Source organism: Vipera ursinii (assembly GCF_947247035.1).
Source record: "Vipera ursinii genome assembly, chromosome: 3".
In the NCBI taxonomy this organism is placed as follows: domain Eukaryota; kingdom Metazoa; phylum Chordata; class Lepidosauria; order Squamata; family Viperidae; genus Vipera; species Vipera ursinii.
Window position 1 is genome coordinate 198,752,193 of NC_139516.1, and position 144,179 is coordinate 198,896,371.

A 144,179-nucleotide genomic window follows, 5' to 3' on the forward strand; every position below is an offset into this window, starting at 1 on the left:
GTCCCTCTGTAGACAGTGGTCAGAACAGGGGAAGGAAGATGAGCTTTTCTCATGCGATGCAGAAAGTGCAGGCGCTGCTGTGCCTGCTTCACCAGTTTGTCACTGTTGAGTGACCAAGCCAGCCTACTCGTTATCTGAACACCCAGGAATTTGATGCTGGTAACCATCTCCACCAGTGAATCATTAATGCACAGAGAAGGGTGGCTGTGCCTGCCTTTTCTGAAACCGACAATGATTTCTTTGGTTTTACCAGTATGATCAAGAGAGAGGAGAGAGTGTTCTATGCTTTTACTATATGGCTATGGGTGGGGTTTTGCCAGAGCTGGTTTTGCTTTCATATGTGCCGAAATGATGTACTCAATAAAGTTTTTACATTCAGAGATCAGAATGTCTCGAAAGTGTTTGCTTGGTTGGGTTCGTCAATTAGCACCTTGACAGTGAAACCTATTTGTATTTTCTATCAATGCCTTCCAAGTCTTTGTCAGGTACATGTTTCTTTTCCAATTATCAGTCTTTCAGCACCTCATTTTTCTTTTCCCTTCCTCCCTTTGGTCCGTTTGGTCTCTCCTTTCTGCTAATATCAGGAATTCCAAATACAATTCCAAAAAATTTAAACTTCTTAGAGTGTGGTTAAAAATGATCACTGAATGCCCTAGCGATGTTATCTCCCAAATATTGTTTTATTTTTTGAAGAGGTGGTCTGGATTTTTTTTTAAAAATGGTGACGTAACCATTATTAATATACATATAATCAAGTAAGTTATCAGAACAATTAATTGATATGCTGCAATTAAGATTACCATGCATAAGAGTTCTTAAAATTCCATGCAAGTTTATTCTAAATGAATGTCAACTTCTTGAACATCAAATTATAGAATTGCAATCAAGAAGTTTAAAAATAGGCCTTAACTGATATATGTATGCATAAAAATCATTTGCTTCTCAGATTTGGATAGCTTACTTATGCAAAAGGAAAGTCCTCTGAAATGTAATAGAATGGACATTTTGGATCCTTTTTACAAGCATATATTTTTATGCAGACCTTTCCCAGCCATTAATCCCACCAAACAGGATCATTCTGATATGGTTTATTATTAGCATTGTTTCTGTAATAACAGCAAATTCCTGAAAGCTTGATATAAAATGTAATTATATAAACACTCTTAATAGATAAACCAATAGTATTCATTAGTTTAAGGAAACAAGCCAACTTGAAATGGTGATCTTGACTAATTTTCATCAATAGTTAATAAATCAGTTTGGCCTTATTCAGCTACGGTGACACAATGCCAAACTTCACGTATTCCATTAAACCATGTTTATCAAACACACTAATGCAGACATGTCAAACACAAGGCCCGGGGGCCGGATCCGGCCCGCAAAGTGGTTTCATGTGGCCCGTGAAGCCATCCTGGAAACAGTGAGGGAACGGCCCCCACTGCCTTGGCCCTGGACCAGAGACCCTCCTTCTGCCAGAGACCCTCAGATCTGTCCCACTCCTGCCCATGCCCCCATAGGCACCCTTGATGCGAATGATGTAGAGCTGGCCACGCCCACCCAGTAGGCCACACCCACTCTAGCCACACCCACCCAGTAGGCCACGCCCACCCTGGCCATACCCACCCAGCCCCCTGAGGGCAACCGCAATGCTGATGCGGCCCTCAATGAAATTGAGTTTGACACCCCTGCACTAATGCATGCAATTCACAAACCATGATTCCTTGGTTTAATATATGCTATGGTAGATAATGGGGAATGTAATCCCAGGGCAATGCTGAGCACCTAAAGCACCAATAAAGCTTTCTGTGCTTGTGAGTATGAAAAACCGAATGCATAGCTTCCTGCCCTTTTGAGGGAAGAAATTATAAAAAATGTAGTGAATGCACCCTAAAATAAGCTTAAAAAGAAAAGGAAAATAAATGACCAAACTATCTCCTCAAACCCAGACCTTCTGATATGGGTGAGGATGTTTCACTCTTCTTTTGAGCCTCAACTGTTGACAAATGCTCAGTGGAGCACTGGCCTCCAAAGAAGTGCTTAACTCCTATGCTAAGTCATAAAAACCATCAAGCAAACTATGGTTTATTTTTAGACCAAGGTCTATTTTTAGAAGCATATGTTTCTAAATATCTCATCTTGGGCTGTTCTAAAGGAGAAAAGGGAATGTGGAATTCATGGGTCTTGTCCAAAAAAATTGATCTATAGTTTAGTTGGAGGTGTGCCTAGTGTTATAAGTTCTTCTTTCTATTTCACAGCTCACAAATTTTCTCTGTAGTTCATCTAAACATGAAACAAAAAGTTATAAAGGAACAAGGGAGGCAAAAAAAAAAAAAACTTGTTTTCCTTCTCCTGCTGATTCTATCACTCAAATCATAAACCTGTGTTAAGCATCATTGTGTCTAAAAGTCTCCTTCAATTAACCAGCCAGCATGGTTTTCCTTCCTTCCTTCCTTCCTTCCTTCCTTCCTTCCTTCCTTCCTTCCTTCCTTCCTTCCTTCCCTCCCTCCCTCCACCATGTGAGAACAAATTATGCATTATAAACATCGCTTGGAGGTGGGAGATACTACCAGTGTAATCTATCAAATCCCCTGCATGGATTGCCCCTGTGACTATGTAGAACAGATGGGGAGGAAGCTAATCACGAGTTTGCAAGAACACAACTGAGTGGTCAGATGAGAAGACCTAAACTCATTGGTAGCTTCACACTGTAATAAACAAGGACATACATTCAATTTTGCAGCTACTAAGATTGTTGGACAAGCAGGCACAAAAACAGCCAGGGAAGTGATTGAAGTCTGGGAAACAGACACTTCCTCAGTTAACAGGAGTGCTGATTTACCTCCAGCCTATCAAGTACTTAGAAGGCAAGGGCTGGGCAGCTAATGAGAGTTAATGACTTAAAAGCTAGCCATCAACACACCCCAATCAACATCTAAAAAGCCACTTACAACAGGCACTATAAACACTACACACAGAACAGCACACATTCTGCTAGACAGAAGCTCCCTAAGAATGGGCTCCAGCAAAAGTCTGAAAGCTCAGAAGACAAAAACCTCTGGTCCCGGTGACCAACCCAGATTGGAACCTGCAACATTATCCTGGAACACATATTCACCTTTATTTGTAATAACTATTTATTTAATGTAACTCTAATTATATTTAAAATAATTATATGAACTTTTTCAGGGTTGCAGCACTCTTTTTCATCTGGTTCTTGGTACGTGACCCATAATCAAATAGTTCGAGAAATGTAATGTGGCCCACCCAGCCTTATAACATCTGTAAAATTAATTTTAAACGTCTCTTTTCTAGTCACTACCGAAATAACGAGGGCGAGAAACTTTAAAGCTTTATTGTATTCCTCTGTTCTACACCTTGATTCTGGATTCTATGATTAATGCTAGACTAATAAACAAAAATCAACCAACCAACCAATGCCCCTCTCCCAATTCTTTCATCTGATAGGAAATATAATCTTGGTATTTTTTTTCATAAAGTCTACCAAAGGTGACCTCCCAAAAGATCTGACCGGCACCAGTCATTTATACTTTAAGATGATCTTCAGACACATAGAATGCATACCCAATAAAGGTCACTCATGTCCCACCCGGCATCATTTTTCAGTTCTGTGTACCATCCAGTTCCTTGCCTTCTAAAATCCTAGCTGAGCAGAGTTCAGCCATCTCAAGGAATAAAACTTTATTTTGCAAGAATGCTGAATCCAGAGACTCAGACTAGTAAGAACAGTTGAAAATCCCTGAAGTGTCACTCAAAACTTTACTATTATCCAGCTCAAACTGGAATCCCTGGAAAGCCAACCACATTACATAAGAGATAATAAATACACTATTAAAATAAAAACTTGTTAAAATTCACAGCATTCGGTCCATTTATATCACCAGAGTGTATTCTATTTTATAGGGGAACAATATACACAGATTCATTTCGTATAAATTAAAATTAATCAAACCCTATTTTTTTTTCTTACGAGGTGGTCAGTATTTTATAATGAAAACCCTACAGATGAACAGTTTTACACTATTTCTGGAAGGGTCACAATGTTTACCTTTGGCAATAAACATAATAAAACATCTTAGCATAAAAGTAGGCAACCAATAGTTCTCCATATTCTGCTCCTATCAACTCTAGCTTATCGAATCTCATATCTTTCTAGAGGCAGTAAATTTCTCATCCATATCTTACAGGCTAATAGCTTCTAAACATTTACCAACTAGAATTCATCAGATACAGTACAATTCTTATTTGGTGCATAGACTGTGGCATAGTGACTGAAAATATTAGTTTGTGCTTCTTACATTTTGTGGGATATTCATTTGTACATGGAGATTAGTGAGTAATAGTGGCTAGGTTCACAGGATTGATACAAGGACAAAAAGAACCATTCAAGGTACTGGTTGTCACCTTCAAAACCCTACTTCAGAGGCCCCCAACCTCTGGGAACTGGTTCCATGGAGAGAGGTTTTTTCCGTGGACCAGAGGGGGCGTGGTTTCATGTGCTCCTGTGTCCCACGGATGGGGCTTTGCTTGTTTGTGCGGAGCGGTTGCTGGCATGCCGTGGCCCAGTACTGGTCCACAGACCGCGGGTTGGGGAGCCCTGCCCTACATGACTCAGGACCAGGATATTTGAAGGGACCGTTTTTCCCAGTCACATCTACCTGACCCACCAGGGTGGGGAGGCAGGGAATGCTACAGGTCCCTTCTCCTAAGGAGGCCCATCTAACAGGATCAAGAAGAAAGGCCTTCTCCGTGGTGGGAACATCATCTCTATAGAGATAAGACTGGCCTCTATTTTGACACTCTTTTGCAAGGTCCTGAAGACCTGGTTTTGTGCCAACAGGCCTGGGACCCCATAGTGGGATGGAGGCCATCAAATGGCTCATTTGATGATCGTTGACAGGAGTTGGGTGGTATTCCTTTCTTAATGGTTTTTATATTGGGTTTTTATACTCATTAGCCACCTGGAATCTCCAAGAGTGAATATATTCTGCCTTAGGATGCTGAGCTTGTCGATCAGAAGGTCGGCAGTTTGGCGGGTCAAATCCCGAGTGCCGCATAACAGAGTGAGCGCCTGTTACTCATCCCAGCTTCTGCCAACCTAGCAGTTCGAAAGCACGTAAAAATGCAAGTAGAAAAATAGGGACCACTACGGTGGGAAGGTAACAGCGTTCCGTGTGCCTTTGGCGTCTAGTCATGCCGGCCACATGACCATGGAGACGTCCTCTGACAAGCGCTGGCTCTTCGGCTTTGAAACGGAGGTGAGCACCGGCCCCTAGAGTTGGAAACGACTAGCACGCATGTGCAGGAGAACCTTGACCTTTACCTATGCACCTTGAGGAAAAGTGAAATTCAAGATGGCAATAAATAAATAAGAGCCTATATAAGTGTGTGCCAAAATTAGGGAAGAAGTCTTGAAGAAGTCAAAATGCTCTTTATGATTAACATTAAAAAAAAGCATAGAGCCTCACAAGGTTGCTTAGAATTGAGGCCTTCTTAGAACTTCCAGGAGCCATCTAGTAAATATTGTTATCATGCTCTGAAAACAGCCATGAAAAGCAAGGTCAAGAAGATGGTGACGGCACTGTGGGGAGATCTCCAATGTGAAAGGCTAGAAGAATTCTGCACCAAGGATTTTGCGGGGAGGGATTCAAAAGCAAGAATGGAAAGACTTATAGCTGGTGGTTAGGAAGCTATCATGGCTGTAAAGAAAAAGGTATTTAAAGACACTGACTAAAAAGAGGTCCCAGGTTTTGCATCTGCTGTATTCATTGTTTGCATTTATAGACAATCGTTCATAAACAATAAGTAGGCATTAACGCTGCAGAAAATTGTTGTGATTATAGCATGTAGAAGCTCTAAAAATAGTTACACTTCGATTGAAACATTTGCCTGCAATCAACTCTCTATATGCAGAATAACAGAGGTGGAAGGGGCTTGGAGAGCCTCAAGCACGTCACCTTATACCATTCCAGACAAACAGCTTTCCAGTCTCTTCTTATACGAAGGGGTGTCATGCAATGGGTCTTCCAGCTAATGTAGACATCCCAACTGTTACGCATATACAACTGTCAGGACAAAAATACCCCAATCACCCTGCAAAATATTAACAGCAGAGATGAATGGGGTGAGCTCAGGATCAGAATTGGAGGAAATGCCCATCCTTTGTATATGTTTAGGGCGGGGGTAGGCAACCTTGGCTCTTTTATGATTCGTGGACTTTTATCTCCCAGAATTCCTGAGCCAGCATGGCTGGCTCTTCAATTCTGGGAGTTAAAGTCCACAAGTCATAAAAGAGCCACGGTTGCCTACCCCTGGTTTAGGGGATATATGAATTAATGAATGTACAGTATAGTTATATGCAAACATTTAGGGTACCTATGACCAAATTGTATGTTTCAAATAATCTCTTAATACACCTATCTTTACAGAGTTAAAGCAAATAACTCTGAGTGTAACCAGGTTAAAAGTGCATCATGTTCTATAAAAGAAAGCCATCTGATTACTTTAATGCCACTCCAAATTAAGTTGTAGGAGTGGCACATACACGTTCCAAGAATTAAAGCTAATCAACCGCTTTCATTCTTTAACACCAAACTAAACATTGGACTGAAGTCTCAAGAACTCAAGCACATGCAGGGGGCTGTTGGAGACAAGAGGAAAAAGTTGGCACTACCTTTTCTGCCAGCCAACCCAAATGCCTAATTTCTCGGCCTCCAGCAATTCCTGCTTTGCCCAGTTGATCTTTGACCTCTGAGATGACTTTAGGAATAAGCTCACTGATACAGGAGTGGATAGCATAGAACCAGGCCTGGGCGGTGCTTGCATCTTTACTCCTTAGCACCAAGATGTGCTTGGCGTCTGGTGAATGAACTTCAAGAATCCTGTAGAAGAAAAATAAATAAATACAATAAATAGGAAAAGAAGGGAGAGTTACATATATTCCCAAAGTTCCAGTCCGATTACCAGATTTGTAGATACTATCAAATAGTAACAGTTTGATGCAGCAAACACTGGCAATAAATCTAATCGCGCCTTAAAAATTAACCTCTTATGCCAGCTTTGAATTTAGGGAACTGCCATCTCAGCATAATTGAGACAAAGGAGACAGTACAAGATACAACTCACTACAATTTGTCCACCTTGGGTGTGGGGTGAGACCACAATTAACCATTATGTTCAAACTGGACAATTAGAAAGCGCGATGAGTGTCTAAGAAAACAACTTATTGGAAATCAATGTATTCACTGATAAAACATTATCAACAAACATCTCGTTGGCCAACAAAAATGGTACTCATTAGTACCTTTTCATCTCTAAAAATGGATGGTGTCATTTCTCTAAAGAAACAATTAAAAAGTCAGCAAGACAAAGAACAACAACAACAAAAAGATTGTGGAGATGAGTTGGTTCTGCTTTGTATTATTTTTGAGGATTACTTTCATTGCAGTAACAGGGAATCAGTTAATATGGACATATTCTTCTAGTCTATTCTATCTGGCTTTCCAACATAAATGCCCCCAGGCATGGTTACTGATTCATTGCCTGTAGTGAGAATATGTCAGACGATACCAAAACACTATTTTAAGTTACTTAAAAAATGCAATCTACTCTTCTATAAACCTCACTGGCTTTTCTCTGGGATCTGGCTTGTGAAACATGACATTATCTGCAATTTGGTGATAAAAGTTTTCTGTCTGGAAATATTTCTGGCAATGCCACAGCTCTGTTTCTTCATACCCTCCACTGCAGTTATGTAAACACTGCATACAGAACATTTTTGATAAAGCCCACATTGGCCTAAAGGAACTATGCATTTAAATAGAAGATGTCTGCCATGATATATATATATATATATATATATATATATATATATATATATATATATATATATATATATATATATATATATATATATATATATATATATATATATATATATATATACTGTCTTCTAGCCATGAATACAAATGCTATCGTGCTTTCAAAGAGCCTGCTCAGATAACCATATTAAAAAAAAACACCACTATCTTTTCTCTAAAGTCTCCATGGTCAATAAAAACATCTCAAAGTTCCTTATAAAATGACAATAAAACGGTCAAGTTGGCAACCTCCAAATGTACAACATTTGAAGAGCAACAAAAATGATTACAAGGCTCGAGGCTAAAACATACGAACAATGGTTACAGGAATTGGGCATGTCTATAATGAAAAGAAAGACTAGGGGGTGGCATGATGGCAGTGTCCAATATTTGAAGGACTCGTACAAAGACGAGGGGGTCAAACTATTTTCCAAAGTACCAAAATGCAAGACAAGAAACAATGGATGGAAACTAACCAAGGAGATAAGCAACCTAGAACTAAGGATAAATTTTCTAACGGTGAGAGCAATCAACCAATGCAATAGCTTGCCTTCAAGTTGTGGGTGCTCCATCACTCGAGGCTTTCAAAAAGAGACTGGACAAACATTTGTCTGAAATGGTATAAGGTCTCTTGCCTGAGCAGGGGGTTGGACTAGAAGATCTCCAAGGTCCCTTCCAATTCCATTATTCTATGTTCTACCAGAACTCCAATCTCCAGAATTCCCAGCCAGCATGGTCAAAGCTACCTTATTTTTCTTCTTCTCTTGTCATCCTGTGCACAGTGTCACTTGCCACAAACCTTCAACCCTTCTCTGCATAAACAGAATTAATCTGTCCCATTTCTGGGACGTTGGTAAAAGAAGAGTTTCCACTCAAATGCAACCTCAAAGCATATTGAACCAATATGCAATCCAAAAGCACCATTCAAAATTCAGAGACCTCGGGTTTTCAGAGCAGTTTGCTAGCAATTTAAATCAGTATATTAGGGAAATGACTGCATACGTTCAGAAAAATGATACAGGAAAGTGTGCTGTCTTAGTAGAAAATATGTTGCAAAAATATTAGGCACAAAATTGTGAAAACATAAAAATGTATATGTTCATATATTGAGAAGAAAGTCACGATATTCTTAATAAAAACAGTTTCAGCATTTTCCATTAGCTGAGCTCTTATTTTTTCACTGGCTGGGCCATATTGGTGGTAGTATTCATAACCATGTTTAAATAAGGGCTCATTTTTACACTCTATGCAGCTGCCAGGGGTAGGCGACCTCGGCTCTTTTATAACTCATGGACTTCAACTCCCAGAATTCCTGAGTCAGCTATGCTGACTCAGGAATTCTAGGAGTTGAAGTCCATGAGTCATAAAAGAGCCGAGGTCGCCTACCTCTGGCCTAGACCAAAATTTCTCAAGCTGATGGTCACCTCTAGATATTTTTTCTTGTTAGCTGCAAAGTCGTGTCCGACCCATCGCGACCCTATGGACAACATTCCTCCAGGCCTTCCTGTCCTCTACTATCTTCTGGAGTTCATTTAAGCCAGACGTGTCAAACACAAGGCCCGGGGGCCGGATCCGGCCCGCAAAGTGGTTTCATGTGGCCCGGGAAGCCATCCTGGAAACAGTGAGGGAACGGCCCCCACTGCCTTGGCCCTGGCCCAGAGACCCTCCTTCTGCCAGAGACCCTCAGATCTGTCCCACTCCTGCCCAGGCACCCATAGGCACCCTTGATGCGAACCATGTAGAGCTGGCCACGCCCACCCAGTAGGCCATACGTACTCTAGCCACACCCACCCAGTAGGCCATGCCCACCCTGGCCATACCCACCCGCCCCCTTGAGGGCAACCGCAATGCTGATGCGGCCCTCAAAGAAATTGAGTTTGACACCCCTGATTTAAGCTCACGCCTATTGCTTCAGTGACTCCATCCAGCCACCTCATTCTCTGTTGTCCCCTTCTTCTATTGCCCTCAATCTTTCCCAGCATTAGGCTCTTCTCCAGTGAGTCCTTCCTTCTCATTAGGTGGCCAAAGTATTTGAGTTTTAGCTTTAGGATCTGGCCTTCTAAAGAGCAGTCAGGGTTGATCTCCTCTTGGACTGACCGGTTTGATTGCCTTGCAGTCCAAGGGACTCGCAGGAGTCTTCTCCAGCACCAGAGTTCAAAGGCCTCAATTCTTTGGCGCTCGGCCTTTTTTATGGTCCAACTTTCACTGCCATACATTGGTATACTGACAGACTAATGAGCAATCTCACTTTTATTTTAAAATTAATGAACTGCTCATAGGGTACAATAAGAAGACATTATGTTCTGTTCTCCTTTCCATATCAAAACAAGCATTTAGTTCTGGCAGACAGCTTCACAGGCATATTCACATATATGCAATCATTTATAACACGGCTGTGGCAGCATGATCCAGAAGACTCACCAAAAATTATGCTTATGCATATGTGAATCTAATTAACCTTCAGAACTGTACAGGTAATCCTTGATTTATGACCATAACTGAGCTGGGAATTATGGTCATAAGTTGCAAGATGTGACTGTGCACAATGTTATGATCTGTTTTGAAGTGGTCCTTAAGAACATGACATGGTTGTTAAGCCAAGGCTGTGGTGTTTCAATGAATCCATTATATCCATTAATGAGTGTTTTCTCCAGAAAACAGAAGTAAATCCTGGAAATCAGCAAAAGACTGAAGATCAATCACATGGCTGGGGAACACTGCAAACTGGTTGCAAATGCAAGCTGTTTGCCAAGCACCCAAGATACTCTCACGTGACCATGTATGTATGTTTGTGCAGCTCTCAAAATTCAAATAGGGTCATAATTACCTTTTGGGGATCCAGTGTAACTTTGAACAAACACTAAGCAGAAAGTCATTAAGCAAGGACCATTTATATTGAAGGCAGTTTCCAAAAGTATTACTGTGCCTCCTGGCTTTGCAGGAAAACCAAGCCGGTAATCTGATTTTGCTTTAATGGACCTGACCAAGATGCATTGCTAGAAAGAGACTCTGTTCTAAATAAGCTTCTCTCCTTGGAACAATATGGTAGAATGAGAGGCAATAATGCAAGATAAAATAAGAAGTTTTGTGCCAAGAACATCATGCAGATTAAGGAATGAATTTGCTCTGGTTATATGAAATCCTTTATTTTGATTCCAATATTTGGTATTCCACTGTCTGGATTCCTCATTTAGCCACCCTTCAGTGCATAATCTCTACAGAAGCAACTTGTATTTCTCCCCTCCATTTTCACTTTCCTTTTTTCACTTTAAGGTGCTCTTAAATAAATGAAGATGATCCACAGTCTGTAATAGAAGACAAACTCAGGATTTTGAAAAAACCCTCTTCGGCTACAAATACCAAGTGAGATGCTCAAGTGTGATGCTGTGCAATTCCCAGCAAAATCCAGCCAGTTAAAGGTGGTGACCTGTGGCACAGAACAGTGACCTACGGACAAGTCCAGGAGGAGAAGACAGGTGCTTTCTGATTTGCACAGCTATGTCACTGGAGTTTCCCAGACCAGGAAATTGACATGTGGATTGTGATGAATCTGCCCAGTTCTACCAACAGAGGAACCCACTTTCTAATCTGAGTTTGTGGAACAAATTTCTTAGAAGAATTGGAGTAATGGTATTTTTGCCACTATCTGCAAAACAGATAATTGGGTGGTGATACAGGGCATATGAATACTAATAGAATAGCAGTGTTGGAAGGGACCTTGGAAGTCTTCTAGTCCATACTATACGCTATATATACACAGTATGTGTATGTGTATGTGTGTGTGTAGTATATATCTACAGTATTCCATACCATACTGTGCTATGTTACCTACAAAGCCCTGAAAAACTCCTATAGAAATCCTTTTGCTATACTTTTTCTATAGAAACTGGTTCCATTCCTATTCCCACACACTATCTTTATTTGTCCATGACAATTCCTGATGTCCCTAAAAAAGGGCAGAAAACCATAAGCAAATATACTAGGAAGGATTTCTCCTTGCCGAAGTGGCCAGGCTTGATGACTTCCGATAAAAAATATAACTCCATCCATAAACAGAACTATCGCAATAGTAAATGTGCTTGCTAATATCTTAATTAACTAATAGTAATTAGTAACTTACTTAATTAAATTTGCTGATTCTTATTAAGGAATGAAAGTGTATCTGCAGTAGAGCACTGCTTTAGCTATTCGATTTTCTTCTGGAAGTTACAGATGATTCTGAACTACAGAGGGACAGGACAGGGCCTTGTAGGAGTGGCAGAATCTGGGGACGGAGTTAAAAGAGGGATCAGCCTAGAATCTCTACACAGTCACAAGCACCCTAAGTCTTAGCCTCCTAGAATTCCGTGGACCCTGATCTAACTCTAAGCAGGCTGCCAACTATTAGCTGAGAGGATTCGTGTGCATAGGCTGTATAACAATAAATCAGTTCAATTGCACCTTCATGTGTGGAACTGATCTTTCCCACCTGACCCAACCCCAATAATTCACTGTCATAAGACAACTCCAACCATACTGTGTAGCCCCTGGATATATCACTGAGCCCTCTCTCAAACAACAAACTCTTTGGGGTTCTGTGTCTTATGCAGAAGAACTGCTAGAAGCTAATGAAGTTTCTTCGGATTCCTTTATGCTAAATAGGGGACAAAAAGGCCATTCTCCTTTATTTACCCCATCAACCTTTTCTAATTTCACAGATTCTCTCCTAGCACAAGAGGCTTGCAGGTGTGTGGTGTGATACAACTCTCTCCATACATTATAAATGAGAACCAATAAGCTTATCCTATTTTTAGAGCCTGGAAGCTCTAAAGACCTATCAAAGTCTCATTTCCCATTCATTTCCCTAGGCTGCCTTTTCTCACTTCCCAGGTAAGCAAATGCCCAGAGATTGGTGGCTCAAATTAGGATAAGGAATTCAGTCCCCCAGTGCTGTTTCTTGCTCTTTAGCACTGGCCATGAACCACAGCATCTGCCAAAAGAGAAGAGTGCAATCAAGGCAATCAAGTTCCAGACTGCCCTTCATTATTTTAAGCTTTCAGATATTCTTGAACTATTTAGCCTGCCCAACTGATGTGGCCAAGTTCTAGTTGGTAAAACTTTAATCCAAATCTCATTGGATTTTTACTTGTTGAAACTCTGCCCTTTATTATGTGTGTCACAACGCATATAAAAAAGGATTAAGCTTTGATTGCATGGTTGGGCTACCATCCTTATTTTTCTGACACATCCTTGGTTCAAGTCCTTCTTCTGTATGCCATGGAAAACTTCAGCCAAGAGAACTTCTATGTGAATGGACATAGACCTGTGTGCACAACAATTTATTCTACAACCCTTTTCCTACTTGAACATATTCTCTGCATAAGAAAAATGCCATGTTGAGAGCCATTTTGGTCTAGGGGTTAAGGCAGGAGTCCCCAACCCCTAGTCTGCGGACTGGCGCTGGTCCGCGATCTGCCAGGAACTGGACCTCGCAAGTGAAGCACCATCCGTGCATGTGTGGGATGCAGGCAACACACAAAACCACGCTTCCCTCGGTCCAGGGGAAAAAACATCTCTATGGAACCAGTCTATGTCGCCTAAAAGGTTGGGTTTCTAGCCAGCTGGGTAACTTTGGGCCAGTCACTGTCACCCAGCTCAACCCATCTCAGATGATCAGTGCTATGAGGAAAATAGTAGGAGTATCATGTATGTACAACCACCCTTAATTACTAGTTATAAGGAAAATACTCAACAGTACAAGTATAATGTACATGAGTCTATGACACAGGTCTGCAACCCGCGGCTCCGGAGCCGCATGCGGCTCTTTCAGCCATCTCCTGCAGCTCCCAGTCCTCTGCCATGTGCAGTCCAAAAAAAAAGTGGGACTAAAAAAGTTCAACCAATCAATTCAAATATGCAGGGTAGGTGCATATCTCGCCTTGGCTCCACTCTTCAGTCAAACCCTGTTCTGCGCATGCGTGCATGTACGCACATGCGCACACATGTTTTGCGGCTCCCAGTTTTTCCTTTTGTGAGGGAACCGGTTCCGAGTGGCTCTTTCACTGTTTCAAGTTGCTGACCCCTGGTCTATGACAATTCTCCATAGCCAATTTGCCATGGGACAAGAGTTACATTAATATCAAAGAAGTGGTAGAATAGAATCATTAAAGAAAGGATGCAAAAGGAGGGACAGAATGAAATGTGAATGACAAAAATTAAAATATTTTTCTACTTATTTTAAATAATTAAATTGAATTGTTAAATTCGATTAGAACAGCAAGTTATACTACGGAGAAGTGGCTGTGGTGAGTTGACCGCAGCGAGTTGTCCCATTCCGTAATGTAATTGATGATACGAAGCTAAAATTTAATTAGTCTAGTCAACTATTTCAATGTGATTTCTTTGAATCAGTGTAATTGCATAGATTCCTTACCATATTACAAATACAGAAATTTGAAATACATGAACTCTTTTTAGACCTTAGAGGCAAAAATCTGGTTTGGGGTCCCTTTCAGCCTTTCATGTTGAGCAAGAACTTGGTTGACTCATCGTAAGAAGAGGGTGAAAAAAGAAATGGGCTTAAACCACTGTGGTTATAAGAGGGAATCCAGACCTCTAGTTGTGCAATGAGCAACCAGCACTTTCACTGAACTTCATTTTTGTGTGCAAGAATTTTTTTTTTAATCTAGCCAGGATATATCTGTGAGAATTCTGCCCAATCTAGGTCAAGCCAAGCTATGTAAAGTCAGAAGGTCTCTGATTTACTGCAGGAGTTTTGACTTGGAGAACTTGACGGCTCCCTACCAGTTCTGCGTTTACTTCTGTAAAGCAATTTTCCAACCCTGGAAAGTTTGGAAAACTTCAAAACAAAATGCTGGCTGTGGACATCTCTTATTGTGACAGAATGTCTATGGTGCTTACAGTCTTATAATTAAAGACGATGCAAGGGGCTTTGCAGCGAGCTGTCTACAAACGTAGGGTTTTTCTTTAATTAAAAAAAACAAAGCCTCGTGGGAGGCTGAAGTCTGGCAGACCCCAGAATGCTGAAGGACCTGCCATAATAGGTTTTGTGAAGGAGATTCAAAGAAGAGAGGAGATTGACACCCCCACACACATCCAGTGAATAGAAAATGTTTCTGCCCCCAAAGCTACATATACTTTGGGACTCAACAAATTCAACAGAACAGCAGCAAGCTTTTTAATGCAGGCACAGTACTGCTATACAGAGCCATGGAGATGGCCTTGAGAGAGAGATTCAGATATTGTTACAGAAGCAACATTCCTTAAATCTTAGAATGCCAGAATCTACCTAGAAGAACTCCAGAAGGACTCAATACTTAAGTACCAATGCCACAAAGAAGAAGACTCAACCTATCTTCCAAAAGACCCGAAGGCAAGAAAAGAAGCAACGGATGGAAACTAATCAAGAACAGAATCAACCTAGAACTAAGGAGAAATTTCCTCACAATGAGAACAATTACTCAGTGGAATGGTTTGCCTTTGGACTTTGTGGGTGCTCCATCACTGGAGGTCTTTAAGAAGAGACTGGATGTTATTTGTCTGAAATTGTACAGGGTTTCCTGCCTGAGCAGGGGGTTGGACTAGATGACCTCCAATGTCCCTTCCAACTCTATTATTCTGTTATCCAGCAAACTGTCCTCCTTTCTGGACATCAGCGAAGTAAGATGCACTCTTTTTACTCTTCTCTGCTGAATGTAGGAAATATACAAAAGAGAAAAAAGAAGGGGGAAGAAAGACAGCTGCTCCCTACTTCTGTTATGAATTGAGTCTGCCCTTGATCCACAAAAATAAGGAAGAATGAATATCATGGGAAGGAAGTGTTCTTCTCCCCCACCCAGGTTTGCTTACCTGTTTTCTGGATCTAACATAGCCATGTTCCGTGTCACGTAGCACATTTTGAGGGGGATGGTTTTTTTGTCTCGGTGGATGTTGAGAGACAGTGGCAACAGAGGATCAATGGTTGGGTTGCCCAAACGGGGGGACTCGGGAGGAGGAGTTTCCCATCCGATTTCAGAAATAGGAGATCCTTTCTTCACATAAGGGGTGGCTTCTCGCATGTATTTCACTGAAAGGAAGAGGAAAGCAAATTAAAGCATCAGTATAGAAGGAGAGGAGGCAGAGCTGGCGAGCGGAGTTAAATGTGTCATTAGCTAAGAGTCCTTACGTTTCCACAAATGGTCCAAGTCCAACCCCTCTTGAATTCCGCTGACCTTATTTGGCATCAATTTAGTGTTGAACTTTAGCTGACTAGATTCTTGTGGCTTGGTCTGAATAAATCTGTTATCCTGTAATCCAGGGGACTTCAAACTTGGCCCTTTTATGACTTGTGGACTTCAACTCCCAGAATTCCTCAGACAGCGTGCCTGGCTGAGGAATTCTGGGAGTTGAAGTCCACAAGTCATAAAAGGGCCAAGTTTGAAGATCCCTGCTGTAATCCAAGGAATGGCCCTGATTCTTTGCGCCGAACATTAGGAGAACAAGTCTAGTGCTTATATCGAAGAAAACCTGTCTGTAAATTAAGTCATGGCAACTGAACTTAACAACAACAACAACAAAAAGAAATCTAATTGCCGTGACTTAACTTGCAATTGTGACCACAACTGGTCCTCAAGTTACAACCATAGTGGATTGTGGTCAAGTGTCATAATGGTCATAAAACCAGTTGGTCATGTGACCTACCCAATTTTATGTTGTTGGGTTTTTTTGTGGCAATCATTAAGTGAACCCATTATTCTCTATAGCACGGTTGTCCCCAAAACCAGAAATGCCTTTTTTCTGCAAAAGTGACATAAAACACATTCACATGACTGCAGGATGGTGCAAAGGGCCATAAACGTGATTGTGCTGCTGAGCACCCAAAATGCAGTAACTCCAGGCCACAACTCCATTTAGAAAGAATTGCTGAGAATTCTGGGAGTTGAGGTCCATATATCTGGAGGTCACCTAAGCCTATTCAGAAAAGCCTCCCAGTGTGAAACACTAGAAACAGCTTCTATTTCTCCAACAAGAATGCAACTAATTTAAGACAATCTTTCTTTTTACAAAACACTGTATATTTGCATGGATGTGTTTTGACTCCTGTACCTGAAGTCTAAACTATCACTTTTAGGTCCAAGCCCAAGTGGTTCTGTTAATTTGTTTTTACACCGACCTCTCCTCTAAGGAAGAAGTGTGCCTTTTTACTCTATTTTTATTTATTTACTCCAATTATGTTTTTCCCCCCCTCCGATACACCAAACCATCTTATTCAGGGATAACCTTTAAGTTTATCCATGCAACAACCACCTCATGATCTTCCCTGATATAGTCAGGTCTGCCAGGTTTGTAAAAATAGTGTTTTAACTGTACCCATACAGCATGGGACCTGAAGACCTGGCTCTTTGAGCTCTCTGGCCTGGTCTGAGAATATTAATTGGGATTTTAACTGTATTTTAACTGGGGTTTTATTAAAAGGTCTATATAATCTTTTTAATTGATATTAAGTTTTGTAATTGTTGTATTGTTTTTTAAAAAACCTTGTGAACTGCCCTGAGTCCTACGGGAGAAGGGCGGTATATAAATTTAATAAATAAATAAATTTAATAATAAATTTAATAAATGAGCCTTGGTGGAGCAGTGGGCTAATGCCTCCTTAAGTAACACCAGCTACCTGCAATTAGTGCAGGTTCGCATCCCACCAGGCTCAAGGTTGACTCAGCCTTCCATCCTTCCGAAGTAGGTAAAATGAGAACCCAGATTGTTGGGGGCAATTAAGCTGACTTTGTAATAATGCCGCTTGGGGTTTGTGTGAAAGCCCTAATAAGCAGGCATATACATAGAATGAAGGCTACTGCTAAGATTGTAAGCCGCCCTGAGTCTTCGGAGAAGGGCGGGATATAAATGGAATTAAAATAAAAAAATAAATAAAAATAAAAAAATAAATAAATGAACATGAAAACAATGATTTATCATTGTTCCCAATGCAACATCCATCAAATGAGTAGGATCAAAAGGCCTATCACCCTCAACCAAAAAGAATTGAGCTCCCAAATCTGTGAAGTCGACAAGCTGGAAAAAGCCCAACATAGCCTTTACTCAATGCTAACTAGACTAACGCTACACAGATGAATTGATAAAAGTGCCTGGTAACAATTGTCCACAAGTTGATCCCAACCTCTTTTCCAGGTTGAAGTTCTAATTGTCATCACATACTATTGAATAAATCTGCTCTCTTTGTGTCCAACAAATTTGAAATTGAGGTCAGGTAATTAAGATTCCAACATTTTCTTTCTGGTTCCTCCAAAAATCCACCCTCACCCCTCCGCTCCGAAAACAACGCCAACAAGGAATTGTCTTTTGAGTGAATTAATCTGCTGCCATATGCTAACAGCTTCATTATTTTCCTATTAGCTGGGCCGACAGCCAGCCGCTGCCGTGTTCTAAAGAGCACTTCATAGGCACCCATTTTCACCAAAGCTTCAACATTTCCACAATTAAACCTTTGTTATATATTCACAGATGACATTTCGGAAGGAGGAAAAAAAAAGGAAAAGAATAAAAACACCCGTCTTGCAAGTCAGACGGACAAACACGATCAAATCTATCAAGCTTCCTTTTTTTTTTTCTAATTAGGTTCTCAAACATCTTGTGACTCATTCAGGTTAGCCACAACAACAACAACACCAAAAAAAAAAGAACAAAAAAGGAAAAAAATTACTTGAAACTGCAGGTTTTTACTTTGATTCTGTAAGGGAACAAAAAATGGGAAGTATCAGCTTATGGTACGATGTAGGTAAAAGGAAAGTAATGTTGGAAGAAAGAAGAAATTTGATCAAAGGCAGAGTATTAGAGATTTTCTGGCTTTGCCAGCTTTAGGAAGTGATTGATATTAAAATACGCACACACACACACACACACACACGCACATGCACACAAATATGAGTCTAGTAGTGAAAGTTTGGGTTTGTTTTTTTTTTAAAAAAACTTCATTTATCATAACCTTGGTGGAGCAGTGGGCTAATGCCTCCTTAAGTAACACCAGCTGCCTGCAATTAGTGCAGGTTCGCATCCCACCAGGCTCAAGGTTGACTCAGCCTTCCATCCTTCCGAGGTAGGTAAAATGAGGACCCAGATTGTTGGGGGCAATTAAGCTGACTTTGTAATAATGCCGCTTGGGGGGTGCGTGAAAGCCCTAATAAGCAGGCATATACATAGAATGAAGGCTACTGCTAAGCTTGTAAGCCGCCCTGAGTCTTCGGAGAAGGGCGGGATATACGGTAAATGGAATTTAAAAAAAAAATAACCGCAGAATTTTCACACACAGATAGTCCTCTACCTACAATCGTTCATTGAAGGACTGTGCAAAGTTACAACAGCACCGAAAAAAGTGACAGGATCAATTTTCACATGTACAATCACTGCAGCATTCTCATGGTCACGTGATCAAAATTTGGGTGATTGGCAACTGGCATGTATTTATGACAGTTGCAGTATCCTGGGATCATGTGGGTCACCATTTGTAACCTTCCCAGCTGGCTTCTAACAAGCCAACTCAATGGAGGAAGCCAGATTTGCTTAATGACCACATGATTCATTAAACAACTGGAGTGATTCGCCTAACAACTGTGGCAAAAAGGTCATAAAATGGGGCAAACCCACTTAACAACTGCCTTGTTTAGCAACAGAAATGTTGGGCTCAATTATGGTTATAAGTTGAAGACTACTTGTATTCCTTCTTAATGGGAAACAGCTTCAAACTCTTTCTATATCTACACATACACACTGATACACAAAGGAAGCAAGAGGGACAATAATGGCTTCCAGCTTACACAGTTTAAACTGCATCCAGATGTCTTTGTTTTGTTAAAAGCATGTTATGAGAAAGCAGAGAATTGGAAGATTTCAACACAGATGAAAATCTACTTATTGAGTACAAAATCTCTTATTTTGAATGGGATACCCCAGAGTAAGGGCCAGCTTTCCCAGCCGGGTGCTATCCTAATTGGGACTGGAACTGTTCTGGTTCCCATTTATGGGCAATTCCGTAAGCAACAAAGGAATAATCATGAATAGTAATAGCAGAGCACATGATCTATTTTGGTGTTATTTTCATAACTGAATTCATGCCAGGCCCTTAAGATGGCATATTGTATTTAAGATTCTTCTTCACATTTTATCTAAATAATAATCTTACAGGGCAGGGGTGGGGAACCATGGCCGTTTTATGACTTGTGGACTTCAACTCCCAGAAGTCTTGAGCCAGCCATGCTGGCTCAGGAATTTGGGGAGTTGAAGTCCACATGCTGGCTCAGGAATTCTGGGAGTTGAAGTCCACAAATCATAAGAGGGCCATGGTTCCCCACCCCCTGTTGTAGGGTATCACCGGATTTGAGAGGCAGAGATTCGTCCAAGTTGTTTAAACAACACCAATTGAAAATTTCCCCCCTGACTTTGATGAAAACCAAAGTCAACACTACAACAACAAAAAATCACGCTGGCAAACTGCATTTTGGCAACAACATTTGAGAACTGATTCTAAGCTGGAATTTGGAGAGTGCATATAGGCTACAGGTTGCCCATCCTTTTTCTAAAAAACTAGAGGGTTTTTTCCCCTCCCCACTTATGTACTACCTCTATTCTTTCTCTTGTACAATGCTTGTATTTATGTGTTGTTCAAAAATGGAATGTGCCATATCTAAATATTTGATTAATAGCCACCAGCTCTATATTACTGATTCATCATTTGGCGGTAATTGAGTTCTGAGTTGGCAGGAACATCAATTATTGTTGCCAGATACTACACATCAAGAGGAGGAAAAGGAAAGAAGCAACTGGAAATTTTAGAATTTCTGTTTTTTAATGGCATTCTGGAATAGTAAGAGAACATAAGAGAGAATGTGTGTGTGTGTGTGTGAGAGAGAGAGAGAGAGACAGAGAGAGAGATACTCTCTGACTTTCAGAATTCTGTTCTGTGGAGTCTGTTCCCCGAGTTGGCCTACCTTGAAGGGCTGATAGAACTATAATCTCCAAATCTCAAGAAGTAATAGCTCCATTTCTTACAAAATAAGACCTTTGGATCCTCATACATTTTATAAGAGAGATGGAAGGAACTAAGGATCTTCAGCCTTGCCAAGAGAAGACTGAGGGCAATATAACAGCACTCTTTGAAATCAGAAACAATGTCCTACAGAAGATCAAGACCTTTTTCCTCACTGTTCCAATGTGAAGGCACAAAGCAAGGGACTTAGTTACAGGAAGGCAGGTTTCTGACTCTGTCTTAGGAAAACAACTTCCTAACAATAACAGCAGTGCAACGGTGGAGCCAATTAACCAAAGGTGATGGGATCTCTCGGCTGTGTTGAAATGACAGGGATGCATTAATTAGGGTTCCTGCAAAGAGATGGCCTTGAAGGTCTAAACTGATTTTCATATGTACTGAATCTATAGTCAGAAGGGCCCACTGGCTCCCACTGAAACCCAGCCTCCTGCTTTCACTAAGAGAAAAAAAATTGCCTGATAATTCTCGGCAGATGATAAATTTTTAGGAACAGATGTAAGCATTGCACTAAAGTTCCTCCTTGTTATTGGATTCCAGCCATAGTTGATCTTTCTTTCTAGCTCTTTGATATACAAGTAGTCCTAGATGTCGAGCCCCATGGGGGGGGGAGGAGGAAGGCGAGGGCCTGAACTGCCACTTATGTAGCCTTCCCGCCGCATGCTGGCTTGTGGACCGGGGGTGGGGCTACGGATCTGGACGGCTATGTATAGCGCTGGGAGCAGTTCACTCCCAGCGCTGACTTTTTCCTTGCATGGAATAAATCATTTGTTACTCGTTCCTGTTTGATGGTCGTTGCTTTCAACCCGAGGAGGACGTTGTGAGACTAGACTTAAAATCCTCACTGAGCTCCACATTTCCGCTGCTAAAGAGAGAGTTGTTTAGTGAGTTTCACTGCATTTTACCACCTTTCTGCCAAAGCTGTTAAGCAAACCACTGCAGTTCTTAAGTGAATCAGGTGGTCAGTAAGTGAATCTGGCTTCCCCCATTGACTAATTGTTGGAAGCTGGCTGGGAAGGTTACAAATGGGGAACACGTCACACCAGGACAGAGCAACTGTCAGAAATACATGCCAGTTGCCAAGAGGCCAAATTTTGATCATGTGACCATGGGGATGGTTGTTAAGTATGAAAACCGGTCATAGGTCCCTTTTTTCAATGCTGTTCTCACTTCGAACAGTCACTGAAGGAATGGTTGTTAAGTCAAGAACTACCTGTAAATAAATTTATCTGTAGCTAAAAGGGGGAAAAAGGAGTTTAACTACAGAGGCACCTCCTTTGCAATATCAAGGAAACCATTTGGCATTATTTCATGTTCTGCCAATCAATGCTTATCTCATCAGCCTTGGTGTATGCCAGAAATCCTTAAATATGGTCTAGATAAATCATTAGGTGTGCACAGTAATACTAACACACTTCATTAAGTACTTTTGAAACATTCTCGGTTGTCCTTTTGATTAAGAAAATATTTTAAAATGCTTTTAAGTGCCTGGAGAATATATCTTGCAGATAATTAAAAAACAATTTAGCTGGTTGATAAATGAATTGAATGAGACAAGCTATATTTTCCTTCCAATTCTCCTCTCAATTCTCATAAAACCCAGGACATCGTTATATAATTGCACTTGCCTAGTGAGGTTGATTCATGTCATCATTTTGACCTCATCATGGCTTGTTAGTGATGCTGCTAATTTGAACCCAACACGCTGGCTATCTTAAAGGCCAAAGGAGAAACTGAAGGACACAAATTTACTCCTCCAATTTTATTGCTTCTTTTAGGTAGATGACTTGCTCTGACTAGGGCAGGGGTAGGCAACCTCGGCTCTTTTATGACTCATGGACTCCAACTCTCAGAATTCCTGAGTCAACTATGCTGAGTCAGGAATTCTGGGAGTTGAAATCCATGAGTCATAAAAGAGCCGAGGTTGCCTACCCCTGGACTAGGGGAACGACCAAGTCTGGATTCTGGATAAACTTGGGAGACAATATACAGGTAATCTTTAATTTATGATCGGTCGCTTAGCAACCCTTCTATGTTACAATGATCCATGTGACCACACTTTGCATGCTCAGCCATATTTGCAATGTCCCACAGTCAAGTAACCGTATTTTGTGACAGTTTTGCTGAAAACTGGCACTTCCAGTTTTTGGCAAAACCTCAATGCAAAAGACAAATGGTTCGCTTAATGACTGCAGGGTTCTCTTTACAACAGCGCATTCACTTAATGATTGCCATATTCTCTTAACAACCATCTCAAAAAAGGTAATTACTTTGCAACTTATGACTCTAATGGGCAGCCTTCATTATGGTCGTAACTCGAGCACTACCTGCAATGATTTGAAACTTGGTAAATAACTATGTTACTAGTACTAGCATTATTTGCAAATTGAGCATTAACTTAAGAGGAAAAGACAGAATGGTGGGAATCATATATTGGGCTGTTAAACCACTTTTAAGCCCTGGTTTGTTGAACAAATCACAATTGGCCACATTCACACATTGCATTAAGCTATAAACCAGGGGCCTTCAAACTTGGCCCTTTTATGACTTGTGGACTTCAACTCCCAGAATTCCTCAACCAGCATGCCTGGCTGAGGAATTCTGGGAGTTGAAGTCTACAAGTCATAAAAGGGCCAAGTTTGAAGGCCCCTGCTATACACCTTGATTTGCAAAACACAGTGGTGCTGTCCACACAATGCACTGAACCAAAATCAGACATATATGTTATGGCTGAGCTTATACCGAGTGTGTAAGTGTATCACAGGCATCTCACTGGTTTATATGAAACAGGATAACTATTAGACCAAAACATCCACTGGGTTGTAAAAAGTGTAAGATGAGATTTTCCTGCATTCCAGGTAAATAAAAGGGACATTAAAATAAAAGAATGATATACCCAACTGCTGCCAGTTAGCTGATCTTTACAATGGGCAATACTGAAACCTTAGCTTTCAGCAAATGTCACCAGGAGATAAACAATTTAAAATTTATAATGTCACTTGGCTCTAAGGTTTCAAATTTCATCTGCTTCCACACACACACACACACACACACACACACACAGAACCTTGTGTTCTTTATGTTTTCTTAAAGCATGAGTCATAAAAAAAACAAAGAAGGTGAGCTGTTGTGTCTCTTTTCCTCAGGAAGGGCATTTTTGTGGTTCATCTGTGCTTCCTAACTCAGGCCTTTTCCAGATGTGTAGATTCCCACTTCCAGAACTCCTTGGCCAGCTTGGGGATTTCTCCCACAAATGTTAAGAGACACATGGCTTGCAAATCATCTCCACACAGTACGGCTGTGGTCAAAGCTGTTACCTGAAGGTTGAGAACACTGCTCTTGGCTGCTTGCAAAACAAAACATATTGTGACTAGCTACCTCATGCATATTTATCAGCATCCCATCTTTCTAGCCTATTTAGAGTATGCATCTCATACATGGATTGGCAGTATATATTAATATTTCACCTAGATTAAGAAAAAACACAATAAAATATGAATGTTAAAAAGATCTATATTCAGATACCCGTGTCTAAGCCATCTAACCACTGAAGTGCAGCACCGTTTATGTGAAAAAAAAATCAGATACTGGACCAGACATGATGTAATCTACAGTTCGACGTGGCACCACCACAGTTACACTGAGAGAAGGATATTATGCCCCAGTGAGTCCCGGCAAACACCATGTGAGATGCAAATGCTATTCAGGATTGTCCATTGCTGGCATGGTAGTTCAAAGCCTTTTGCATGGGTACATTCATATGTCTTCCTATGTCTGGGGGTTAAGTGACCCATTTGGCTTTCCATTGGGAATCGATGTTAAACTTATTGAACAGATGTGGTGTGTGAGTGCCAGTGGGGGCTTCATAGGTCTGAGACATCTGACTGATAAATTGAGGAAGGTCAGCATACACTGGTAGGAATTGGCTGTGGTATGCAATGTATAAGCAACTCAAAGATGTTGTTATTTGCAGCATGGCTGTGCAATGCTCTTGAAGAAGCAGAGACAAAACACAGAGATATCTGAAACTCTTTAAAAGAGCTGTGTCATTTCCCAGGATCAACGGGCTCCTTGAACAGCTGCCAGATAATCTGGGGAAAAGATTTAGCAGTTTTAAAGAGTTGCAAGTGCTACCTAGCGCCCCAAAGCATCTATCTGAAGTACACGTAGTCTTTGACCTATGACCACCATTGGGACCGGAACTTCTGTCACTAAGCAAGACAGCTGTTAAACGACTTGTGCCCAATTTTACAACCTTTTTTCTCCTGTGGTTGTTAAGCAAATCACCATGGCAGTTAAGTGAATCACATGGTTGTTAAGTGAATTTAGTCCCCCACCCCACCCCGACTTTACTTGTTGGAAATCAGCTGGAAAGATTGCCATGTTTAGCATGTCATTCCAGGATGCTGCAACCTTGGTAAACACTTTTTTAATAATAATAAAGTTGGAAGGGATCTTTGGAGGTCATCTACCCCAACCCACTGCTCAGGCAGGAAACCCTATACCATTTCAGACAAATGGCTGTCCAATCTCTTCTTAAAAACTCCCAGTGTTGGAGCATTCACTGCTTCTGGAGGCAGGTTGTTCCACTGGTTAATTGTTCTAACTATCAGGAAATTTCTCCTTAGTTCTAGGTTGCTTCTCTCGTTGGTTAGTTTCCATCCATTGCTTCTTATCCTGCCTTCAGGCGCTTTGGAGAATGACTTGACTCCCTCTTCTTTGTGGCAACCCCTGAGATATTGGAACACTGCTATCATGTCATCTGGTTGCCAAGCACCCAAATTTTCATGTGACCACAGGGATGCTGCAATGGTTGTCAATATGAGGATTGGTCGTAAGTCGCTTTGTTCAGCAACATCATAACTTTCAACCGGTCATTAAATAAATACTTATCCAATCATAAGTAATACAATTTTGTTTTGGATAAGTTACTTAAGCATAGCAATTGATTAAGGGTTTCTGAACCCACACCTCTCCAGCCATTTGAGAAGAAGGTGAGAAGCCACACATGGGTATACGTTGGATATATCTACTACATCACCAGTTTAAGGTATGAGCAAACAGGCTCATACAAATCGTGCCTTGGAAATGAATTAATAGCTAACACAAAGTGTAGATAGCTGTACCATTCTAGTAACTTTTCACATACAGCCTATACTTATCTGGGCGTATTTAAACCAAGATATTTTTATATATATTTTTTGCTTCATGCTAAGTATAATTGCACACATATTTCCTCCAGTCATCATTTTACTTCTCCTTTTTCAAAATACGTGGCTGCAGTACTGTAATTGAACGTGATCCTGCTGTGTTCAAAAATATTTATGCTTTGGAGTTATTCACCAGGGGAAAATAGGAGCCAGGCAATGTTCTTACAAGCTCTCTGAACAGGCCTTAAGTGGGATTACAAAACACTTAATTGCATGCCTCTCTGGAGCAGCTCCCTGCCTATTATCATTCTTGCATATTAGTGGTTAAGAGTTATTTACTTATAAAAATGCCATTGCCACCTTTTCAAAATTTGCTCAGGGAACAACACCAAGTATAAAACATTACAATTGATGCTAAAAGTCCTGGCAACTCACAATCACTTCAGGAAGAGCTTCTTTCTTAAATTATGGTTTCCAAGCCAACAGTCAAAGGAGGAACTAGACATTAGCAGACACCGTGTCCTTGTCACAAACACTTTTCAGTGGAACCCCAAACCAGAACTGAATAAATGAAACTTTCATGGCTCATAAAGTTCTTTGAATTGGTTGCATGTATGAATATGCAGAAGAAAAAAGAACTCTTATGGGAGGATTAACAAAAAAAAGGCTTAGCATTTCAAGGAAGGTTCTGAATTTTGATCTACAGTATATATGCAGAAGAATGAATCAGCAAGAGGACTTTGCCATTTCAGAGGGCAGATGGAGGATACTATATTTAAAAGTCAGCCTATGGAACAAGAAAAAAACCATACCAGATTATGATTACTTGATTTATCATAGTTAATCATAATCATAATAGTAAAGTTGGAAGGGACCTCACACATCAAAAATGGCAATAGTCATAAGTGCGAGAACTGGTTGTGAGTCACTTTTTTTCAATGCCTTTGTAACTTCAGTCAGTAAAATGAATGGTTGTAAGTCATGGACTACCTGTAAATGCTCAGTCAGGAAACCCCATTTCAGACAAATGACTGTCCAGTCTCTTCTTAAAAACTTCCAGTGTTGGAGCATTCACCGCTTCTGGAGGCAGGTTGTTCCACTGGTTAATTGTTCTAACTGTTAGGTTGCTTCTCTCCGTGATTAGTTTCCAGCAAAACATTCAAATTCAATACAAATTATTTATTTGATTTGATTTTTATTTTATCCTGCCTTCATTACTTTATCGGTAGCTCAAGCCGGTGAACATACCTACTACTCCTTCCTCCTCCTATTTTCCCCATCAACTCTCTCAGGTGAGCTGGACTGAGAGTGTGTGGCTGGCTCAGTCAAGCTGTCTTTCACGCCTAAGGGCAGAACTAGAACTCACAAGGGTCCTGGTTTCTAGGTCAGCACCTTAACCACTACACCAAACTGGAAATCCATCCACCCATGAATATAATTAACAAACAGTAATGGCTTTTCTAGGGTAGTTTAGTCATTACTCCTTCAATTCACAGCACTTTGTCCTACAGGATATACAACAGATCCAGCCTATGTCCTAATGAAAAGAAGCATATACCTCTTCAAGAGCCACTGAGTTCAAATTCAGGGTTTCACTCATGCTGAAGACATGTCAACTGAACACTTTCCAGATGGAGAAGCACTGATGATGTTACCTAGTTTGGGTAATGAAATGTATGCAAGAAAAACCAAGCTCAGAGGGCACCAAGGACCCCTCATTTTAAACCCTGAGCCAAAAATAGTGGCATATATGGGGATTTTCCCCCGCCCACCCAATTTCATACAAAAAAGTATGATTTTGAATGTTCTAAGGTCTTCCAAATTTCTGAAGTTCATATCCAATAGCTTGAGTACCACACTGATGCTGGTGTAGGATGCTGAGTAAAGGTAAAGGTAAAGGTTCCCCCGCACATGCGTGCTAGTGATTTCTGACTCTAGGGGCCGGTGCTCATCTCCGTTTCAAAGCTGAAGAGCCAGCGCTTGTCCGAGGACGTCTCCGTGGTCACTAGATGCCAAAGGTGCATGGAACGCTGTTACCTTCCCACCGTAGTGGTCCCTATTTTTCTACTTGCATTTTTACGTACTTTCGAACTGCTAGGTTGGCAGAAGCTGGGACGAGTAACAGGCGCTCACTCTGCTACACAGCACTCGGGTTTCGACCCGCCAAACTGCCGACCTAAGCTCAGCGTCCTAACCCACTGAGCCACTGCGTCCCTGGATGCTGAGTGGTAAACCCTTAATAAGCATCTGCATTGTTATTGCCATCTCTTCTTTAATGATTCCCCTACTAAATCTGTGCAGGTGAGAATGGTTTTTTCTGATATATCTGTGCTCATTCATAATACTAAGTCATAAAATGGTTTGCTTGATGTTGGTTAAGGGCATGGCTGACTACAGAATTCTGGGAGTTGAAGTCCACACATCTTCAAATTACCAAGGTTGAGAAACACTGACTTAGGATAATATGTAACTTTATCCATTGTTGTTTGTAAACCATGATTTGTGGCTCACTCGGCTGAGGAAACCCAGCTCACTGTGGTTTAGCTAAGAAGTGATGATTAAGTACGGTAAGTCATAACCTTCTATGAAATCCAAAGTCTGTTTTTGTGACTTTTTCCATTTGTTGTAATAAATCTTTGCATTTTGTGTTGCCACACCCTTCAGAGAGAGACCTTTGTATTCATATTCTCATCAGCACAGGATGAAATAGTTATTTTTAAAAAGCAGTTTTAAAAATCCTGGTGTTATTCAGAATATAAAAATGCACAGTTGTATCCAAAACAGCTGACTCCCAATTGAAGTTTTATTTGTATAATATAGCAGAAATATTTCTGGTACTGTCTTATGCGGGAGGGGAACTTCCCTGTATTTGGAAAGAAAAATCTTAACTCTAAACTTTTCTATGTGTGGGAAAAGAATTTTGAGAATGTGTGCGTAAAAGAACAAATATAGGACATGAAAAGTTTTACTTCTTGGCAATGCTGGTCAAAAATCCATTTGGTCTAATGGAATCTTTCTTAACCTTATTGACCTTGAGATGAGTGGGCTTCAACTCCCAGAATTCCTCAGCCAGCATGCTGACTCAAGAATTCTGGGAGTTGAAGTCCATGCATTGTTGAGGTTGAGAAACACTCTGAAAGTCGAGCATTTCCTACCATCTACATTTAATCCTTAATTCTGCTAAAGATCTTGCTTGATCACATTAATTCCTTTTGTTCAAATGGCACTCTGCCAAAATAGACAATTGATATTTTTAATCTGGTCACAATGTATTTTTGCCCATTACAGCAGTTTTTAATATGCTGAATAATGGGCCCTCATTCTTGGCTTTATTTCTAGAGGAAAATGTTTTTTGCTTCCACAAGAAAATTTAGAGGCATTTCATATACTGTGTTGCACAGATTTTCCAGGCAATTAAAAACAGGCATAAAAATGTCAAATTTAACTTTTACTCCTGTGAATTAAAATACTGTAGGATAGAGGCCTTCTTTATTACAAAATAAACTATTGAAACGCACAAGGTTTCTCCCGGAATTTACGTGTCATATTAAATCCCTTCTCGTTTCCTTGATACCCAACACATAAATGTTTTGGGGAACATTCTGCCTTTCAATTTTACTGTACAGGTAGTCCTTGACTTACGACCACAACTGAGCCTAAAATTTATGTTGCTAAGTGAGACATTTGTTAAATGAGTTTTGTCCCATTTTATGATAGACGTTAAGTGAATCGGGCTTCCCCATTGAGTTTGTCAGAAGATTACAAAAGGTGATCACATGATCCCAGGACATTGCAACCATCATAAATACGAGTCAGTTGCCAGGCATCCAAATTTTGATTATATGACCACGTGAAAAATAGTTATAAGTCACTTTTTTCAGTGCCGTTGTAACGTTGAATGGTTACTAAATGACCTCTTGTTAAGTCGAGGACTACCTGTATTTATGCTTAGGTATTGTGATGATCACTTGCACCCTGTAGCCCTCCGTAAGAAAACCTGGCAGACGCTGGTTTTTTTTGGAAAACTTCCTTTTTTTAACAAAGCTTTCAGCATGTAATGTTTGTGTTTTCTCATTTGCTCTTTCAGGGTTTTCGATATTGGTAATCCTCTCATTATTTTCTCCCCTGCTGTTTTCTGTTTCATATTTCATGTTTCATGTTCTGAGAAGCTGTAAAAACATTTGTGGAAATAAGTAAAAAATGCCACAGTTTTGAGCCTTGGGAGAAGTTTGTTCCCATCCCATTTGCAAGGAGAAAAAAATACTGCAGTACAAGTTTGTCAGGAGTGTTTTTAAGGCCATGACCTCTTGAGGAAGCAAAATACGTGGTTTTTTTTAACCTATCATTCGGGAGAAAGTTAATCTTTATGACCCTATCTAAATCAGAGAAGCAAACAAGAGGCTTTATCAGCAATTCTTCCCATTCACCTTTTCCTACCCAGGAAGTGGACTTTTTGTTCAAAATGAAGTTTGTCTCTTTTGAGTCATTCAGAAGAAGTGAGAGAACGTTCGGGCTTATAGAAACATTTCACTTTTGCTTTTTCTTCTGCCAGCTACAAATTTATTCTGGTTCTGTTGCTGAAATACTTCAAATCCCATTCTGCCCACCTCTTGCTCAAGAGAATTCTATGACAATCATGCTTGGGAAAAAAAATCACTTTTTCTTTTAGGTAGCTTTTCCCTGACTGGGGATCAGGTCCTACCTAGGCCTGCATTTCCAATTTGTAATCCAGACACATCCAGGAAACAGCTAATTAAAGTGAAAAGCAGAGTATTCGCCTTCTTCTACTGTAGCAATTGCATGCTCTGAGGGTTTGGGCTGCCTATGATTCATGACCGGAGATCAATCATATAAATGCTTCCATTTTAATTAAGCTCATATGCAAATTACATCAAACCCAGTACAGTTTCTGTCCTACCTCCTACCTCCCACTGTGTTTTGGACTGGGTCCCGTGGCAATTGTCCAAGTGCAGCCCTGGGCTTTAAAACGTTATACACCCCTGGTGTAGTGTGACATCTGAGTCCAGGCACTGGAATGATGGTTTCGCTTGTGAGATTAAACACTTTCCTTAGGAAACCTGTAATATTTAGTCACAATAGCAGGGGAGGGGAAGAACAGCACAATCATAATTAAGTATTGTTCCTATAATCCAGAAATAAATAAGTGGTAAGTGAAAATCACTTCATTCTTTCTCCAAATCCAGACGCCAAAATTAAGTGAATTCAGCACATTGGCACAATTATATCTTATTTTGTTGACATATTAATGCTGATCTCTGCACCAGCCCTCCCATTATCAATTTTAAGCTGAAGCAATGACTCCAGAAAATATCTCCAAATGTAAAATAACGGCTGTCTTGAACATAGAAAAGGAATGGATAAAGAAGAAAATAAGACCCAGCTGATTCCCTAGAAGTCCAAAATTTGTCTGATTGCACAAAGAAAGAAAAAGAAAGAGAGAAAGGAAAGATATATCGAAAGTTGCATTGTCTGCACATTCTTAAAAGCTGATCTAGAACTTTTAAGTAAACTGTAGTAAACAGTAAAACTGTTCAAGAGGCACTGAACTTTCCGGAACAGAGGTATTGTAATACTGAACTCACCAACCTGAACCAAGGAGAGAGGCAATCTTTGTCTTTGCCAGCAATTGAGTATTTTATAAAGCAGCCTGCCTCAGCTTTTTCTACATAAGATAAAACTAGTCATCTCAGTGAACCGTATAGGGTGCTAAACAGGTTAAAGGAACAGGTATCATCAAGTGAGATTTAGTTTTGAGTTTAAGGTATGAAATCACTCACTGTGGTTTGCAAATCATGGCTTATGAATTAGGGCAGGGATGACACACAGAACTGTACAGTTGCATATGGCTCCTAACTTCCAATGCTCCTATGAGCATAGGGCTCTGTTGATGTATTCGATTTTTATCTTGCCTTCATTTCATTGTTAAGTAAATCAAGGCAGTGAACATACAGAATACTTCTTGCTATTTTCCCCCACAACAATTGGGAGGGTTGGGTCAGAGTGACTGGCCCAAAGTTATCCAGCCAGCTTTCATGGTTAAGACAGGATTAGACCTCACAGTTTCTAAATTAGCACCTTAACCACTACACCTGGGGTGTCAAACTCCATTTCATTGAGGGCTGCATCAGCATTGTGGTTGCCCTCAGGGGGGTGGGGGTGTGTGGCCCGGGTGGGCATGGCCTACTGGCTAGACGTGGCTGGAGTGCGTGTGGCCCACTGGGTGGGCATGGCCAGCTCTACATCATTCGCGTCAAGGGTACCTATGGGGGCCTGGGCAGGAGTGGGACAGATCTGAGGGTCTCTGGCAGAAGGAGATGGGACCAGGGAAAGTGCCAAGGCATGGTCCACTGGAGGAGCCTCACTGTTCCTCTCAAGCCATGCCGGGGGGGGGAGGCTGGACGGTGGCGCGGAGGACAAATGCCCACCCCAGCCCTTAAGCATCCAGTGGGCAGGGTCAACGCAGCAGGGGCTGGTCACTCGCTGTTTCCAGACGGCCTTGTGTAGCTAAGACTGAATGTGTTTCAGCATAGATGGCCACCATGAAATTGTACATTGGCTCCGGCTGGCCTGGGCCAGGGCCAAGGCAGCGGGGGCCGTTCTCTCACTGTTTCCAGGATGGGTTCGCAGGCCACACGAAACCACTTCACGGGCCGGATCCAGCCCCTGGGCCTTGTGTTTGACATGTCTGCACTACACCATACTGGCTCTCTATGCCATTTTGAAGCAGGGGAAAACCCCAAGAAAGTCCAGTTAAGCTTTTGGGAAAAGCACCTTTGTGATAACCATAACCTGGATGATTGAGAATCTCTGTAGACAACAGCAAGAGAGCAACAGTGTTGTGGGTAATCTTTAAACTGTGTTTAAGAGTATATAGGAGAGATTTCAGAAAGGAGGGCTAAGTATGGACAGGAAGCTGATTCAACCTTTAGGCCAGCAAGCCAGAACCCTGGAAAATTAATCCTGGAAAAGTGCCTGGCAAACTGAAACCTTAAACAAGAGTCCTTCAACGGCACAGCAACATTTTGGGGCAGGCCCCACTTCTCAAGAGCGATTAGCTCTTGCAATAAAACACAAATTCATAGGTGGTATCATGACTGGTTGCCAAATCCAGGCACTAAACACAAGATAACCATCAGAAATGGTTGTCTCTGTCAGGCACAAGGATGTCTGTCATTTTCTGAAGGTATCTGCCAGGCATCAAGACCATCTGCCTAAGAATGAAAAGAAATCTGCAATGCAAAGGAAGCCTCTGCCTGCCACACAGCTGGTCACTTAATTTCTTTTTTTTCACATGACAATATGCTGTCACTGCAGCTTCTCTAAAATGCTGCCTGGGACTCATGAAAGAGACAATGGAAATCTTTGTTGCTTCTGTGAAAAATATAGAATGAAAAGCCCCGGGTGAATAACAAAGCCTCTTTTTTTTTAAAAAAATTGTCTTTAACACATGAAAGCTGGTTGCCCAAGTTCTGCCAAAATTTGCAACACAACTGTAATTCTTGGGTGGTCTCCTGACCAGCAGTTCCACCAGTGTGCTTGGAGGTGTGCCACAGTTCTAAGCGGGCGTTGGGCGTGCAGAGTTTGGTCGGCTTGCAGTCAAGTTCAAATTGTAAAATGGAGAAAAAGAGAAAAATGGAGCTGGGAAAAGAAGAAAAATGGAAAAGTTCGGCTTTTTCTGGGGCTCCTGACCAGCTACCATAATTTTCAATACAGGTAGTCCTTGACTTACAACAGCTCATTTAGTGACCATTCAACATTACAACAGTACTGAAAAAAGTGACTTATGATCATTTTTCACAGGACCGTTGCAGCAGCCCCACGGTCACGTGATCAGAATTCAGACGCTTGGCAACTGACTTGTATTTATGACTGTTGCAATGTCCTAGGGTCGTGCAATCCCTTTTTTTCAACCTTATGATCAGCAAAGTCAATGGGGAAGCCAGATTCACTTAATAATCATGATACTAACAACAGCTGCAGTGATTCACTTAACAACTATGCAAGGAAGCTGTAAATTGAGTCAAAATTCACTTAGCAACAGAAATTTTGGGCTCAGTTGTGATGGTAAGCTGAGAACTACCAGTACAGTAAAATAGAATAGAATAGAGCTGGAAGGAACCTTGGAGATCTTCTAGTCCAGCCCCCCCCCCCCCCCCCGCTTAAGCAGGAGAACCTACACCATCTCAGACAGGTGACTGTCTAGACTAGACATGTCAAACTTGCATCGTCACACGACGTATCGGGGTGGGCGTGATTTCGTGGTAACGTATCCGGCCCGCAGTTTAACACCCCTGGTCTAGTCTCTTCTTAAAAATCTCCAGTGATGGAGCAAGCTGTTCCACTGATTTGATTGCCCTCACTGTCAGGAAGTTTCTCCTTAATGCTAGGTTGCTTCTCTCTTTGATCAGTTTCCAACCATTGTTTCTCTTCCTTCCCTCTGGTGCTCTGGTGAACAACCTGACCCCTTCTGCCTTGTGGCAGCCCATCAAATACTGGAATACTGCTATCATGTTGCCCCTGTTTCTTCTTTTCTTTAGACTAGCAAAACCCAAATCCTGCAGCCGTTCTTCATATGTTTTAGCCTCCAGGCCTTTGATCATCTTAGTTGCTCTTTGATTTTTTCCCCCCAAACTCTCAACATCTTTTTTGTGATATGGTGACCAAAATTGGCTGCAGTATTCCAGGTGTGATCTTACTAGGGCTTTGTAAATGTTCTCCAAAACTGCACTAGAACTGATGGAAGTTATCTGCAAGAAAACCACCAAGCTCAGAGAGCACCAAGGACCTCCTCATATCAATCCTGAGCTACCAATATTCCCCCTTTATTAAAATTAGGTTTGGAGTTACTCCATCCAAGAAAGTAACCACTGTAACTTGCTGTTTTTGGTCTGTTGTCACAAATCAGAACCTTGTAACCTTTTAACAAAAGTTAATCCCCACAATCACACTCTCCTTATCACAGCTGCTACTGGCTGAGATTGTTGAGGATTGTAGTCTCAACACCCATAAAACTTGTCCTTTCAACATCAAAGTGTTTTCCCTCTGTCCTTTTCTTAATCTCCAGCCTGATTAAGGTCCGCAATCTTCTGCAAAACTTTAGCCTCTGCTTACTTTGGAGAAATATTTCATTGGCTTATTTAATAGAGGTGCTGCCAGATGATAGGTTTTAGATTAGACCTGGTCCCCTAGAGACCACCACCGGCTTCTCTTGTTTACTTTTACTTTGCTTCTATTAAGAAGGAAATGCTGAGGTTTCAAGCATGCAGTTGATGGAATAAACTCTTCTTTCTTTAGAAAAAGACCAGCCAGGGGTTTGTGTTATTTAGGACATCAACAAACAGCATCATCAACAAGATTATGACAGGTCTTTATTCCCACTGGGTTGTTATCTACTAGCGCTGCATTGCTACACACAGTTTTAAAACAAAAAAAGAAATTTAGCAGTTCTTTAATTATTTCTTATTCACCTTGTTTCTAATCCTTTAAAAAAAGAGTTTGAAAGAACACAGAGATTGCCCAGAGAAGTGAAACTAATTTAAGGGTTACCTATAATCCCACTTAGCAGCTAATTTTACAGTAACTGTCAATTTCTGGATTGGCAAACTGATTGGATGTGCTAAGACCCGGGATATTTTTTCTGAGTTCAGCTTAGACTTTTGTGTGAGCCTAGCTTTTATGAATAATAAGAAATCATTCTGACTTAAACTGCATCAACTCCACAAACAGTGATTTACTTAATGAAACATAAAAGTAACCCATGTCTTACAACCATCTGTTTAGATGCTGTTTGAAGTTATGACCACACTGAAAAAAATCTGTCCTTGTACTTACAACTGTTATACCATTGACATGGTCAAAATTTGGGCACTTGGCAACCATGTGTTTACATATGGCTGCAGCATCCTGGGGTCCACATAATCGCCATCTGCAACATTCCCAGATGTCTTTCGACAAGCAAAGACAATGGGGGAAGCTGGATTTGCTTAGTGACTTGCACGATTCACTTAACAACCGCAGTGATTGGCCTAACAGTTGTGGCAAAAGGTTGTAAAATTGAGCATGATTCAGTTAATAACCACCTTGCTTAGCAACCAAAGTTCTAGTTTCAATTATGGTTGTACATCGAGGACTTGCTGACATTAAGCAAACCATGGCTTAATCCAGGGGTCCTCAAACTTGGCCCTTTTATGTGTCTTGTGGACTTCAACTCCCAGAATTCCTCAGCCAGGCACGCTGGCTGAGGAATTCTGGGAGTTGAAGTCCACAAGTCATAAAAGGGCCAAGTCTGAAGACCCCGGGCTTAATCCAATATGTGAACTGAGCTTAAGAGTGCCATCAATGCAACATTTCTGATTTTAAATACTAACATCTGAAGGTATCCTGTACAAGCCTCTGTAACATCAAATGAATCAGAATGCTGTCTTGCAAATGACACTTATCCAAGTGGACATTGCTATAATCTTGGGGTAATAAATCCCATATGTTAATTATATGCTACAAGGAGGATAATGTTCTTTTGTCAGGTCAACATTAAATGACTCTCTTCCTAGTAACCAAGGAAGAGGAAGTTATAGATCATCGTAGTTGCTCTTCTCTGCACTTTTTCCAAAGATGTTGAGACTTTTGAAAAAGTGCAGAGAAGAGCAACTAAGATGATTAAAGGCCTGGAGACTAAAAGATATGAAGAACGTTTGCAGGAACTGGGTATGCCTGGTCTGGAGAAAAGAAGGACTAGGGATTACACAGTAGCAGTATCCCAATATTTGAGGGGCTCCCACAAAGAGGAGGGGGTCAAATTATTCTCCAAAGCACCAGAGGGCAGGACAAGAAACAATGAATGGAAACTAATCAAGGAGAGAAGCAATCTAGAATTAATAAGAAACTTCCTAGCAGTACTGAGGACAATTAACCAGTGGAACAGCCTGCCTTCAGAAGTTGTGGGTGCTTCATTACTGGAAGCTTTTAAGAAGACACTGAACAGTCACTTGTCTGAAATGGTATACAGTCTCCTGCTTGAACAGGTTGAACTAGGAGACCTCCAAAGTCCCTTCCAGGTCTATTCTGAATTTGCATTTACTTCTTCTTATCCTTAGCATAATTTACTTAAGAGCCTTTTGTGAGAAATTTTGATGAGTAGCCCAAAGTTGCTTAGAAGAAACAGAAAACAAAGCATTTAGCGCAATGGAGAAACTTACAGACTTTTAAAGCTTCTTCATTGCTTTGTGACATTTTGGTTGATATTAATCAAAGCAATAACGCATTCGGGGATTGCAATAATTATTAATGAATCCAAGATGATATAAAGACTGAAAAATGAAGAGCAGAGCTACATATCATGGAGAAAAAAACTCTCAGCAATGAGGAAACTTCCTATCACAAATTAAATTGGGAAAACAGAAAAAATGTGTCCATGGAGTTAGTCTGTTTTTCAAAGTCAACAAGAATCCTCAGTTTATATCAAAAGTCAGTTTCACTTCCATCAAATGGAATAAATAAATAAGGATAAATTATACCCCAATATAGGGACGCAGTGGCTCAGTAGGTTAGGACACTGAGCTTGTCAATCAGAAGGTTGGCAGTTTGGCGGGTCAAATCCCGAGTGCCGCGTAACAGTGAGCGCCTGTTACTCGTCCCAGCTTCTGCCAACCTAGCAGTTCGAAAGCACGTAAAAATGCAAGTAGAAAAATAGGGACCACTATGGTGGGAAGGTAACAGCGCTCTGTGCGCTTTTGGCATCTAGTCATGCCGGCCACATGACCACGGAGACGTCCTCGGACAAGCGCTGGCTCTTCGGCTTTGAAACGGAGATGAGCACCGGCCCCTAGAGTTGGAAACGACTAGCATGCATGTGCGGGGGAACCTTTACCTTTTATACTCCAATATGACTGTCATTTGAATACAGGTAGCCCACTTTTCCACAATTTGGGTCTCATTTGGTTTAACAGACCATAATTCCCATTACCCCAGCTGGCATGGATTCCAAATGGAAGAGACACAAGGATGGATAAAACTCAATTAAATTGACCCTCTTTCGTAGATATTAAAATGTCTTTAACTTACAGTATTGTATCCTTGTGTAACTTTTGGTTGGGCAGAAAATATAGTCAAAACATTTGAATGCAGGTGATATTTATATTTTATAAGTGCATGTAATTCTAATCTGTTTCAAGTTTAGCAAAGCTGAATCACTTCTTGCTCCAGGCTTTTCTTTGCTCTTTAATGTATTATTTACTAAAGTTAGAAGACAGTACCAAAGAGTTGCAGATATTTAAACAGAAAACCAATTAACTCAAAGCAACTACTGTCTCCATTATCATTCAGAGAAAGAAAGGGGAAAAAGAAAGTGGTGCAGGTCAGATGGTTTATTTTTCCTAACCTAGAAATTAAGAGGGAAAAAAATACACAGAGATTTAAATCTGAAATTCTACTCATGGATTATGAAGCCAATAAATTCAAAGTTAGATTCTTGATATTTTTAGTTGAAAGAACATAACTTTGTTTCTTCAAATGAGCTAACTTCATAAGGCTGAATTGTTCAACCATTCTTCATATGTTTTAGCCTCCTGTCTCCTAATCATCTTTGTTGCTCTTCTCTGCACGCTTTCCAGAATCTCAACATCTTTTTTTTATATTGTGGAAACCAAAACTGGATGCATTATTATTCCAAGTGTGGACTTGGCAAGGCATTATCAAGCGGTACTAAGACTTCATGTGATCTTGATACTAAAAGGTAAAAGGTTTCTCTATCCAGTCTGTTAATGCAGCCTAGGACTGCATGAGGCACAGAAAGCCATTTCATCAACTGACAAGTGACATTTGTGGAATGACAATTGCACCATATGATCAAATGGCCCTCTTCATTTGTGTAGGCTGGCGCCCCCCAGGGGGAGGGCGTTCTCTGTGCACACGCCAGACCTTTGGAACCGTTTACCGGTTGAGCCCCGGATGGCTCCTGACCTTCGCTCCTTCCGCCGTGACCTAAAAACTTATTTATTTGAACAAGCCGGCCTGGTCTGATGGGTTTGGGGTATTTAAATATTAATTTTAATTAATTTTTATTGTAATTGGGCTTTAATATTTAATTTTATCTTAACTTTTGTATACTGTATTTTTATTGTATTTATTGCCCTGTACACCGCCCTGAGTCCTTCGGGAGAAGGGCGGTATAGAAATTAAATTAAATTAGATTCTATTAAATTTTATTATTATTTTTTATTATTATTATTATTATTATTATTATTATTATTATTATTATTATTATTATTATTATTATTTCTTTAACAAAAAGCAAAAGAAGCAACTTTTGTCTTTCCTGACTTCCATGAGATGTCTTCTTCACTTCCTCCTTTTAGGCCACCTGCATCTGCATGCCGGTCTTATAAAATCATCTCAAGGGTTGGACCTTCATGTGGAATCCAATTGTTTGCTTGGTGCAACAACTGAGATTTGCGGCTGAATTACTGCCTGATGAAAGAGGCTGAAAATGCCCTGAAGAACTGCATTTCCATGATTTTCTTGCCTTCAGCAAATCTTCTTCCAACACTTCATTAGCAAAAACTATGAAGATGCAAAGAATTCTGGTATGCACTGTTGGGCTGGCGTAAGCAAACTTCCAGCTGGTGGCATGTATGTTGTTTTTATTAGAAGCCTAAAGTCTATCAAGGGAAGCCAAATGGGGGAAATACTATAAACAGAAAGTTTCTGCCTTTCGTTCCTGTAGAAATGATTATCATAATAGTAATATTTAAAAAGATACTGGCTTTTGCCTCTGGGAAAGAAATTGACACTTATCTTTGAAACTTTTCAGTTCTGTGGGGGCAGGATCCTTGAACAGCATTATCAGTTAGCAATGAGCAGAGAAATTCTCTCTCTTTTTTAAAAAAAATCCATTTTAATTTGGATTGATAAAAAGCAGAAAGCCATAAAGATATTCTTTCAGGGGTGGAATGGGAAATTCCTGCTGAGAAGTCACTCTCTCTCAGCTCAACCCACCTCATAGGGTTGTTGTTGTGGGGAAAAATAGGAGGAGGGAAGAGTACTAGGTATGTTTGCCACCTTGAGTCATTTGTAAAAATACAACTTACAACCACAACTGGGATCAGAATTTCCGCTGCTAAGCAAGGCAGTTGATAGGGGAGCCATGTCCGATCTTATGACCTTTATTGCCACGGTTAAGTGAATCACTACAATTGTTAAGTGAATCATGAAGTCGTTAAGCAAATCCACACTGACGTTGCTTGTCAGAAGCTGTGGGAAGGTTGCACATGACGACCACATGACTCAGGGACACTGCTATTATTGTAAATGGATGCTGGTTGCCAAGCAACTGAATTCTGATCACATGACTGGGGGGGGACACAAATGCTACAATGGAAATAATTACAAAAAGAACGCTTATAGGGCACTATTTTCAGTGCCGTTACAACTTCAAACAGTCACTAAAGAAATGGTTGTAAGTTGAAGACTACCTGTAGGGGTGGCTATCAATAAATAAATATTTGCAAATGTTGTGTCCTTCAAGCTACCTGACGCCATCTCAGGATTGGCGGTCGAATTTCCAAAGCTTATGGTACTGGGAGACTTTAATCTACCTTCCCTGGGCAGTGCATCAGAAGTGGCCCGAGAGTTCATGGCCTCCATGACGGCCATGGACCTTACTCAAATTACTCAGGACCCAACTCACGAGGGAGGAAACATGCCGGATCTAATTTTTGTCTCTGGGCAGTGGCTAAATGGGCTGGGTGGGGTTACTCCAACATCACAACCCCTTTCATGGACAGACCACTACCTCCTGCGGTTGGGCCTCCGTCACGTCACCCCCCGATGTCAGGAAGCGGAACCGACCAGGTGGTTCCGCCCCAGGCGCCTGATGGACCCAGATAAATTCCAGATGGCGCTTGGACCGATTCCCACCTCCCTCTCCCACAACCCGGTCGAGTCCTTAGTTAATGCCTGGCAACAGGCTGCTTCGGAGGCACTCGACCGCGTTGTCCCTTTGCGGCCTCTGACCCGGCGCAAGTCCCGACTCGCTCCTTGGTTCTCCAAGGACCTGCGGGAGATGAAGCGCCAGAGAAGGGGCCTAGAGAGCATTTGGAGAGCCAGTCGGTCTGAGTCTGACCAAACACAGTTAAGATCCTTTTCTAGATCCTATCTTGTGGCAATGAGGGTGGCAAAGCGCGCCTACTTCACCACCCTCATTGCGTCCGCAGATAATCGCCCGGCCGCCCTATTTAGAGTGGTCCGCTCCCTTTTAAGTCAAGAGACGGGAGAGGACCCCCTACATGGACGGGCTGAGGAATTTAGTAAATATCTGGTGGACAAAATTGCTCAGATTCGGGCTGGTCTGGACTCTGACTGGGCAGTATCTAACGAGAGGAAAACAATGAAGTTGGCCGAGTACATTTGGGAAGAGTTCGATCCTGTGACTCCGGATGAAGTGGACAAGATCATGGGGAAACTAAGTGCCGCCACATGTTTGTTGGACCCGTGTCCCTCCTGGCTAGTCTATGCTTCTCGGGAGGTTACACGAGGCTGGCTCCTAGCAGTTATCAATGCCTCACTGAGTGAAGGGTACTTCCCTGCTGCCTTGAAAGAGGCGGTGGTAAGGCCCCTCCTCAAGAAACCGGCACTGGACCCAGCTGTTTTAAACAACTTCCGTCCTGTCTCCAACCTTCGCTTCCTTGCGAAGGTCGTTGAGAGCGTGGTGGCACGACAGCTCCCTTTGAACCTGGAGGAAACTGAATATCTAGATCCGTACCAATCGGGTTTCAGACCGGGGCACAGCACGGAGACGGCATTGGTCGCGCTGGTGAATGATCTCTGGCGGGCCCGAGATAGAGGTTATTCTTCTGTCCTGGTCCTATTAGATCTATCAGCGGCTTTTGATACCATCGACCATGGTATCTTATTGCGTCGTCTTGAGGGGCTGGGAGTGGGAGGCGTTCTGCGTTGGTTCACCTCCTACCTCTCGGACCGTTCGCAGACGGTGTTGGCAGGAGGGCAGAGGTCAAGCCCTAGGCCTCTTAATTGTGGAGTGCCTCAGGGTTCGGTGCTCTCGCCCCTCCTGTTCAACATCTATATGAAGCCGCTGGGAGAGATCATCCGTAGCTTCGGGGTGAAATATCATCAATATGCTGATGATACCCAGCTATTCATCTCCACCCCGAACCAACCCAGTGATGCCCTTGATGTGATGTCCTGTTGTCTGGAAGCGGTACAGATTTGGATGGGAGAAAACAGGCTTCGACTCAACCCGGCCAAGACTGAGTGGCTGTACATACCGTCATCTCGTTTGGTCCAAGAGGTTCCATCTCTGACTATAGGAGGAGAGATGTTACCTCCCATTGATAAAGCACGCAATCTGGGCGTCCTCCTAGATTCACGACTCAGTTTCGAAGATCACATTGGAACCGTGGCTAGGGGGGCATTTGCACAGATTCGTCTTATATACCAATTGCGCCCCTTTTTGGACCGAGATGCCCTACGTACAGTCACCCACGCACTCGTTACCTCCCGTATTGATTACTGTAATGCTCTCTACATGGGGCTGCCCTTGAAGACCACCCGGAGGCTTCAGCTGGTGCAGAATGCAGCTGCACGGGTTGTGATGGGAGCTCCCCGATACTCCCATATTACACCCCTCCTGCGTGAGCTGCATTGGCTACCAGTTGCCCTCCGGGTGAGATTTAAGGTGCTGGTACTTACCTTTAAAGCCCTACATGGCTTAGGTCCGGGATACTTGCAGGACCATCTGCTGCCGGGAACAAATTCCCACCGTCCAGTACGCTCACACAGAGAAGGCCTCCTCAGGGTACCGTCAGCTAGGCAATGTCGGCTGGCGACCCCCAGGGGGAGGGCCTTCTCTGTGGGAGCACCAACCCTATGGAATCAGCTCCCCCCTGAGCTTCGGATAGCCCAAAACCTCCAATCCTTTCGCCGCGGCCTCAAAACACACCTGTTCCACCAAGCTGACCTAGACTGACAGGCATTTTAATTAATTTATATTTAGTATTTTTAATTCATTTTTAAATTCTCTAATTTTTTATTGCACTGATGTTCTCAATTTCATTTTATCTTGATTTATGTACTTATTATATGTTTTATTGTTAGCCGCCCTGAGTCCTTCGGGAGATAGGGCGGGATATAAATCCCATCAATAAATAAATAAATAATATAAGCCTCTCTCCAATACCTCCCAGAGCTCCATTCAACAAAAAAGTAAGGTATTACTGGAGAACGCCTCTTGTGGGGGTTTTAAATAAATAAACCACCCTCACTGCTAAAGAGGTACTTTGCCCTTGTGGGGAGAAAAATGGAGAAGTTCTCCTATCAGAGAAATTCAGAGAACGTATCCACCCAGTTCTCCAGCCACAAAATTGTTGAGGAATTTTGATCAGCTATTTGGGCAAAGCTCCAGTAACAGCTTATATGGAAACTGTCCTTTTAGAAAACCGAGACTGGGAAACTTTTGCTAATCTTCTGAATGCTGCTGACAAAAGCCGAAGGAAACTCTTGTATGTTTCTGTTACAAGACCAGAACTTTTTTTTTCAAATGTGGTCTTCTTCATGCCTGATAGGTCTCACCAACTTTTTCGGAGACACAACTGTTGCTCTTGCAGATACGGTTTTGCTGGTAAGGGCCAGCAGCACTACAAGATAAATGTTTATTTATTAAATGTATTGCATTTATCATTTTTACAAATAACTCAAGATGGTGAACATATTCAACACATCTTTCTCCTCCTATTGTCCCCATAACAACAAGCCTGTGAGGTCAGTTGGGCTGAGGGTGAATAGACTGAACGACAAGGTTACCTAGCTGGCTTTCATGGCTAAGGCAGAATTAAAATTCATACAGTAGTCTCCCACTTTCTAATCTGGTGCCTTAACCCGCAGACCAAGATATCCTTCCACAAGATTTCCTACAGATGAGAGCTTGGTCCTGTATTGGTAGGACACTTTTGAAAGAATAAACAATATTCCACAAAGAAGTGGGAGCTACACTTATTTATCACAGTTAATATTCCAGTATTGCTGCTGAAAGACAATTTTTAACATGCAGAAAGGAGACATTCTACATGTTAGAAAATTGAATTTCAACAGCAATTCTGGAGTGCTCTGGATGCTACTCCCAAGCTTCTTCAGTCCCACAGTTTGTGTGGTTCTGTCTTAAGGGAATACACAGTTTTGCAAAACAAACAATATTTTAGAAATGGAGGAGTGGGTGTGAATTTTCCTTCAGGTCCATAAATGGAAGCTGCACAGAAGATGCTTGTGAACTATTTCTCATAGCCACCAAACTAAGATCAGGAATAACAGTTACAGGTAGCCCTTGACTTACAACCGGTCACTTAGAAACCATATGAAGTTATGACAGACCCAAAAGGGGACTTATGATCTGGATTTCAAATTAAAATAGTCAGATTCTGTCCGCAGTCAGGTGATCAAACTTCAGGAGCTTGGTAACACACCAACCTTCCATTGTGATTGTATGTCGAGAAATATTTACCTAGGTTTCATTTTAAAACAGGGAAAAACTTACTGACAATGAAAGCTGTACAATAGCAGAGGTGGTAGCTTCTCTAATCTCACAGCTTTTTAAAAAGAGACAGGATAACCACCACCTGTCAAGGGTGGTTTAATTGAGTTTCCTGCATGTTGCAGAAAACTGGATTAGTTGATCCTTCTGGTACCTTCTAACTCTGCAATCCTGTGATTCTCCTGAAGAGAATCAGAATACATTAACTTCACAAACAGGCAATTCTAAGCTGCTTGGATCCTTCTGTCCTGGATGTACGTATGGCTTCTCCTGCAAGGAGGAAGTGTATAGCTGCTTATTTAAAGATAAATAAAGGAGAGGAAAAAAAGAAGTAACTGTTTGGTTTAGTGACCAGATATGCCAGCTCCTCAACTTAGAAAAATATGATTTTTTTTAAACTATAAAATACCTGCATCTATAGTACAGTTCTTAAACAAACTCTTAGCTAAAGCTATTCCAAGTAGAATAGCTTTAGGCATGGTTACAGAGAGAGCATTTCAGTCTATTTCCTCTTCATTTTACAGCCACGCAGCATGCTGCTAATACCTATCAAAGGTTTACCTGGGCAAGCGTGGCACCTGCACATTTCTTGGCATGGCCATAGAGAAAGAATATTTTCCTGTTCTCCCCAATCTCCCATCATTAAATTTACAAAATAACAGTTGGAAGTGCTTGGAGGTCATCTTCTAGTTCACCCCCCTGCTCAAGCAAGAGAACCTATACCATTTCAGAGAAATAATTGTCCAATCTCTTCTTAAAAACCTCCAGTGTTGGAGCACTCACAGCTTCTGGGGGTAAGCTGTTCCACTGATTAATTGTTATGTCAGGATTTTTTTTCCTTAATTCTAGGTTGCTTCTTTCCTTGATTAGTTTCCATCCATTGCTTCTTGCCTTCAGGTGCTTTGGAGAATAGGTTGACCCCCTCTTCTTTGGGGCAGCCCCTTATTAGATATTAGTTTTCAAACACCTGTGAAGTTCCCATTTATTTTTGCTTAGCAATAGGAATTAATTAAATTAAATTTAGAAATTAATTGGTAACTCTTCAGCGATTATTCGTCTACCTCTGTCTGAAGGACAAAGTGCCGCTCCCTTCACTTGGGGCTTAAAAATCCAACAGAGTAATAATGTGTCACAGACAGGAAATATCGTATTATATCAAGCTGATTTGACAATGCAAACATTCCAAAGTTTATTAGTACTGGCTTTTATGTTTATTCACACTCAGCAACTTCCCACGTGACAACCAAGCTGCTTAAAATCTATGGGAGCAGAAGGCTTCCTAAGAACAAGAGCCAAGCATATCCTGAAGGTGCTTTTTCCAAAAGGCAACTGGACTTTCTTGGGTTTTTTCCTTTGAAGATGCTTTGCTTCTCATCCAAGAAGCTTCTTCAGTTCTGACTGGTGAGGATGCCTATGGAGATTCTCAGTCATCCAGGTCATGGTTGTCCCAAAGTTGCTTATTCAAAAGACAACTGGACAACGTTTTTCCTTGAAAATTTTTCACTTCTCATCTAAAAAGCTTCTTCACTTCAGAACTGAAAAAGCTGCTTGGATGAGAAGTGAAACATCTCTTCAGAGAAAAACAAAGTCCAGTTGTCTTTTGGAAAAGCAACTTTGGGGTGACTGGTGAGGAATGGAAGAATTTATATTCTCTGCAGTCATCTAATTCTTTCCATTCCCTACCGGTCAGTTAGAACTAAAGAAGCTTCTTGGTTGAGAGGCGAAACATTTAAGGCAAGAAATTCCAGTTGCCTTTTGGAAAAAGCACCTTTTGGACAACCATTACTGGATACCTGTGGTGGGATTCAAATACGTGAACAACTGGTTCTCTGCGTGGACACCATTTCCAGAAGTCCGTTCTGAGCCTGGGCCTCCGAGGCCCAGAACCAACTTCCGGAAGCTGCGTCCAGGCACTTCCGGAGGGCTGTTCTGGGCCTTGCTTCAGTGGGGGGATTGAGCCGAACCAGTGCAAACCGGCTAAATCCTACCACTGCTGGATACTGCAAATCTTCAAAGAAATCAAAACAATGGTGTCTGATGTTTCCCACGTACATTTTTAATCTTCCAAAACAAAGCAAAACAAAATGCTAAATAAGGACTAATCCATGCAACGTTTTACCTGGATTTTTTCTATCCTATTTATGGCTTTTAAGTTTCAAAATTGGAATCAGGGGTTGCTTTGCTGCAACCCACACCTCCTGGTTGCCACACCTCCTAGATCAGGTCCAGATTGACTGGAGATCTGAGGAATGCATGTGGTTCACCAAACCACTTTCCCAGACTCCAACCTCAACCGCTCAAATCAGCAGTGTGGTTTGATATGGAAATTATTATTTATTCATCATTACTTATCTGTATCCCACCTTTATTATTTTTTTACAAATCACTCACAGCGGTGAACAGATCCAACACGCTTTCCTCCTCCCACTCCTCCATTGTCCCGTTTCCGTGGCCTGGTTGCAAACTCACGACCCACTAGTGGGCCACGGCCCAGAGATAGCGGACTCCCGGGTTAAGTGATGGACAGCAAATGAGGTGCTCCTACAAGATAGATGGGAAGCATGCAGTTGCTACCCCAAAGTTGGAAATGGAATAACCGTAAGTAAAGGTTCCCCCGCACATGCGTGCTAGTCGTTTCCGACTCTAGGGGCCGGTGCTCATCTCCGTTTCAAAGCCAAAGAGCCAGTGCTTGTCCGAGGACTAGACGCCAAAGGCACACGGAATGCTGTTACCTTCCCACTGTAGTGGTCCCTATTTTTCTACTTGCATTTTTTACGTGCTTTCGAACTGCTAGGTTGGCAGAAGCTGGGACGAGTAACAGGCGCTCACTCTGTTATGCGGCACTCGGGATTCGACCCACCAAACTGCCGACCTTCTGATCGACAAGCTCAGCGTCCTAACCCACTGAGCCACCGCGTCCCTCTTGGAATAACCGTAGGAAGACCTAAAAGCTTTCTAGAAAAGGAGGCTTGAGACCCTTCCATCATATGGACTGAACCACTTTCACTATGTAGGCTTAGCATACTTTAAGGGATTGGGGAGAAATCTCTGTCCTCTCTCAAAAAAAATAATAATCAGGAAAAACTTAAGAACTCAGGCCACATACACTTTCCATCTTTACTTATTGCAGCCTTTGGCTTCCCAAATTATAATTCTGGCCACTTAAAATTTGCCTGCCACTTTGCCAAATTAATAAGAGAAGTCAATATGCAGTAAACTCCCAATTTTGCAATTTAGTCCTCAACTAAAAACAACAACAAAAAACCCCCTAAAAAACTGCATGCAACATTTATATTTTGGGATAAAAGCAACATCTATATTATTTATTATGCTTGGATTCCTTTTTATACATGGCGTGTACAGACATGCTAACAATGCCGTGCAAGGCAACAAAAACCTTAATTGGTTTAACTGGCATTTATATAGGCATCCCTATCCTTATCCCCCAAGATACATGCACCCCAAAGAAAAAGAAAGGAGGGAAGGGAAGGGGAGAGAGGAAAGAAAAAAGAGACAAAACACAATTTTACAAAGTAGGATAATGGCTATGCATAACAGAATGTACCAAAAGCCAAACAACAAAGCTAGGATAATTCAGATTCATAAAAGCTTTTCCAAATCTCTAAACGGAGAACAAAAGGCTTGAGCAATTAAGACAGCCCTGCACAGTGTCATGATACAGCTGAACAACTTTGCATAGCCTAAACTCGGGGGCTATTGCCCATAGTTTTCATTCTGAATTGGTCTTTGGGCACTCCCTTATAACGAAGCAACTCCATCCAATTTCTATTTATCCAGCAATAAGCCCCAAACCACTAAAACCTCTGAGTAACTTCTGAAAAGGTTAAGTCTCTTTGAAGTTGGAAACTGACTCTTGATAAAGGGGACTCTTGATAAAGGGAGGCAGCCATGCACTTTTCTTGGCATCTAATAGATCTAGTTTCTTGTTATTTTCTTTCTTCTTTTTCCCCCCAGCTTCCTACTCTCATGTACTATTCAAGAATTCCCTCATGCTCTTCCATTCAATTGGGTCAAACCCTGTTAGATTCTAGTTCCTCAAGAGATCAGGCAAATACTCTCACATCTTATTAGTTTATTATGAAAATTTACATGGCTGCCCATCTCATTCACAGTGATTCCGGAGAAATAAAACTCAAATAAATCCCAGTGAGAACCCCCTCTTCCCCCCCTCACACACACACTAACCTTGGTGACAAAAATCAAACAATCCACTTGATTAGGATCCAAACCACCTTGGGATTCCCAGTCCCGCTGCCAAAATCATATTTTCAGGCCCTTTCAAAAGAGTATTGGGGAGGGGATCGTATCTCCACTAAGATGATGTTCTACAGCAGGGGTCCCCAACCCTGGCAACTTTAAGACCTGTGGACTTCAATTCCCAGAATTCCCCAGCCAGCAAATCTTAAAGTTGCCAAGGTTGGGTACCCCTGTTCTACAGGCAGGGAACCACCACAGAGAAGGCCCCACTAGATCAGGCATGTTAAACTACCAGCCCACGAGCCGGATGCGTCATGCCGAAACCACACTCACCCCATTGCTGGCAATGGGAAAAAAGTCCTGATACATCATGCGATGTCACGTGACGTCATGAGTTTGACATGCCTGCACTAGATTGATCTTGAGACAGGAAATTCAGGCATTATTATTATATTTGCGATCCACTTTTCTTCTGTTATGAAATTCAAATAATTCCTTGATATGAGTACAGTAGCCCTCGATTTATAACACTTCATTTGGTGACCATGATAAAAGTGACTTATACCATTTTTCGCGCGACCATTGCACCATCCCCATGGTCACACGATCAAAATTCGGACGTTTGGCAACTGACTCGTATTTATGACAGCTCCAGTTCCCCAGGGCCATGTGAACCCCTTTTGCGACCTGACAAGCAAAGTCAATGTGGAAGCCAGTGTCACCTAATAACCGTGTTACTAATTTACCAACTACAGTGAACAATTAATAACAATGGCAAGAAAAAATGGGACAAAACTCACTTAACAAATGTTTCACTTAGCAATAGAATTTTTGGACTCAATACTACCTCTATTCTTTTCTGCAGACCCAAGAATCTACCAAGGAGAAAAGCACCACTCCACCAACACTGATGGGGCAAGCTTCTGTATATAAATAGGGAACAAACCCCACATTTCACTAGTACCAATGATGTTACCAGTTGGGTAATAAAACATCTTCAAGCAAACAACCAGGCTCAGAGAGAACCAAAGACTCCACAGTTCAACCCTGAGCTAGATATATTCCCTTCTATTGGAAATTTTAATGTTTCTTTTCTTGAGTGTTCTTGAATTTTCTTGCCATAAAATTTATTTCATATGATCATACAGAGCTTTATGAGATAAATTAAAATTAATAAATAATATAGACCTTTTAACTGACTTTTTAATAAAAAATAGTTTTTTCCCCTATAATATATATGGAATAAGATTAATCCTTAAGTGATTTTTGAAATCCAGGAAGCATTTGCTTGTGACACTGTGTACACTGATTTTATCAAGCATGGGGAAAATCAGGAAATCCAGGCAGTTCAAACGAATATAGGTTGATTGTATGCTAATGCTCTCTACAAGAATCTGGACTGCAAACAGGTCATAGCAAATTGGCGGTAGATAAAGAATCAATGGAATTCAAGAAGGGCTGGACTTAGGTCTCTTCTGGGTGCAAAGGAAGTCAGAACTGATGACCTTAAGCAGAGTACAGTAGAGCTAGAAGGGACCTTAGAGGTCTTCTAGTCCAACCCCCTATTCAAGCAGGAGACCCTGTAGCATTTCAGGCAAATGGCTGACCAGACTCTTCTTAAAAAACTCCAGTGATGAAGCACCCACAACTTCCGACAGCAAGCTGTTACACTGGTCAATTGTCCTCAGCCCTCCCTCAGGATCAGCCTGGTCATCTCCTCCAGATTTATTTTTAAAAGAGCTTATTATCTTATAAACAAATAAAATATTTCCACTTTTTATATTATGTATTTTATTCACAGAGAAAAATATTTTAGATCGTGATGAAATACATCGTTTCAAAATGTGTTTAGCATGTTCTTGTTTTATTTCTTTATCTATTTATCTGTATTCCCTTCCCTCCCTTTCTTTACTTTGCAAAGTAAAGTAATATTATGAAAATTACTTGTTGCATTTATATTCTTCCTGCTTTCTGAGAATGAACTCACCAGCCAAAAGCCTGGGACAGACTGACCCATTTACAAAGCCCATTTAAATATTTGAAAAAACAACCAAGGTAAACATATGTCTTAGAATAAAACAGTAGAATGTAACACAGAGCCAAAATGGGGCAAAGTAACATTTGTAACACAAAGTTCCTGAATAAATTTAGCTGTATACTCTTTCTTTTTATTCACAGAACTTTCTTTTTAAAAAGCAATTTAATGGCTCTTAAATACCTAACTGGGACGCGGTGGCTCAGTGGGTTAGGATGCTGAGCATGTCGATCAGAAGGTCGGCAGTTTGGCGGGTCGAATCCCGAGTGCCGCGTAACAGAGTGAGCTTCTGCCAACCTAGCAGTTCGAAAGCACGTAAAAAATGCAAGTAGAAAAATAGGGACCACTACGGTGGGAAGGTAACAGCGTTCCGTGTGCCTTTGGCATCTAGTCATGCTGGCCACATGACCACGGAGACGTCCTCGGACAAGCGCTGGCTCTTCGGCTTTGAAACGGAGATGAGCACCGGCCCCAAGAGTTAGAAACGACTAGCACACATGTGCGGGGGAAACTTTACCTTTACCTAAATACTTAACTATTATGAGTTTTTCTAGACAACCAGCTTTTCAATCACCCACATTATCTAACTATATTTAAAACTGTACTTACTTTCAATGGTGCGTAAGTAGGTTGATGCCAGTAGTCCATAACCTTTCCAGAGAATAAACAGCCAATGCTCAGGCAGGAGACCCTATACCACGTCAGACAAATAGCTATCCAGTATCTTCTTGAAAACCTCCAGCACCCACATCTTCCAGAATTAATTAATAGTTCCCAGGAAATTTCTTCTTAGTTCTAGATTGGATTTCTCTTTAATGATCTTCCAGTCATTGCTTCTTGTCCTGCCTTCAGGTGCTTTGGAGAATAGGTTGACCTTCTATTCTGTGTCAGCCCCACAAGTACTGGAAGACTGCTATCATATCAACCTTAATCCTTCTTTTCATTAGACTAGATGTACCCAGTTCCCACAACCGTTCATTGTATAATTTAACTTCTAGACCTCTTATTATCTTTGGTGTTCTTCTTTGCACTTTCTAGGGTCTCAACATCTTTTTTTGTATTGTGGTGACCAGAACCGCATGCAACAGACATGTCAAACACAAGGCCCGGGGGCCAGATCCGGCCCACGAAGTGGATTCATGCGGCCCGCAAAGCCATCCTGGAAACAGTGAGGGAACGGCCCCTACTGCCTTGGCCCTGGACCAGAGACCCTCCTTCTGCCAGAGACCCTCAGATCTGTCCCACTCCTGCCCAGGCCCCCATAGGCACCCTTGATGCGAACGATGTAGAGCTGGCCACGCCCACCCAGTAGGCCATACACACTCTAGCCATGCCCACCCAGTAGGCCACACCCACCCTGGCCATACCTACCCAGCCCCCTGAGGGCAACCGCAATGCTGATGCGGCCCTCAATGAAATTGAGTTTGACATCCCTGGCATACAATATTCCAGATGTGGTCACACCAGTGCAGTATAAAGTGATACTATTATTTCAGATGAACTTGAAACTGTCTCTCTGTTGATGCATCCTAGGACTGCATTGGCTTTTTTGGGCAGTTTCTTTGGTGGCAGTGATTGCTTCACTTTCCCCATCAGCAGAAAACTCAAAAGTGATCACAGTGTCATCTAATCATTACAAAAGTTCAATTCACTTTACTTTCAGATTCCCATGAGTCCTAGGTAAGTTATAAGATCAGTAGTAGAAATTGTCGGCATGCATCTGTGATCTGGTGCCTCCCATAATATTTAGTTTATTTGTATGCCATTCTTTCTCCAGAGGGATAAAAGCCAATTAAATTAACTGAATCTGGATGTTTTGTGATTTTTACTGAATTATCCCTTTTCGTTCTTTTGCTACTACCCCAAAACATTTCATTTGCAGGCTAATTGCTATGGAAATAATCCTTGCAAAGATGTGGAAATCTCAAACCAATATTAAAGTATTTAACATAGGAGCTATTTAACCTGATAAAAATGGACATTTAAGAATCTAGCACATACTATATGAAAATTCTATGCAATGGAAAACAAGTACAGGATGTGGGCAATCGCCTGTGCTGTTGAAACAGGTCAGAAAATAAAAAGATTCTATCATTCTGAAATTTGCTAACTATGATTCACTCAGTGAAAGTTACAATATAATGTTCTGTTAAATGTGAATCCATTTAAATAAGGCAGAAACAAGGCAGAACAGGCTGGGCAAAGATTAAACTGATTAGAAGAGAATATTTATAGCTCAGGGTTGAACTGTGTGGTCCTTGGTGTTCTTTGAGCTTGGTAATTTTCCCAGATATTTCATTACCAAACTAGGTAGTTCACTGATGCTGTTACCTAGTTTGGTAATAAAACGTCTGCAAAAAAACCCATCAAGCTCAGAGAGCACCAAGGACCCCAAAGATTAAGCCATATGGATAAAGTGGGGGGGGAATCCGCTTTAGTCTACATTGGGTCACCATGTTCAGAAGCACTGCATGATAAAGATGATCTTCTAAACCAGGGGTGTCAAACTCAATTTCATTGAGGGCCGCATCAGCATTGCGGTTGCCCTCAGGGGGCCGAGTGGATATGGCCTGGGTGGGCGTGGCCTACTGGGTGGGCGTGGCCAGCTAGAGTGCATATGGCCTACTGGGTGGGCGTGGCCAGCTCTACATCGTTTGCATCAAGGGTGCCTATGGGGGCCTGGGCAGGAGTGGGACAGATCTGAGGGTCTCTGGCAGAAGGAGGGTCTCTGGGCCAGGGCCAAGGCAGTGGGGGCCGTTCCCTCACTGTTTCCAGGATGGCTTCGCGGGCCCCATGAAACCACTTCGCAGGCTGGATCTGGCCCCCGGGCCTTGTGTTTGACATGTCTGTTCTAAACCTTTCTATTTGTAATGCAGAAATCACAAACAGACAAAAATGTGTGTGATGTATCGCTTTGTCTCTCCCAGCCAGAAAAGTTACTTCCTCTTCTGTTTGCTCTTAAGTCTATGTTCTCTCTACCTATACAGGGGCATTATGGAACAGTGTGTGTGTGTGTGTGTGTGTGTGTGTGTGTGTGTGTGTGTGTCTGTTGAAAGCAATGCTTTCATAAATTTTTAAGTTCCAGAAATGTCAGCTTTGGTTCAACACAGAGTCTAGAAATTGTAGAATCAATCTTTTATTGTGGTTAAAACCCAAAATATAAAATTAAAACACTGAAATAAAATAAAACAAAACAGAACAAGACATCATAGTTTATTACAGTTAGAGGGGAGATAATTGATAGGCGGCCAAAGTCTGCCTAATTTTACAGACAGCAGAGCATAAAAGAGACAGAATTACCTGGATATTTTATTTATTTGATTTTTACCCCCCCCCCCATATTATTTTATAAGTGACTCAAGGCAGTGAATATACATAATGCTGCTTCCTCCTACTTTCCCCAAAATCCTTTGAGGTATGTTGGGCTGATAGAAAATGATTGGTCCAAAGTCACCCAGCCAGGTTTCATACCTAAGGTAGCATTAGAACTCAGAGCCTCCTGGTTTCTAGGCCAGCAAGTTGACCACTTCTTTTTACCACATAGTTATAAAGTGAGCAAATGAATCCTTGTAGAGAAAACATGTCAAACTCAAGTGACCTGCGGGCTGGATTCAGCCTGCAATGGGCCCAGATCTGACCCACGGGGCTGCCCTGGAGACAGCGAGGGACTGGCCCATGCCACCCTGGGCACGCGCATAGGAGGCAGCAAGTGCGTGAGGGCCAGCGGTCCCCAGCAGCAGCCCACCAGCCCCTTGGCCACCTATTGGCCAGTGCACCCTAGGATCCTGTGCAGTACAGGTGGGTCTAAGTGCCGTGGCCACCAGGCTGGCCCTCCAAGCAGCAGACAGAGGCACAGGGGGTAAGGTACGCGATCCCACCTGCCGGAAGTGCTGGGCAGCTAGCTGCCTACCCACCCTGCCCAGCTGCAGCAAGCACAAGAAGTAGAGACGGGCAGGGGTCTGAGCGCTGTGGCCACTTGGCCAACCCTCCAAGCGGCAGGTGGAGGCAGAGATGCGGGGGTGGTGGTGGAGTGGGCAAGCAAAGTTGGCCACACCCACCCAGCCACGACCCCAAGGGCAATTACAACGCTGATGCGACTCTCAATGAAATCGAGTTTGACACCCCTGTCGTAGAAGGTACATTATAACAGGACATGATCTGTGTTTTCAGTGCCCCTTGTCCACAAGAAATTGTACATAATTTACAGGTAGTCCTCGACTTACACCAATTCATTGAGTGAACGTTTGAGTTACGTCACTGAAAAAAGTGACTTATGTCCTTTTTTTAGCACTTATGACCATTGTAGCATCCCCATGAACTCGTGATCAAAATTTAGATGCTCAGCAGCTGGGTCATATTTATGGTGGTTGCAGTGTCCTGGAGTCATGTGATCTGCTTTTGCGATGTTCTGTCAAGCAAAGTCAATGGGGATCCAAAGCTGGATTCACTTAATAACCATGTTACTAACTTAATAACTGCAGCAACTGCATTTAACAACTGTGCCAAGAAAGGTTGTAAAATGGTGCAAAATTAACACCTCATTTAGCAATGTCCTAAAAGCTAGAAACTTTTAAATGCACACACGACCACACACGTCACTCTTCTTTTCTTAAAGTATTTTGTTAAGGACACAGCAAGCAATGTCTTTGCTTCCCATCATTAATTATAGAACTGAGACACCTATAAAAGCCTGCATGTAATTTACTTTTCCAACAGAAAGTGCACACTTGGTTTTGCCTTGAGTAACATGTCGGGTCAGAAGTAAGAAATGTCTTCTACGTAATCTCATAAGTGCACATACCATAAGAGTCACTGATCATGAGAATTTGCTTCAAGAGTGCTAAGAGCACAGGGTGGCCTGTGAGAGGGGATAAAATGTCCTTTGTAAAAGGAAAGCTACTTCCAGACACGCACTGCAGACAATTGAGAGTCATTTAAAGAAGAGGGGAAAAGTAACTCAAATACCTCCTTTCACCAGAGAGGGGGAAAAGAATTGAAATCTAAAATGTTCGTGCAGAGAAACTGAATTTCAGGGAAGTTTCTCGTGAAGGTTTCCAAGAACTAGGAAGAAAATCTAGGGGCTTCAGACTTACACAGATCTTGGATCCTCCAGAGAATTGGGAGTTAAATTTAGATTACCATAGTACAGACATGTCAAACACAAGGCCCGGGGGGCGGATCCGGCCCGCAAAGTGGTTTCATGCGGCCCGCGAAGCCATCCTGGAAACAGTGAGGGAACGGCCCCCACTGCCTTGGCCCTGGTCCAGAGACCCTCCTCCTGCCAGAGACCCTCAGATCTGTCCCACTCCTGCCCAGGCCCCCATAAGCACCCTTGATGCAAACGATGTAGAGCTGGCCATGCCCACCCAGTAGGCCATACGCGCACTAGCCACGCCCACCCAGTAGGCCACGCCCACCCTGGCCATACCCACCCGGCCCCTTGAGGGCAACCGCAATGCTGATGCGGCCCTCAGTGAAATTTGAGTTTGACACCCCTGCCATAGTATATTTCAGGAAGGAATAAAAAGACTTGGAGCTGACAGCATTTTCTTTACCCTGCTCTTCAGAAATGATAATTGTCAGTCCATCATTTTTATGATGAAGCACACACTATGGGAGGCCATCATATCAGATTGGGGTACATTTGGTGGGCTAGTGGATATTTATCTAGTGGATGGCAGACATAGCCAATTTTAACACATCAGTGAGAAAGTGGAACAAGTCACCCTGAAAGGTCTCTAATATTCCAGGTGAGACTTTCAAGTGGCCCAAGGGACCTGTAAAAGATTTGATTCTTAAAACTGTTTTTTTTTCTTTGGAGCATGCTAGCTTCTTGCATTTTTTTTTCTTAAAAATAATTTTAAAATAATTTAAAGGGAATCAGTTTAAGAAGTCAGATAAAACGCTTGGTGAACCCCAAAGGAGATATGACTGTGGATGATGAGAATTATATCTTAAGGGCACCAGGTGTGGGAAAACATTTTTTAATCTTCTACATTAGAAGTTTTTAACTGCTTAAAAGTTACTGTAAAGAGGTCAGTAAGAGGGTAAGGAATATTTCAATCATAAATCCAATTTGCATTAATCAAAAAATTTTCTCTCTGCATTTAATGTTATGCCTCATTTCCCAGTAATTGAGAACAGGATTTCCCTCTTGCAAAAGCATATGCATATATATATATATATGTATATGTATATGTATGTATGTATATACGTGTGTGTGTATATTATATGTGTATGTATGTATAGGTATGTAGGTATAGGTATAAAGAAGAATTTTCTCTTATATCCCAGAGTTCATCATTTTTATTTTTACTAACTTCAAATGTCTACACCCGGGATTCCAGTTTTTAAATTTATTAAATATAGGTATATGTATATACCTATATGTATGTATGTGTGTGTGTGTGTATATATATATATATATATATATATATATATATATATATATATGTGTGTGTGTGTGTGTGTGTGTGTGTGTGTGTGTGTGTGTGTGTGTGTGTATGTATGTGTATGTATGTATATATATATATACACACACACACATATATGTGTGTATATATATATGTGTATGTACTGTATGTACATATGTACATAGGTGTGTGTATATATATGTGTGTGTGCGCACACACACACACACACAGTTATTTAAGATACAACAGCCCATCCAACATTTGTTTGATCCTCATGGATAGACAACTACAACTGCTTAATACTTGTATTTAAAAACCTAAAGTGTTTGTGTGTGTGTGTGTGTGTGTGTGTGTGTGTGTGTGTGTGTTACAAACATTCTGCTTTTGCTGATTATGGGATGAAAAGAAAACAAAAAAAACCCCAGAGCTCCTAGCATGAACAACTGCATAAAAATTAAATCAATCATGGAGAAAAACGAATAATAAATTCTCTTTATAAATTAACTTGAAGAGTCTTTTTTTCCTTCCACCATCTCATTAGATAAAGGAAAAAAATAAAGTCATTATTAGAAACCTGTTAGAAGCTCCCTTACAGCAATTTTCTCCCAATTGAGGCTTTTCAACAACACTTCTGAATATCTAACAGCCCCAAAATGTATAATTCCTGACAATTATAGTTGGAGTGAATTTTCAAGGAAACAGAACAGATTTCTGTTCCTCTATAGATTTCTGTACAGATTTGCATATGAAAATTCTGGGCAGCTAACACTGGATTAAAATGGAAGATGGGTGACCAATAAATTAAAAAAATAATAATAATACTGTTCATATGCCATTACAAACATACAGAATCAATCTGTGAGTGTAGTTGATTAACCGTGGGACTGATCAATACTGTTCCATATGGACTTAATTATTTTTGCATGTATGATATGCTTTTTCTTTTTTTTCTTTTTACTGTTTTTGTTTTCTGTTTGTTCTTTTGGAGGATTTTTTTCATTTATGTCAATTAAATCAAATCAAATAAAAAAATAAACAAGGCTTTTGTGAAATTTTTGTTATGCTTCCTTGATCTCTCTTCTGGAAGCATGCATGCATGCTTGAACCTTCTTCTGATTGTTTTAGATTTTGTCTTTAGAACAGCTTGTTAATGCTATGCTCACAAATGTTAAAAAGTAGCTTTGCATTTTAAAAGTACTTGAAAAGGTTTTTTCTGAAGTACTTTTCCTCACAATTTTGCAGAGTGGGCTTAAAAATCTGCATATGCACTTTGCGGAAAAGGTACAACAGTTGTTACAAGTACTGTCTATGGTTTGGTCAATTACGCTCAATTTTCTCAAACTGTACAAAACAGATGTTCAATTACAGGGCTAGACCAACACGGAGCCCACAAGCCAAACACAACCCTTTAGAAAACGTTTATGTGGCCCATCAGAACTTGTCAGAAATTGCAGTGAGAAAACCTCACACTGCTGCAGTGATTCCAAAGTGCATGGTATGGTCCTAGATTGTGCGGAATTCCAAACATACCTCCCAAACAGGAGAATTTAAACAGAATCTGTGAGTAAGCCTATGAAGGCTTATAATTAATCCCCACACTTGTATGAATTTTACTGTTGCTTTAGCATCCTTAAACGGCTGCATATGGATTAAGAGCCAGGACAGTTCAATCATCTCAAAGTATGCTGATGTTAGGATATCTCTCCCATTTAATGTCTAGAATCCTTTCATCAAAAGTACACCGGTTTTAAAACAGAAAGAAAACATGTAATATAAATCACTCAAACCAACTGATCCTCAAAGTTTCCCTGAATTTCTTTTATATTCCGATGACTGTTAAGTAAAGATAACGGCAGTGGGTAAACAGAGAGACGGGCTTATCCCAAGTGAATTATATTCTTCAGGAATTCATATAAAAATTCAGTATTCTGCAAAACATCATAGACAAAGCTGTAATTTCACACTTTCCTATCTATGCATGTATTTATCCATATATCAAAAGCAAGAGTTATTTTGGAGACGCTTGTTTAATATATTAAAACATATACAGATAAAATATATTAAAATATATTGAAGTATAAGATGCACTGCAAAAAAGAAACATCAACATCTGGGTGGTCTACAACAGGGGACCCCAACCTGTAGGCCATGGCCCACTATTGGTCAGTGGCCTTTTTGCAACCGGGCAATGTGAGTGGCTGGCTCGGGGCCTCATATGCGCAAGCGTTGCAGCCCTCACTTCTGTGAGCATCGCGGATGATTGGGGCCTCACTCGCGTAAGCGTCACAAGTGCTCAAGGTCCCACTCATGTGAGCATTGTGGATGATCGGGGCCTAACTCGCACAAGTGTCGCATGCGCTCAAGGCCCCACTCGCACAAGCATTCGGGGCCTCTCGTCCGAGCATCACAGGTACTCTCGGCCCCACTCACATGAGCAACAGATATTTGTGCACCTGCAAGCGTGCACACCTGCCCCTCCCAGAAAACCACCCCCCCCTTTCTCCCTCCGGGCCACCAACCCATAAAGGTTGGGGAACTCTGGTCTACAAGAACAGCCCCATTACTCCAATGCAGTACAGGCAGTCCTCAACTTGCAATGAAAATTGAGCCCAAAATTTCCTTTGCTAAGCAAGACAGCTGGTGAGTTTTGCTCCACCTTGCAACCTTTGTTTCCACAGTTGTGGAGTGAATCACTGCAAATGTTAAAGTTAGTAATAAGGTTGTTAAATGACTCTGGCTTCCCTATTGACGTCATTCGTCAGAAAGTGACAAAAGGTGATCATATGAGCCCAGGACACTGCAACCATCATCAAGACATGCCAGTTGCCAAGCACCCAAATTTTGATCACATGGCCATGAGGATGCTGCAACAGTCTAAGCATGAAAAACAGGCAGACGTCATTTTTTTCAGTGTGTTGTAACTGGTAACTGAATGAATGGCTGTAAGTCAAGGACTAGCTGTAATTAATTCTGTCCCTACCCCATATACCACAGCAAGCCCAGATGTGCTCCTCTGCTTTTTCAGAAAAGGTTGCACACTCTGGTTGAACAAAGCCATTTTACAATGCCTTGGTATACTGCATCCAGTTTTGGTCACCACGATGTAAAAAAAAATGTTGAGACCCTAGAAAGAGTACAGAGAAGCGCAACTAAGATGATTAGGGGACTGGAGGCTAAAACATATAAAGAATGGTTGCTGGAATTGGGAATGTCTAGTTTAATGAAGAGAAGGACTAGGGGTGACATGATAGCAGTGTTCCAATATCTCACGGGCTGCCACAAAGAAGATGGAGTCAAGCTATTCTTCAAAGCACCGGAAGGCAGGACAAGAAGCAACGGATGGAAACTAGCCAAAGAGAGAAGCAACCTAGAACTAAGGAGAAACTTCCTGACAGTTAGAACAATTAATCAGTGGAACAACCTGCCTCCAGAAGCCGTGAATGCTCCAACATTGGAAGTTTTTGAGAAGACACTGGACAGCCATTTCTCTGAAAAATAGTATAGGGTAGGCAACCTTGGCTCTTTTATCACTTGTGGACCTCAACTCCCAGAATTCCTGAGCCTGGCTCAGGAATTCTGGATGTTGAAGTCCATGAGTCATAAAAGAGCTACGGTTGCCTACCCCTAGTATAGGGTTTCCTGCCTGAGCAGGGGGTTGGACGAGATGACCTCCAAGGTCCCTTCCAACGTTGTTGTTGTTGTTGTTGTTATTATTATTATAGCTGTCATTGTAGCCCCAAAGGTGCTTTTTCAAAAGGCAACTGGGCTTTGCTTTTCCATTTCGCTTCTCATCCAAGAAGCTTCAGTCAGAATTCAGCATCCACAGAGGCAGCAGGAGGAGGAACTAATACTTCATCCATTACCTGGGAATATAATTCCAAACTGGCCTTTCTAAACCACCACCAACCATGGTTTTGTATGTTTTATCAAGCAAAGAGAGAACAGGATTAACATAATGATGGTGTTCTTGGGGGGGGGGGAAACCCTTCACAAATCCGGATAATGTCTCCACGTTGATATAAACGCATCATGGAAGTGTAGGACGAGACAAAATGCCTACAGGCTCACCGAATAAATTTGCTCATATCTGCTCTGGGCTGGATGCCAGAAGGGCAGAGTCCATGCTGGTGAGTGAGGCGGCGCCTTTTCTTGTAATCTGGAATTCCCTTAGTTTCTGGAACTTAAAAGAATAAATATGGTTCTCTGCACTCTGAACTTTTCTACCTGTGGGCTTGATTTGTCATTTCCCATCTGCCCTGTGTTGCTAGTTGGGACATGAGATAGATCTGGGACATGATAAATATTTCTTTGAAGAAGCAGGTAATGTCATCTGTCTTAAAGGAGGCAGTGATGACAGGGGTGTAATAACTTTTGTTTGGTCTCCAACTTTCCTCTATTAGGGAAGTGTCGGGGGAAGCAACCAGAGCCATTCATGAATAGCTAAACTCAAGTTTATTATCTACCACCTATATTACAAGAATCTCCCCAGACTGCTCGTCTTCCCCTGGAAATGACCAGATAAGGCTTCATAGATCTTGGGGGAGGTTAAGCTTATTCTGCTTGCAGCTGCGCAACAACTCCAAGCTAGGTCCTCGCTTGACCCCTCCTTCCAACCTAGCTGGCAGTTTCCTAATAGTGAGTCTGTGGAGAAGGTGATAGGGAACTGATTACAAAGGATCCTAGATGGAAGATATTATCTAGATCCTTTTCAGTCAGGATTCATGAGGCAGAATTTAAATGACTTCATTATGAATCAGACACGAGTGAGCCTTCAACTCAATAACATCGACTATGGTAGCTTTCTGGACAACCGACAAAGATGAGGGTACTGTTCTGTGGTGGTTTCACTCTTCTCTTGAGTGGGTGGTTTCAGTCAGTGGTCATGGGGGAAATGCTCAAGTCCATACATACTCCAGACTATGCTTTTCCATGAAAGAACTGGGAGAAGACATCCTTTGGTTTGAGTTGAGGAGTTAAGAGACTGTGTGTATGTGTGTGTGCAATGGCTCAATGGTTAAAGATGCTGAGCTTGTCAGCTAGAAAGCTGACAGCCTGGGTTTGAGACCCAAGCGACACAGGGAGCTCCCTGTCTTGCCCCAGCTCCTGCCAACTTACCTTGTTTCCCCCAAAATAAGACCCAACTGGAAAATAAGGATGCTCGTAATATAGGCCCCAGTTAAGATCGTCAGCCAGACGGATACATTTAGTACCGTATCTCCCAGTATATAAGCCCTAATCAGAAAATAAGTCCTAATGCGTCTTTTTGAGCAAAATTTAATATAAGACCTGGCCTTATTTTCGGGGAAACACGGTAACAGTTCAAAAGCATGCAAATGCAAGTAGATAAATAAGTACCACCTTGGTGGGAAGATAACGTTCTGTGATGTACAGTCATGCTGGCCACTTGGCCACAAAAGGTACATCAGGTAATGCTTTGTCAGAGCTGAATCTGGGAAGGCCCTGTTGAAATACACGGATAGCAGAGCAGAGAACAGAATTTACTCTTTGAAGCTCTTTCTCCCCAGAGATTCAGCTGCAGCTCCCATCCGCATTTCACAAACAAGCAAAAACTATACATAGTTCTTGATTTATGAACACAGTTGACCCTGATTTTAAGGTTGCAAAGCAAGACATTTGTTAAGTGAATTTTGCCTCATTTTATGACCTTTCTTGTCACTCGTGAAGCGAATCACTGCAGTTGTTAAATTCGTAACACAGTTGTTACATGAATATGGCTTCCTCATTGACTTTGCTCGTCAAAAAAATCACAAAATGTGACCATCACATGACCTCAGGACACTGCAACGGTCATAAATGAGTCAGTTTCCAAGCATCTGAATTTTGATCTCATGACCACGGGGACGCTTCAATGGTTGTGTGTGAAAAATGGTCATAAGTGACTTTTTTCAGTCCCATTGTAGCTTTGAACAGTCATTAAACAAACGGTTGTAAGTTGAGGACTATCTATGGTTTATTCCAGTAAGCCTTCATCTCTTCTTGACTTGATTACGAACAGCTATTGTCAGCATTTCAGACTATATGGCCAATTATATGAATTGTTTTGAATACTTTTGTTCTGGTGTTGGTAATTATTTTTCTTATGTTGCTGTGCATCACCCAGAGTCCCTTAAGACTGAACCATGTTAGAAAGACTGTTAAATACACAAATAAATATGCACCAGACAATTATAAACAAAGCAATCTAAAGCCACAGCACATTTGTTTTACTGGGATACTTCAGCACAAAAGCTAAGAAATGTGTATTTGGATAGTCTCCCAAGCTATTTTTTTAAAGATCTGCTACATGGACATAAATTTGCCATTCTTTAGGGAGAAAGAACATTTCTACCCCTCCCACATCTTTTCTTGCAAGCTTAGGTCAAGTCCCAGAAAAAGATGGGCACTTATTCACTGATCCCAGTGGTGTGGAAACTGTAAATATCAACATTTTTTTTCCAGGAAATACACAGGACACGGAAGAAAACCCCAACATCTGCTATTATATTCAAGAAGAGCTTGCTTGCCCACATAGCCCGTTGGTTGCAAAAATAAGAATTACGACTATCCATCCCAAGAGATGAACAGGCCCCAAACCCCTATTTACAACCATTCACATTAATCTGATTAAAAGATGCGTATGGATGCCCATCTTAAGGAGCGCAACTATGGGTGGCTCATAAATGTAGGACTAGGTATTTAAAATGTATTTATTTATTTGTTAAATTTATTTGCCGCCTATCTCACTGTAGGGTGACTCTAGGCAGCTTACAAATAATAATAATAATAATAATAATAATAATAATAATAATAATAATAATAATAAGTATTATTATTATTATTATTTAATTTCTAAGGATTCAGGGTGGTGTACAGGGCAATACAATAAAATACAATATACAAAAGTTTAAAAATATTAAATACTACAGCCCAATTCAATAAGTTAATACAATAATATTAAAATACCCCTAAACCCATCAGACCAGGCCGGAAAGGAGAACAAGTTTAAACATAACAGACACAAAGTAATGGAACAATAGAATAAAAAACTCCCTTTATATGACCCTGTAATCCCTTAATTCGGGATAGAGTCGGGGCGGAATGGATGGAGCTGAACATTTACTGGCCGGATGCCCTTCCTGATGCCTACAGAAGATTTTTTTTTCTTTGCACCCTAAGAGAGAAACATCTACCACTATCTAAAATTGAACTCTCAGTTTTCCATATGGGAGGAGAGTCTTCACCACTAAGCCACCAAGCAACTCTCAGTGGAATGAATGATGAAAAAGAAAACAATGAGAATACATTGATATGGTGTATGTGTGTGTGTGTGACAAAGCAGCAAGTGAGGTGGGGAATTGGGTAGAAATATTGGGTATGAATACAAGTAGTCCTCGACTTACAAAAGTTCATTTAGTGACCATTCGAAGTTACAACGGCAGTGACAACAGGGACTTACGACCATTTTTCACACTTGACCACTGCAGCATCCCCATGGTCACATGATCAAAATTCAGGTGCTTGGCAACGGGTTCATATTTAGGACGGTTGCAGTGTCCCAGGGTCATGTGATCCCCTTTTGCAACCTTCTGACAAGATTCGCTTAACAACCATGTTTCTAACCTAACAACTGCCAAGATTCACTTAACAAATGGGGCAAAATTCACTTAACAAATGACTCACTTAGCAGCAGAAATTTTGGGCTCAATTGTGGTCGTAAGTCGAGGACTGCCTGTACTGGTTACAGGCTTAGGATGGCAGGTTTGAAGGAATAATTTTCTTTGCCCCTTGATGAAGCTCATACAGGAAATTGGATGAAACAATACTGAAGAAACACATACTCATCAATGGAAGCTTTACTTCCAAAACAAGTGAAAAGCCTGGGAACCCATAATCCAGATCAAGATCATGGCAAGAATGTGGGAAGGGTTTAAACTCATGCAAATTGTGCAGCCTACTTTTTATTGCTATTCAATGCATGTTGCTAATGGCATTATTATCACCTTGTCTCAAGTGGATCTGGAGTTGTCTTCTGCTCTCTAGCAGCTTCAGGGCACGTTATAAGAAACCTCTTAAGGGGCCGAAAAAGAAAATTGAGTATTTCAAAACATGACAAACCTACTGAACAATTCAGTCTTATGTTGTAAAAAGAGTCGTAAACCCTTTGATTAAGCCATTTGGCAGAAATTCACCAAGCTCCCACCAAAATGGATTCAGTTAAAGTTAAAGTTTTCCTCATGCCGTTCCCAAGATTCTGTTATCTTCAGCCCTTTTTTGTCGGATATTAAATCCAATTAAACTCTGTGTGAATCTTGCTCCCGTCCTCAGACATTTTAATTTTGGAGCCTGATTTACACTGTTCCAGCCCGGGGGGGGGGGGGGGGTCTGAGATATTTGAAGATGGTCAGCAGGTTAGTTTATTATCCTGGACCTTCATCCTGCTGAAATGAATCAGAATGGGAGAAATGCATAATGGAGCTTGCTTCAACAAGACTGCCACTGATTTCTCCCACAGTTGGCTCTTCCAGTCAGAACAAATCTACTCCTAACATGAGTAGACATGACCCGTGGAAGGAATGTGGCAGTCTGTGCTCAAAGTTTATTTTTTTCATGAAGAATGTCTAACTGGAATCCCACAATTTTCTTCCTTACCTCTCCATCAAGACCCAAAGATGCTTTTCCAAAAGGCAACTGTACTTTCTTGGGTTTTTTTCCCCTTGAAAATGTTTCAGTTCTCATCCAAGAAGCTTCAGGAATATATGTTTAGTCTACTGAAAAGAAGAATTAAGGGCAACAGTGTTCCAATACTTGAGGGGCTGCCACAAAGAAGAGCGGGGTCAACCTATTCTCCATAGCACCTGAAGGCAGGACAAGAAGCAATGGATGGAAACTAATCAAGGAGAGAACCAAGTAGAACTAAGGAGAAATTGTTGACAGTTAGGACAATTTATCAGTGGAACAACCTGCCTCCAGAAGTTGTGAATGCTCCAACACTGGAATTTTTTAACAAGAGATTGGACAACCATTTGTCTGAAATGGTGTAGAGCAGGGGTCCCCAACCCCCGATCCACGGACCAGTACCAGGCCGTGGCATGCCAGCAACTGGTCCGCACAAACAAGCAAAGCCACATCCAGGGGATGCAGGCAGCACACAAAACCACATACCCTCTGGTCCGTGGAAAAACCTCTCTCCATGGAACCGGTCCCTGGTGCTCAAAAGGTTGGGGACCTCTGGTATAGGGTCTCCTGCTTGAAGAGAGGGATTGGTAGTTGTCCAGTCTCTTCTTAAAAATCTCCAGTGTTGGAGCACCCACAATTTCTGGAGGCAAGTCATTCCGCTGATTGTTCTCGCTGTCAAGAAATTTCCCCTTAGTTCTAGGCTTGATTAGTTTCCATCCATTGCTTCTTGTTCTGCCTTCAGATGCAGAGAGGTTTGTGGACACACTGCTGCTCACAGATCCCATGCTTAGTTATGTTGTCTGAACTAGATTTAAACCTGCCCGATTTTTAAAGTCACACAAGACTCCTGATGGATCCAGCCCCAGGGCTAGGAAGTTCTCAAAATATCACAACCTCTCCCAGAGACCAGAAGACTGTGCTCAGATCTTTCACCAAGGTCAGAGGTCTAACAGCAGTTTGCATCAGATCTTGTACAGCTAATCTCACTGCACCGCAGGCATAGTACACAGTCATTGCTTTTTTTTCACTGAAGAAAGCAAAGGTATCAGGAAAACAAGTAATACGCTGGCACAGTGGTTGGTGGTCTCTCTTTGTCCTGTCAATTATTTTCTAATCAGGGAAATCTTCCCGCAGGATTCATCCACCAAGTTTTAACTCTGTGGAACATTTTTAATATGCACCACTGCAGGAGACCAGTTTTAGGGAAAAGAATGATACGACTGCACCGAAAACCAAATTTCCCACCTACTGAAACGGGAGGAAGATCGCTCCCAGCATGGGGTTTGACCACCTCTTTCTTTGTCCATTCTTTAAAAAAAAACACAGAGGAAGAAACATTCATTGCTTTTCCTTCAGTCACATAACAGCATTACCGTACAAAACAGCTTTCGCTCCCCCTCCCCGATATCCAGCAAATCTCCTAAAAAAATTGCTGGGAAGGAATTTCCTATTTTGCGAAGCTCATTTTATAAGAAGAAAACTCTCACTTCCCACTTGCTCATTTAAAATTTGTACCCTGCAGAGATTATTTTGGCCAGCCATGAGAAAACCATTCATACAATGAGGTTTCCTTCCAAATTAAGAATTTTTGAAACCACACCACGACAGTCACAAAATGGCTACTCCAGAGGGGAAAATCTTGTTTCTTCACAAAATGGCTGGTCAAAAAAACAAACAAAAAAACAAAACAACCCAGAAAGCAAAGGTGGTTAGTGATTCCTTACCACCTTCTAATTTACTGCCTCAAACTCAACTTTACAGGTAATCCTTGACTTACGACCACAACTGAGCTCAAAATATTCATTGCTAAGCAAGAGAATTTTGCCCTATTACAGTTATGGTGCCTGGTGTCCCCCATCCTGGCCATGCATGTGAATTTTGCCCCATTTTATGACCTTTCTGTTGTTAAGCAAATCACAGCAGATATTAAATGAAATTGTGCATTCATTCAGCGAATCCCCACTGATTTTCTTTGTTGGAAGCCGGCTTAAAAATGGCAATGACATGATCACAGGATACTCCCATGTTACACCTCTGCTCCGCGAGCTGCACTGGCTGCCAGTTGCCCTCCGGGTGAGATTCAAGGTGCTGGTAATGACCTACAAAGCCCTACATGGCATGGGTCCGGATTACCTACGGCAGCACCTGCTGCCGGCATCAACTTCCCTCCGTCCAGTGCGCTCCCACAGAGTTGGCCTCCTCAGGGTGCCTCCGATCAAAGAATGCCGATTGGTGGCCCCCAGGGGGAGGGAGTTCTCTGTGGGTGTGCCAGACCTGTGGAACCGCTTGCCGGTTGAGCTCCGGATGGCCCCCGGCCTTCGCTCCTTCCGGCGCGATTTAAAAACTTATTTATTTGAACAATCTGGCCAGGTCTGATGGGTTTGCAGTTGGATTTAGTTTTAACACACTTTTATTATTGTATTATATTGGGCATAATTATTTAATTCTTTTTAACTCTTTTTTAACTTTTGTATTTGCATTTTGATATTTATTGCCCTGTATACCGCCGAGTCCTTCGAGAGAAGGGTGGTATAAAAATTTAATAAATAAATAAATAAATAAATAAATCACAGGAAACCGCAACTATCATAAATATGAACCAGTTAACAAACATCTGAATTTTGATCACATGACCATGGGGATACTGCAATGGTTGTAAATGTAAAAATTGGCATAAGTCACTTTTTTCAGTGCTGTTGTAACTTTGAATAGTCACTAAACCAGGGGTCTTCAAACTTGGCAACTTTAAAACTTGTGGACTTCAACTCCCAGAATTCCTCAGTCATCCAGGGCTGGCTGAGGAATTCTGGGAGTTGAAGTCCACAAGCAACAAAGATGATTAGGGGGATGGAGGCTAAAACATATAGGGAACGGTTGCTGGAATTGGGTATGTGTAATTTAATGAAGAGAAGGGTGAGGGGTGACATGATAGCAGTGTTCCAATATCTCAGGGGCTGCCACAAAGAAGAGGGAGTCAAACTATTCTCCAAAGCACCTGAAAGCAGGACAAGAAGCAACGGATGGAAACTAGTCAAGGAGAGAAGCAACCTAGAACTAAGAAGAAACTTCCTGACAGTTAGAACAATTAACCAATGGAACAACCTGCCTCCAGAGGTGGTGAATGCTCCAACACTGGAGGTTTTTAAGAAGAGACTGGACAGCCATTTGCCTGAAATGGTATAAGGTTTCCTGCCTGAGCAGGGGGTTGGACTAGATGACCTCCAAGGTCCCTTCCAACTTTATTATTATTATTATTATTGTTATTGTTATTGTTATTATTATAGACATAAAAGGGCCAAATTGAAGACCCCTGCACTGAATGGTTATAAGTTGAGGCCTATCTGTATTTTTTTCAGAAGTGAGCGGGCACCTTTCCAATGAAAGTGGCACAATTCAACTACAAGTCATATTTATCGTCAAAGAATGATAAAAATCTTTAGTGTGGTCCACAGGTATTTCTGTAAATAAATATGACAGCACTAGGAGTTTTGATCGGCAACATACCTGCTGCCTGTTTATTTATTAGGTTGAAATGAGAAGAATTTAAAATATGTATATAAGGTGTCCAAATGTTCTCTGGTTACACCTAAAGTAAAAAAAAACATCTGAGTATGTAGCAACCTCAAAGCGCCGAAAGAATGAATGCAGGATAACTAGCCAAAAATTGATTGATAACCTGATACGTGAAACATGATATTTAACAATATTTGTCTTTACAGCATTTTTTTCTTTTTAAAAAAGAAGCATTTATAAGTTAGCCGAGGCGTCAGCAACCTGAAACAATGAAAGAGCCACTCGGAACCAGTTTCCTCACAAAAGAAAAAACTGGGAGCCGCAAAAAATGTGTGCACATGCACGTACATGCGTGCATGCGCAGAACAGGGTTTGACTGAAGAGTGGAGCCAAGGCGAGATATGCACCTACCCTGCATATTTGAATTGATTGGTTGAACTTTTTTAGTCCAACATTTTTTTGGGGGGACTGCACATGGCAGAGGACTGGGAGCCGCAGGAGATGGGTGAAAGAGCCGCATGCGGCTCTGGAGCCGTGGGTTGCAGACCTGTGAGCTAGCCCTTCTAAGTTAGCCCTTCTAAATTCTTACTGGATCCAAACTATAAAACCTAAATGGGCTTCTCCTAGCAAATTTAGCAAGTCTACCTGTTACTTTTCTCACTTTACCTAATTGGTATGTTCTTTTTTTTAAAAAAGGAAAGCTAAAAATTCAGAAAACCCCTGGTCTGCTGTCCACTCAGCTTTGGTTGCAATTGAAAAAGAAGCATGGCCAGTATGGGGGACATCAGACACCATAACCATAAACTATGATTCAGACAAAAAGCCTTTACAAACATGGTAAGCCACAGCATGGCTTGTTCACCTCTTCATTTACCCATCTGCCCTCTTCAGCTGTTATAAGAAAATGATTAAGGCAAGCATATGAAAGGGAAAATGTTATTTATATGGGGGCAGGGAAAGAAGGATAATTTGCAATGCTGGGATATTTTAATTCTCCCTGAGTCCGAATATTAAATTGCAGAGCTTACAGATGACAGTACGGGATGTTTCTTGAGGGACCAGAGTTAAGGATGGCAATTCTGCAGCGGCAGCTGCAGACACACAAAACATAGGTTATTCCTCTGCCATGATCATAGGAAGAGAGCTGTGTTGGTTTGTGATACTTCACAATCAGGAGTCTCGTAACACCTGGGGAAGTGAAAGGCAGCATTAGTAAAATGTGTTAATTGGAAAACTTCAGATTTTTCTTTTTTGGGAATAACAGCCCTGGGCACTTTCAACCAATTCGACATCAAAGATTCTGAGCCCCCAAAAAATGAGGTTAAAAATTACTCCAGACAGCTTGATTGATTGAATATTTATGCCACCCATCTCCCCTATAAGATGACCTCACAGATTATAAAAAGACAAATAGAACAATAATTACAATATTAAAACAATGCAAACTTTTAAAACTACAGGTTGTTCTTGACTTGCAACCATTCATTTAGTGACCAAAGTTACAATGGCACTGAAAAAGTTATTTATGACCATTTTTCTCAATTACGGCCATTGCAGCATCCCCATGGTCACATGATCAAAATTAAAGCGTGTGGCAACTGGCATGTGTGTTTACGACAGTTGCAGGATCCCAGGGTCACGTGATCGCCTTTTGCGATCTTCTGACAAGCAAAGTCAATGGGGAAGCCAGATTCACTTAACAACACTTTGACTTACTTAACAACTGCAGTGATTCACTTAAAAACGGTGGCAAGACAGCTCGCAAGATGGGGCAACTGCTTAGCAGTGGAAATTTTGGGCTCTACTGTGGTCGTAAGTCGAGGACCACCTGTATACAAAAAAACTAGGCCTAAGAGACAGATGGCACGGGGATGAGATCTTCTTACCTATCAACCACCTCCAGCAGTGAGCGCCCTCTTCAGGGCTCCAAGTCAACCAACAAAGCCAAGTTTGAATACCCTTCTGGAAGGCCAAAAGGGAGGGGCAGTTCTCACCTCTGATGGCAGAGTGTCCCACAGGGTCGGGGCTACCACAGAAAAGGCTCTTCTCCTTGTCCCCGCCCACCAGAATTCCTTAGCCAACAGGATCCGTAGCATGCCTCTTCCATTGGCATGAGTGGGGTGGGCTAGTCCCGTTGGGGTGGCTCCTCAGATATCCTAGATCAAGGGTCCCCAACCCCAGTCCATGGACCTGTACAAGGCCACAGCATGCCATCAACCGGTCCACAAAAAACAAGCAAAGCCCCATCCGTGGGATGCAGGCAGCACACAAAAACACACACCCTCTGGTCCGTGGAAAAACCTCTCTCCACATAACTGGTCCCTGATGCCCAAAAGGTTGGGGACCTCTGTCCTAGACCCATGCCATATAGATTTCTATTTAACATTATGTTTTCATACCTGTATGGAAATTGCATGCAAAGAACCAATGATTTAATTTCTTACTTCCCAAGCGCCTTATTAAAATATTTATATCCTACACTTCCAAGTTCTACTTGAGGAAGGCTTTAGGGTGACCCACGTAAGCCCTTTTAAAATAAAGATCTTTAAAGCAGCACAAAAATGTTAATCAGCCAGGATCCTTCATTAGATACTTGCCGACTTAATCTTTCCCCATAAGTTCAGTGGGGGAAAGGATGGGTACTTCAGAATTGACCAACGCAGCCCGACATAAAAGCTATTCTGTGACTATTCTGCAACTCTCCAAAAAGCTGTTTTGGGAGAACAACCACAAAATACTCTCAAATGTCTTTGTGTATTTTATTCTCTTTTTTAAAATGAGACTGAATGGATAGCGTACCTCTAGCATTTATGGCTGTGAGCCAAGATGTCCTATTATTGTGTAAAGCCTTTTACGGAAACAATTTAATGACCTTAAATTTTAAAAATCCACTAGCTTTCAGTGGTGACTAAGGCTAAATGAATTTATTTATTTTACTGTAATCAGTCGCTTTATTCATTCTTAGCCTTGCACAGGTTTTTTTCATTGCAAACTGCTATGATTCTTGCAGTTATTTTACCTTTTTGATTTATAGCCTGCCTTCCTAACCAGAATATATGCAAATGAGTTCAAGGAAATGCCAAGCAGAAGAACAAAACCACAGGATCTGTTTTATTTATTAATTATTTTTTTCTATAAAACCTCAACCAAAACAACTTTTGGCTATTACATAGATAGAAAAAAATAGATTGAACAGAAAAAATAGGAAGAAGGAAGAGAACAGGGGCTGGCAAAATATTACATAAATGAGGATGGCTAAGTCGAATTTTAACAGAATAACAGATTGGAAGGGACCTTGGAGGCCTTGGTAAGCTATATATATATATATATATATATATATATATATATATATATATATATATATATATATATATATATATATACACACACACACACCTATACCATTCCATATAAATGGCTGTCCAGTCTCTTCTTAAAAGCCTCCAGTGATGGAGAAGCCAAGCTTCTTCAAATCTTGGACTAAAATCTTGAGATCTTGGAATTAAATCTTGAACCTTTAGAACAGGTTTTCCAAAGTGATTTGACTTCTTGATTATGGACCATCAGAGGTTATGGTGATAATACCCCAAATAAATTACCCAAAGCCTTTTCTTCTAATAATTATATCCCAAAATACCCGTGTTCAAGCAATGCACTTCCAAGCCTCTCCCGCATTTGATTTTGGTAGTATCAATGCTAAATCCTTATGCTAAATTCCAGCAGAGTAAGAGAAGAGAAAGATCTCTTCTCTCAAGCTAATCTTACCTCACAAAAGAAATAGCACTGCCCCTACAAATGTTCAAAGCTATGGCTTGCCTAGGCTGGCTAGTACAAGCGTAGGCAACCTTGGCTCTTTTATGACTCGTGGACTTCAACTCCCAGAATTCCTGAGCCAGCATGGCAAAGCATGGAAACCTCTCCCTTTCCCCTCAGCATGGCTAGCTCAGGAATTCTGGGTGTTGAAGTCCATGAGTCATAAAAGAGCCAAGGTTGCCTACCCCTGGGCTAGTACCTACTGCAGCTGTGAGAAAACCACTTTAAGAAAATAGCACTTGCTTGAATCAATCATCAACTAACCACAGAAGCAACTTTTCTCACTCTCTTCAAGGCTACATTCTGGGTCTTTGAAAGAGCAGCCTGAATGGTCACTAAAGCTCTTTGTGATCACCCATGGAACAGATCATCAGAGGAAATGTACCAAAAGCAATTCTTTCTTGACATCGCTCCACCAATCAAGCTGATTATAAATCCCAAAATGCTCTGTGGGGAAAAAATGCCTATGCTGGCGGAGAACCCAGGGAACTGTGGTCCAATATATTTGGAGCTATTACACTGGGAAAGCTGCTGAAAGCAACATCTAGATGGCCAATTAATATTACAAGGATGGTTTATTAGTTTCCCTTGCCACAGCATGCAAAATTCATGGCCCTTGTCTGCTGACACCTCAGCTAAAATGGTTATTGTTGGATCCTAGTTTATCCCAGAACTGTATAAATAATAAATTTAGTAAGTAAAAGCAGAGTTTCTTTTCTTGACTTGATAAATACCTTCATACTGGAGCCAGTTGTCCTTACCAACTGATTTTAATTACTCCTTTGCTTTGTGTTCATGTGGCAAGCACTCAAAAATCTGTGATGTGAAAAAATACAAAACATAAACATTGAAAAATGAAAAAGGGCTGCTTTGGAATGATAATAATGTGGTCTTGTAGAGATGGTGTAATAATCTGCCTGATTTCTCTAGAGAAAGTAGTTTTCAATCCCTCTTGACTTTACTGGAATGAAAGTGAATTTCTTCAGATTCTCATGTAATTACTTCCTTTGTCTAATCTCCTTTCGTCATCCAACAGAATAACAGAGTTGGAAGGGACCTTGGAGGTCTTCTAGTCCAACACCTTGCACAAGCAGGAGATCATCTACCATTCCAGACAAATGGCTGTCCAAGTCTCTTCTTAAAAGCCTTTAGTGATGGAGCACCCACAGCTTCTGAAGGCAAGCTGTTCCACTGGTTAATTGTTCTCACTGTTAGGAAATTTCTCCTTAGTTGTAGGTAACCTCTCTGCTTGATTAGTTTTCATCCACTGTTTCTTGTCTTGCCTTCTGGTGCTTTGGAAAATAGGTTGATCCCCTCTTCTGCGTGGCAACCCCTTAAAATTCACTGGACTATGTAATAAGTAGAATAGCTTTCACTGTCCAACACAGGTAAAAGATGCTAGCTTGTAGGCAGCCTAACTCTTGAAATAAAGCTGAAAATTCAAACAGCTACATTTTAAAACTGCTCATTACTTGACCTTCAAAAAGCAGAGGAAGCAGAATTCAAGAACAAACCACCTCAAAATGTATTGCATGCTTCCATTAAAATTGGCCTTGTATGTTTGATTTGTGATTTTGTGCCAATCCAAGTTATTTACTCCAGATCTCAGTCACAAATGAAAGAATAAGATAAGAGAGGATCCAACCCCATCTGCAAATAGAACGCTATCCCTTTCATTGTAAACTTTATCTACATTAGAGCAATAAACACATTCTTGTTGAATTTTCTAATTGTCTGTCTCAATTACTACTGAAGACAGTAAATCAAAGGAGTCAGGGTGTCAGACTGAGAAATTTAACTGGGATCTGGCCAATTTTACACTCTAATACTGTTTGTCCCTATTTATGTCAATTGTCTTAGTGATTTTGCAGGTGAAAAAGTCATGTTTAGGTACAACCTTCCAACTCACATTAACTTTTCATCTGAGCAATTGTTGCCAAATAAAGTGGCATGGGAATTGTCAGCTTCTTGTGTGCTCTGTCTCCTACCAGATCTGTATAGGTGAGCAGGTTCCTCTTTGACTTGATATGTTTATTTGCAGGTCTCTGCATACCAAACCTCTGTTTAAGTAGAAACAATAACAGGGACAATTTATCTGTATGATGAAGTGGCACCCAACATAGTACAATGTCATTCCTAAGATTCCTAAATTTTGAGAAAGGATTAATTTTGTGGATAATACAGATAGTCCTTGACTTAACAACCATTAGTTTAGTGACCGTTTGAATTTGCAGTGGCACTGAAAAAAAATGACTTATCACTGTCAGTGACCTATCACTGTTTTTCATACTTACGACCACTGCAGCATCCCTGTGGTCATGTGATCAAAATTCAACAACTGGCATGTCTTTATGATCATCGAAGTGTCCCTGGGTCAGGTGATCACCTTTTGCAACCTTCTGACAAGCAAAGTCAATGGGGAAACCAGATTCACTTAACAACCATTACTAGCTTAGCAACTGCAGGATTCACTTAACAATTGTGGTAAGAAAAGTCATAAAATGGGGCAAAATTCACTTAACAGAAAGTTCGGGCTCAATTGTGGCTGTAAGTCAAGGATTACTTGTAGTCACTATTTGTCTCCTTTAAATCCCCCCAGTTCGAAAGAAATCAGTGAAACTAAAAAGTTTGCAAACTCATTTTTCAAACTCAAGTTTGTTCAAGAAGACTCTCCCTACAGGAACACTGCAACTACTCAAACTGTATATTAGTCAATAACCAGCATAAGGAACATGGCATGTGTTGTGTAATTTGGACCCATAGTAGATTAAGATCCTGTCAACACTTCTTTGTTACTTTTATAAATTATATGTTTGGTAGTTTTGTTGAGGAGTGACTCTATGTTCTTCTTAAGAAAAGCAATACACAAACTTATTTAGTAACAATAGCCATGCAAAGGAAAATTGTTTTGTGTCCTTGTAACTTTTGGAACATTTTTCTGTCCCAGTTTGCTTTTAAGTTTTGAAAGTATGAAAGATAAGCAGTGGCGTGTATTTGAACAAATCCTTTACAAAAAAGAAGTGATTAAAAATTGTCGTGTATTCTTAGCTTTCTTCACATATGTCAACAACTTGGAGGTCAAGATCTAAGGGTTACAATGAACTTGTGTGTGCAAACAAGTGATAATTGAGGGCATTTTTGTCCTCTACAAACATAGCATGGATATTTAGTTTTACAATTTCCAATTTTCTAAAGAAAGACCTGCACTTGTAATTTTTTTTGACAGAAAATGAGAACAGCAGAAGATTTCCAAGTAATTCCCCCCGCCCAAAAAAGTTCAAAACCTTTTTAAAAAGTGGTTTACAGTCCTCAGGGTCGGGGGGGGGGGCGCTTATCCTTGTGATTATTTCCACCAAAAACTACCTATCCATCTGTTGTGATACAATTTTTTGCCACAATCCTATGCAGTGCTTTCTGGCTGGGAATTATGGAACTTAAAAGACGGCACATCCAGAAGGCACCAATCAGTGGGTGACAGACAAAGCCACAATTTCCTCAGAACTAGGCCTCAGTGTTCTAGCAATAATCTTTGTTTAATGCATAGACTTCTGCAGTTTAAATAGCATGATTATTTTCCTTGGCAATCTTGTCATTCACTTCCATCCAACTTTTTAAGTCAGAATTGCATAATGTAATCTCTTTGATTCTGAGCCATGATAGGTGCTTCCTTGGGTTAATTAAGCTTTCATTTTTTCCATTATCAGTTCAGGATCTTAGAATCTATGGGATGAATGCCTTTCCCTTTTAAGAGATTTTACTTCAGCACTCTTACACATATGTGGGATTATCCTACTAAATGTATTAGAGTGTGCTTCTAAGGACAGATCCATAGTATTTATACCGGAAGGATATAATTTTACATGTTGTTACTTGGAAGATGACAATGAGTTTTGTGTATTTTAAAGACCTGCAAGTCTGTTATGCCAGAAGTGACTTTTCAAATGACTTCTGACTTTAATTCTGAGTTGAGAAACAGATGAGAATTGTCATATAAAAAGTAAAACGGGTATACTCCGGAGAACAAAGAAAAACCCCATCAAATCTCATGTATGATGTGGCTTTACACTTAATTTATTTGTGGTATTTATATCCCACTTTTATTTATATTCAGGAACTCAAGGTAACATAGCGTTTCCTTCTATTTTTCCCCAAAATAATCCTATGAAATAGATTGTGCTGAGAAACAGTAACTAGCCCAATTCACCAACCACAATTCCGTGGCTGTGGGTAAATCCTGATTTTCTCTATGCCAAACAACTTAATCACTAGCCCATATTGGGAGTCTTTTTGCAGTCTCTCTTCCCAAGAGCTCACCCACATAGATTGTTTGCCCATGCCTCCCCTAAGTTTGATAATGCTTGAAACGGTATTTCATGCCACGCACTAGTTTAGTTTAGCACTCGTTCTGCAAAGTATAACTGTTGGAATTTTCTCTTCCACAACATCATAAACAGTGCAAAAAGTCTAACTTGTTTAGAAAAGCAAGTGGCAAGGATCTCACTGTCAAATAAACGAGCACAAGTATTGACTTTGACCCGTTCAGCCACAATAAGCATAGAACATCTTGCGCCTTTCATACAGCTTAATTCTCCTGTCAGAAAGGAAGAGAATTATATTTAAAAAGTCTGCCCATCAGATTTGTCAGCACATCTTTTAAAAGAGAGCCCTCATCTAATCAGCTGGGGGGGAAGAAAGAAGATTAAATGGTAAGATTGTAGTAGCTGAAGAAATGGTATCACTCCTGCTGTACAATCCACCAGTTCTCAGTGTCCTAAAAAATAAAAAGGGAAGGAATTTCTCAAAAAACACACACACCCTAATTATTTCTTCAATGTGATTTTTTTTAAAAAAAAAAATCTTTATTATCATCAGAAAGCCCCTGATCCTGTTTTTCCAGATTGGCTTGCAAAAGACTGCTAGAGGCCCTTATGCCTGCCAAAGAAACATCAGAAAAGCTATTTGCCCAGCTGTTTGCCTTTTTCAGCTGTGACAGATTCATAACCTGACACATATGGACTCTGTTTCCCCATTGGTAACGAACCATATTTTATTAAATTTTCTAAACAATAACCTGGCCGGTGTTTGCACAAGAGCCTAGGGTAAAAGGGGATTTTGCTAGCCTATGATTCTACAACAGCTTGTACCTCATACTGCAAGATTTTACCACTGCCTCTCCTTAATTTTAGCCAGATGAAGTGACTATAACTCTCCCCAAACATTGCAAAAAATGGAACTTAAAGCCACTCCAACTGCAAAAAAAGAAAAAGAAAAATGAACTCAAAGGAGTTTGAAGGGGGAAAGGCGGCAGCGTTTCACTTTTTCACCAGGGCTGGTTTTGGGGTTGTTACTCATAGCTTCATTAAACCGAAGTACTTATCCCGAAAGGCTATAATCGCCTAACATGCTCGAACTGGTTCCTGAATTCTCCCAGGGCAGGACTCCAAAGACAACCTAGCCTCACTTCATAAATATTAAAAGTTAAAACTAGCGAATCTCCATACGGTTGGGCAAATACAGCTGCCGGGGTTGTGTGAACGCAGACGACGCGGTTTTAGAAGGAAAGCTCCACTCCCAAGCATTTATTCAAAAGGATGCCGCTTTACGTTTCAATTCGATGCACGGTTTCTTAGATGCGGCGGCCGCAGAACTCGGTGAGCGTGGGAAGCCTCTTGGACTAAACTGATATATATATATATATATATATATATATATATATATATATATATATATACATACATATATATATATATACATACATATATATATATATACATATATATATATATATATACATATATTTGTTCTCTGAGGTTTTCGCGGGTGCCTGTATGTGGATCCTTGGTTTTTCGGGTTTCTCCCCGCGTAGAACTAAAGGTGTAGGCGCAACGTTTCGACGAAATCCCATCCGTCATCATCAGGCCTGATGATGACGGATGGGATTTCGTCGAAACGTTGCGCCTACACCTTTAGTTCTACGCGGGGAGAAACCCGAAAAACCAAGGATCCATATACATATATATATATATATATACATATATATATATATATACATATATATATATATATACATATATATATATATATATACATATATATATATATATACATATATATATATATATACATATATATATATATATACATATATATATATATATATATATATATATATATATATATATATATATATATATATATATATATATATATAGGAGGAAGACCATCCCCCCTCCACGCATACTATATACACACCCCGTCTCTAGATCGGCCCCGCATTTATTTTTATTTATTTTATTTTTGGGACTTATATGCCGCCCTATCTACCAAAGAACTCAGGGCGGCTTACAACATGCTGGAACAAGCGTCGGTTCCCACAAGGAACCCCGCACGGGCGCACGTGTCGGGCAGCGCAGTACAAGCGAGCGTCCAGCAACACGTGGCGTAATAACCTTGGAATGCCGTTCCTCCTGGCGAACGGCACCCAGGAGGCACACGCACGCGTTCCCACATCTCTCGCCTCCAACCCTCACCCCACCCCCCGCCCTGGGTTAAGAGTATAAGGCATTCTCACGTTAACACGCCTCTGCAAACTTAAACCAGGAGAGGAAAACGCCTCCGGGCATGTGCAGAGAGCGCTGCAGGCGCAGGCAAAGCCCCTGGGCGTTGGGGGATTTTATTTTATTTTTTAGGGGTGGGGGGGTGTCCCCTTACCTTCCAGCACGACCTCCTTGCCCGCCCTCTTGAGCGCCTGCACGGCTTCGTCGTGGGTGGCATCGCGCAAGTCGGCGCCGTTGACGGCCAGGATGGCATCGCCGACGTAGAGCGCCTGGGTCTGGTCGGCCGCCAAGCCCTTGAAGATCTTGCTGATGAGGATGGGCATCTTGTTCTCCTTGCCCCCCTTGATGCTGATGCCCAAGCCGCCCATCTCCTGCTTCAGGACCTTGACGCACCGCTTCTGGTTGGAGACGGCTTCGGGCACTTGCTCGGGCAAGTCGGTCAGTGCCGTCCGAACCCCGATCGTTGCCGCCTTGGGGCTCCCGCCGCCGCCGCCGTTGTAACTACTCCCCGACGGCGACTCGGGCGAGCCCGCTCCGGGCAAGGGGCAAGCGGCGGCGGCAGCGTTCGCCCTCGACGCCCCACCGCCGGCGCTTCTGCCGCAGAAAGTTCCATTGCCCGCCGCGGCTGCCCCGATGCCGTTGTAAGCGGCGGCGCCTCCGCCTTCCTCGCAGCTCAGCACCAGCGCCTCGCCGCCCAGGGTCACCAGCACCCGGTGCCACCGGTCGCGCACCAAAACTTCCAGCGCGCCGCTCCGCTGCAGCCGGCCGCCGCCTCCGGCCGCCGCTACCGCCATCTTTGGAACATTTCTTCAAACACCATGTGATTGAGCGCACGGACACACACACACACACACACACACACACACAAGCGCGCGCGCGGCACACACACACAAACACACCACGCCCCGGGACGGGAGTGTGTGTGTGTGTGTAGGGGGGGGGGGAAGAAGTGTGTGAAAGAGGGAGCCTGGAGTGGCGTTGCCCCCTCGGAGACTCGGGAAGGGACCCGGGGCAGCGAGGGGGTGGGTTAGGGGAGGGGCGGGGAAGGAGGGGCGGGGCGGAAGGGCGAGGCTCCTTGCCGAACCGGTGTTTCGGGGGTGGGGTGAGGGACAGGGCGAGGGCCGGACGCTGTCCCGAGGACCGACCTGGAGTGGAGGCGTTTCCCGGAGAACGCCTAGAAGCGTCCCAGCCCCACGAAGGGCGCTGCTTGGGCTTCCCAGCACTGGCGTGTCCTGGATTCGAATCCAGTTCCGTCTAAACCAGGGGTCAGCAACCTGAAACAGTGAAAGAGCCACTCGGAACCGGTTCCCTCACAAAAGGAAAAACTGGGAGCCGCAAAAAATGTGTGCGCATGTGTGTATATGCGCGCATGCGCAGAACAGGGTTTGACTGAAGAGTGGAGCCAAGGCGAGATATGCACCTACCCTGCATATTTGAATTGATTGGTTGAACTTTTTTGGGGGGGGGGACTGCACATGGCAGAGGACTGGGAGCCGCAGGAGACGGCTGAAAGAGCCGCATGCAGCTCCGGAGCCGCGGGTTGCAGACCTGTGGTCTAAACAGAAATCTCGGAACACCTTGGGGCCGGTTCCCTGCTCTCGACGTTTTTTTCCAGCCCACCGCTTGTTGAAACTTGGAGTGCAGGTAATCCTCGACTTGACAACACTAAATTTGGTGGCCAAGGTTACCACATCACTGCAAAAGGGAACTTATGATCGTTTTTTTGCACCCTTAAAGACTGTTGCAGCATCTTTCCGGTCAGGTGATCAAAATTCAGATGCTTGGCAACAGACTGGTTCCATGGTCCAAGGATCATGTGATCCCCTTTTGTGACCTGACAAGCAAACCAGATTCACTTAACTACTGTGTTACTAACTTAATTGCAATGATTCACTTAACAACTATGGTGAGAAAGTTCGCAAAACAGGGTAAAATTCACTGAACAAATTTCTCACTTAGCAACATAAATTTTGGGCTCAACTATGGTCTTAAGTTGAGGACTCCCTGTATACAAGATCAGCATTCCCATGACTCCGTAGGTTTGGACAAGAATCCCACAGCCAGCCTGGGACATGGCATACCTGGGACCCAGCCTTCTTTCAAAAGGGCTCTGACCTCCCTGGAGGAAGAAGGGTGGGAATAATCAACTTTTGCTACAATTCCATTCTTGAAAAGACGATGTTCTCAGGTTGCTTTTATTTTATTTTGCCTTCTCATTTCCCTGCACTAGGATCATCCAGTTATTATTTTTTTTCCTGAGCCTTTCCTAAACTAGATCATGGCAATCTGGGTGTATTAGTTTTTTATGTTAAACAACCTATTTTAAAACTGTGTCAGTAGATTGGCAGTAGCATTTAAAATCCCACAGTTCCTAGGCTTCAACTATAGGTTTGTCAGGTTTCAAGTTTAGGTTTTTAATGGGAGATTCCAACACTGCTTCCCATTCAGTTAATGTGAGAGAAAAAAAATAAGAGGGTGCCAGCTGTTAGGGGTACCTCTTGGCTGCTGATGCAACAGTTAGAAGAGCTGCTTGAAAGAAATTGTGGTACAGGTAGTCCTCGATGTAAAGCCATTCATTTAGTGACTGTTCAGAGTTACAAAGGGCACTGAAAAAAGTGACTGACCAGTTTTCACACTTAACGACCATTGCAGCATCTCTATGGTCACATGATCAAAATTTGGGCGCTTGGCAATTGGCATGTATTTATGGCAGCTGCACAGTCTCGGGGTCATGTGATCAGCATTGGTAACTTGCCAGCTGGTTTCCAGCAAGCAGAGTCAGTGGGGGGGGGAGCCAGATTTGCTTAACGACGGCATGAATCACTTAACAACTGCAGTGATTGGCTTAACAATTGTCAAAAAGGTAAAAGGGGGCACAGCTCCACAACTTAAGTGTCTTAGCAATGGAAATTTTGGGCTCAGTTGTGGTTGTAAGTCGAGGACTAACTATAGTTCGCTGGAAAAAAGTCAACTTGTTAAGTTCTTGAGTTGTCCTGGGTTAGAAACTTTCTATGACATAAATCAGCAATGAGAGATATGACATAAATCAGCAATGAGAGACAGCAAAAACCTAAAAAGCAAAGCTGGGCATAGTTCCTGTACAGCAGAGAAATCACCCATATTTCAACCTCCATACAAGTAATCCTTGACTTAAACGACCATAATGTAGCCTGCCAGTTATATGTCCACATTTTGGACAGAGAGAACTGCTGATTTGAAAGAGGGGTCAAAAAGGCCATCTATGTCAAAATTGAACAGCTTCAACAGAGGTGGAGGGATCCGACATCATCTATCTCCAGTGTACAACACGGTCCTTTCAGCAGTTCCAAGAAGGCTCCACACCCATTTGCACTACTCAGGTGACCCTGAGGATACAGATAAACCTCCAAGTGACTCTCTAAAACAGGGGTCTTCAAACTTGGCCCTTTTATGACTTGTGGACTTCAACTCCCAGAATTCCTCAGCCAGCGTGCCTGGCTGAGGAATTCTGGGAGTTGAAGTCCACAAGTCATAAAAGGGCCAAGTTTGAAGACCCCTGCTCTAAAAGAATGCAAATGACCAGCCATCTGCAAGAAATATAAATCCTTCCATTCCCTACCATCCAGTCAGAGCTGAAGAAGCTTCTTGGATGAGAAGTGAAATGTCTTCAAAGAAAAACAAGAAAGTCCAGTTTCCTGGTGAAAAAGCATCTTTGGGATAACTGTGACCTGGATGATTGACAATCTCCATAGGCATTTTGCTATGGGATGTTTTTGCTAAAAATTTGGAAGTAAATGCTGGTTTTCAGCAAAAACATTGTAGAATAAGGTGACGTTGATTGCTGGATGCCATATGTGAGAGCCGGTTGGCAAGCATCCAAAATGCAAATCATGTCACCCTGGGGCAGGGCAGCCATTAGAACTTCGGAAGTATGTCATAAGTACATTGGGGGAGGAGACCATCGTAACTTCAAATGGTTGCTAAGTGGCTGGCCATAAGTTAAGGACCACCTCTATGTGAAACTGAGTTGCAAGGATAAACGGAGTTATCCGCCCTGCTCAAATACTAAGCAGATAATAAGACCAGTGCATTTAATTGGATAACAGTAATTGTTTTGTTTTATCAGAAAAACAACTTGGAAACTTCTGTTGTTGCCAATTTTCAGCCAGTAAGTCTAGGTTGGTAATCCCATCGACTTTTCCCTCATTTGCATGCGCTTCCCTAATTGTTTCAGGGCGCTATTCAGATTCCTGACTCTTTTATTTACTCAATGATTATTTAAATTGGTTATATCCACCCACGTCTGATGGACTTTGGGCAGCAGACAAAAACCCAAACAGTAAAAACAATTTAAAACATAAAACCACACAGACTGCCCAGATTAAAGTGATCATAAGGGCAACGCAAAACCATAGTAGGGCTCTCCAAAATATATTCTAATTTATTGTAAGCTGCCCAGAGTTACCGTGGGCCAAGATGGGCAGCTAATAATTTTTACAAGTACAGGTAATCCTTGACGTACGACCACAATTGAGCCCAAAATTTCTGTTGCTAAGTGCGCTTTGCCCCATTTTATGACATTTGTTGCCACAGTTGTTAAGTGAATCACTGCAGTTAAGTTAGCGACATGGTTGTTAAGCGAATCTGGCTTCCCCATTGACTGTGTCAGAAGGTCGCAAAAAGTGATCACACTGCAGCTGTCATAAATATGAGTCAGTTGCCAAGCATCCAAATTTAGATCACATGACTATGGGGATGCTGCAATGGTTGTGTGGAACATGGTCATGAGTGACTTTTTTCAGTCCCATTGTACCTTTGTGCAATCACTAAGTGAACTATTGCAAGTTGGGGACTGCCTCTAAATATTAACTCCAGACCAAAGTCAAGTTTTAAGGGCTTGCCAGAACCCCTGGAGGGAAGCTGCAGTCCATATCTGGGGTGTGTGTGTGTTGTGCTGTTTCATAGGATGGGGAGCCCCATAAGAAAAGGCCTGCTTCCTCGTAACTACAAGATGACTTTTAATAGAGGAGACCTGGAGCACATCTGCAGAACATTCTGTGTGAAATAATTAATTTAATTTTAATTTATTGAGATTTCTATACCGCCCTTCTCCCAAAGGGACTCAGGGCGGTTCACAGGGCATAAATATAAATGACAATACAAAAATTAAAAGACAATTAAATCAATGCCCAAGTTAAAACAAGAATAATAAAACAAGCCTATAAAAAACCCATGTACCCCCATCAGGCCAGACCCGCTAGTTCAAATAAATGGGTCTTCAACCCGCGACGGAAGGATCGGAGGTCTGATGCCATCCGGAGCTCAACCGGCAGTTGGTTCCATAATGCCGGAGCACAAAAGAGAAGGCCCTCCCCCTGGGGGCCACCAGTCGACATTCCTTGACAGGAGGCACCCTGAGGAGGCCCTCTCTGTGGGCGCGCACAGGGCGGAGGGGAGTCGACGCCGGCAGCAGGTGGTCCTCGAGGTATCGCGGACCCATGCCATGTAGGGACTTAAAGATCATAACCAAAACCTTGAACCTTACCCGGAAGACAACTGGTAACCAATGCAGCTCACGGAGCAAAGGTGTAACATGGGAGTACCGGGAAACTCCCAAGACAACTCTCGCGGCCGCATTCTGTACCAGTTGGAGCCTCCGAGTAGTCTTCAAGGGAAGCCCCATGTAGAGAGCATTACAGTAGTCTAGGCGAGAGGTCACGAGCGCATGAGTGACCGTACATAAGGCCTCCCGGTCCAGATAGGGCCGCAACTGGCGCACCAGGCGAACCTGGGCAAAAGCCCCCCTAGTCACGGCCACTATATGATCCTCCAAAGTGAGTCGTGAATCTAGAAGGACTCCCAAGTTGCGAGCCCTATCCACAGGGGGTAAAAGCTCACCCCCCATAGAAAGAGATGGAACATCCCAGGTGTCCCGGGAAGCTGGAATGTACAGCCACTCAGTCTTGTCAGGGTTGAGTTGAAGTCTGTTCCTCCCCATCCAGACCCGAACCGCCTCCAGGCAACGGGACATCACAGCGAGGGCATCACTGGGGTGGTTTGGGGTCGAAATAAAAAGTTGGGTATCATCAGCATATTGATGATACCCAACTCCAAAACCACGAATGATCTCACCCAGCGGTTTCATATAGATGTTGAACAGGAGAGGCGAGAGGACCGACCCCTGAGGAACTCCACAAGCGAGAGTCCTAGGGGTCGACCTCTGCCCCCCTGCCAACACCGACTGCGAGCGTCCCAGGAGATAGGAGGAGAACCACTGAAAAACCGTGCCTCCCACTCCCAGTCCCCTGAGACGCCGCAGCAGGATACCATGGTCGATGGTATCGAAAGCCGCCGAGAGGTCTAATAGGACTAGGACAGAGGAATATCCCCTATCCCGAGCCCTCCAGAGATCATTCACCAGAGCGACCAATGCCGTCTCCGTGCTGTGCCCGGGCCTGAAACCCGATTGGTAAGGGTCCAGATAATCCGCTTCATCCAGGACCAGAGGGAGCTGATGCGCCACCACACTCTCGACAACCTTCGCAAGAAAGCAAAGGTTGGAGACTGGACGAAAGTTGTTCAATACAGCTGGGTCCAAGGCAGGCTTCTTGAGGAGAGGTCTCACCACTGCCTCCTTCAAGATGGTGGGGAAATAACCCTCGCTCAAAGAAGCAGATATAACCGCCTGGAGCCAGCCTCTCCCTAGCTGCATAAACCAGCCAAGAAGGGCACGGATCCAATAAACATGTGGTGGAACTCAGCTTTCTCATAATCCTGTCCACTTCATCAGGGGTCACAGAATCAAACTCCTCCCAGATAACATTGACAAGACCGCCCGTGTCCTGATCGCCAGACTCTGCCCAGCTGGAGTCCAAACCGGTCCGAATCCGAGCGATTTTATCCGACAGATGTTGACTAAACTCCTCGGCACGACCCTGCAAGGGAGACAAATGCGGCCTCCGATACCCAGGCCTAGTCCCATGCAGGGGATTGTGGGTAATAACCAGCACCTTTAATTGCATTGAGAAGCCTGCATTGCCACAGGTTCTTTTATCCCAATTTGGTGGGGCCCCAAAACCTCAGAGAGCCAAGGCCCCTTGGCCTTTAGGCAACCCACCCACAAGCACACAATGGGTACTACTCAGAGGTCCTTCCCACACATTCCCAGGTCTACCACTGCTCCTCCTCCTACTAGTAGTGTAATACTACTGTCTCTTAGCCCTAGACTGCTTCCAGTGGCTTAATACAGAATAACAGAAACCACCGGTCCTCTCACTCCCTGAACACCTCCAACACACAAATTATTCCACAACCACACCCAGCTACTTTTCTGCTCTTTTATAGCTTCTTGTTGCTGGGCAGGCTAAGGTGAGGTCTTAAGGGGGCAAGGCACCACAGACCAGGAGCTGGCCATTTTCAGACAGTCTGCCCTCTCATAGCATACCAAAAAGCACCTGTTATTGCTCACACTGCTGCCTTTTGAACCAGCTGTAGCTTCTGGGTGGGTTTCAAGGGTGGACCATGTAGACTGCATTGCAGTAGTCCAGTCATCAGTTGCCCAGAGCATCTCTGAAAGCCACAACAGACGGACTAGATGAGCCTTGGCAAAGATCCTCTTGGCCACAGCTGCCACCTGTTCTTGGCGCAATAGCTGTGAATCCAGAACAACCCCCAGATTGCACAGTAATCTTAAAATGCTGCCCTAAGACCAACAACAGACTCTTCCCAATAAAGTCTAAACGGAGCACACTCAGCCTTTGGACCAGGTCTACACACTGTTCCCAAACCTGGATGGAGGTTCTAAAGTGTCTCCAAAAATTGCTATATGGAATTGTTACTTCCAATATGGCATAAGGTAAGCAATCATATTTTTGTCCTGCTTCAGTTCAGGGAAGTGTGGCTTTGGCACACAGTGCAAACCACCTATGCAACCCTTGGCACACAAAGGGTTGTGCAGCCTGTTCTAAAGGGTACATTTGAAAAACAGACTGTTCCTACGTAACCCAACTCTCCTGAAGCAACACAGGCTGCAAACTCTTTTCCTAAAGAGGCTTCATTGTTTCCCTCCCGTTGCACCAAACCTAATTTGTCAAAATTTAAAGACAGTCTGACTCTTGGGTACTTTATAGAGGCAACAATATCCACCTCCATTCTGGGCCAGTATTATTTTCGAAAGAGAAAGCAAAACCATAGCAAATAGATCTTATCTAAGATTATTTTATTATGAGCAAGAAAAACCTTCAAGAGTTTCAGATGTTTTTGCATGTTCCATGTATTTGCGGATGTGAGCCTCTGCCCTCATACTGGTAAAGCATTGGTTGATCCATAGCACAAAATGTGGTGCCACCAAATTCTCTTTGGCTAGTTGCACAATGTCACAAGAAAGCAGGAGTTATTTCATCCCAGTACCAAAGTACCAACCACCTTTTTTAAAAGCACATCCTTCACACATTTTCAGGACCTAACATCTTGTTTAACTTCCGTATCCAGCCAAATGTTGTAATTTTAATTTGTAGCTTTCTTTTAGACACCAATTACTGTCATATAAACCAATACAATTTGTGCAGCTGCAGTACCTACTATTTTTCAAGCTGAAGGCCTTTTATGGTATAAAGGAAATTGGAAATTGGATCAGAGACCAAAAGGCATTATGCTATCAGGTCCACTAGCAATAGCAATAGCACTTAAACTTTATATATACCCCTTCACAGTTGCAGATAGGATTAATTGCAATTAATTTTAATTGCAAATAGAATTACCTAAAGTGGCCTTTCTGAACCTTTTTATTCTGGGGAACCCCTGAAATTATTTTCAGATCTGAGGGAAACCCTGCAAAAAAAATATCCAAATAATGTAAAAACTTCACAACACAATTCACATTTTTACAGTGTTTGGAACAATAGCAAACATCAGTCGAAAGGTGAATTGTCTCATGTAAAAAGTTCTGACTACTGCAAGTGATAGTATTGCCTGGTACACAGTTTTTTAAAAAATCAATGTGTGTGTGTATATACATACATACATACATACATTTATTTATTTATATATATATTTATTTATTTATGACATTTCTTGGAGCTTTTAGTGACCTCTGGAACCTCAGTTAAGAAAGTCTAACAAATGAACCTAGTGTTTCAATTATGCTGTCATGGGAATATTTTCCCATAAAAAAATTGGTTCTCATTTTTTTATTGCAATTTGCTGGAAAAGCTATGTATTTCTATGGTAAACGTGATATTTTAAAGGCAGGTTCTGAGGCACAGAGAAAAAAAAATCAAGTTAAAGGTAGTCCTTGAATTACAAGCACAATCTCTATTTCTAAGCAAGGTATTTTTTTAAAATGAATTTTGCCCATTTTACGACTTTTCTTGCCACAGTTACTGAGTTAATCACTGCAGCTGTTAAATTAGTAACATGGTTATTATGGGAATCTGGCTTCCCCATTGGCTGCTTCTCCAAAGGTTGCAAAAGGTGATTGACACTGTAGCCATCATAAATACATGCCAGTTTCCAATCATCCCAATTTTGATCATGTGACCATGGGGACACTGCAACACTCCTAAGAGTGAAAAAAAATGGTCATGTTGCTTTTTTCAATGCCATTGTAACTTTAAACGGTCACTAAATGAATGGCTGTATGTCGAGGACAACCTGTATAGTCTCCTGGAGTGCTGGCTGGGGAATTCTGGGAGTTGAAATCCATCCATCTTAAAGCTGCTAAGGTTGAGAAACACCTGTCTACTGTAAGCAATTCAGTCTCAAGTTCCTTAGATCAGGGGTCTGTATCCTTGACAACTTTAAGACTTGTGGACTTCAGCTTCCAGAATTCCTCAGCTATGCTGACTGAGGAATTCTGGGAGCTAAAGTCCACAAATCTTAAAGTTGTCAAGGTTGCAGACCCCTGCCTTAGATTGAAGGATTTTTTAAAGGATTATGAGATACGATCCTGGCCACTGAATTTCAGTCAACACCTACAGTAGTTGGCTTTGGTTGACCTAAAAAAACAACTGAGCAAGATTGCACTTGATGGGAAATCACCAGATAATTGCAGGGCTGGAGATAGACCTGGAAGTCAAAAACAAACAAACTTTAAGAAGGCAGTGACAACCTATTTCCTTATTATTGCAGGAAAATGGGTCTATCTGTGAAGGCATTACGAATCTCAAAAGGAGATTTCAGCTACTTACTCAGTCATCAGGTAAAGCTGAAGGATTTCTATAACCAAACCTTTGGACTTTGCCAACATTCACACACAACAGAGGGTAAATAGACTTTCCCAGTTTCTGATAATTGGCCCCAAGTTGCAGATTAGGGCCTGCATTTGGTGACCCTTTAAACGGGTGGGGAACTAGGGCAGGCTTCACCAACAGCTCCAGAGAAATTCCCCAACCCTCAAAAGACTACCCAGGTTAGAAATGGCAGTAGATGTAATCCAACTCATCTGGAAGTGTCCCAGTTTGGTAAATGTGATCCAGAGCAATTTTTGCAACCTGGATTTACTTTTCACGCTGAATGTTCCCAGCAGCACCAGGTGGCTAGGCCTGGTGATCTTGAATTCCCCACCTTATTTCAAGGAGGGGACTGCCTGTAATGTATAAACAGTATGTGGGGAAGACTTTGGGGGATGAGATGGAGAGATGCTGCCTAGTGAATGGTCAGATAAGACACATTATAGTCCACAGCTGAATAATGAGAGGGATAAGAAACTCAGAAGAGACCCTGGTTTCTCAGTCTATAACAGAGATGGCAGGAGAATTGTACTTTTCAGACCATGAATGTAGCTTTGCAATAAAAAATTAGTTTGTCTGGTCTACTTGGTAAGACTGAGATTGTCCCAGGGCTAAGTGGGAATTTAACAGAACAGCTTTTACCCAATAAGACAAACAAGTCCCAACAAATTTGTAGCCAGCTCTACAAGCCGTGCATGTGCCTGCATCCTGTGAATATATGCACACCTTATGCTTCATCTGTTGAAAATATGGAGATGAGTTTTATGAGCCCCTTTCTCATAACCGTAATGAATGTTGACTGAATACAGCCCAGCATTGTAATCTAAACTTCAGTCTTATGCAGATTTTGTAGTGGAAGACAGAATAAGCAATTTTAAAAATAAAAGTTGCCACCGAAAGTGTTGTGCAAAACGTTAGCTATTGTGATATTCCATCTCCTCCACATTGACTTCTGCAAGTGCAGTTTTACACCAGTAGTTTCCTATGCAGTCTTAAGATTTCTGCTTCTAGGGAGACTTTAATTGTAGGTGTCTGCTAGTTGTCTTAAGCTCCCAGATCAAAATATGAGGTTGACACCAGTTGTTGAACAATTCCCAATTCTTAAAATAGCAGGAGAGGTTATAGAAATAATTTCACATGTGCAACTAACTGCCTGTATATTGGAAGGCGTGCCTGAAAAAGGAATCTAACCCCTACTTAAATTTGTAGAGGTAGAATTGCCTCAAAACAAACATGGATTGCTGGGTTGGGTAAGTCAGGAATTGACAAGAGAAGCTGAACATTTCAGTAAACGACGTTCAGTGGGGGAAATAACCTGTACAAATTTAAGACGAGCCTTATGGAATCAACCAAGTTAGAATTTTGGTTTCAACTAAAGCCAGGAGCAAATTGCTCCTCAAGTTTGTGGAGAAAGAAATGGAGTAGACAATTTCTTTGAAGGTCTCTTGAGGTAGGAGAACTTCAACAATTATTCAAGAGGCAGACTTTCCCTCAACGGTGTCAGAAGCAACGCTATTGAAAAAAAAAACCCATAGGAAATGTTCCTTCTTTGATGTCTTCTGCCCTTTTTTTGATGTCTTTTGGGGATTCCAAACCATTGGAGACCCAATTGTCCTATGTAAACGAATAGGTACATTTGTCCCTCTCATCCCTAAAACAATGCACAGCACCTTCATCCACCCATGAGGAATTCTCCCAATTGTCTTCTCTGTAATAATTTCTAAAGCAAATTCTCTTTCTTTCACTTGAGTGACAGATGCAAGACAATGTCTTCACCCAATGTTAAATAATGGAATGGGATTAGTCTGCCCTCATCATTTCAATGTCTATCCTTCAACATGCTGACTTTATCCAAGATTTAAATAGTCTTTTGCCCATCTGTCAGCTTCAGGAAAATCACCATTTTTTTCCTGCTTAATCCCTCAGAGGCAAAGGACATAAACTTACTTCTGCTTCCCAGTGCAAGGTGTCTTTGGGTGACCACCTCAGCCTTTATTAATCTCTTGCAGATTCTCTGGAGAAGTGCTATCTTAGGAAGACCTGGATACGTACAACTGGCTAATCACTTATTAAGACAGCAGCCTTATAATCTAGGTAGTCCTTGACTTATAATCACTTTGGGATAGAATTTCCATTGCTAAGCAAGGCAGTTGTTGAGTGGAGGCATTAAGCAAATCCACCTTTCCCCATTGATTTTGCTTGTCGGAAGCTGGCTGGGAATGTCACAAATGGTAAATCACACAACCCCAGGGCGCTGCAACAATACCTGCTGGTTGCCAAGCACCCAACTTTTGATCACAGGACCATGGGGATGCTGCAACAGTCATAAATGTTATAAGTCACTTTTTTCAGTAGTGTAACTTCAAACGGTCACTAAATGAATGGTTGTAAATCAAGGACTACCTTCATTCTCCAATGTAGAGGATACATTTTGTTAGAAGAATGGCAACAAGTGCCTGTCATTTTGCTGGCAAGGCATTATAGATATTCCTCGACTTACCACCACAATTGAGCCCAAAATTTCTGTTGCTGAGCAAAACAATTAAATGAATTTTGCCACAGTCGTTAAGTAAATCACTGCAGTAATTAAACTGCTAACATGGTTGTTAAGTAAATTTGGCTTCCTCAATGGCTTTGCCCATTGAGGAAGCCAAAGGACAGAGAACTCTGGGTATTAGCCATTGTGAGAGGATGGCTGAATTTACATCTGCTGCCCCTAGAGGTGAGAGCTCTATGGGGCAGGCCATACCCAGTGCGGTTGCTCCAGACTTCCATCCCCCCCGAGAACTGGCTCTGTGGCCGTAGTGAGAGGACGGTGGCAGGCCTGCCCGGGGGGTTTATCCAGCTGAGTGGCAGCGGCTGGACGGAGGCCTGGGACTCCCTCTCTGAATAGATCCTCCTTATGGACTATTATCTATGGACTGCCTGCGATCCGGACTGCTATTTATGCCTTCCTTTAAATATTCTTCCACGGACTTGTGCGCCCTCAGGGGTGCTCCCCCCTCCTGGGTGCGACCCGCCTTGCCAGCCGATTATAACCTCGAGGAAGGGCCCATTTATTGGGACCCTGAGAGTTGGCTGGGCACGGGTAGGGGCCTTCGACGTAGACCTAATAAGAGGCCCCTGATTATTTTTCTTTCAAAATTTTTTAGGGGGTTAGGGAGGCGGGAGGGTTCTTTTGGTTGTTTGGATAAGGGGGGCTATCCAACTACCGCTGTTCTGGCTAGGGCCGATGGAGATCGCAGGGGGGAGGAGCGGGGGTCGGTCACCTCCGGGGCTCCAGGGCTGGTCGTGGGGCTACCTATTCCCACGACATCAGGGAATGGCAGCAGATGTAGGAGCAGAGGGCCGTATCGATTTCAGGGAAGGCCTCTCCGCTGCTTACAAGCGGTGAGGCACTCCGACCCTCTGGCTCTACCCCAAGGTCCCGGGAGTGAGGGTGTGCAGCCCCCTGAGCTCCGGCTGGTGTATTTGAATGCCAGGTCCGTCTCTAATAAGGCTCCTCTCGTTCGTGATCTGGTCGAGGGTGAGCAGGCGGACCTGGCTTGCATCACGGAGACTTGGTTGGGCCCAGAGGGCGGGATTCCTCTGGTTGACCTTTGCCCACCAGGTTTCCGGGTGCTGCACCGGCCTCGGGCTCAGGGTAGGGGTGGGGGTGTGGCTGTTGTTATGAGGGAGACCTTGTGTCCGCGGGAGGCCACTGTTCCTCAGATAGTCGGGTGTGAGTCTCTCTTTTTGAGATGCGGCCCTGGTGCGCAGTTGGGCTTGCTGCTGGTGTACCTTTCGCCTAGTCACGCAGCAGCAGCCCTGCCTGAGCTGCTCGATGTCCTCTCTGGGCTGGTGGTTGAGTTCCCGAAACTTATAGTTTTGGGGGACTTCAATCTACCATCGCTGGGAGGGTCATCTGAGTTGGCTCGGGAGTTCATGGCTTCCATGACGGCCATGGACCTGACGCAAGTAATTTCGGGACCGACTCATGAGGGAGGCCACACCCTTGACCTAGTTTTTTTATCTGGACGGTGGTTAGATGATCTTGGTGGGGGCTCTCCAATTATTATGCCCCTGTCATGGACCGATCATCATCTCCTGCGGCTGGTCTTCCGTTTTGCCACCCCCCGCCGTGGGTGTTTGGAACCAATTAAATGGTACCGCCCCAGACGCTTAATGGATCCCCAGAGGTTCCAGGCAGCGCTGGGGTCCCCACCTGCCTCCCTTGCTCACAGCTCGGCAGATGCCTTAGTGGAAGCCTGGGAAAGGACGGCCACTGAGGCTCTTGACCGAGTTGTACCCCTGCGGCCCCTGACCCGGTGCAGATCCCGTCGAGCTCCATGGTTCTCTGCGGAGCTTCGGGAGATGAAGCGTCGGAGACGGGGCCTAGAGAGCGGTTGGAGGTCCAGCCGATCCGAATCCGACCGATTGCGACTAAGAGCCTATATTAGGTCTTATCTCGCTGCGATAAGGGAGGCGAGGTCTAACCACTTCGCCACCCTTATCGCGTCCGCAGATAATCGCCCGGCCGCCCTGTTTAGGGTGACTCGCTCCCTCCTAAATCAGGAGGTGAGGGAGGATCCCTTGCAGGGTCGTGCCGAGGAGTTTAACCAACATCTGTCGGACAAAATCGCTCGGATTCGGACCGGTCTGGACTCTGACTGGGCAGAGTCTGACGATCAGGACACTGGCGGTCTTGTCGATATCATCTGGGAGGAGTTTGATTCTGTGACTCCGGAGGAAGTGGACAGGATCATGGGGAGGCTGAGCACCACCACATGTTTATTGGACCCGTGCCCTTCCTGGCTGGTCTATGCAGCCCGGGAGAGGACACGCAGCTGGTTCCAGGCAGTTATATCGGCTTCTCTGAGTGAGGGTTGCTTCCCTGCTGTCTTGAAAGAGGCGGTGGTGAGGCCTCTCCTCAAGAAGCCTGCCTTGGACCCAGCTGTATTAAACAACTTTCGTCCTGTCTCCAACCTTCGCTTTCTTGCGAAGGTTGTTGAGAGTGTGGTGGCGCATCAGCTCCCTCTGGTCCTGGATGAAGCGGATTATCTAGACCCGTACCAATCGGGTTTCAGGCCCGGGCACAGCACGGAGACGGCATTGGTCGCGCTGGTGAATGATCTCTGGAGGGCTCGGGACAGGGGATATTCCTCTGTTCTAGTCCTATTAGACCTCTCGGCGGCTTTCGATACCATCGACCATGGTATCTTGCTGCGGCGTCTCAGGGGATTGGGAGTGGGAGGCACAGTTTTACAGTGGTTCTCCTCCTATCTCCGGGGACGTTCGCAGTCGGTGTTGGCAGGAGGACAGAGGTCGACCGCGAGGTCTCTCATTTGTGGAGTTCCTCAGGGGTCGGTCCTCTCGCCTCTCCTGTTCAACATCTACATGAAACCGCTGGGTGAGATCATTCGTGGCTTTGGAGTTGGGTATCATCAGTACGCTGATGATACCCAACTTTTCCTTTCGACCCCAAACCACCCCAGTGATGCCCTCAACGTGATGTCCCGGTGCCTGGAGGCGGTTCGGGTCTGGATGGGGAGGAACAGACTCCAGCTCAACCCCGACAAGACTGAGTGGCTTTGCATACCTTCATCCCGGGTTTATTCGGATGTTCCACCTTTGGCTATGGGGGGTGAACTATTACCCCCCGTAGATAGGGCTCGCAACTTGGGTGTCCTCCTAGATTCACGGCTCACCCTGGAAGACCATATAGGAGCTGTGACTAGGGGGGCCTTCGCCCAGGTTCGCCTGGTGCGCCAGTTGCGGCCCTATCTTAGCCGGGATGATTTGTGCACGGTCACTCATGCGCTCGTGTCCTCTCGTCTAGACTACTGCAACGCTCTCTACATGGGGCTGCCCTTGAGGACCACCCGGAAGCTCCAACTGGTACAGAATGCAGCCGCGAGAGTTGTGTTGGGAGTCTCCCGATACTCCCACGTTACACCGCTGCTCCGTGAGCTGCATTGGTTGCCAGTTGTCTTCCGGGTGAGATTCAAGGTACTGGTAACAGTGTTTAAAGCCCTTCATGGCATGGGGCCGGAGTACCTTAGGGAACATCTGCTGCCGGCATCAAGCTCCCTGCGCCCTGTGCGTTCCCACAGAGAGGGCCTCCTCAGGGTGCCACCGATCAGAGAATGTCGATTGGTGGTCCCCAGGGGGAGATCCTTCTCTGTGGGCGCTCCGGAGCTGTGGAATCAGCTACCGGTAGAGCTCCGGATGGCGCCCGATCTTCGCTCCTTTCGTCGCGATCTCAAGACGTTTCTGTTTGTTCAAGCCGGCCTAGCCTGATGGGGATTCGTGGGGTTTTTATTCTTGTGTTTTAATTTTAACTTGATGCTTTAGAATTTGATTCCAACTGTTTTAATATGGGCAATTATTTAATCTTGTTTTAACGTTTGTATTTAGTATTTTATTCTGCCCTGTGAACCGCCCTGAGTCCTCAGGGAGAAGGGCGGTATATAAATATTATTAAATTAAAATTAAATTAAATTTGCTTGTCAGAAGGTCGCAAAAAGTGATCACATGAGCCCAGGATACTGCAGCTGTCATAAATACGAGCCAGTTGCCAAGCACCTGAATTTTGATCATCTGAATTTTGATCGCATAACCGTGGGGATGCTGCAACAGTTGTAAGTGTGAAAAAGTAATCATAAATCGCTTGTTTTGGTGCTGTTGCAACTTTGAATAGTCACTAAACGAATGGCTGTAAGTCGAGGACTACCTGTATACAGTACAGTGGTGGGATTCAACCAGTTCACACCACTTCGGCAGAACCGGTAGCTAGTTTTTTTGCTACCTAGGCCCAGAATGGACTTCCAGAAGTAGCCTCCACACAGCAATCCGGTTGTTTACATATTTGAATCCCACCACTGCCTGTACAGCAGTGTTTCTCAACCTCAGCCACTTTAACAGGTATGGACTTCAACTTCCAGAACTGAAGCTGGGGGATTCTGGGAGCAGAAGTCCCACCTTTTAAAGTTGCTGAGGCGTTGCATTGTGCTATAGCGAGGCTGAGTTATGTTACACATAGTCTCCAGAGTGTACTGAGGCACCTATGAATTCAAGCATGCAGCTTATGCAGCATTTACACATGATCATTAAAATGTACAAGTGCCCCCCGCTTTCATGCAAAGAGTTAAACAAGCTGAAGGAGAAATCAGTTCAATTGGCATCTGGGTCTTTGCATGGAGAAGTTCCTCTTCCCCCTCCCTCCCTCGGCCAATAAAGGCCCTTGTTCAGGCCATGAGTGCTTGCATTGTGTCAGTCTGCTCTCAACAGGCCTTGCTGTCCGTTGAGCAGCTGGGAGCTCTTAATTGGAAAAGAAAAGCCAAAAACGTGGCAAAAAAGGAGTTTCTCATGGATGTGTTGAAAATTACTTTGGAAATCTCCTCCTCTTCCCCCCCCCCCTTTGAATATTTTAAACGGGTGGGGAACGATGGCCCTTTTGTGACTTGTGCACTTCAACTCCCAGAATTCCTGAGCCAGCAGGCTCAGGAATTCTGGGAGTTGAAGTGCACAAGTCACAAAAGGGCCATCGCTCCCCACCCCTGTTTTAAAATAATCTGTAGTATCTGAATGACTGCAAGGTTGATGGGTTAATCTGTAAATAAAGGTCTTTAAACTCCTGTTTTGCCATTGAAAAAAAGTGCCACGTTGTGCAGAAGGCAATGTCCGAGCAGACACAGGTGTTTTGCCCTTTTGATAAACAAATACAGATACTGAGAATTAAGGGGCAGGAAAAATCCCCCCCCTCCCTCTGGCTTGCCATTTTGACATACACACAACCTTTACCTGATGCTGGTCTCCAAATGTCCCAGCCAAGCTTCCGGTTGCTAAAAACGTCTCGCCTTTTGTGCAGTTAGACTTTTGTTATGGCTAGGTTTTACACAAGATGCTAAATCCCAATGCATTTTGTCTGGCTTACCATGTTATGTAAATCATGAGTGGTGGCTTTTAGCATAACCTTCCTCGAAAATATAGTTTATTTTTCATAGACTGATGTGTGAAGTCACTTTTTATGATTCAGAATGAAGTGTGAGCTGGGCCACAAACATTTGAGTGCACATGTTATGTATGGCAAGCCATGCTTAGCTTAAATGAACAACGAGTTAGGTTAATTCAATCTGTAGCATTAACAGCAGTATTTTTACTTGCTATATACTTCAGCTTAAATTCAGTTTTGCTTCTGTTCTCAACAACAACCACCCTGTGAGAGAGGTTAGACTAAGGAAGAGTAACTACCCAGAGCCATCCAAGAAACTTTTATTGCAGAGAGTAGACTTAAATCTCCTACTTTAATACCCTGTCTACTGCACCACTGTAAGCCATGATGTGTCGTTAGAACAGCTTGTATGTGTCAGAAGCATCACAATTAAAATAAGGCATACTATATGATATAAAATTAAAATATAAAATACAGGATTAAAATATGTACAAATTAAACAGATCTTGCCCAGAAACCAGTAACATAAATTGTGTTCTGTGACGTGGCCATGAGGTCTTCAAGTGTACACTGATTGGGACACAAAAGGCAGGTATACATATGTGGTGTTGTCTGCATGTCACCACAATCACAAAGAGCAGAAGCCACCAGATAGCCCCATTTGTTCAGTGTGTCTCTGGATCTTGATGTACCCGTGTGCAGTCTGTTCAACAATTTCCATACTTCCCAGCTTTCGTCAGACCCAGGAGCCAGCTCCTCCATCATTGGTTCCATCCAGTGTTGGTTCTTTCCAGCTTTCCATAGGTCCACTCTGCTTTCAAATTCTTCAAAGTCTTCCGTTGACCTAAGGAAGCTTCCCTAGATTACAACAGCTGAGTTTGCACAAGGCCCTAAGCCAGGGCTCTTCAAACATGGCCCTTTTATGACTTGTGGACTTCAACTTCCACAATTCCTCAGCCAGGCATGCTGGCTGAGGAATTCTGGGAGTGGAAGTCCACAAGTCATAAAAGGGCCAAGTTTGAAGACCTCTGCCCTAAGCCTAACTCAAACATCAGGTTACCACTCTGTGCATCTAGTTTAGGATTTGTTCTACCAGCTGTGACAAAATGCTGGCTTAGTTTTTCTCAATTCCTTTATTGGCATTGAATCAAGCAGTGGAGGTTGAATCTGACACACCCAAAACTTAGCCTGGTTCCAAGCTCTGGATCACGAAAAGTCAATACTTATAAGGTATAGGCCTACTTTCTTTCAGAGAAGAGGACCTATATGGCCTTGCTTGCTCTCACCATGTATTGTAGCTTAACTTTGATAGTTAATTTATCCTCTCCTAGCAGCTTCTGGTTGCCATAGCTATCCATAAATAACACTCATGCTTCCTTTCTGAACTTTTCATGCTGTATTTAACATTAGCATTCCAGCCATGTGTATCTGCCAACTTCTGAGGCCTGTGTCTCCTCAAGGTTTTCCTCAGAGGCTGAGAAATCCCAACCACCTCTGTGTAATATGTAGGTGTGTTTCCCCCAGATGCACAAAATCTCCGCTCAAAGGGAAGTAAAATGACCACCCAGTGCTTTGATAGCTTTATCAATCAGTAATGAATCTCTCCATCAATAATGTTGCAGTGTCTTCATCAGATCAATACAGAAGTAATTAGTTGTAAATTTAGAGCTCAATCAAGCTTTAAACCATGCATAAAGCATTCCTCCATGGATCTCTGTACGTACTTCAGAACCCAGATGAGAATCGATTGATGTTCTTCCAAATAACATGTTCTGTTCTTCTTTGGGGGAGATCCTTAGGCCATCAGATTTTCTGAATAAAGGTAGTCCTTGATTTATGGCCACAGTTGGGAGCAGAATTTGCATTGCTAAGGTTAAGTGAGTCGTACCCAGTTTTATGACCATTTTGGCAACAATTGTAAGTGAATCACTGCAGTTGCTAAGCATATCTGGCCTCCCCCATTGACTTTGCTTGTTGGAAACCGGTAGGAAGGTTGCAGTTGGTGATCAAATGAACCCAGGATGCTGCAAGCAATATAAATTGTAAACCAGTAAGCTGGGCTGCCAATACAGGCAGTCCTTGACTTACAACAATTCATTTAGTGACCATTCAAAGTTACAACAGCACTGAAAAAAGTGACTTATGTCTGTTTTTCACACTTACGACCATTGCAGCATCCCCCCAGGGTCATGTGATCAAAGTTCAGACACTTGGCAACTGGCTCATATTTATGACCGTTGTAGTGTCCCAGAGCCATGTGATCCCCTTTTGTGACCTTCCAACAAGCAAAGTCAATGGGGAAGCCAGATTCACTTAATAACCGTGTTGCTAACTTAATGACTGCCATGATTCACTTAACAACAGTGGCTAGAAAGGTCATAAAATGGGGCAAAACTCACTTAACAAACATCTCACTTATCTGCATGTTAGGCTCAATTGTGGTCGTACATTGAGGACTACCTGTACATGTTTAAAATAAAAAAAATACATGCCAGTTGCCAAGTGCCCAAATTTTGATCATGTGATCATGGGGATACTGCGACAGTCATAAGTATGAGGAATTTTTTCAGTGCTTTTGTAACTTCAAACGATTGCTAAACAAATGGTTGTAAGTTGAGGACTATCTGTATGTGGGGTGTTTAACTGAATCTTTGTGAGTGCAATCAAAATAACATTTCCCGCATCTGCTTCCTGTAGTAATACTGTTGCTCTTCTGCATCCTGTGGTCGTAATTAACATATTTTACTAGATTATATGAATAGAGACTTATTTAGGAAGTCGAAATAGATTTATTATACCTGCTTTTATACAATGAAAGGCATCTATTCCCAAACAGAGGTCAGTACCTAGGCTGGCTGGGATCCAAGAGTATCCAACAAGTAAGTCTGCATTTACTCCAGGAGGCATCACTGGGGTAGGTAAAACCAGGTTCAATTTGAGTTATATTCACAGACCACTCATTGGCATGTATCCTTACTGCCTCCCCCCCCAAAAAACCCCCCAATTATATAGTTGATTATGTGCCTAAAGTGGATAACCGAAGGCCTCCATGTTCCTAATGAGATTGGCAAAGGAAGCAGACAGAGGCCTGAATCAACACATTTACCCCCAGGTTTTGTAAGCCAATTGTGCAAAGTTTGCTGAGATACAACCTTGGACTTCTATACTATTACTGACATTGCTAATTTGATTTATAATCTGTGGCTTTGGGAAACCAGTAGAAACCTTTTCTGCAAGAACCCAGTGCAATTTTGGACAAAATCAGCCTTGTTTGGAACCTTAAGTCAGAAATTTGACTTTTGGTCATCAAAAATATTCTGCTGAACCTCAATTAAGGGTGAGGATTGAATAGGTATCTTGTTGATTTTATTTTTTGTTAATCTTGTATTTTTGGAATGGAGTGTTGGAACAGGGAAAACCCTATTTTTTACATTTGCAGTATCTTCTAATACACTGAGTATTTGTATCAAAGTCCCCCAAATGTATCTCTGTATTCATATAATTGCCCTCCAGATCTTTGTGCTATGTTTCCTTCCTTCCTTCCTTCCTTCCTTCCTTCCTTCCTTCCTTCCTTCCTTCCTTCCTTCCTTCCTCCCTCCCTCCCTCCCTCCCTTCTCCCTGATGCAGCTTTTTAAATGGAGGTGTCCATGGAAGTACTTTTTAAAAAATATGTAGGCAATATTTGTATAACATCATCATTATCTCCACCTGTTCTCTCTCCTTTTGCTTAGCAGAAGATAAGCAGTATTGCACTTAGTATTCATGAAGTGGGAGAAGGATGTTTAAGTTTGCTTCCAACAGAATATATGGAGTGGGGACATATTCCATAGCAAGTTCTACTTCTATTTGCCTGGCCTTTTCAGAAGGAAGTGGTAAAGGATCATCACAGTATCCTATAGAAAGCTCCTTAGAATCAATGTTCATAGAAACCTAGATTGTACCTTAGAGATCATTTACTCCAATTGATCCCCTGATCAGTGTAGGATTCATTAGAGCATCTCTGAGAAGGTCATCCTTAGCTCTAGCAAAGTAGAACTCACCATTTCATTGTTCAATTGGCTGAAAGGTCATATAATCAAGAAGGTTCTCCTGACAACTACCATAAAATTACAGTATGTCCTATATAAGGTTCCTTGTAGAACCTTGAAGTGGGGCTGCTTCTGGTCTCTTAGGCAATAGATCTGTGATGGCAAACCTATGGCATGCGTGCCACAGGTGGCACGCAGAACCCTCTCTGTGGGTACGCGCCCCGTGTCCCAAGTCCTAGGCCAGTGATGGCGAATTTTTAGAGACCAAGTGCGCAAACTGCAACCCAAAACCCACTTATGTATCGTCGTGTGCCAGGTGGGTATGGCCCATTGGGTGGGCGTGGCCCATCTGGTCAGTGTGGCTGTGGTGGTAACGGCAGACTGGGTGGGAATAAAAAGTTCAATCAATTCCAACTTTGCGAGATCTTTTTTTTTCCCACGAGAAGTTGAAAATGATTGATTGAACCTTTTTTTTTTTGCACATGGCAGTGGAGCCCTAAAACAAAAAGGTTTTATAAAACCCAGCTGAAGGCCTAGGACTGGGGCAATGGCACGCGTGCCGACAGAGAGGGCTCTGCGTGTCACCAGTGTGCCATAGGTTCACCACCACGGTCCTAGACCTTCAGCTGGGTTTTATAAAACCTTTTCACTTTAGGCCTCCAGCACCGTGTGCAAAAAAAAAGGTTTCAATCAATCAATCAGTTTCAACTTCTCATGGGAAAAAAAAGATCTCACAAAGTTGGAATTGATTGATTGAACTTTTTAGTCCCACCCAGTCTGCCGTTACCACCGCAGCCACTCCCACCCAATGGGCTATGCCCACACAACGGGCCATACCCACCCAATGGGTCACACCCACCCAATGGGCCACGCCCACTCGGCACCCGATGATACATAAGTGGGTTTTGGGCTGCAGTTTGGGCGCTCAGTCTCTAAAAGGTTTGCCATCACTGCAATAGATAGTCTACCTCCCCTTTTATGTGACACCTTTCAGATGTTTGATGATTGCTATCATCTCTACGCAGTTATGTCTTCTACAGGCTATATATATCCAATTCCTTTCATTGTCCCATTGGGATTTGTTTCCAAACACCTCACCATTGTGGTAGCCTTCCTCGAAACTTCCATTATAAATGTATTTCAAACAGGGCCTGACCAGGACAGAATAGAGTAGAACAATTACTTCCCTTGACCTGGACTCTGCTCCTGTTTACACACCCCAAGACAGCATTTGTCTGATGACTCATGTTTCACTTGTAATCAACAAGGACACTCAGGTCATTTTCTCATTCTCATTAAACAGCCTTCAGAGGTTATCTGGGGACTGAGCTGGGTTCTCCTCATCATGAAGATAACTAGCTTTAAATTTTGCCTTATCTATTGGTAGCTATCTTTACAAAATAGTCAAGACAAGGATTGACAAACTGAAGTTCAAACGAAGACAAGATGGTTGGTGAGTGATCTGCCCAGGTATCATATCTCTCCTGGAAGATTCATCCTCTGAAGTGGAAGATAAGACAGAAGAGAAGGTCCTGGAGGCATCTGCAGTTTCCAGTGGAACAGGAAACAGGTGATGAAAAGAAATTATGGTTTGTTTGTTCGTTTATTTGATGTTATATCTCTCCCATCTCAGATACATGACTATGGATGCTAACAACACACAAAACTGTGTGTGTGTGTGTGTGTGTGTTTATACATATAAAAACAATAAACATCTGCAGCTTCCAGTGGAAAAGTATTCTGGGTCAAGCTCCAAGCAGTCCTGTACCCCAGAAGCAAGAGATCTAGATAGGCAAGTGGACCAACCCACCCCATTCTAGGCCAGCCATAAAGAGAGATAATTCTGAGTCCCTGAACATAGAGAAGCATTACTTGCTTACAGAAGAAGCTTTGAGATACTCTGTAGATTTCATAAATTATTAGCAGCTATAAGGATGTGAGAGTTACATTTTTCTAACAGTGTCAGTTTAGAATATCTTTACTAACCAAAGCTTATCTTAATTGCATTTGCATTCAATATCCATTTTTGCTTTTTTCAATTTTAACTCCTCATCCATGTTCAAAATATCCCAATCATTTATAATTTCAGAACAAGTTATATTTGGGTAACCAAAAGCTTCTCTTATTCAAAGTTGTTAACATGTTCTTATTTCCCTTTTCATACCAAGATATGATATTCTGATTACAAATCCTATCTATCTAGTTATAATAATACTTCTATTTCTAGCAATCTATTCTTAACCATATTCAAACATCTAACTAATAATATAATAGGTCAAAGCTTCTATTTCCTTCAGGCAATTGTATATTTACTTGTAACAATAAGAATTGTATTTGCCTAGTTTGGAAAAATGTCTACCGTATTTCCAGAAGAAGAGAGGTTGTACTGGAGAGTGTAACATTGGATTTAGTTTGAAGAAGCCTACATGTATCACAGAATCATTAACGGACTCAGTCATCACGTTGCCTCTTAGGCACTTGATTGTAGAAATAGAAAATTTATATATATCAGAACACACCCACCATTCAAAACACACTCCCACCCAATCAGAACACACCTAATCTCCCACCCAATCAGAGCACACCTCCACCCACAGAACACACCCCCTCTGGCAGTTTAAAAAAGAGGAACAAACAGCCACTACTACATGCTTCTCCCAGAAGAAGGAAGCTGAAGCCACCAGCCTGAGGATGACGGATGGGATTTCGTCGAAACGTTGTTCCTACACCTTCAATTCTACGTGGGGAAAAAACCCGAATGACCAAAGATCCATATATATATATATATATATATATATATATATATATATATATATATGTATGTATGTATGTATGTATGTATGTATGTATGTATGTATGTATATGTATATGTATATGTATATATGTACATATATATATATATATATATATATATATATATATATATATATGTATATATATATATGTATGTATGTATATATGTATGTATGTATGTATGTATGTATATATATAAAAGAATGTAAGCGTTGCACCAGCTCACATATATACTACACATAAGAGATATCTTTTTAGTTATCCATTGTTAGGGATACTTATAGCCTTGGTCTTATTGAGCCCTCTGCTTTGCAGGGAACATGGATTCATGAACTCTCCTACTACAACCTTGCCTTCTAATTGTTATCCATGTAAATTAACTTGCTATTTACATTTCCTCTCTTGCTCAACGCAACTGATGTCTGACAACAGATCTGGCTGCAGCTGGAGAAATCCAAGCCTCCAATATGGTGTTAATGATCTCTTAATAACTGAGCAGTTTTATGTGCTATTAGGAAGCTCCTGGCAGGAAGGATTGAATCCATCTTAATCACTACTTGCCTCTTGATCATTAAAAATGTGCAAAAGTCCCTAGGATCAAAGAAATCCTGCAAAATTATTTGGGTTCCACGGAGGAAGTAAATTTTGATTGAAAGGGTGAAAACTACAGGAATCTCAAGTGTGCTTGATTAGGGTGTCCAACTTTAGCAATTTTAAAACCTGTAGACTTCAACTCCCAGAATTCCCCAGCCAGTCATGAATTCTGGATGCTGGCTAGGGAATTCTGGAAGTTGAAATCCACAAGTCTTAAAGTTACCAAGATTGGACACTGTTATGTATGGGGATGAATGAACACAAGCCGTGGCTCACTGACACCATCAGGTGGCGCTGTACTGTGATGTGATTGGCTGGCTGGCGCTCGGCGGGAAAACCAAATAAAGGGATTGGCCGTGAGCATACCAGGCCAGGTATATAAGGGGCACCGGCACCGGTAACCCCTATTGTTCTGTTCAGTACTTCCACTAATAAAGAGCTGCCATGCTGAACCCACCCCTTGTCCGTCGTATTGCCATGCGGTCGAGAACCCACTACACAATAGTGGCGACGAAGGTGGGATCCTGTTTCTCCTGAGGAGCTGAAGTCACTAAGGATCGGAGGAAAACTTTCCCCGAACCATCTATGACCGGCCAAGCAAGCGCTTGCGGTCAAAGTGGAGAAACAGGACACACCATGGCGCAATTCGGACAGGTTCTGCCGTTCGACACCCGTCACCCTGAGAGATGGGCTTCACACCTGAGCCAGGTAGAAGCGTTCCTGCAGGCTAACCAGATCACCGACGACATTCAAATGGCAGCAGCCCTGACCTGTTTGAGTGGCCCAGCGATCCACAATCTGGCCGTTAACCTGTGCACGCCGACGGCGATCAAGGACGTGTCGTACAAGGACATCATAGAGAAGCTGAACAACCATTTTAAGCCGTGAATGTCTGAACTGGCTTGGCGAGGTGAGTTCGAGCAGTGGTGCCAATGGCCAGGTGAGTCGGCTTCCGAATTTATCACAGCCCTGAGGGAAGTCGCTCACCTATGCAAATTTAGCAACCTAGAAGAAAGGCTGTGAGATCGCATGGTGTGTGGGCTCCGGGACAAACGGCTGCAGCAGCGACTGTATGCCCGGCCAACTATCATACTCCAAGATGCTCAGTATGAGATCTTGGCCAGTGAAGCCGCCGGTGGAGCAGTCAACACGACCCATCAAGCTCGACCCAGCAGCCCAGGTGGTTCCATTCATTTCGGAGAGGCTGCGAATGGCGAAAGTGGGGACGCGTTGGAGGAGGCTGAGATTGATGCATTACATCAAAAGCAAGAAAGACATCAAATGCAGCGCGACAACAATGGAAGCCAGAGGAAGCCCACAATGGCCAACAAATGTACCAAATGTACCAGTTGCAGCTGCAGAGAAACCATCGAAAAGTGTGCCAGTTGCGGAGGAAATCATCCGACAGCGACCTGGGAATAGGAATCTCAGGGATCCATAACACCTCCCAGTCCAAAAGCCTCGAATCCGTCTGCAAAATGTTTGCAGACGTATTCAATGGCAAGCTCGGACTTTGTAATAATGCCGCTTGGGGTGTGTGTGAAAGCCCTAATACGCAGGCATATACATAGAATGAAGGCTACTGCTAAGTTTGTAAAGCCGCCCTGAGTCTTCGGAGAAGGGCGGGATATAAATGTAATAAAAATAAATAAAAATAAAATAAAGTGAACCCTAATGTCCTTCCCATGAGAATTAAGGCGCAAAGAGTCCCCTTCACTCTCAAGCACAAGATTGAGAGTGAATTGGACAAATTAGTGGACCAAGGGGTGTTAGAACCAGTAGAAGGGGGAGAGTGGGAGACCCCAATAGTCACCCCACTTAAAGCTAATGGGGAGGTTAGAATTTGTGTGGATTATAAGGCCACAGTGAACCGGGCCCTGAATCTGCACGCTTACCTGGTTCTGACAGTAAGACACGTCCTCTCCTCGCTCCAGGGCGGCACCATCTTTGCCAAGCTCGATCTGGCGCAAGCATATCAGCAACTCCCGGTTACCAGGGAAGTTAGACAATTGTTACACACAGAGGAGCTTTCAGAGTTAACTGTTTGCAGTTCGGTGTCTCTGTAGCTCCTGGAATATTTCAGGAGGTGATGGAGAAGGCTCTGAAGGGCATACCTGGAGTATGCCCTTACTTTGATGATGTCCTTATCGCTGGAGATTCTGAAGAGGTCCTGGCTGACAGGCTGCAGGCTGTTTTAAGCAGATTCCGCTCTGCAGGGTTAAAACTAAAAAAGGACAAATGCAGCATTGGAGTGGCATCCACTGAATTCCTGGGACTCTTTGCTATGCATGGCCTGCCTGATGTGATAGTTTCGGATAATGGCCCGCAATTCACATCTGCTGATTTTCAGGGTTTCATGAGGGCCAACTTGATTAGACATGTCACATCCGCGCCCTTCCACCCGTCCAACGGGCAAGCAGAAGGTATGGTGAGGACGACCAAGGATGCATTAAGACGCATCATCAGTGGAGACTGGCACCAAAGGTTGGCCCAATTCCTTCTTGCACAACACACCACACTGTGTACGACCACTGGTAAGAGTCCTGCAGAACTGCGTTGGGGCAGACGGCTCATCACTAAGTTGGACAGACTCCACCCGGACAGAGTGGCTGCAAAGACGGAACAACCCATCCCCACCAGGGAACTACACACTGGCAATCTGGTTTGGGTCATAAACTATGGGCTGGCACATGTGTGGATTCAGGGGGTGGTGATTGACAGAACGGGGCCTCTGTCTTACATTGTAGAGGTGGAGGGGGGCCGTCAGGTCAGACGACACATAGACCAAATCAGGAAGCGGGCTCCTGAAAGGTCACAGGTTGACCGGCCCACCCAACCAAGGTCACAGGTGGACCGGCCCACCCAACCAAAACCAATGGGTTCTGGAATGGAGGAGGAACTCATGGACACTGAACTGATACCAGAGAGATTGGGCAGGGCTGAACAACAACAGGAACAACAGGCCCTGGCCCACCATGACAATGCGGTCGTTAAGCCCCAGAGCCAGGACTCAACTTATGACGAGGCTGTCCAGGACGGGGAGCAACCCCTGAGACGGTCACCCAGGGCTCATAGGCCACCTGCCTATTTGGAGGACTATGTAAGGACGTAAGGAAGGACCCAACGTGTCTAATCATCACCAGTGAAATATGTGTTTAGAAAATTGTTTCTTGTTTGTTATTATGGGGCAAGGGGTGTTACGTATGGGGATGAATGAACACAAGCAGCGGCTCACTGACACCATCAGGTGGCGCTGTACTATGATGTGATTGGCTGGCTAGCGCTTGGCGGGAAAACCAAATAAAGGTATTGGCCGCGAGCATTCCTGGCCAGGTATATAAGGGGCACCGGTAACCCCTATTATTCTGTTCAGTACTTCCACTAATAAAGAGCTGCCATGCTGAACCCCTTGTCTGTCGTATTGCCATGCTGTCGAGAACCCACTACACAATAGACACCCCCTGCTTTAGATAGAAATGTTTCCTTTAAATAGTGGAAACTCAATTTGGGATAAGAGAGCAGCAGAAGTCTGTCTAATCTAAGCCATTTTTTTCATTTCTGTTCCTTCTTCCCCTCCATTGAAAGAATTCCCAAGGAAGAAATGGGTTGCAATTAACACCATACCAATACATGATTACCTGCGTCATCTATATTGTAATTTCTTAATTAGGAGGACCAAGTGTAGCAATCAAGACTGCATAATCACATGAAACTAGCTATAATTAATTTTCTAGCACTGAGGCCGACTCATGTTTCTAGGCTTGTAGTTCTACTTTTATCTTAAATACTAAAAGATGATTCATTTCTTGCTCAGGCATGGAACACGTACAATCTTTTCTTAGTCATTCCTCTGTCAAGCTGGCTAGCAGCTTGAAAATATGTGAAAAAGGGGATTTCCTCTCTACTCTTCTGGGTTATATGATGTTCCTGATACTCCTGGATTTTAGGAATATGTTTCATTATTAAATCCTGCAAAACTTGGGCCATTTTTTAATATAAGCATAAATTAATAAGTCTGGTCTATGCCTCCTATTGGCCAGATTTCAGCACAATGAGCATCCTTAATCAACCTCTCCCTTCCCCATTCCCATTCTCCATAATCAGAATAACAATTTCTAATAGAGTTGGAAGGGACCTTGGAGGTCTTCTAGTCCAACCCCCTGCTCAGGCAGGAAACCCTACCATTTCAGACAAATGGCTGTCCAATCTCTTCTTAAAAACCTTCACTGTTGGAGCACCTTCAACTTCTGAAGACAATTCCACTGATTAATTGTTCTAATTAAATTGTCTGGAAATTCCTCCTTAGTTCTAGGTCAGTTCTCTCATCTGCTCCCTTGAAATGCATCTGAATCTTGATACCACAGAGCATCTCCTTACGATGACATTTTACAGCCTATTGCCATTCAAAGGAAATAAAAAGACAATCGGATTGAGGTAAGCCTTCCAGCAACTATGATTTTTCCTGATTTTGAGGGGTGATATTATCCTGATATGATTCAGAATGATTTGCAGTCCATCAATAAAGAATGACATAGCAGCCTTAACACTAAGTGTCAACATGAGGCACACATTTAGTGCACGTTTTTTTAAAGAAAAAAAAGCAGTCAAATTGACTTCTGGTATATTGAACAGAATAGGGATGCGGTGGCTCAGTGGGTTAGGACACTGAGCTTGTCGATCAGAAGGTCGGCAGTTTGGCGGGTCGAATCCCAAGTGCCGCATAACAGAGTGAGCGCCTGTTACTCGTCCCAGCTTCTGCCAACCTAGCAGTTCGAAAGCACGTAAAAATGCAAGTAGAAAAATAGGGACCACTATGGTGGGAAGGTAACAGCGTTCCATGCACCTTTGGCATCTAGTCATGCCGGCCACATGACCATGGAGACGTCCTCGGACAAGCGCTGGCTCTTCAGCTTTGAAACGGAGATGAGCACTGGCCCCTAGAGTTGGAAACGACTATCACGCATGTGCGGGGGAACCTTTACCTTTATATTGAGATTTTTTTTAAAAAAAAACATGTTTCAGAAAGAAATTGGGGGAATTTCAGTCTTCTGCTAACCGTCCTTTCATAAGGAAATTAATCTAAATAAATGTTTTTTTTAATTAACACCCCAAATTTAGTCATTTGGATATATCTGGGAGTAATGGAGGTAGTTTGGTCTAGTGCAGGGGTAGGCAGCCTTGGCTCTTTTATGACTCATGAACTTCAATTCCCAGAATTCCTGAGCCAGCATGGCTCAGCTTGGAAACTTTCCCTTTCCCCTCAGCGTGGCTGGCTCAGGAATTCTGGGAGTTGAAGTCCATGAGTCATAAAAGAGTCAAGGTTGCCTACCCCTGGTCTAGTGGTTATGAGGCACCAGGCTAGAAACCAGGAAAATAGCCTTGGTGGAGCAGTGGGCTAATGCCTCCTTAAGTAACACCAGCTGCCTGCAATTAGTGCAGGTTCGAGTCCCACCAGGCTCAAGGTTGACTCAGCCTTCCATCCTTCCGAGGTAGGTAAAATGAGGACCCAGATTGTTGGGGGCAATTAAGCTGACTTTGTAATAATGCCGCTTGGGGGGGAAAGCCCTAATAAGCAGGCATATACATAGAATGAAGGCTACTGCTAAGCACATTGATTTGTGCTCCACAAGGTCCTCAAGCAGATACTTCAGCAGCATTGCTTGTGAGCACTTGTATAAGAATGCGTCAGTTAACAAGAGCCAGCTGTGGGTGGGTTTGTCAGCAAGAAGACATGCAAGGCCAAACCAACTTCTTTAATAACTTAATAGATTGGCAGAATACTGTGGAAACACACCTCCCCAAAGCATTTGACAAAGTTTCCACTAATTACGTCATTGTTAACATGATAACATACAAGCTAGATGATCCAACTGTTGGATGTAACCATAAACCAGCTGAGGGGTAACTTCCAAAGAATACTCATAAATGGCCCCCACCAGACCAGAGTAGTGTTGAGTGGAAGGGTTCAACTGGGTTCAACATCAGAGTAGTGTTGAGTGGAAGGGTTCAACTGGGTTCAACATTTGTATTAATCATCCATGTGAAACACCCCCCCCCCCCCCGATGATGAGGTTGAGCAGATGAGGATCAGAACTGCAGATGACAAAATGAGGAGCTAAATGTCTACGGAGATCCTTAAGTCATGGTTGTTCCCAAAGGACCTTTTTCAAAAGGCCACTGGACTTTGTTTTTCCTTGAAGACATTTCACTTCTCATCTAAGAAGCTTCTTCAGTTCTGACAGAATGGTGGAGGATGGAAGGATTTATATTCCTTGCAGTCATCTGATCGTTAACACTCTTTCTGAGGATGGTTGAGGCCACTTGGAGGTTTATGTGTGCCCTTAGGGCAGGGGTCGGCAACCTTGGCTCTTTTATGACTCGTGGACTTCAACTCCCAGAATTCCTGAGCCAGCATAGCTGGCTCAGGAATTCTGGGAGTTGAAGTCCACGAGTCATAAAAGAGCCGAGGTTGCCGACCCCTGCCTTAGGGTCACCTGAATGGTGCAAATAGGTGTGGGACCTTCTTGGAACTTCTGAAAGGACTGTGTTGTAAACAGGAAATAGGTGGTGTTGTATCCCTCCCCCTCTGTTGAGAGATGACTGTTCAAACTTAATGTAGATAGTCTCCTCTTTCAAACTAGCGGTCCTCTCTGTCCAGAATGTGGACTTTGCTACCTTGAAAAAAATAACCTTTGACTTTCAAATGCAGATGGGCTGCTGAATCTTGTCCTCATGGTTTGTTCTCCTATGTTGTGCCAGGTGTTTGTGATATGGCTGTTTTGTTTCTCCAGTGTAAAGATTTGTACATGTCTCACTGCACAGATCTCTACAATGTGATATATGCAGTACAATGCAGTGAGACATTAGAACAGCTTCTCCCATCTCCTGAGTTATGTTGGACTACACCAGAATGCCAAAATGGTATGGGATTTGTAGTACAGGTACTCCGCAACCTTTGACCGGGTGCTTAGCAACCGTTCAGTTATAATGGACCTCCCAAAAAGGTATTTATTAACCAGGTTCAAGGTTATGATAGTGGCCCGCCCTCTAGTCATGTGACTGTGTTTTGGTTGCTCAGCAACCAACCACACTTTACAGCCATTTGCAGTATCCTACAATCACATGACCGTGATTTATGATGTTTTTGCTGCAAACTGGAGTTTATTTCCAGTTTCTGGCCAAAAATGCCTCATAGCTGAGCAACGAGTTAATGATTCACTTAATGATGGCATTTGATTAAGAACCGCAGCAAAAAGGTCATAAAATTGGGCGCAATCACACGATGGCCTGCTTTACCACCATTGGGATCTGGATGTAATTGTGGTCACAGTTACGGTCATAAGTCAAGAACTATCGGTATGGAATGTAACATCCTCAACCAGGCTGACATCAGCCCTGGTTTTCTTTCGATTTCTGATTCAGAATTCTCCGCGTTGCTCTTCTCCTGATTTTGTCTGCTTATTCACTGTCGTTGGGTTGTTGACGCTCAGCAATTGCCGTGATTACTTTGAAGCGAACTTTTTTAAATGCTTTCCCTGCAAGCAAGGCGTTTTTTTCTCCTAATTTGGTGGAGAGTCAGATGAATGCAATCAAACCTGCCATCTCAAATCAAGTTAAAAGGATACGATGAAAAGGGTGGGGAAACTCACAGGCCTCCCGTTTCAGAGCATGATAAATGCTCCCTTTGTGCTTGAGGGTTTTTTAGAGTTCTTTTTTTGCTAGTTGCAATTAGGTTTTCTTTTTCTTAACTGCTTTTTCTGAGCCAAAAGCCTAGCAACGCAGTGGCCTGCCCTTCTGAAGTAGCAAACTGCATTTTGTTTCAGCGCTGGTTCATCAAGCAATTGGCATTCATAGGCCTAGCAAGGGATTATTGTCCCCATGACAGTGGTATCTAGGGATTTATGGAACCATCTTCCGGTCGAGCTCCGGCGCGATCTTAAAACCTACCTTTTTGAACAAGCTGGCCTGGCCTGATGGGATGGGGTTGGGTTTTATAAATTGGTCTTAACTTTTAATCTGTACTAATTTATTACGGGCATTGCTGTTTAATTACTTTTTAATTTTTGTATCTTGTTTTTATTGTGTATTGCCCTGTTCACCGCCCTGAGTCCTTCGGGAGAAGGGCGGTATACAAATTAATTAATTAATTAATTAATTAATTAATTAATTAATTAAATCTACAAGATAGGGTCAAAAAGGTCAAGATGGTAGCTGCAATGGTGAGATTCAAGCTGTCATTGCTTTTTTAATATAGAGAAAGAAAATGGATGGGTGGATGGATGGATGGATAGATACATAGATATAGAGTTTTAACTGAAAGTTTTTTTTAAAAAAAATAAAAATATAAACGAAAACAAAGTTTGGGGTAAAAGATAGAAATGAAAGAAAGCTCAAGTGCAAACAGAAAAAGAAAAAAAAGAGGACAAATAGAAAAGAAAGAGTATGTACAATAATCTTGCTGCAGTTATCATATACAAAAGCAAAGTTCTGTGAGTTTTTTCCCCCAACCGTTTATTCATCAGTCTCAAATGATGAGATGTTCTGGTTTCAGTTGGAATAATTTAAAACCCGCTGAATCACTGTGTGTATTTATTTTATTTTATTTTATTTTATTTTATTTTTTTATTTTAATTCCATTTATATCCCGCCCTTCTCCGAAGACTCAGGGCGGCTTACAAGCTTAGCAGTAGCCTTCATTCTATGTATATGCCTGCTTATTAGGGCTTTCGCCCCCCCCCCCCAAGCGGCATTTTTACAAAGTCAGCTTAATTGCCCCCAACAATCTGGGTCCTCATTTTACTTACCTCGGAAGGATGGAAGGCTGAGTCAACCTTGAGCCTGGTGGGACTCGAACCTGCACTAATTGCAGGCAGCTGGTGTTACTTAAGGAGGCATTAGCCCACTGCTCCACCAAGGCTCTTGAACCCAAACTTTCCTAGCTTTTTTGCATGTCCATCAAGCGTGATAAAATGACCCTTCTTGTAGTTCAACGCAAATTTAGCAGAATAAAAGAGTTGGAAGGGACTTTGGTGGTCTTCAGTCCAACCCCCTGCTCAGGCTGGAGACCCTGTACCATTACAGACAGATGGCTGGCCAGTCCATTTGTAGTGCTATCCTCAAAAGGGCCACTAGCGTCTGGTTCCCTCTGTCCCTTTCTCCAGGCAATTTGGTTCCACCCCACTCTCAGTCACTAGCCTAATGTCCTAAGGTCTTTCGCTCTGTCCCTTGCCCAGGCCATCAGCCCATTCTGGTCACTCACCCAGGCAACTCCACTCACCCAGCTCAGTTTGCCTCTGCTGTCTGCTGGTGCATCTGCCCCCCCCCCCTCTGGTCACTGGCTTGCCCACTCACCTGGCTCAGCTCATCCCCATGGTCTTCTCTGCATCTGGCGCCCCCTCTGGTCACTGGCTCGCCCACTTGCCTGGCTCAGCTCATCCCCATGGTCTTCTCTGCATCTGGCGCCCCCTCTGGTCACTGGCTCGCCCACTCAAGTTTAAGTTTCAAGTTTCAAGTTTATTATATTTGTATACCGCCCTTCTCCCGAAGGACTCAGGGCGGTGAACAGGGCACATATAAAGAGTACAAAAATTAAAAGAGAATTAAATAGGAGCCTGAACTAAAACAATAAATAATAGTATAAAAATCCACAATAAAAACCCCAACACATCCCCCATCAGGCAAGGCCAGCTTGTTCAAATAGATAGGTCTTCAGACCGCGTTGGAAGGAGCGAAGGTCAGGCGCCGTCCGGAGCTCAACCGGCAACTGATTCCATAAGGCCGGGGCGCCCACAGAGAAGGCCCTCCCCCTGGGGGCCACTCGCCTGGCTCAGCTCATCTCCGCTGTCTCCGGATGCTAATTTGAAGTATTTTTATGCATGCTAGATAATGCCGTTCCTGCATATTCTCCAAATTTACATTTGCAATAATTCCCCCCTTTCTGCGATGTTGAACATTTCAGTTTGGTGGCTGAGAGCTTTTTGGAAGGGGCTTCTGGCATCCCATCTGCCAAGCCATGGCTGATTATGGCTGGTTCATAATACAATAAGCTAGACCTGTGGTGGCGAACCTATGGCATGCGTGCCACAGGTGGCACGCAGAGCCCTCTCTGTGGGCACGCAGGCCGTTGCCCCAGTCCTAGGCCTTCAGCTGGGTTTTAGAAAACCTTTTTGCTTTAGGCCTCTGCCGCCGTGTGCAAAAAAAAGGTTCAATCAATCAATCAATTTCAACTTTTCGCGGGGAAAAAAAAAGATCTCGCAAAGTTGGAATTGATGGATTGAACTTTTTAGTCCCACCCAGTCTGCTGTTACCACCGCAGCCACGCCCACCCAATGGGCCACACCCACCCAGTGGGTCACACCCACTCGGCACCCGATGATACATAAGTGGGGTTTGGGTTGCAGTTTGGGCACTCGGTCTCTAAAAGGTTTGCCATCACTGAGCTAGACCATGGTTTAAAGATCACAACGGCTGCTGGACTCCTAAAGCTCTGGAACCAAGCAGATGACATGTTGTTCTCTGGTAATCTTAGACATTAAATTGGAGGAACAATATTTGAAACAAGGATGTTTTACTAGCTAATCCCTTGTTCACAAGGATTCTCAGCATTTCCCTAGCGAGTGTTTTCCGCCTTGGTCCCTCAAAAAACACGAGCCAGTCTTAAGTTCTTTTTCTGAATAGGATTCATTTTCAAACAGGACAGCTGAATTATAGCATTGGGTACAACGCCTACCAATTTGCATTTCGAGCTTTCCTTGATGTTATTCGTAGATCAAACAGGAAGCCTTTTCACACAATAGGCCAGACCATATTACTAATGGGAACTCAATACTCCAGATTTTCCCTGGGCAGAAAAGGTTTCTGTGGCAAATTTCATGCTTTGCAACAAGAGACCTTCAGATGTTGTGGGTGCTTCATCACTGGAGGTTTTTAAGAAGAGACTGGACACTCACTTGTCTAAAATGGTATAGGGTCTTCTGCTTGACCAGGGGGTCAGAATAATAATAATAATAATAACATTTAGTTTGAATGTTCAGTTGACTGAGGTTCATGTTTAATGTATAAAAGTTTAATAACAACAACAACAACAACAACAACAACACCTAGGATGCTGGCAGCAACCCGTGTCAACCATCAGCGCCAGTCAATTTGAATGTTCAGTTGACTGAGGTTCGTGTTTAATGAATAAAAGATAATAATAAAGTTGGAAGGGACCTTGGAGGTCATCTAGTCCAACCCCCTCCTCAGGCAGGAAACCCTATACCATCTCAGACATCATTAGAAGATTAGAAAATCTCAAAGGTCCCTTCCAGCTCTATTCTGATTCTAATTCCTGGGCACTTCTAATAAACGAGGGTGTAGCTTAGTTATGTGGAATACAGGTAGTCTCAGATTTACCAACACATTTGGGACCAGAATTTCCATTGCTAAGCAAGGTGGTTGTTGTGAGACACACCCAATTTTGCAACCTTTTTACCACAGTTGTTAGTAGCACATGTGGAATCACCATATAAGCAGTTCTTAATGTGGCCCATTAAGTGAATCTGGCTTTTGCCATTGACTTAGCTCCTCAGAAGCTGGCTAGGAAGGTCACAAATGACAATCACCTCGAGTCCAGAAAGCTGCAACCATTGTATATACATGCTGGTTGCCAAGTGACCAGTTTTAATCACGTGACTGTGAGGAATATTGTGACGGTCGTAGTGTGAGAGTGGGTTGTAAGTCAAATGGTTTTTTTTTAGCACTGCTGTAATTGAACTGTCACTAAGTGAATCATTGTAAGCTGAGGACTACCAGTAACCAGTCTACAAGATGCTTGGGGTTGTTAATCAGACAACTGGTTTGTTTGTTTTTGACAATGGCTGGATTCAACACCTCAAACTATGGCTTAGCTCTTTGTCTGAAATTATAATATTGGTTGCCTTTTTGATAGATCAGGGCTCTAACATGCAGATTTCCAGTGGAGCAGAGCCAATGATGCCTCTTCATGCATTTCACCAGTTCTTAAATATTCAGCACTGACAGTTGAATATTTTAAGGTATTTACTCAGAAGGAATCTGTTAGATATGAAGAATCAGGACCATATGTTAAGTTCCAAGTAAGCTGATTTATAGCTTATGCTTATACACAAGAATCTAGTCAACTAAGGGTCAGCACTAAATTGGCGCTAGATAAGGGTCAATGGAGTTCATGGGGATGGGACTTAGACTGTTTGTGGGATATAACGACTCTAGGCAGAATGAAATAGGCTGATTCCTCATCTAGGTTCAGGCTGACCGTAATAGTTGGAAAGGAGGCCACCAAGAAATATCAGAACCATAGGATTGCCTGGGAAGTTGAAAAATATCCCATCAGGAAGATGATGGGAACCCACTAATCCACTGCTGCCAAGAAAATCACATGGAGGTAGTGTGGGATGAAGCTTTAGGTTGCAACTACAAATGACCAGCTAATAGACTGACCTCTTGACCCCACATGGGAAAGTCACCTGTTCAGTTGTCTGCAACTCCCAGCCCTCACAGACAACCAAGAAAAAAAAAATACCCTGGTCAATAGTATAGAATATCACCTAGAGATTTCAAAAGACGAGAATAGAAGCACTTTTTAAAAACCAAGTGACAGTCAAGGTCACCTGTCAGAGTAACCAAAACATTTTTTGTCTCATGGCCAGTTCTGAATCCATCTTAAAAATGGTTTATCACTGAGTTAGGATTAGAATTGTATTTTATCACTGAGAGGATTAGAATCTCTGCAGTGAGTTCATACCTTACACTTCTATCTAAATTCATAACAATGAGATTTTCCACATTCAGGAAGAGGTATTATCATTCTTTGTGTATATACGTTCTATCTTTTTGTGTTCTCCAACACTATTACAGTACAACCTGTTTCATTGCACAGTCCCAAAATAACAAAATTATAGTCTGTTGTTTCTTTAACAGCAGGGACTAACAGAATTTAAGCCTTCTTCAGCTACCAGCTAATAAACACCTCGAAGGCCAAGGAGACATCACCCTTGACAGTGTACCTTCTATTGTGGTTCTGTTTAGACATCTAAGATCCTTGGGAAAATTGCACGCATTCTTGCTGGGTGGAGATATTTTGTGTGAATCCATGCAGCCCATCATCTGAAATACAAACACATTGTACTACATTCCAAACAACGTACCAATATTATTTGCAGCCAGTTTAAGGAAGATGCTTAACCAAGGATATAATAAAGTGAGTGGTAAAGCAAATAACACTGTACATCTAATTGAAGTAACTTCTCCAGGGTAGCTTGACCAGTTTAACTAGTATTCAAGTAGTTAAGCTGGTGTTGAGTAATTTACTAGTACCAGTGTGGCAAATTATTATATTTTGTAGAAATAACTGAAGTGAAAAATATTTGATCTTTGTTGTTTTGTTGTTTCACCAGGCTTTCTACCTTAATGTTTTACTTATCACCTCAACTCCTCCTCCTCCTCCTCCTCAGAAATTATGGAAAAAGTTTAAATCTGGAGAGGAGAATAACAGAACAACACAGATTTATCCTTATAGTCTAAATCAGGGGTAGGCAACCTCGGCTCTTTTATGACTCATGGACTTCAACTCCCAGAATTCCTGAGTCAGCATTCTGGGAGTTGAAGTCTATGAGTCATAAAAGAGTCGAGGTTGCCTACCCCTGGTCTAAATGATTGGATAATTATCTATTGAAGTTGCTTTAAACTTCATCCTGAGTTTAAATGATGGAAATGGTAACCTATGATTCTTTGATAATATTAGCTAGCAGGATGGAAGGAAGGGTGGGAGATGCACTTATGTAGAAGGGTAGATGATATTTCTGGATCCAGTTCTTGTAACTGGTACTTGGATGCCTGTCGTATTTATTTTCAAATTACTGAGCAGTGAAACCAGTAGTGCAACTTAAAAAAAAGTTATAAACTTAGGAATGTAAGTGGAATACTTTCATTGAAAAAAAAGTTGGAAAGTTAACTGAAAATCTTTCTAGTTAACTCTTTTCCATGATAGTATTTTACTTATATTTTTAAAAGATGCTTTTAACTTTTGGACTTTGGCACATCTTTGACAACAGTAGAAACTCTAAAGACAGTTTTATCCTCCTCTTTAGCTTCTAGGCAAAGCTTTTTATAAGATACATCCTCCTCATATAATTCTTAATTTTGCTAGCCTAGAATAACCTCAGCAGTCCAGGAAATGCATGAAGGAACATGAGTTAAACAGTGCCATCTAGTGAATTATACCTCCTTAAATCTCTCTTCCCCTCCTTACATATCCAATTTTTCTATTGGAAAAGCTGGAGCAAAGAACTCTTTAACTAATCTGTTTTCACTTCCATTTTTCCTCCAGGCAGGGCCATCTGATCTGACCTGCTGAGATTTGCTGCCATCTAGGGGACAGTTGAGTCGTTGCAATTTACATAGGGTAACCTTACAATGCACCTGAAAGTTACGGTAGTTCTGGTGAATTACAGTACAGGCAGAACTTCTATGAATTAGAAGTGAAGTTAAACACTACCAGTAACAAAGCTGTAGTTTGAACCTAGGGTCATTACCAAGTACAGGCATTGTTTAACGTGGAGCTTCTCAAGATTGGCAAGGAAAGAGTAAAGGCTATCATATAATACTGTGGATGGAGTCACTGAAGCAGTAGGCGTGAGCTTAAATGGACTCCAGAAGATGGTAGAGGACAGGAAGGCCTGGAGGAATGTTGTCCATAGGGTCGCGATGGGTCGGACACGACTTCGCAGCTAACAACAACAAATCAGGGGTCTTCAAACTTGGCCCTTTTATGACTCATAGACTTCAACTCAGAATTCCTCAGCCAGCATGCCTGGCTGAGGAATTCTGGGAGTTGAAGTCCATGAGTCATAAAAGGGCCGAGTTTGAAGACCCCTGCTGTAAATCAAACTCTTTGGGTCTGTCCTTTTTTATTTTTAAAGCAATTGCTCCATTTGATGTAAGGACCTTGCATAATTCACATGGAGAAGCCATTGAAGTATGATAGAATGAAGGGTTTTGTTCTTCAGCATCTCATAGAACCTGATGTTGCTTTTGAGTTGAGAAGCAATGACTGGACAAGGCCGACTTCCCTGTTTAAAAGAAGTTGGCCTTCCAACTCCCACTTCATCATCTCAACCAAAGAACACCCTAACTTTCTGACAATATGTCTCTGGCTGTCTCAAATGTTAGATAGATGTTGGAAATGTAAACATAAGTCAGGTACTCAGGGCTTTTTTATTGTCATAGAATGCCCAGAATGGAGTTCCGGTACCTTTTTTGGATGGAACCTTGTAGGCTGTATGACGTATGTGAGTTCCGGCACCTTTTTTTTTTTTTTTTACAAAAAAAACACTGTACTTATTATCATGTATGGTGGATATGTGCTGAAGCAAAGTGGTACTGGGAAAAATACATACTTGGCTAGAAAAGATGTTGGGAAAACATGTAGATTTTAAACCTGATTTTTTAAAATGAGGTATAATGCCAGAAAAGATTGATAAACAAAGTATATATCTGATTTTACATGTGATACCAGTGGCAAGAACATATTTGCATAATATTGGAAAAAAGAATTATCGTCAGAGGAAGAAATAATTAAAAAATATATTAGAATGTGCAGAAATGGACAGACTTACTATGAGGTTGAAAGAAAAAGAAGAAACAATACTATCAGACTTGGGACTTGCTTTATCAATGGCTGGAGAAAAGAATAAAGGATTAGGAATTAAATTTGTATTTTGTTGTTGTTAGTTGCGAAGTCGTGTCCGACCCATCGCGACCCTATGGACAATGTTCCTCCAGGCCTTCCTGTCCTCTACCATCTTCTGGAGTCCATTTAAGCTCATGCCTACTGCTTCAGTGACTCCATCCAGCCACCTCATTCTCTGTCGTCCCCTTCTTCTATTGCCCTCAATCTTTCCCAGCATTAGGCTCTTCTCCAGTGAGTCCTTCCTTCTCATTAGGTGGCCAAAGTATTTGAGTTTTAGCTTCAGGATCTGGCCTTCTAAAGAGCAGTCAGGGTTGATCTCCTCTAGGACTGACCGGTTTGATCGCCTTGCAGTCCAAGGAACTCGCAGGAATCTTCTCCAGCACCATAGTTCAAAGGCCTCAATTCTTTGGCGCTCAGCCTTTTTTATGGTCCAGTTTTCACTGCCATACATTGCAACTGGGAAGACCATAGCCTTGACTATACGGACTTTTGTTGACAGGGTGATGTCTCTGCTTTTTAGTGTGCTGTCTAGATTTGCCATGGCTTTCCTCCCAAGGAGCAAGCGTCTTTTAATTTCTTGGCTGCAGTCCCCATCTGCAGTGATCTTGGAGCCCAGGAAAATAAAATCTGTCACTACCTCCATTTCTTCCCCATCTATTTGCCAGGAATTGAGAGGGCCAGATGCCATGATCTTGGTTTTCTTAATGTTAAGTTTCAACCCAAGTTTTGCACTCTCCTTCACCCGCAACAAGAGGCTCTTTAGTTCTTCTTCACTTTCTGCCATTAGAGTGGTATCATCTGCGTATCTTAGGTTGTTGATGTTTCTTCCGGCAATCTTAATTTGTATTAGTGAATGATAAACATGTTGTTGAATAAGTACTATTGAATTGTATAGAAAATATATATAAAAATATTTTAAAAAACAAAAGTTTTCCATTCTGATTGGGTACCTCAACGCTGCTACTCTATGCTAGATCAGTTTAGTCCTCCTGCAAGGCAGCGTCTCCAGTTTCTTGTTGATATATTGTACCACAAACCCATTATGGAAATCTATATGGAAGGCTGGGAAAGGCTGTCTTTAAGGGTTTTTTCATTGGAGGAAAACCAGCTTAAATTTTGCAGTAAGGTTTTGTGCATCAGATACAGCCAGGTACTGAATTGCAGATCAAAGTGTATTATTCTGGACTACACTATGATTGCATGAAGTTTGTCACGATACTTGAAAAAGCCTCCTGGGTCAAACCAATAAAAGGACAAGATCATGAAAGGAAGGGAAAGAAGAAGGAAGAGGTGCAAAATCAATTAAGTGGTGCATCCATCCAACCATTTTCTCTAAACCAAGGGGTCCCCAACTCCTGGGTCATGGCCTGTCAGGAGCTGGGCTGCACAGCAGGAGGTGACTGGCAGGTGAGCAACTGAAACTTCATCTGTCTTTGCAGCTGCTTCCCAGTGCTAACATCACCGCCTCAGCTCCACTTCAGATCATTAGTCATTAGATTCTTATAAGACCGTGTATCTTGTTATAAAGTGCTCATGCAAGGGATCTAGGTTGCACGCTCTTCCTCCCCCCTGGTCCATGGAAAAATTGTCTTCCACGAAACCAGCCCCTGGTGCCAAAAGGTTTGGGGGATGCTGCTCTAATCCATGCCTTTATTATCATCAGTGACCAATATGAGTCTAGTTTTGTGGCAAAACTAATGGAAGTTAGAAAGAATGGAATAAATAAAATAAGTTAAATAAATAAGTAACTAAGTAAGTGGAATCTGGGCATAGAATTGTAGATCATAGAAACAATATCTGTGTTGGGAGGGACCACTTAAGGCATCCAAGTCCAGGCCCCAAATTAAAATAACCCAACAGATGGCTATCTAGCCTCTTCTTGAATATAACCAACAACCTCTCTGGTTAATTGATCAAATTAGTCGATTGGTCAAATTTGAGCAATTGGTCGAATTGCTGTTAATATTGGGAAGGGGTATTTTTGGTGATTGCTTCTTAAATTTCATTGAGATTTACCTTCCCGTAATTTAAATAAATGTTCCATGTCCTATGTTCTGGAATGAGAGAGAATAAATATTGACTTTCTTCTACCTGATATCCTTTCAGATTTCTGAAAATATTGTCACACACTTCCCCCATTCTTCTGTTTGTGAGGCTAAAGAATATTCACAGAACTTCCACATTTCCTGAGGCATAAATCCTTTTGATTGGTCCGGCCGCTTGGTACAAATGACGACAGATAGAATGTTCAAAACAATAAAATACTGTCTGATAAATGGATCTGGAACAGGACTGGGTTAGAAAATAAAGTAGGATGTAACCTTGCCAAGTGCTATCGTCCAGATTTCAGTAGAGTCCCAGGATCCAGTAATCCTCTGAAGAGTTAAAGGATTTTAGATCCAGCCCATAGAGGAAATACTTGACCTTGGAGGACTCAATATAATAGCCTGCTTGGGAAAAGAGCCTATTCTTGATTCAATTTATCTGAAGCTCTAATGTGTTGCTACCATACAGTGTAAATAATATTAAGTAGATAAAGTAAGTATTGGTTGAAATAAAGCAGCTCACTCTGTACCTTATGCCAATTACATACTAAATAACTTTTTTCGACACTAAAGGTGGACCGGCTAAGAGAAAAGGCACTGTGGTAAAACCTTGGTAAAAGAGTAAAATATCCATTACGAAGAAAAATTAACGTGTAAACTATCAAGAAACAATTTAATTTGGACTGTTCTTGGAGTTGATTAATTTGGATCTGTTGGCCCAGGTCTGGATTAATTGCAGGCAAATACAATTATTCTTCAAACTGATCCATCACTTCCAGACAAAACTTGACGTGGCCCTCATAAATTGGATGATTTATATTTTGCAATGTGTGAGGTAAGCAGGGTGAAAATATAAATTATCCTTGTTCATCACATTCACTTACCGTATTTTCATACTCCCCCTATGTTTCTATGACAACATTCAAGGCATGCATATTTTAATTTTACCAGGGCAAGGGAAAGCTTGTCAAAATTTCAAAGTCCCTAGATTTTATGGCTGAACATTGTGTCTAATGTACATAATAAATCTTTTCAGAAAAATATCTGGGGGGCTTTCATCACAAGGAAGTCTCGGGATAACCTTGAAGATGTTTTAATAGGTGCACGTGAAGTTTAAAGAGAATTTTAACACTTCCTTGATGTTGCAGTATGTGTAGATGTGTGGATAAAGGGATTTTGAATATAGCAAGTTACAGCTTTGACAACAGCAGATGAATGTGTTAACACCTTGTTAAACTCTTAATTCTGTATATATTTATTAAATATTGGACGGCCTATGCAAATCAGAAGTCTTTGTTAAGTAGATGAAGATTCCATTATAATGCATTTCATTTTGGAACAAATTTAAGACTTCCTGTACAACAGCTGATTAATATTTAAAAATATGATTGTGTCATTAACATTGGCCATAGTAACAATAAATAACTCAGCATGTAATTTTATTAAGGTGCTTTTCAGATGTTTGATGTTCAGTAAAAAAAACTTTCTGCATCAATTTATCTGTCCCCATGACATTAATTCTGGAATAGAGAACAGAAATACCCATAATTCTCATATCAGCCTAGCCAACAGCAACAACAGTAAATGGTGAAATATGTGTAACATTTAATACTTGGGAAAGCTGAGGATTCAGGCATGTTACACATAAAGTGGAGATGAATTGGGAGGAATTGCAATATGCAATATACAATTTTCATCAATTTCCTCAGAGCCAGTTTGGCCTAGGGGTTAAGGCACCAGGTTAGAAAGCAGGATACCATGAGTTCTAATCCCACTTTAGCCATGAAAGTCAATTGGTAGGTGACTGGGTCAGTCACCTCACAGGGTTCACCTCACAGGGTTGTTGTTGTGGAGAAAATAGGAGAAAAGGTATGATGGATATGTTCACCTCACCGCTTTGAGAAATTTGTAAAAATAACAAACATCTGCATCTTAGTCCAAAATGGCTAGAAACAGTGCTATCACTTTTCAGCAGACATTGTCAGGGGGGACTACAAAAATAGAATCTGTCTTTTTAAACAGTCTATGTGGGCCACCTTTGAAAATCAGCTAGTCAGAGCAATTCCTATCCAGGAATTGTGGTCACGGTAATACAACACAAGAAGGGCACAACAGGCTGGGAAGTTTTTCCAAAGGGATTTTCAGGAATATTCTAGGTTTCTCCTCAATCCAGATGACTAGGAATACTGGACTAGGACTGCACCCCAACAACGTTCCCTGAACATTTTAGAAGAACATAGTGATAGATCATCAGTGTTGGATACAAATGTATTTTATAAATGTATTTATTAGAAGTAACCTAAGCGTTCCCCAAAAGTTGAATGTTATTTCCAATCTTGATCAAATATTCAAAGCTGGAGGCTTTCCTTAAGCATTATTTGAAAGATCCTGCTCCAATCTAGAGGATTCTATGTCTGGGGTTCTTAATGTCTTTGTGGTAAAAACCTATTTTTTAAATTTTATTTTAGATTTTTATAAAGAACTCAAGGTGGCAAACATAATGAATACTTTTTATAAATAAAACAAGGTGGTGAATATATCTGATTCTTTTCCTATTTTCCCCACAGCCATAATCCTGTGACTCATTTTCAGAAAAACGTGCTTAAATCCATAAAATAATATATTACATATATCTACACATACTGCATTTATAAAATATGTATAAAATAACATATACTGCAAAGGAAAGTTATGCTCAAATACAGTTCTCAAGATAATAAAAATAACAGATATATAATATTGCAATATATGTGCCTCTTTATTACATCCATTAAATCAGTAAGAAGACAATCTATTTTTAAGGCTATAACAATTTCAGATAATGCAATTTATTGTTGTTAATACACATTTTTGGAGTCTAGAGACTTACTTTGTTTCCTACATGTATTATTATAAATCTCTAAATTTCAGTTTAGAGGTTAAAATAAAATTATAGAGTCCCCCCCCCCTTTAAATTCATGGACTCCTTGAAATCTATCAAGAAACCCTGCTCTGGACCATAATTCAGTGAAACAAGGCTCCTTCAATTAAATAGCTATATACTGTATTTCAAAGCACAGGCCCAAATGCATGATAATCCAGAACTCCTACTAATATCATTCAATTTAGCTCTCTGTTACTAGAGGCAGTGATAAAATAATTACAAAATGAATGTTAAAAACCGAGCTACCTACATCACATGCATAGAAAAAGAGAGAGATAATTCTAGTACTTATTTGAATTTCTAGAATTTGAAAATAGTTATTTGAATTTCTAGATTTGGGGTGGACAATCTGCCAGTTGTCTATGACCTCTTGCATTCATTTATGCCAGCACAAAGCACATCTTCATTATCCCTGCAATAGGAAAGCATTTCATCAAGCATAGTTAAAATGACAGTGGCATAAGGTTCAGTCACCATCTCAAGTCGCTAGGGTAATGTGAAATTGGTGACAGTGGGACATGGACATTATTAGCTTCTGGAAAACCCATGATAGTCTACTGGACTGGGCAGGCAATTCAACATTGGTACCAGAGCTGAATAGGTTAGTCTTTAATTCTCTCTTTGCTTTTTTCCCTTTGCTTTGAGTAAATGAAATATAAACTTATGGAATCCTTGGTGCTTTCTGAGCTTGGTTGGGTTTTCATTACACAACTAGTTAACATCTTGGTACACTGAATATTGGATAATTCCAGCCAGAGTGATCTGGATTCCATAATTCAACCCTGATCTATAAACATTCACTTCTTTTAGTATATAAATGTCTCTAGATAAAAACACATATTGCTTTCTAGCACATCTGAAACTTCCTGGCTTTTTTGGAGAAAAAGAAATGAAGAATACAAAGCTTTATCATTTTAATGGTTCCTGAGCCAAACCTGAGACCTGACATATAGTACAGACTGTGTTTAGTGTTTAAAGGTGTGTTTTGCAGCTTCTAGTTGCTAAGCTGACTCCAACCTGGACGCCACAACTGGCGATTTTACTAAAGTGTCAATACATCTGGATGGCAGAACATAGCAAATATTAGTGTAGACAATACCAGAAGAGACTGAATAAATCCAATTCAGAATGAGAGAGTTGTGTATATTTATTTTATTAGACACACCCCAGTTTTTCCGGGTAGTGAGAAATTCCAGAGATGCAATATTTAAATAGTGCCAAGTTTCTTTGGAAATGTGGCAATAGTCCTTGTTAGACCCCATCCTGTTGGGAAAAAAAATATCCTACTGAATATTCTTTTCCTAGTAAAGAAACCCTAATTTATTTCTCCCTTGCTTACAAGCAGTCTTGACTATTGCTATGTCTTTTACATGAGGTTCCTCTTGGAAACTATCTAGAGGCTGCAACCGGTTTGAGTACTTGGCAACCAGGGTAGGGAATCACTGCCAGTGGTGGGATTCAGCCAGTTCACACCAGTTTGGCAGAATCGGTAGCTAATTTTTTGCTGCCCAGGCCCAGAATGGACTTCCAGAAGCGGCATCCACATATTTGAATCCCACCACTGTCTGAATCCCATCACTGATCACCTCTACTAATTTCTGCTGCTAATCTAGATCAGTAGCATATTCAGTTTTTGTTCTTGTCACATGCAGACATGATGATGATAATAATAATAATAATAATAATAATAATAATAATAATAATAATAATAATAATAATAATAATAATGTTGGAAGGGACCTTGGAGGTCATCTAGTCCAACCCCCTGCTCATGCAGGAAACCTTATACCATTTCAGGCAAATGGCTGTCCAGTCCCTTCTTAAAAACCTCCAGTGTTGGAGCATTCACTACCTCTGGAGGCAGGTTGTTCCACTGGTTAGTTGTTCTAACTGTCAGGAAGTTTCTCCTCAGTTCTAGGTTGCTTCTCTCCTTGACTAGTTTCCATCCGTTGCTTCTTGTCCTGCTTTCAGGTGCTTTGGAGAGATCTTTGATCTTTCTCTTCCTTCCAGCTGTAGGAGATAAATTCAGAAGAATGATCTTCCCCAGCTTAAGAGAGGAGAGACACGTCTTCCCCTTTTCTGTCTGGATAGATAAGACTAAGTGACCACTTCCCTCCCTCAAAATATGTTTAAGGACAGAAAAATAAGGCCAAAAATGACATTAAAAATGCATTCTTTGCCATGAACAGCAAAAGGATCATTTCCACATTAAGGATAAATTGCTGCACCGAGAAGACAAACTATAAGAGCATGAATTGGCCTCTAGGTGTCCCTACTTTCCTTTAAAAAAAGATATAATTATTTTAAAACTTTAACCTCTTCTTTTTCTAGAGAGAAGATCCTATAGTTAGCCAGTTGGGACTTTATTGTATCTCAGACATTATCTACCTACTACACTGTCTTAGGGTATTTAACTATTGTATCTATTGCAGAAGTATCTTTTTCCCCCTAAAAATTGGTATTGGCTGCTGTGAAGTTTTTTTTTCATCATAGTGTACACAGAGTGAGAAAAAAGTCCTTGTCAGAAACAATATGGCATTTTTCACATATCAGGATTTCAAGAAGATGAGTGTCATAGGCTAATTCTATATGTACACATGAATGATGTTGGATTTATACTTATTGTATTTTAGAATAAAAACCCTGTGCCAGGATATTTCATTCATTCGTTTGTTTGTTCATTCATCATATTTTTATACTGCTCATCTCAGTCATGTGACTCTGGGCTGCTTACCATAAAAACAGGTCATAACATAAAAGCATATGTAAGAGCAAAGTTAAAAACAAAATTAGGGATACAGTATTAAAAGTCAAAAACTTAAAATGGTGGAGAGAACATCCTCACGGTATCAGCTACAGGTAGTCCTCGACTTATGACCATAACTGAGGCCAAAATTTCCATTGCTAAGCGAGACAAGCGAGTTTTGACCCATTTTATGACCTTTCTTGCCACAGTTGTTAAGTGAATCACTGCAGCTGTTAAGTTAGTAACATGGCTGTAAAATGAATATGGCTTCCCCATTGACTTTGTTTGTCAGAAGGTCACAAAAGATGATCACATGACCCCGGGACACTGCCACCGTCATAAATGTGAGTCAGTTGCCAAGCATCTGAATTTTAATCACATGACCACCATTGCAATGGTTGTACGGGTGAAAAATGGTCATAAGTCACTTTTTTCAGTGCCATTGTAACTTTGAATGGTCACTAAACGAATGGTTGTAAGTTGAGGACTACCTGTGTCTCCACAGAGCTTTCTAACACTCTTCCACCCCATCCCAGTTGACAGAGCCAAGTCTTAATGCTCTTCCTGAAGGCTTATCTTTGCCTAATGTGTGATGATTGATTTCTGCCATAGTTGCATAGATTGTGTAAATGAGACACAAGACTGCTCTAAAACATAACTAATATAAGGAATTAGAAGAGCTGTTAAAGCTGATCGTATCGTATGAATAAATACTGCATTTTAGCGTCATTTCTTAAAAAAATGAATTGAGGAACATTTCCTTCCTGAAAAGATGCATAGGCACCCATTAGACACAAAATTATATTTTCTGTGAATTAAGGATCTATTTAAATATATTAAAAAATGACATGTAAATGGGCTTCCTCTCATATCCATGTATTACATATTTCAGTTTCTTATTCCATGGTTCTTGAGCATCTATTTCAACAACCATTTACCAACAGCTGTTCTGTGCTTATTATTTTATAAGGAACATATTCAAGCTTCTAATATTAGGAAGGGTTCAGAAATAATCTGCAGTTTCATATCTAGAGATAAAAATGTCTTTTAACTGAAGCTATTGCCATTCTCCTTTTTTGGGGGGGGGAAACCATGGCAACTTCTTAAATAATTAAAACAAACTTCTGATCCAACAGATTGATTTAAAATATACACTCCTGACCAACCCAGGTTCTCTAACAAAATGATTGCTTTCCTCTTTTCAAATACTGTGCGGATTTTCCCATAATGTTAACCTAGCATGATTATATTGTATGGCGTTCTTCCATAGTAGCTTATATAGGATGAGGCGAAATTCTATACTTTCCAAAGTAGCTCCATCTAGTTTATGAGATGTATTTGATTCCAAGATGGTCAACAAGGACATGTTGCTACAAGGCAGAACTTACATACTGTGTGAACAAAGATAACATTATTTGAATGGAGCATTACTTAAACTGGAAAATGCATTGGATCTGCTGTGACTGATGAAAAAAAATCTCACAGAACATAGCTGGAAATATGGAGCTAAACTAGGAGAAACTTCAGGGAATCACTGAGATGGCCCCTTGCCATCTTGACATATAGCCATCCAGAATCATAAACAAACACCTTATTTTATTGTTCTGATGAGTAAATAGCCTGTTTAATTTCACAAAACATTTTCCTATAGGGGGAGGGGGAGGAATTGAAGTGGCAAAAGAAGGTGGAGTCTTAAAAATCATGAAGAATTCTGGGAAGAGAAATTTGATGAAGTAGATGGCAAACTCAGGATGGATCTGGATAGCGTTGGCTGTTGTATTTGCTGTTTGAGGAAAAAGCAGTGATATCTGTTAAGATACTGGTGAGTGTTACCCTATTAGAGCTTTATTTGTTGAAAAGAGGCCAAGGCAAGATTCTCACAAGTGGAATAGGGATACCCTTGTATCCTTTTGTAAGGGCCTCAAGACCTCGCTCTGCCATATGGCTTGGAGCCCCAATAGCACAGTGGAGATGGTTGATCAAGGAACAACAGATCCCATCTTCCTCCACTCTGCCCCATCATTACAGTAGATTTTAGTGTTTGGTTTTAATTTATCTTTTAATGCACACGTATGAATACATTTTTTATGATTCTAATTTGCCCAGAGTTCCCCTGTGGTAAGATGGATGGCCAATACATTTTATAAAAAGTAAACAAACAAACAAATATGGCACTGGCAGACCAAGAATCTAGGAAACGCAAAGGAAAAATCAGAACTGGAGACATCATATTCTATCAAAAAGGATTGGTGCTAGTCTGAAAAAGGGACAACCCTGTCCGGTATCTTTAGCCCCTTAAAATAAAAACTTCCTTTTAAAATATTTCAAGCCTCTTTGTTTATCTTCCAAGTGAGCAGAGGAAAGTGGGGGTAATGGAATGCAATTATCTAGTTGTAAATTACACTTGCAAAGCTAAGCTTGGGAACGCAAATTGAAATGCTGTTTCTTTTAATAAAACGGGCGGGGGGGCATGCATTAAGAAGTGTTTTGCATTGTGTTTCTCCTCAAATTATTATTTGAGCTCTTGATAATAGGATCCAACTGGGTTTTTCTCATATACAACTTCCAACCTTACTACAGTATTTTCAGATGCTGGATTTTGGATGCTGTTTATGTTTCTGGTTTTGTAGCATTTATTCCTCCACCGCCCAGTAATCCTTATTTTCCAGAAATTTTGTGACACGTGTAGGTATCTGAAGTATCAGTTCATTATATATCCATATCCATAAATGTAATCCCTGAATGTCATTTATGATAACTTCATAAACATATTTCTCTATAACCTTTAGGAGGAACATCCAAACTGCAGTTCAGAGATTGAAAGTTTCACAGTGAATTAAGCATGGCTTTTCAATGATAAGTGATACCCTTAAATGTGTATCTGTTCTATTTTTTCCCATGTCTTTGTGACTTTTCTTGAAATAATACAACTGTCTTATGGATAGTAGTGCTTTTTCTTTCTTTGAACAGTCAACTTTGAATCAATGCTGAAAGTTTGAGCATTTATTTCCGGGGAATAAATGAGGGGTCATGTGCCCCCCCCTAGTAACTGCCCAGTGGAGATCTGTGCTTAATGTAACAGGATATCACAGAATAACAGAGTTGGAAGGGACCTTGGAGGTCTTCTAGTCCAACCAAAGTTCTAGTCCAACCAAAGAAGAAAAGATGCTGAAAATCCTTTCTCTAGCATTCCAGAGTGTAGGGCAGGGAATAGGTAGTATGTGTTGGGCTTGAAAGTATTAATTTACAGTAAGCAATTTGACAGCAAAATCAACCACCCAAAGAAGAAGTGGGCTCTCCTTCATTAAATGCATTCAAGGGGAGGCCAGACAGTCATCTGTCAAGGGTGTGTTAATCTGGATTCTTGAGCAGGGGCTGGACCTAGTTGTCATGGGTTGGATGCCCTTGTCTGAAGGACATAAGTACAGGTGTTTTTTTTGCCAATTGTCAGAATGATGTATAACTGCCCCTTGAGATGAATTGCTAACCTGCAGGAGCAGCTTTATTTATTTCATTAAAAATTATCTTGGGCGGGGGGGGGCTGCCACAAAGAAGAGGAGTCGAGCTATTCTCCAAAGCGCCCGAGGGCAGGACAAGAAGCAACGGATGGAAACTAACTAAAGAGAGAAGCAACCTAGAACTAAGGAGAAACTTTCTGACAGTTAGAACAATTAACCAGTGGAACAACCTGCCTCCAGAAGCTGTGAATGTTCCAACACTGGAAGTTTTTAAGAAGAGACTGGACAGCCATTTGCCTGAAGTGGTATAGGTTTCCTGCCTGAGCATTTACAGGTAGTCCTTGACTTACAACCATTCATTTTACTGACTGAAGTTACAAAGGCATTGAAAAAAAGTGACTCACAACCAGTTCTCGCACTTATGACTATTGCCATTTTTGATGTGTGAGGTATTATTATTATTGATCATTGCACAGTCAGTCAGATGTTCAGACAGGATTTGGCATTTTTGTCTACCTATCGAGTCCTTACCAAGGACCTGGGATAGGCAGATGTGGATGTTTGATGGTATTACAGATATCGTCACAGGATGGAAGCAGTTCCTAGTAAGGCCGCCTTTTGCAATTGACTAATGGCAAATTTGTCAATGCCAATGGTGTTCAAGTGGTGCTCCAGTTGTTTTGGGATTGCACCCAAGGTGCCTCTTACTATTGGTACTACCCTTGCTTGCCTTTGCCACAGTCTTTCTATTTCTATTTGTAGGTCTTTCTATTTTGTTATCTTCTCCAGTTCTTTCTCGTTTATTCTGCTGTCTCCAGGCACTGCCACGTCCACTATCCAGACTTTTTTGTCTTTCTTATCAACAATTGTTATGTTGATAAGGGGTGTTATGTTGCAGGTGCTTGTCTGTTTGAATTCTGAAGTCCCAGAGCAGTTTAATTTTATCATTTTCTATGTCTTTTCTCTATTTTATGATCCCACCAGTTCTTGCTTACAGGCAAATGATATTGCTTACAGATTTTCCAATGCACCATTGTTGCTACTTTGTCATGCCGCTGCTTGTAGTCAGTCTGTGCGATCTTCTTGCAGCTTCTTTGCATAGGCGGCACTTACTGTCTGTTGCTGTCTTCTCAATTTTGACTTTGTGAAGACAGCAACAGATTATTATTATTATTATTATTATTATTATTATTATTATCATTATTATTATTATTATTATTATTATTATTATTATTATTATTACTATCATCATCATCATCATCATCTCTCCCTCCCTCCTCCCCCCTCCCCCCTCTCATCTTCTATCAGACCTCATAAAGCTGTACTGAGAAATTAAATAAAACAGATATCATAAAAGCCAATAACCAATGCCAATACAAATACTGTTAAAGCACCAAGCAGACTCCAACCCTCTGCCCAGTTTCTTCTGGCTCCATGAGTCCTCCATAAGAGACCCTGTGTCTGGATGGCTGCTAGCCTTTTGGGGAAACAACAATGACAAAAACTCCCTTTCCTTCTGTATTGTTTGGCAGGTTCCCGGTTAGAAAAAGGACAGCAGGCTAGTGTGAGATCAGCTGTTTATTCGCCTCCACAGGAACAACTTAGCGCAAGGGTCTTCAAACTTGGCCCTTTTTTGACTTGTGGACTTCAACTCCCAGAATTCCTCAGCCAACGTGCCTGGCTGAGGAATGCTGGGAGTTGAAGTCCACAAGTCATAAAAGGGCGCAGTTTGAAGACCCCTGACTTAGTGCGTTTCAAACCCCCTTATATAGTCCCGCTGGTGGACTTCTGGCCAATCCCTGTTCGGGGATTCTCCCGCTGTTTCCGCTCGACCAATCCTGGCTGACCGCATGCGGAGCTGTCCGGTCGCAGCTGTTATCGGTAGCTGTCAGTGGAAACCGCGTGTGGAGCTGTCAGCGGGAGCCGCGTGTGGAGCTGTCAGCTGTCAAACCTGCGAACTCTGTTTATAACTATAAAAATCCCTTTTACAGCATATATTACACCCCTTCCCCCCATAATTAAACAGTTAACAATAAGAGACCCTGTGTCTGGATGGCTGCCAGCCTTTTGGGGGAACAACAATGTCAAAAACTCCCTTTCCTCCAACTTATCAGTCCTTCCTTAATCCCCAGGACTAGAGAGTTTTAAGTCATTTGGTTGGCATTGTAAAAAAAAAAAGCACACTAAAACAAAACAAAATCAAATCGATCCACCCCAAAAAGCCATTTTAACATATATAATCTTCCAGAAGCAAACTAAACCCATCCATGATGTAGCCCAGGATATGGATCCTTCTAAGAAAGAAATAAAGGTAATCCTTGTTTAGCAACTGCCTTGTTGAATCACTGCTTGCAGTTAAGACAATGATGAAAAGTATTTGTTGTTAGCTGCGAAGTCATGTCCGACCCATCGCGACCCTATGGACAAAATTCCTCCAGGCCTTCCTGTCCTCTACCATCTTCTGGAGTCCATTTAAGCTCACGCCTACTGCTTCAGTGACTCCATCCAGCCACCTCATTCTCTGTCGTCCCCTTCTTCTATTGCCCTCAATCTTTCCCAGCATTAGGCTCTTCTCCAGTGAGTCCTTCCTTCTCATTAGGTGGCCAAAGTATTTGAGTTTTAGCTTCAGGATCTGGCCTTCTAAAGAGCAGTCAGGATTGATCTCCTCTAGGACTGACCGGTTTGATCGCCTTGCAGTCCAAGGGACTCGCAGGAGTCTTCTCCAGCACCATAGTTCAAAGGCCTCAATTCTTTGGCGCTCAGCCTTTCTTATGGTCCAACTTTCACTGCCATACATTGCAACTGGGAAGACCATAGCCTTGACTATACGCACTTTTGTTGACAGGGTGATGTCTCTGCTTTTTAGTGTGCTGTCTAGATTTGCCATGGCTTTCCTCCCCAGGAGCAAGCGTCTTTTAATTTCTTGGCTACAGTCCCCATCTGCAGTGATCTTGGAGCCCAGGAAAATAAAATCTGTCACTACCTCCATTTCTTCCCCATCTATTTGCCAGGAATTGAGAGGGCCAGATGCCATGATCTTGGTTTTCTTAATGTTAAGTTTCAACCCAAGTTTTGCACTCTCCTTCTTCACCCGCAACAAGAGGCTCTTTAGTTCTTCTTCACTTTCTGCCATTAGAGTGGTATCATCTGCGTATCTTAGGTTGTTGATATTTCTTCCGGCAATCTTAATTCCAACTTTTGATTCATCTAGCCCTGCCTTTCTCATGATGTGCTCTGCATATAAGTTAAATAGGCAGGGTGACAGTATACAGCCTTGCCGGACTCCTTTCCCAATTTTGAACTAATCAGTGGTTCCGTGTCCAGTTCTCACTGTTGCTTCTTGACCTGCATATAGGTTTCTCAAGAGACAAATAAGATGGTCTGGTACTCCCATCTCTTTAAGGACTTGCCATAGTTTGTTATGATCCACACAATCAAAGGCTTTAGCATAGTCAATGAAGCAGAAGTAGATGTTTTTCTGGAACTCTCTAGCTTTCTCCATGATCCAGCGTATGTTGGCAATTTGATCTCTAGTTCCTCTGCCTCTTCGAAATCCTGCCTGTACTTCTGGTAGTTCTCGATCCACATACTGCTGAAGTCTAGCTTGTAGGATTTTAAGCATGACTTTGCTAGCATGAGAAATGAGTGCAATGGTGCGATAGTTTGAACATTCTTTGGCACTGCCTTTCTTTGGAATTGGAATGTAAACTGATCTTTTCCAATCCTGTGGCCACTGTTGAGTTTTCCAAATTTGCTGGGAAATTGAGTGTAGCACTTTTACTGCATTGTCTTTTAAGATTTTGAATAGCTCAGCTGGAATACTGTCACCTCCACTAGCTTTGTTGTTGCTCAGATTTTCTAAGGCCCACTTCACTTCACATTCTAGGATGTCTGGCTCGAGGTCAGTGACCACCTCATTGTGATTATCTGGGACATTAAGCTCATTCTTGTATAGTTCTTCTGTGTAATTTTGCCACCTCTTCTTAATCCCTTCTGCCTCTGTTAGGTCCCTGCCATTTTGGTCCTTTATCATGCCCATTTTTGCATTAAACGTTCCCTTCATCTCTCCAATTTTCTTGAAAAGATCTCTAGTCCTCCCTATTCTATTGTTTTCTTCTATTTCTTTGCACTGTTCATTTAAGAAGGCATTCTTATCTCTTCTAGCTATTCTCTGGAATTCTGCATTCAATTGGGCGTATCTTTCTTTTTCTCCCTTGCCTTTCGCTTCCCTCCTTTCCTCAGCTATTTGCAAAGCTTCCTCAGACAGCCATTTTGCTTTCTTGCATTTCTTTTTCTTTGGGATGGTTTTGGTTGCTACCTGTTGTACAATGTCACGAACCTCTGTCCATAGTTCTTCAGGCACTCTGTCTATCAGAACTAATTCCTTAAATCTATTTGTCACCTCTACTGTATATTCGACAGGGATATGATTTAATTCATACCTAAGTGGCCTAGTGCTTTTCCCTACTTTCTTCAGTTTAAGCCTAAACTTTGCAAGGAGAAGCTCATGGTCTGAGCCACAGTCAGCTCCTGGTCTTGTTTTTACTGACTGTATAGAGCTTCTCCATCTTTGGCTGCAGAGCAATCTGATTTCTGTGTTGACCGTCTGGTGATGTCCATGTGTAGAGCTGTCTCTTGGGTTGTTGGAAAAGAGTGTTTGCTATGACCATCGTATTCTCTTGACAAAATTCTATCAGCCTGTGCCCTGCTTCATTTTGTACTCCAAGGCCAAACTTGCCTGTTATTCCAGTTATCTTTTGGCTTCCTACTTTAGCATTCCAATCCCCCATGATGATAAGGACATCATTTTTTGGTGTTAGTTCTATAAGGTGCTGTAGGGCTTCATAGAACCGGTCAATTTCATCCTCTTCAGCACTGGTGGTTGGGGCATAGACTTGGACTACTGTGATATTGAATGGTTTGCCTTGGATTCAAACTGAGATCATTCTGTCATTTTGAGGATTGTATCCCAGTATTGCTTTTCCTACTCTTTTATTGACTATGAAGGCTACTCCATTTCTTCTAAGGGATTCTTGCCCGCAATAGTATACCTGATGGTCATCTGAATTAAATTCACCCATTCCTGTCCATTTTAGTTCGCTGATGCCTAAGATGTCGATGTTCAGTCTTGTCATCTCTTGTTTGACCACGTCCAGCTTTCCTTGATTCATGGATCTTACATTCCAGGTTCCTATGGAGAAAAAATCTTTACAGCATCGGACTTTCCTTTCACCACCAGACACATCCACAGCTGAACGTCCTTTTGGCTTTGGCTCAGTCGCTTCATTCTTTCTGGCGCTACTAGTACTAGCCCTCTGCTCTTCCCCAGTAGCATATTGGACGCCTTCCGACCTGAGGGGCTCATCTTCCAGCGTCATATTGTTTTGCCTTTTGGTACTGTCCATAGGGTTTTCATGGCAAAGATACTGGAGTGGTTTGCCATTTCCTTCTCCAGTGGATCACGTTTTGTCAAAACTCTCGGTTATGACCTGTCTGTCTTGGGTGGCCCTGCACGGCATAGCTCATAGCTTCATTGAATTACGCAAGCCCCTTCGCCACGACAAGGCAGTAATCCATGAAGGGGATGAAAAGTATACATCTTCGCATTTACAACCTCCACAGGTCTTTAAATCAAAGGAAATCTGAAATAGTAAGCACAGTTGCGGTTTCACTTAGTGATTGCTTCACTTAATGACCACTTGTGGCTATTAAATGAGGACTGTAACAAGTGCTTCCAGTCTAGGTGAGTTGAGAACTAGTTTTAGTCCCTATGGATTCTTTTGTCTCTGCACCGGATAGGTAATTTAGTTGCTAATTTTGAAATAGCAATCGCAATAGCATAGGCTTATATACCTCCCCATAGTGCTTTAAAACGCTCTCTGGGCAGTTTACAATGTAAGCATTGTTAGCATATTGCCACCAACAATCTGGATTCTCACTTTACTGACCTGGAAAGGATGGAAGGATGCGTCAACCTTGAGCCCCATCCAGATGGAACTCCAGGCTGTGGCAGAGTTAGCCTGCGATACTGTACTTTAACCACTGTGCCACCAGGGCTCCACCATAAAGCCAATCCTTCCCGGCTCTTGACTTCATCTAGTGTAGGGGTCTTCAAACTTGGCCCTTTTATGACTTGTGGGCTTCAACTCCCAGAATTTCTCAGCCAGCATGCCTGGCTGAGAAATTCTGGGAGTTGACGTCCACAAGTCATAAAAGGGCCAAGTTTGAAGACTCCTGATCTAGTGATTGGGTACTAATAGAAGAGAATACATGTAGCTCAGGGTTGAACTGTGAAGTCTTCGGTGCTCTCCGAGCTTGGTTGTTTTCATTCAGTTCCTTTGGTCACAATTGAACATTGGAGAGAGTCCCCATGAAAGATGACTATACGATTTTTGTTTGTTGGTTTACTTCTGTCTAGTTAATAAAACAAACAGGAAAAATAAAATAACAGTGAGCAGGCAAGAACAATGCAAGAAAATATGTTACACCTTTGCTCCGCGAGCTACATTGGTTACCAGTTGTCTTCCGGGTGAGGTTCAAGGTCTTAGTGATGGTTTTTAAGTCCCTACATGGCATGGGTCCGGAATACCTCGGGGACCACCTGCTGCCGGCGTCAACTCCCCTCCGCCCTGTGCGTTCCCACAGAGAGGGCCTCCTCAGGGTGCCTCCAGTCAGAGAATGCCGGCTGGTGGCCCCCAGGGGGAGGGCCTTCTCTGTGGGCGCCCCGGCTTTGTGGAATCAACTGCCGGTGGAGCTCCGGACGGCACCGGATCTCCGCTCCTTCCGGCGCGGGTTAAAGACCCACCTGTTTGAACAAGCTGGCCTGGCCTGATGGGGAGTTAATTTGGATTTTAAATATTTGTATATTTTATTGTTTTATCTTGGGCATTAATTTAATTCTATTTTAACTTTTGTAGTTTTGTATTTTTATCATATGCCCTGTTCACCGCCCTGAGTCCCTCGGGAGAAGGGCGGTATAAAAATTTAATAAAACTAAAACTAACTAATATAAACATCTCTCTTACGGGCTTGTTTACGAAATTTTATACTGCAAAAAGGAATAACCACGTGATTCAAATATTAATAAGCAACTGATCAGTGTAGGCAGCATGATTTGTTTTTAGCATTTAGACACCTCCCTTGGTGTTCATCAGCCTCATGTCGCTTCTTATTTTAGTTTTATTAGGATTTGTTAAGTTAAAAATGAAAAAGGGAACATTGGCATGCTGCAAAACACAGCCTACCACATTTTTTATTTATTTATTTATTTTCCCCCTTGGATTTCATGAAGGCCCTCATAGACATTTTTAGAAAATAGTTGCTTTGACCAAGTGCTTTGTTTGGAAATATAGTTATCTGCAGAGAAAGAGAGAAAACACACACACACACACACACACACACACAAACACACAAACACACACACACAGAGAGAGAAAGAGAGAGAGAGAGAGAGAAAGAGAGAGAGAGAGAGAAATAAATTGGTTGAGGAGGATAAGATCAGAACTGCAAATAACTAGCTGATCACTAGATGACAGCAACAAATTGGAGAGAATTTTCTAGATTTTGCCTATGATTTGGAAGCACTGTAAATAGAGAGTAGCCTACCCTAAAGTGAGTGGAAGTGAGTACATTTAGTCATTTGCCTTCTGACAAAGTGTTTTGTGATTGATCTCATCCGTCAAGGCAGCCATTTTGTAAATAATGGTAAAAATCCTAAAACTCCATATGCTACTATTGATATAAATCAGGGTGCGTGAAGCCTATCCAAGGAAAGATCAAATTTCCCGGTTAAATTATCTTATTTATTTCCTGCCTTTTAATTGCTTTTTTTTTTACAAACAACTCAAGGAAATGAACGTACCCAGTACACCTTCCTCCTTCTATTTTCCTACTCTGTGAGGGCTGAGAGAAAATAATTGGCCCAAGGTCATGCAGGTGGCTTTCATGGCCAAGGCAGGACTAGAACTCACAGTCTCCCACTTTCTAGCCTGCTGCCTTAACCATGAGATCATACTGGTTTTCTTATATAGGTTTACATTTCTTGCGTATCTTATGGCTGAATATTTAATACTTCTTCTGCTTCTTTGTTTGTAATCATAGCAGGCATGATTAGAAGAGTTCTTTGACATTAAAACAATCCATTAGTATGGCCATTATTTTGGATCTATTTGAAATTCCAAATGATAGTCATTATATAAAGAACATATTGAAGAACAGGGACTTTTTGTAAGCAGGAAAAAAAAATTGAGAGCAGTTAAAGTGAAAGCTTTAAAACGAGAGCTTATGCACAAATTCCTTGTGTGTACAATCATCCTTGGCCAATAAAGTATTCTGTTCTATTCCATTCTGTTCCATTCCATCCTGTTCCATTCTTTAGATAATGAAATGTCTGCTGTTTATGTTGTGGGAGTCAGAATTGGCACCAGACCAGCCAAGGTAAGGATTGAAAGAACAGAGCAGGAGATCTTTCTGCTTTGGGTTATGTTATGACCATGCAGAATTTCTCAACTGTACCTGCATCCAAACATCTGGAATGAAACTTGTGCCAAACTAAGCTTACCCTACCAGCCGATAAAGAAGTATCTTCTCGAGATAGAATCTTAAAAAAGAGGAAATATTAACATGATAGGATTGAAATAATCTCCCAAGCTATTTTAGTTTTCTGAAACTAAACTTGTTTTAGGCAAGCAAGCCCATCCTAATAATCCTTACTTTTTAAGGTTTTTTTCCACTTAGATCACAAAGGGATGCATTCTGCTCATTTTGATAAGAAGCAAAGAATTCACCCAGCAACAATAAGTAATTCGATATGCTGTTAAGATGTATAGTAGTGGTGGTGGTGGTCAAAAGAATGAAGTGGTCGACAAGAGAAATAAGGAAGTCATCAGCAGAACAGCTCGGCCAAGACTTTAGGCAGTAAACATAGTACAAATGCTAGGTTGTAACAGGACTCTACGTTCTTAGGTAAATGTATGCGATCATGAGATACCTGAGATCTACCTTTTCAGAAAAATGAATATTTGTATCTGCTCTTTCCTGTGGAACTGAAAGAGATCCCCACATGGAGATCCACTGGAAAGAGCAGATTCATTATGCGCTGTGTGTACTATGTCCTTTCCTTCTGTACTTTAAACCAGGTGATGGCAATGCTGCACTCCAGTGTGTTGGATAGTAGAGAGTTTTTACACAGAGGGAAAGAATGCAATTATCTGTTGAAGGAAAGTTGGAAGTCCTCTTTATGCTTCTTAAATTAGTTTTCTTTTTCTTTTCCAATTTTCTATCATTTCCCCTTTTAGCTTGTTACTATCGTATGAAAAATTTCAATAAATATAATTTAACAAATAAAGGAATTACAAAACTAGGTTATGAACCAAATCTGTTGACTTGTGGTTTCTGAAAAGAAATGCGTGAATTTTGGAAAATGAAATTTCCAGAATCAACTATTGCTGAAGAACACTTCATTGGGGACATTTTGTACTCAGAAAAAAACCTAAAATATTGGAATAATCAAATAAAAAAGACTGAGAACAAAAGATTTCAACTCAAAAGAAGAATGTTTTATTCTTCTTGCAGTTCCTTGTCCTGTGTTTTCCAAACTAGGCAATTTTCTGCTGTGCAGGTTTCAACACCCCAAATTCTCCCTCCACCAGGGCTGTTGCTGAGAATTTTAGGAAATGAAGTTCACATAACCAGAATGCTTTTAATTAAATTCCGGATAAATAAATAGGAAAAGGTATGTAGGTCTTGGCGTATTCGGGTCTTTTCCTGTGTAGGATTGAGGGTGTCTTGGCGACGTTTCGACGAGGTCCCACTTGTCATCTTCAGGCTGGTGTTCTTCGGTTTTGTGCTTGTGTGAGCGAAGCGTGATTGGAGCTGCCGTCTCTCTATAAATACTGGTGGGGATGTGTGGGGTGCTGGCTTTGTTGCTGTAAGCAGATTGGTTGGCTGTGATGTTACATCATGATTGGTTGATGGGGTTATTGTTTTCGTAGCCAACTAATCCCCTAACAATAACTCTATATTGGGATCTGAACTATTTCCCATGTAACATGAGCCACAGGTCCAATTTTATTTACAGGTAGTCCTTGACTTACAACCATTCATTTTACTGACTGAAGTTACAACAGCATTGAAAAAAAGTGACTCACAACCAGTTCTCGCACTCATGACTATTGCCACATCCCCACGGTCATGTGATCAGACTTCAGGTGCTTGGCAACCTGCAGCATCCCAGGGTCATGTGATCACCATTGGTGACCTTCTCAGCCAGCTTCTGACAAGCAAAGTCAATGGGGAATCCAGATTCATTTAACAACGTATAATTCACATAACAACTGCAGTCTTTTGCTTAAAAACCATGGCAAACAGGATCGTAAAATTGGGCATGATTGACTTAACAGTTTCCCTGCTTAGCAAGAGGAATTCAGAACTACATTGTGGTCATAAGTTGAGGACTGCCTGTGGAGGGCAAATCTATAACAGTCCCAGAGGGTGGCCTTGTCAACTTTCCTTTTTCTTTAGTTTGTTGTGGAAAATCCGCAGAATAATTCACTGCCAATTGAAGCCAGATCATCCTTGGGGGGTCTGCAAAGAAGGGCTGGGAAACTGGAGTGCAGGTCAGGGGTTAGCAAACCCCTTTCCAACCAAGATAACCACAGGGAATTAAATCTAGTGATATCTGCCGTTCTTTACTGGAACGTTTCTATCAAGCTGTGTGTTTATTTGAGAAACTAGCATACAAAACAGCATGCTTTTAAAAGCCGAATGCAAACATGTAGATTAGTGCTAACTGCATTTAAATAAAGTCTACATCAGGAACAAAAACACACACACACAAAGCAAACATTAATATCAGTTATTGAAATTGCAGACAAAGCTTCATAAATTGAGGCAATGTATGTCTCGAATCTAGCAGCGCTTTTAAAAACAGAATAACAAGAGTTGGAAGGGACTTTGGAGGTCTTCTAGTCCAAACCCCTGCCCTATACCATTTCAGATAAAGCAGACATACACACTCAGTGGAGGATAAAATAACGCAAAGGAATAATAGATGAGATATATGGCACTGCCCTAGATTGAATGAGCAATCCTAAGCAAGAAGTGGTATCCTTTTGTTCTTTTGGAAGCTGGTTATGGTGACTGGGGATTCTGGCAGTTGTGATCCCCACACATCTGGAGGGCAGTATGTTGGGGGTCGGGGAGGGGGCAGAAGGTTGTCCTATGGCTGTTTGGTCCAGAACAGAGAACAATAGAACAGCTGTTTTTCCATTAAGGTCATTTCTTCCTAAACATTTCACAGTGGTGATAACCCCTCTATCAATATTCTCCTTTCAGATGCCTGCTGTGTGTATCTGTTTTGTTTGAGCATTGCCAGGTTGGTCTCCTTTGGGGAAAACCAGCTGTAGTTTTGATTCCTGGGTGGTAGCGGCAGAGGAAGGACAGTGTTTATTTCATCTGGATTTTAAAATTATGCCTCTCATCAGTCTTGAGGAATAGGAAGCGCAGAGTTCTGTCTGAGAAGATTCATATGGAATAACAAAACTGCATTTTGAATTAAGCACTGAAGGTCGGTTTTGAAGTGCTGGGTACATTTTTATAGTAAAAACAACAGATTTACTATGCTTATCCCTTAGGACCCAGCTGAGATTTGACATGCTTTGACAAACACAGAGGGAGCCATTGTGCTCTATCTAGGCTACTCTGCAACATTTGTTAAAGCATTTGTTCAACTCCCTTTGGGCCCACTACAGCAACCGTGTGCCTTTTCTACAATCTTCCTGGGGAATTTCATCTGTCCTGCTGATCCTTAGGAAGCCTTTAAAAAAAAAAAACTCGCCCCCCCCAGCAGCCTCTTCATAGAAAATTCCTCTCTGAAGAATCAAAGTTTGCTTCAGCGAT

General features: G+C 42.0%; 1 protein-coding gene across 1 annotated transcript; it reads right to left on the reverse strand.

Moving 5' to 3' along the window:
- Nucleotides 1-6,498: 6,498 nt before the first annotated feature.
- Nucleotides 6,499-80,831, reverse strand: LOC310637250 (beta-1-syntrophin-like). The gene is made up of 3 exons (XM_083357604.1): nt 79,999-80,831; nt 15,726-15,942; nt 6,499-6,899 (listed from the first exon to the last, which is right to left on the reverse strand). Exons 1-3 carry the CDS (start codon nt 80,636-80,638, stop codon nt 6,641-6,643), a joined length of 1,116 nt encoding a protein of 371 aa, XP_083213730.1. The 5' UTR covers nt 80,639-80,831; the 3' UTR covers nt 6,499-6,640.
- Between the last annotated feature and the right edge of the window lie 63,348 nt (nt 80,832-144,179).

Coding starts and splice junctions, on each gene's coding strand:
- LOC310637250 (XM_083357604.1), bottom strand. CDS start 80,638: ATGGCGGTAGCGGCGGCCGGAGGCGGCGGCCGGCTGCAGCGGAGCGGC. Junction 15,943..79,998: donor CAAGGAGGTCGTGCTGGAAG/GTAAGGGGACAC, acceptor TCTTCCTTTCAG/TGAAATACATGCGAGAAGCC. Junction 6,900..15,725: donor ATGTTAGATCCAGAAAACAG/GTAAGCAAACCT, acceptor TTTCTTCTACAG/GATTCTTGAAGTTCATTCAC.